The sequence below is a fragment of the Nannobrachium achirus genome, assembly GCF_963921795.1.
Source record: "Nannobrachium achirus genome assembly, chromosome: 12".
In the NCBI taxonomy this organism is placed as follows: domain Eukaryota; kingdom Metazoa; phylum Chordata; class Actinopteri; order Myctophiformes; family Myctophidae; genus Nannobrachium; species Nannobrachium achirus.
This window is the reverse complement of record NC_137832.1, coordinates 15,151,077-15,283,337: the sequence shown is the minus strand read 5'-3', so window position 1 is coordinate 15,283,337 and position 132,261 is coordinate 15,151,077. Positions and strand designations below refer to the sequence as shown.

The following is a 132,261-nucleotide window of genomic DNA, read 5'->3' as shown; positions in this document are numbered from 1 at the left end:
GGCTACTGTAGCCTACTTTTTACGCCACTGGAAATCTGCATGATGCAGGAAATCTCTGTAGGCCTACAACAAGTATAGTACAAAGATCTACCGCTGGAGGGCGGCAGACCTTTATTTTTCACGGCCCATCATAGTTAAAACGCAGTGAGCCTAGAAAGTTCCAAAGAGAGGCCTCTAGTCTAGATTTGTGAGCCAAGATTATTCAAGAGCGTACTTGAATAGACGCCTTTTCACAGCAGACGTTTTGATGGGTAAACACATGATGTAAGTTAATGACCTTCATTGTGGGTGTATTTCATGTTGGTTTGTATATTGTATAGGCCTATATTTATATACATATATATATATATATATATATATATATATATATATATATATATATATATATATATATATATATAAGCTCCTGTACAGTTCACTTAAAATATAAATAAATTAAGTGAACCCACAATTAATAAGGTCAGCTGTGTTTACCTATCAAAATGTTTTCTGTGCAGGCCTTTGAGGGCAGGGCCTCAAAAGTCAGGGGGAATAATGAAACAAAAAGGCCCACATGAGGTGCATTTTATTAAATTAGGCTAGTACCTGAGGCCCAGAGCAGCCCCTGAAAGCTCAGTGGGTCAAAATGACCCCATAGGACTCTCTGCTCCAGGTCCAACAGTATCAAAATATCCCATGTACATTGTACAAGCTCTGAAGCTCACAATGCCTCTTGATCGTGACCACACCTGTCACGATGCATTGTGAGCTTGTAGATCTGCTATTTTCCAATGGATGCAATATAGGCAGGCTATATATAGCTAGGGCTGAAGTGGTTAGTGTGTATAATATTCCAAATCCTCGAAGTAAAGTAGCCTAACTTAAGTTTTCATATAGCCTAATTGTAGTGGATTAAAAGTACAATATTTTCCTCTGAGATGGGATAGAGGTAAAACAAAGTATTGAAAATGTGAAATACTGAAGAAAGTAAAAAATATCTCGACATTTTACTTAAGTACAGTACTTGAGTACATGCACTTAGTTACTTACACCAATAGGAAGTGTCCTGTCTGAGACAGTTTAAGGCCCAGGGTCCCATGATCCAGTGCTGTTGCTGTGAAACCTGAGATCCCAGAAGTAGATTTTCTTTCGCCACTAGGGGGGTGAAACATAGCCTATAGCAGTGGTCCTCAACCTTTTCAGGCCGTGACCCCCAAAATAATCATATTTTAACTGGGGACCCCCCACCTTGCACAAGCACTTGGAATTGTAGGAGTTGGCATTACATTTGGTTTGACTCGATCTATTCCATTGTGAAAATAGCAGATCTACATCGGATCGGATATTTTCACAATTTCAGCCTCTAATATTTGACCATTTGACCAGTGTTTGACCAGAGGTACTAAAAAGGTCTTTAAAGTCCTTAAATTGTCACTTTAAATATGTGCAGATACCCTCTATACACTTCAACTTTATGTTGGTTTGTCTACTGTTGAGTGAGAACACAATGTTCACATTTAGCTTAACATCTGGGGACCCCCCAAAATAATTTGGGGACCCCCCTGGGGGTCACGACCCACAGGTTGAGAACCACTGGCCTATAGCACAGCTAAACAATTCACCCATGTTAAAACAAGGATGCAGTTAGTTAGCTATATAGTCTGGCTACGCCAGGCTAGGTGAAACAGGCCCATTGCAATACTTAATTTGAGGCTTGCATTGTAGCTAATGCATCCAGCAAGAAAGGGTCTTTAAGGTTAAATGATCCACCCAGATAAGTTGCTTCTAGGCCTAGAATTATTGTATGCTTTAACCAGTGAAAAATAGCAGATATACAAGCTCACAGCGCGGCACCGAGTGCCGCGCTGCGAGCTTGTAGATCTGCTATTTTTGAAAAAGTCGTGAAAATGTGTGCAAATCTTTGAATATATGTATTTTCAAAGCGAACGTTTGTAACTCAAATTTTGCTTCTGGGGGGTCCCTGGAACTAAATAGTTTGAGATGCGGGTCCGTGACCAAATACATATCATTTTGGGGGTCCTTCACATGAAAAAGTTTGAGAACCACTGACATAGTCTTTCAAGAACAGACTAACTGAGCTCCATTTAAGTTAAAAGGACCTTTTCTTTGACGATGGCTAGCCAGATTGTTGACATAGAAACATTTTTCAAAAAAGTCTTAGAAGGATTCAAAAGACACTTATAGAATAGGGTCAAAATTCTAATTTTCACTATTTTTCAAAAATAGCAGATCTACAAGCTCGCAGGGCGGCACTCGGTGCCGCGCTGTGAGCTTGTATATCTGCTATTTTTCAATAGTTAAAGCAGGCCTAAATGGGTTAACTGTTAGAAGCAATGATGGGACTTGGGGTTAGTGTGTCAGTCCAGAGCCAGGAGGTCAGGGATCGATCCCTGGCCTGGTCATACCAAAGACTCCAGTGCCTCCCTGCTGGCACTCAGCATCAAGGGTTGGATTGGGGTAAGTCCCTGTCCCTGTGACATACTAGTGTCAGACTCATGTCCAGAGGTTGCACTTGTACATCAAGCTGCCTCACACTACAGAAACAGTAGATAGGCTCCTGCCCTATGGGCCTCATGCATGGCTCGGCAAGGCTTACTAACTGTTAGATTGTCATATGCTTGATTTTTGGATGAGCGTGTTTATATTTATTTGATAGATTATCTGTACATAAATTTGATTTGTACATGTAGAGTAAAAAAACGATTTGGGCAAAATGTAAACACAGACATCAGAAAGGAGACATAATGCTGACGTCCATTTATGAGCACATTTATACACGCAGTATAGTATTTTTTGCAATAAGAGAAAAATAGGTTATAAGAGAAAAATAGGTTATCTTTGCTTTTTGTCCTAATTATGACTAATTATGTAAGTGGTTAAAAACATGAATGGAAATTCCCTTATCTACTTTGAAACGGCGTATCTGCTCTTTGGAGATACCAGTGGCGTTACACACCCCTAAAAAGATATGCTCATAATCTTTTTCTTGGGCCACAGACAGCCACTACAAACAAGAGTTACATAGTACCTCTCCACCTGTGCCTCTCTCTTGCTCTGATACAAAAGAAAAAAGAAAAATCAACACGATAATTATCCTCCCAACCAGGTGCATTATCATACCTCAATTAATGGCCTCACTGTCTGAGTGAAGTGCCCAAAAATAATAAAACACAACAAAACAAATACAATAAGACGCCTCAGGGCGACCGCGCCAATTCTTGGCCACCTGGCCAGTGATATATGTCTGACCAGTTACCCATATATGGAGACCCCTGGTACCCATATATGGAGATCCATGTACTGTATGGTGTGAGAGCTTTGAGCTCTACAGTACATGCTTACTCAGTTATTCGTTATGTGAAAGTCCTATGATGTCTATGACATCTGACATCATACCCTTTTATGCCCATACATGGAGATCCCTGTCTGTAGAACAGCTGTTAGTGTGGTATGTGGCCGATGTGGCCTCCATATATGGGCATTCCCATATGAAGTCTTGTAACAGGACACAGGACTCCTGTTAGATAAGGGCTTAATATTGATGACATCAGGGAACTCCATATATGGGCATAAAAGGGATTCTGTTTGTGTGACATCACAATGAAGCCAGAGCGTGATGTCAGAGCGGCAAACCCATTCTGTTAAGAGTGGTTCCCCTGACATCACAGTGACGTCAGAGCATGATGTCAGAGCGACAAACCCATAGAACCACAGTGTCAGGCGTGACAGAGATACATACACATACATACATACATACATACATACGGACAAGCTGTGACCGTTCACACATTTTCTTGACAGCAATAGTATCCAAGTTGGGTAGCAATACATGTATTCATTCAGGAGTATTCCTGAGTCTCGTTTCTCAATCTAGAACCCTACTACCCAAATCTCTGTTTCTGACATCCCCCCACCTCCACTCTCCATACCCTCTACTCGACAGACAGACAAACAGAAAGATACTTTAGACTGAATCAATCAATCAATCATTTAATCAATCAATCAATCAATCAATCAATCAATCAATCAATCAATCAATCTTTCTTTATTTGGGGTCCTGTCTTGGCCCACAACAACAGAAACCATAACATGTTTGCACTGGAAGCAAAAGGTCAATTGCAGAGCACAGAGTGATCTTAATAGATAACCAAGCTATAATCTGCAATCTTTCTGTATGTTATTTCCTGTAGCCAGTACACTACCATGCACTTTGCACTTAATATAGTACACGGACACTTCAGCAGCATGCCCAGTTCACACCACTGCTGAATGGACCTTGGACATAATTAACAGGTTCACTGTTATTGTTTGAAGACATTGTTTACATCCTACACAATCTTGTCATTCTGATATTTGTATTACACTGCAACATCTTTTGACATTGGCATTGCTGAGGTCTTATGGAAGCCCAGATTTGCTTTAATAGCAGCCACAAGCTCATCTGTATTGTTGAGTATAGTGGCTCACATCTTCCTCTTGTCATGAAAATACAACATAGATTTTCTGTGAGGTTCAGGTCGGGGCCAGTTGGCTGGTCAGTCAAGCACAATAATATGCATGGTCAGTAGCTTGTCAACATACACAGAGTGCTCTAAAATCTCCTGGTAGATGGCTGTGTTGACTCTGGTCTTGATAAAACACAGCTGACGTGGCGCCCCAAATCGTCGCTGTCTGACTGTGGAAACTTCATACTGGACTCCAAGCGACTCTGACTCTTCCCCCAGACACTGTGGGACATTGATTTCTAAATAAAATGCAGAATCAAAACTGTGTCATCATGGGTGTCAGATTACATTAAGGCTGCTATCAAAGCAAAAGTTTCACTATTTTAATTACTTATCCACAATATATTTTTTTTTTTAGACGCACACATGCATGCACGCACACACACACACACACACACACACACACACACACACACACACACACACACATTTGACTATACATTACATGTGTATAAGCATTGTTTAATCAATTACTAGGTAAATACATGCTGATGAGAGGTAGAAAATATATGGGCTAATACGTATAGAGACAGTGAGTGAGTGACTGTTCTCTGTCCACAATGCAGTATTGTAAATGCCCATACATGCATTGACAGGTAAATAAAACTTTTGGGTATGTTAAGTTTGCTTTCAGGTTGCCGGAGCGGGCAAGTGGTCATTTGAGAGGGGACGCAACCGTCTATAAACACAACACTAAACACCTGAACGTCGCCAGAGGGCTGTCTTCTGGTCTGTGGAATGTAAAATAAGAGCACTGGTGTTTACCTATAATTTGCTGTTGCTAGTCTTAAAAATATAAAATAACTTTATAACTAATAGCTATGTAGGTATTTGGATTTGGAGTTATGACATTTTGTATCGCACAGTGTTAAAGTGTTAAATTGAGCAGTATTTAAAATCTTGCCCATCATTTTATAATGGACAATTTACTCTTCAGGCAAGAGGACATGACCTTTGGGCAAGTAGAATATGACCCGTATTGCCTCTGAGACCTTAGTGTCAACCCCTGCCATATGATTTAAAGATACTTCTCACAATGAGGGATATACCAAGATAAATGTACCATCTGATTGGACCTCTAAATATTTTTGATTGATAAGATATCCTCACTCACTCCCACCTTGTGTTGTTTTCCAGCCGATATCAGTTAGTCCTTACATGCAGTAAGTACATGCTCCACTGTGTTGTTGTGCACTGAAACCTGCAGATCTACAAGTTCACGATGTGTCGCATCTGCAACGCGTGGTGAGCTTGTTAATCAGTAGTTATTTTGTGCTCTACACCTTTGCGAGAAGAAATATAAATCTGGCTTTAGTTAAGTGCAGGTCAAAGGCTGTGTAATTAATTCCATCCTGTTTGTGACCATAAAGTCATCAAGGCTTTCACGTGTTGAACATCAAAGTCGGTTATCAAAATAACAGGTTATATAATGAATTAACAGTTAATTCATTATGTCGACTGTGACTTTTACTTTTAATCTATTACCTACCTATTGCGTATTACATTTCGCATAAGTATTATAAATAGAGAATATTTCATATATATATTTGTACTTGCACAACGTACTAGCAATACCGGCACCATTGTAGCCAATACAATGATCAAACCTTGTGAATATTTCTGATACTTTTAATTAAGGTCCAATGTAATGTCATCCAAACATAATTTTTTAAATCCTATGCTATCCAACGCTTATAGACCTTTTGCTTTGTCCAATACTACTACAGTAGATCATGTTTTATGGTATAAGACAGAATGACAGTCTGTGTTTACATCTTACTACCGTAAAAGGTATATATTATGAACTTGGTTCATAATGATGTAGTTGAGGTCGTGCTAGCATCTGTTTGGCCCACTTGGAGAATCTCCTACTGTAGCAGGTCAGAAACAGCATACTGTATGCAATATTTAGGTCAGTCACATCGTGTTCTGACCTGCATGATAATTACTCCCTCTCTCGATGAACTCTAATGAGGCAATGTACAGTATCTACTGCAAAAATATGAAGAATACGTCACGTGTGTGTGTGTGTGTGTGTGTGTGTGCGCGCGCGTGTGTGTGCTGGTGTGGAGAGACTCAAATTGGTGTTCAAGGCCTTATGGCATATATCACATTTGACCTGCATAATTTATAAATGTATATGTGTGTGCGCATGTGTGTGTGTGTGTGTGTGTGTGTGTGTGTGTGTGTGTGTGTGTGTGTGTGTGTGTGTGTGTGTGTGTGTGTGTGTGTGTGTGTGTGTGTGTGTACGCATGGCATGAGGGAACTCAGGGGAGAGTTCTGCTTACTTAACAGAAATAACTCTGTGATAACTCATCCATCTCTGACATGTATATGACACAACGGGCCAGTGGGGTTCCCATGCAGGCTCAACTGTCTCCTTCACAGCTTGACCCACAAAACAGACACCTGTTTGGCACGTCTGTCCCTCGGCACTCCCCCGTTGAAAACTGGAAGATTGGTGGGCTGTTTGAGTTGTGCAGAGGACTCACATATTGTACATTTGAAATGCCAAATTGATTCATGATGACACTAGTATAGCATCATAGGACATTTACATTTTGAAGCTGCAATATTTTTTGTTTTACAATCTCATCCGAGCCCAATGCACTGAGAATGGAGACTAATTATATGTAAATATATGCTAATTTAAAGAGTGGTATATCTGGTTGTGTGCGACTGTGCGTGTGTGTGTGTGTGTGTGTGTGTGTGTGTGTGTGTGTGTGTGTGTGTTTGTGTAGAGGGGGGGGTCACTCCCCTCCTGACAAATGCTTTTGTTTCCTATGAAGTAAATTTGAATTGCAAGACATAGTCACACACACGCACGCGCACACACGCGCGCGCGCACACACACACACACACACACACACACACACACACACACACACACACACACACACACACACACACACACACACACACACACACATTCACCTTTGCATTGTCAGACGCCTGAGGATTTTAAAAGATTGGCGGTTTGGTCAACCCAGGACCTTCCTCAAGAAAGACCCAACCAACCAAAGTGACATAAGGTGCTCGCACTGCAGCCTTGTTGTGCCAGAAGTGTGTTGACTGTGGACTGTGTCCACAACACAGTCAACCATCACAACAGATGACACTATAACTCAACAACATAGATTGCATGCCAGGATTGGGCCCGGGCCACAAAAGCATAGTTCTTTCTCTTTTTAAGGATTGCTGGAAACTTACTTTAACAATGTTTTGCATTAAAAGGGGTGCTTTTACAATTTGGTGTTAGACTTGAAAACTTGCTTTGGCAAATGGCAATGTAAAGCTCCTTTGAATTGAACTGAATTCATAGATTATATTTAGTAGGGAATTAAGCAACATGAAATGACCACCTGGATCCCCAGACCCAATTTTTTTCCTCCCTTGTAAAAAGATAGCTATTATATGCCTAATGGTAGCCTATCTCCTAAAAAAATATGCACCGGCACACTCAAAAGATTGACAAAATGGCTTTTGGCTCAAAATCCTTCCTGTTTTAAAATGTATTTAAGCAAACACAACTCTCTTTCTCTCTTTCTATTAAAAGATTACCATGTGATTGTGAGCGAGAAACTTTCTAACTCACACGGTAATCATTATTTAAATTGTAAAACAATACAGAAGGTGACAAATTTATTTTGTTGTCACCACCTGTTGTCGTCTAGACAGGTGACTAGATTAGGACAACAGGACTAGATAGGTCATCGACATCATCAGCTTTTGTCAAAAACACTCTTCCTTCGGGGAAAAAAGAACAAAACAAAAAGGTGGGAGCCATTCACATTCATAGAATCATTTACAAAAGAAACTGGCATTTGAGTTGTAGGTTGTAAGTCACACAGGGGCCCGTCAATGGAATGTCGCTGCCATTGGCTGCTAGTATATGCAGTGGCGTCAGTTCAGCAAAAGCTAAGGTATGGCAACATGACTGGTGATGGCGCGCGTGCAAGACACCAGTCATGTTGCCATACCTTAGCAACAGGAAAAATGAAAAGTACATTTTATTATTTCCCCCTGTAGGCCAAGGTAATGGTATGGCAGCTGCCATAGCTTGCCATACCCAAATTGACGCCTCTGAGTAAATGAACATAATGGCAGTGGGAGGGGAAATGGCCAACCGCCAATGTACGTAGTCCACTTCTGGGAAGGGGAGGAGTCTAGTGGCATTTTTTAACTGCTCTGACACTTCCTTACCGGCATTTCGTTACAGTACGCCGGCGAGTGAACACACACTCGGGTAGCCTATTTATATATATATTTATTGTTGAAACGTGTATATTTTTTTGCGAACCAAACATGCTTGGTCTGTGCCTCTACGTGCCTGTCCCCAACTCGGACCGGATCGAAGTGGAATATTTCGAATCCAACGGACTACCGTCGGAGCTGAAGTCCCTGTTCAAGCTGAGCGTTTTCCTCCCTTCCCAGGAATTCACCACCTACCAGAAATGGCGGAAGGTTAGCAAAACTTAATTTTATCTAATATTACTGGCCTACGTGTTATAGGAGCTCAAGTATTTTAATGTTTTCTCGTTTTTCAACGTGTGGTTTGTATGGTTTTGGTTTTGTTTTATGAAAAAAAGGGGAATTGAGACTTCCATTGCATTCCACGTAGCGGTTGTAAAAGCCTGTACGAGTAGGCCGCGCCGGTGTCCCGCTTGATTCGTTGTTCTTCTCGTGACGTTTGAAGCCGGCATGCTCCATGCTCCCTGGAGATCATTATCTGTACTACACTGTTTCCCAAACACTGGGCTGGGACCCATTTGTGGGTCACGGAGCAATTTATTTTAATAAAAATACAAAAATATACATTTCATACTTTTTGAAATGTAGTCTATCAATTGATGTTGTCTGTGATGAATGTCTGTTTTTGGTTGTTGGTTTCTCAGTTGTTGCTGTCCAAAAATGACTGCTCCTCTTTTCTGGCAAGCTACACCCATAATTATATATCGGCTACATAAGCGGTGCACAGTGCACTAAAATGTTTCCTCCTTGTATGGCTTATGTTTTATATATTGCCATTATTTTTGTATTATATTGTTTAAAACACGAAGGACACGAAGTGCCATGTTTTTATTTTCTAGATGGTCAGTGTGCATATCAACACAAACTTCACCACATCATATTTTGCTGCCCATTATAACCTTATGTTTCTTCTGAAATATCAACATTTTCTTTTACAACAGGACATCTTTAGACTCAGTCAGAGTTCTGTTTGAATGAATTGTAGAATTATGTGCAGAATGTAATTTGGATACAGTTGTGTGAGGGGAATTACTTTTAATTTAATTAAAAAAAAAGAAGTATATATTTAAAATGTGTATATATTTATTTTAATATAAATCCTCTCTCACAGTGTGATCAGATCACCCTCCCCTGTCCCAATGTTGCATACCACCATAATCACTTTCTGGCTGTCTTGTATGTGACAGTCCCATTTTAATACATGGATTTCGTTACTATTTTGTGTTTTATGTCATGATGCTGGATTGACTTGAGTGCACCAGGGTTACCTCTGGCAGTTGTAGCCAGGATCACAGTGTGACTTGACTATCACGTTCATAGACCGCACGTCAGCTCAGATATCACTGCTGTGCTGTGTGATTCTACTCCAGTCAGTGCCAGTGTCCCCGTCCTAGTTTTAAGAGACGTCTGGTCAGTCACGTTGCACTTGGCGTGTTGAACCATGGTTAACATTTAAAGCTGGACAGCCACAGGCGTCAATCAGTCTCCATGTCAAGCCCAAGCCAGAATCTTGGCTGGGTCACAGCGACGGCTTGTGACCCGACTGCTTGTGATCATACACCACTGTTGAAGTCGTGTAGGGGCAGAGCACAAGCCATAGATCTGTCTAAATAAATGACATGTCACACGTCACTTTGATTTTGTTCAGAAGAAAGTCTCTGCAGTCAACTCTGAATCCATGAATAAAATGCCAATGTAGCAAAAAAGGCGTCATTGAATAACCTATTCAATGACAGTTTTTTGCAATGTGTCAGTGTTAAATAATGCATGGTGCAGGTTTAACTGTCCATGCTAAAGGAGTCCTTGGCAGGACAGTGAGGACAGGCAGGCAGGCCATAAATTGATTAAATGACAGGATCACAGTTGTCACTGTAGCCTTTGCTAGCCATATTGCATTTCTGTCAAAGTTACAGGTGTTGGCTACAATCAATGGTTAGTGTCAATGGTCAACATTGGTTCACACACAATGCATACAGCAGCCTTATGATATGTGTGAAATAAGTCATTCACAATGTTGTGTTTGTCCTTTGTTTTCCTGTAGAAATCTGCAAAGAGGGAAGAGAAGGACTTGAATGGACAGCTGGACGTTGAGGATTTTGTCCACTATTTGCAAGACTACGAAAGGGACCTGAAGCTCGTTGTGAAAAGTTGGGACAAAAAGAATAAAGGTATGACGTGAATCTGTTTTTGCTAAAGGGTAATCAAACTCTTAGTTTAGTTTCATCCCTGCCAACCCCACTAGTTGTTAGAAAATGAAGGGGGGGGGGGGGGGGGGGTCTGGCAAGGGAGACTTTAGCTACCTGCGTAACTTATCATGTTGAGGTACTAAAGTACAATCCAGTGACGTTCACAGTCACACAGGGCCTCTTGTGAGCGTCATTCTCTGCCTATAGGTCATGTCGGTTAAACAATTGTACTTGATTTCTTGCTGTAATGCATGGGTTGACCTTGATTTCTTGATGTAACAATGTCTACTATCCAACACCTAGATGACAGTTAAACTGTTAAAACACATGATATTTGTGTGTATCGCCTTTAAAAGAATATGGCTGCACAATGATGGATAAACACTGTCCTTTTGTTTCATCAAGTCATTGAATTATTATAATGGAAAAACTGAGCTTTTGTATGAATTAAAAACATTGCTTTCCCCTTTGTTCCATTTTAAAGGGCCCATCAGTTCCAAGGTGTTCATGGAGTCTCTTAGAGATCTTGGCGTGCACATTTCTGAACAGCATGCAGAGAAGGTCCTTAAAAGGTAATGACCATGAAGTAGGCAGAGGGGTATGAGGAATTTCTCCTCAATGGAAGAAAATATTAAACGACAATGACAATTTTGCTTGTGGTAATTTTGAGTTTTTGTTTTTTAATAGCATGGATAAGAATGGAACGATGACAATCGGTTGGAGTGATTGGAGCAACTACCCCTTGGTGGATAGGACTGAGAGCATCCCTGAGATAATTCTATACTGGAAGCACTCTACGGTAAGCGGAGATCGGGAATGGCAACACATTAGCAATATTCAGGGTTCCCACGGTCATGAAATTCATAGAAATATTTTGAAATTAGAAAAAATATTTTTCCAGTACTGGAAAAGTTTTGGAATTGATCAAGGGTCCTGGAAAAAATAGCTATGCATTGTCTATGGTTATTGATTTTGTTAATACCTCTAAAATGAAAAATTAAACATGGGCCAAATTGTCAAATATTAGCAGCAGAAATTGTGAAAATAGCCGATCTACATGCTCACAACGCCTCGCAACGCGAGGCGTTGTGAGCATGTAGATCTGCTATTTTCACAATAGAACCGTGTTATACAACATACCTCTACTCTTAGTGCTCGTCAGGGTGCCGGGGTCCCCAGTTAAAACATGATTATTTCGGGGGTCACGGCCTGAAAAGGTTGAGAACCACTGGCATACACTACCTGTCTTTGGGCATTGCGCATAGGAGTAAGCGACTTGTTATGGAGCTGAATTATTGTTATATAGTCCTGGAAATTGGGTAAAATATTCTGGAAAAGTTTTGGAAATTAATTGGTAAAAATGTGTTGGAACCCTGAATATTGTACTTTAGTATTTTTTTAGCACCATGACTTGCCAGGGCAATTTAAATGCACTGGCCCAGGTTGACACGCACAAATCGGCAGTTAAGCGGTGTTGGTCTATAAAAGGTATTGGGAGTAGGTTAGGTCAGAAAGGATTATGTCTGTCTGAGGGATTTGCTGATTTATTTAGCGCTTATGTAAACTTGAATTAGTGTTGCGAAGCAGGCTCAAATCAAATTACATTCTGTAGGGTCAGTCAGTGCAATCCTAGGTGCCATTGAAATACTGTACGACCTAATGAATTTAGCACCCGGCCTTGACCACTAGATATGCAGGCATATTTACAGAATGACCTTGTAGAAAATGAATGGTGAGAGGAACCCCTACTGGGTTATGTAAACCCCTTTACATAACCATACCTTTCAAGCTGGGAACCCTTTGTGGTTGTTGCTATGTAGAGTATATATGGCAACATGCTTTTTCTTTTGTGTAATTTTTGAATAATTAATTGTTTATCAGAAAACTTGGGTCACAATTTAGAATGAGTTTTTCAGACTGTTCTAAATGGGATAAGAGGGGCTTTTGTTTAATAAATGAAATGTGGCCAACATTACCCATATTGTATACCGCCTACATGTTAGTCTTGTCACTTTAGATGCAATTAAAATGACAGGTTCTAATGGGGTATCATTTATACAGCCAGCAGATGAGTGTACAGTATTGCCAACTTGATTAGAGTTCACACTGGCACGGATCCATGGATCTTATCTGTGAACCATGGCTTAGATTAGGTAGCCTATTAAACCTATAATGAAACGGTGTGTCCTAAAACCTTTGACCAAATTAGAATTTTTATGGCTTGATATCATCACAACATTGTGGAATTGCTATCAACTCAAAGAGCTATACGGCGGTTCAAATCCCGGCCCCTCCTGTCTACATGCCGAAGAGTCCTTGACTCTGAACCCCTAGTTGCTCCCGGTGAGCAGGTTGGTGCCTTGCATGGTTTCCTCCGCCATCGGTGTATGAATGTGTGTGTGAATGGTGAATGTAATGCACAATCTTTGTAAAGCGCCTTGGATAAAGGCGCTATACAAATGCACCATTTACCATTTACGACACACGTGTCTGACAGAACAAACTTTTGTCTTCCAATGTTTGGATTTTCAACTCGCATGGACTAAATGACGCATGACATGACCTATGAGTTGAAATAAGACCTCCCTTGACGTAAACTTTGAGTCCCCAATGTCAAATATTGCGAAATTCAACTTGTTGGACAGAATACTGGAAGTTTAATCCCATCACCAGCCATGTTATTTGACTGCTAAATCGGTTCATCTGAATAGAAATAGAGTGTCACCTGATGGGTTACAAACTTGCCAACCAAGTTGATACTTAGGCTTTTGACATGAGCTTTGTTTTTCAATGTCCAACTTGGTGAGTTTCTATTGGAGTTACTAATGGTCTCTTATTTCTGTGATCCCCATAGATCTTTGATGTGGGTGAGAACCTTATGGTGCCTGATGAGTTTACTACTGAGGAGAAAACGACTGGGATGTTGTGGAGACATCTGGTTGCAGGTGGTGGTGCTGGAGCTGTGTCTAGAACCTTCACTGCCCCATTGGACCGGCTAAAAGTAATGATGCAGGTAAGAACAAAATCACATTTTGAGCACATTTCCAGATCCGATGACGGGCTGAACCCAGATTCTACTAGCCACTTAGTTGACAGTTATTGCTCAGTAGCTAACAGCTGATGTTGGACAGTTGAAATCTTCATATAGGTTAGGCTGGAAATGTCATGGCATTATTAGGCCACTTGCATAAGGGCAGGTGGCTTAGTTACTTAACTTGTTCTGAATTGCTCAAGAGTTGGCCATTACTTAAGAATCATAAATCGGTTAATGTTTATGGGATGAGCAAGGGGGCCAGAGTCCATGGTCTATTTGTTAAACCAAGTTTACTAGGTCATCCACTGGCACAGAACAGTCGCACACCCTCCAGAGAGAACATACTATTTGTTAGATAAAACGTGTGACTGCAAAGTCTGTTTTGTGCCAATGGCCTCAATATTCGTCAGCAGACGCGTCATAGTTCACCTTGATGGTTTTGAACTTTTGTTAAGTAATTCCAAAACTTTGGTTTCTGCCCGTATGACCTGTTGCTCGTGGATTATTTGAGTTTGCCGTTCAAGGATGGCTCTGCCTTTCCCACAGATCCAATTTCCCCTGCCATGAGGACATACTGGTATTTGTACTTAAATACCGATTGTACTTAAATACCTGTTGGCAGAGGGGGAAATTTGAAAAAATTGAGGCATGTGAGATGGGCTACGTTGCTACTGTGAACTTGGTTCTCCATATTGTGGCTGCTAGAGTTGACAGCCATGCTTATCATAATTATAGTTTACTGATATTTGGAAGTGTAAACCAAGCACTTATTATTAAGGTTGTCAGCTGAATTCTTTTTTTTTCTCTCTCTCTCTCCATTAGGTTCATGGATCAAGAACCAACAATATGTGCATTATGACTGGATTTGCCCAAATGATCAAAGAAGGCGGGATGAGATCCTTGTGGAGAGGGAATGGGATTAATATCATCAAAATCGCCCCTGAATCTGCTCTCAAGTTCATGGCTTACGAGCAGGTACATTTTTATCTCAAACTTGAGTTCCTTTTTTTTAATAACCATTTGCTTGGTAGACGAAGACATGCTTTTAATTCCTGATCTCGGTTTCTAATGTGTCCCTTTTTCACCCCTCTTATTTCACACAGATCAAGCGTCTGATTGGCAGTGATGCAGTGACTCTGAACATTGGGGATCGTTTCGTTGCAGGCTCTCTAGCGGGAGTGTTAGCCCAGAGTACCATCTACCCCATGGAGGTAATTATACTTGGATTGGACAGGAACAACACATTTTGTGTATCATTATTGAATGCTTTAACCAGTGAAAAATAGCAGATATACAAGCTCGCAGAGCTTGTAGATCTGTTTTTTTTTTAAATATCGTGAATTTTGACCCGATTCTATAAGTATCTTTTGAATCCTTCTATGATTTTTTGAAAAACCTATGTTTTTATGTCAGCAATCTGGCTAGCCATCGTCAAAGAAAAGGTCCTTTTCACTTAACTGGAGCTCAATTAGTCTGTTCTTGAGAGACTACTGTGTCAGTGGTTCTCATACTTTTTCATGTGAAGGGCCCCAAAATGATATGTATTTGGCCACGGACCCCCATCTCAAAATATCTAGTTCCAGGGACCACCCAGAAGCAAAATTTGAGTTACAAACGTTCGCTTTGAAAATGCATATATTCAAAGATTTGCACACATTTTCACGACTTTTTCAAAAATAGCAGATCTACAAGCTCGCAGCGCGGCACTTGGTGCCGCGCTGTGAGCTTGTATATCTGCTATTTTTCACTGGTTGAAGCGTTCAATAATTCTAGGCCTAAATGGGTTAAAAAAGGCTTCTTAAAATGTGTTATCTTAGAACCTTTAAGATCTCTGCCGTGCAAGTATAAGCAAAGATTCTGTTGACAATGTATTCACTTTTTTTTGCATAATTTTAGAAAGATGCAATGTATTAAAATTGTTTCTATTTCATTTCAAGGTCCTGAAAACTCGGCTTGCCCTGAGACAGACTGGCCAATACTCTGGTATCTCGGACTGTGCAAAGCAAATCTTCAGAAAGGAAGGCCTTGGAGCATTCTACAAGGGCTATGTCCCCAACATGTTGGGAATCATCCCCTATGCAGGCATTGACCTGGCAGTGTATGAGGTAATTGGTTGTTCAAGTTACAGACATGATAATCAATTAAAATGATAAGATATTAGGTCTTGTATTTCTCAGGTTTAATTGCTTTCTCCCATTCAATCCTCAGACACTGAAAAATAGCTATTTGGAGCGGTATGGCATCAATAGCACAGATCCTGGTGTGTTTATTTTGCTCGCCTGTGGCACTGTGTCCAGTACTTGCGGTCAACTGGCCAGCTATCCCCTGGCTCTGGTGCGCACCCGAATGCAAGCACATGGTGAGTCGCATTGCTCTTCCATTTCAGCTGATTTTGTTATGTCTTAATTGTTATGGCTTGTTATGTGTAGTAACTCATGCATAATCTTGTTTTTTACAGCTTCACTCGGGAGCAGTCAACATGTTACCATGACAGGCCTTTTCAAGAACATTATTCAGACCGAGGGTCCCATGGGACTCTACAGGGGCCTGGGCCCCAACTTTTTGAAAGTAATTCCAGCCGTCAGCATTAGCTACGTGGTTTATGAGCGCCTGAAAACGTCACTTGGGGTGACCTCACGCTAAACCTGCCGTCTTTGCCAGAGGGGTTTAACTTTCAAGGGTGCAATGTGACACCTTCGTGCTCCCACGTGAGCTTGGGTACAAGAATCTCGGACTTTTGAGGTTTGTGGAAGCGTCTCATTCTGTGAATGTCTGCTGATGAAAGTCGAGGAAGCAAGTACACTAAACCAGGAATGCCAAGGGAGAGGATATTGATTCTGAAGTTGAGGGGAAATGGAAGCTCCAACTGCTGCTAAGGAGGAAAAAGTGGAACTCGCTCGATATAAGTGACTAAATCGGACCAAATGTTTTGTGTTCTAGTGCCTCAGCAAATGTTTGTTTCTTGTGTAACCTGAACAGCCTCAACCACCATCCATTAAATAAGCACTCGTGCCTTTTAACTAAAGATGGCAGTACAAATGCAATTCTGTTGCGCAAACTATGTTCATGGCAACGGTGACATTAACATGTTTCATTCTCTAACGGTTCTACCTGTCATAGGTCTTGTATGAAAGGATTATCAGATGTGGATTTTGTTTACCTTCTCCTTTGTGAAAATTGCAGAATGTAGTTTTCCGAGAGACTGAAGTATTTATTTATGTCCATCCAGTATTTATTATTTTTACTCTGGAGAAGTGTGTTGCTTGTCTTGTGAATGAATGCCATGTGCTGGTGTTGGGAGAGCTCCCGAAGACCTGTGTAAGAGAATGCAAGTGTGTAAGTCAATTAGCCAGTAGCCATGCCCCTCCCAAAAAGCTTTTGTCCAATGCTAGCTTAGAATAACTTCCTGCTTGCCAAGGTTTGCCTTGGCAACAGCCTTGGCAAGCTGCCGGTTGCTAAGCTAGCATTGGACAAAAGCTTTTAAGGGAGGGGCATAGCTACTGGCTAATTACATGTTTAATATGATACATGATTCAGGAAGGAGAACTGAGCATTGCCACCTGTCAAATGCTGCTAAATCTTTGGCTGTGGCTATGAGATGGTTAACATATTCAGGTAGTAGTTCAGGCTTTTTTTGAAATATTTTCTGTGGCTTTTATACAGTTTATTTTCTTTCCCCCCTTTTTTGTAAACCACTTACATGTCTTATTGCACTACTGCATTTTGTTTCTCCCCCTCAATTTATAAATGTTTGAGTATAAAGTTTGGATTCATTACCTAAGCCTTAAAGTATGTGTCAATGTACACTTGGTGGTTATATTTCAAACATTTATACTTTTGACAACAGCTTGAGTAATGATTGCATAGCAATGGTAACGTGCACTTTAATCAAATGCTGGAAGGGCTTTTGAATGTCAACTTGGCAAATCAAGTTTATTTTTGTAAGTGATTTTATTTTAGTATTGAGTTTTAATGGACCATTTCAATTCAGGCAAATAAATGCAATCTATTGAAAAACTGATTTGTGTCCTTGTCAGAATTGTGCGAGTGAAAGTTCCACTTTGGTTGGCTCCCTTGTTCTTGAATTGCAAAATGAACCAACATTTGTATTACAATGAATGCCAAAAAGGCCAGACTGCACCAATGCAACTCCTTGCAACAAAGCGGTTTTAAGGCCAAGTCAGGTAAAGGTTGCATGTAGCTGCATTGGTGTAGACCGGCCTTTAGGGTTATGCATACTTATTACACAGCTTTGACTTCTCAAGGCCAAACTGAAAACCCACACATGCTACAGTACATCTATTCTAAGCACAGTAAGTGCAAAGTGTAAATCATTCACAGAAGCATTTGTCAGCATTTGTCAGCTCGGTGGAGCAAGAACAGCAATATTCACCTTTTCATGTGTCAAGGTCCTTTATTCTGCATTTGAGCCGTGGACCACCATTTGACGAGATTGCTGTATTATTGATGTTGGTACCATAGGAGAGAACACTACAGGCAAATGTTAATCAAAATAACAATTATTCTACATTCTCTAATTGTGTGGACTTCTTGAAAATTAAGTAACACTTTACCAATGAAACCAAATGGACCACTCTTAGTTCAAGATCAATAAGGTCCTTTTGGTTACCAACTCCACATATAATATTTAGCTGGGGACCACCTGGAACCCCTTTAAGGACCACTGGTGGTCTCCGGACCACTGGTTGAAAACCACTGTAAGCAGTTTGTCCCAAGTGACTGCCCGTACTCCCCGTAGCAAAACACGGAAGCAGGAATGGTTGACTCTGTGCCAATCCTATGGTGCCAATAGCTCCATAGATATTTATTTATCGCTGCACATTCAACAATTAAACTTCATTAAATGCTTCTATTTAAGGACTGTCAACGCAATGTAATTGGTAGCAATGTGTCGTTAGCCATCTATAATGAACTACATATTATAACTCTATGATAATGAATCATTTTGTCGTTTAGAAACATGAGCACCGCAGCTAAGTAGTTAGCCGACAGTGGATTATTTAGAATGTTGGAGAACATGTTCCGCACTGGGTTTCTAATTAGGACGACACATACGGTCCTTACCTGGGTTATAACGTTAATACTGTTTTTACACAACACAGGTAAGTCATGCAAGGCACACTGTGCTAAGCACGTTTGCTAAATACATGAACATAAAACTGACCCAGATTAGCTTCGATTTGTATTTTGTAGTGGGCAAATACATGCTTTATTACATTGGTTCTCAGAGTGGGGTCCGGCCGTCCGGGGACCCCCAGGGGTCCTTGAGGGAGTTCCAGGGGATCCCCAGATAAATGATAATTAGGAACCAAATGGACCCATGGATTTGGTTCCGTTTATACACTCGAGTTAAATTAACATTGATTTTACAATATAAATTGGGATCTCAGAGATAGAAATAATCATTAAATGGGGGGTTTTGTAGCCTAATGCATGTCAAACTGGGGGGTCCTTGAAATTAAAATGGTTGAGAATCACTGCAAGAGCCGTAAAAATCTTCATCCCTGGCCTGGCATATCTTTTCAAATGGGGGTCCACAGGCTAATAACTGTCAATTTGGGGACATGAAAAAGTTTGAGAACCACAACATAATCATTGAGCATGGTGTGTTCTGTGTTGTGTTCTTGTAGATCTGCGCAGGTGTGAAGAGCATGGGGAGCTGCTGCAGCCCATTGTGTTCTCCTTGCTGGTGCTGCTGTCAGTGATGCTGTACTTCACAGTGTCTCTGATGGACCCAGGGTTTGTTCTCACTGACACTGTAAAGGTAGGCCTGAACTAGAACAACAACATCATGTGTAGCAGAGTGACTCGCAGCCTCAGCCATGGCCTCAAAAGTCTAGTATTTCCCTCGGTCCATAGGTAGATACTAGACTTTTGAGGCCATCAGGCTTGGACTCGCACGTGATTGGACTTTCACGTGGGAGACCCGAGTTTGAATCCCGGGCGTCACATTCGTGCCGTGACCCGGATCGGGTTTCCCTTGTGAGAGGAGGTCAAGAGTGACTCGCAGCCTCTGCCTCATGGCTTCAAAAGTCTAGTATCTCCCTAGGTCCATAGGGATATCCTTTTGGATGAATGGTTAAGATATTGTACTTTCACGCGGGAGGCGGAGACCCGGGTTCAAATCCTGGGCGTTACACATGCTGCACAGTAAAATGATCACATTAAAGCTCCATGACTTCATCCCCCGTGGGTTTCTAGTACTACTCTGACGAGATGGAATCCCCTCAGGCAGACAGTATTGAGACCTAAACATTCTACCCGACACCAGGGTCAATAGAGGAGTAGGGGGACCACCTTCAGCCACTTCAGATGTGCTAGTTTGTATTATGTTCTACCACACAGAATACAGATTGGCTAAAATATAGTTATTTGCTCGAAAGTTCAGGATTGTAGATTTAATTTAACACTTACGCGTGCATTTTGTTCCATTTGTACACACTTCGAGATGGACAAATCAATACCTAGGATTTTACTGTGTTATGGATTTGCCTTTTTACCCCCTCCCCCACAGAGCCCTCAAGGGTCGAGTGAGGAATTGGAGGTGATGATACCTCAGTCCACCCCGAGGCTGCGTCGCTGTGGCTATTGTCTGCTACAGGTAGAGCTACTTTCACAGTTGTTGTTCACCCAGTGTCACTTTGGAAAAATACAAACCGTCACCTGACAAATGCAGTAAAATTGTGGTTAAGTTCATCTGATCTGTGAGCCATGTGCCAGTTTGCCAGGCACCTTAACATGAACGCATTTTATTCTAAATCTATAAACATAATTGGGCTGGTAAAATAGTTAAATAGCCTGATAAAATCAACCACTGTGGTGTGTAAACAATAAAGTTAGTTACCATGTTTCTGCATTGTATTTTTATTTGTGACACTCTTGCCGTGACAATGTAAACGTATGTTTTCTCATGCCAATAAAGGCAAGCCCCTTTTCGACTGCAGCTTTAGCACCACACTACACAACACTACACCGCACCACATAAAAATATCTACATTTTCCATTACACAAAAGTACCCCTATCGGTAAGAAACAAATTTACCCTTTTAACTGTGATTATAATACAATATAAATTTGTATTATTTACAACTATCCTATTTATAATACACTATAATGGATTATAACTGTGATTATAATACACTATAAAGTATTAAGGTATTACTATGATAATTATAATACACTAATAGATTTCAATAGTGGTTATAACACAATAGAATCTATTATCATCCATTACAACTATATCCTGGTGGTCTAAATGAAAAGTCAGTGAGTGATCAGTCATTATGAATTGTTTGGCCCTGTTTGGCCTAGCTCAGACCTATTCTAGATTGGATACTTTTTAGTACCACGTTTAGTACCGCTTTCACACCACTCTAACCAGGTCCTTGTAGTGGAAAACCTGGCTCAAGTGGGCGGTGTGGAGTGGTGTGGTGTTGGGCCATGTCAGTGGAAAAGGGGCTTAAGGCTCCTTTGAATTGAAATTGAATTGTATATCATCACAATCTGTATATGAACCAACAAACTCTATTTGTGTCTCTTTCATACATTACACTGACTTAATTGATAAAAGTATCTCTCTCTCTCTCTCTCTCTCTCTCTCTCTCTCTCTGTTGAGCAGCAGCCTATGAGAGCCAGGCATTGTCAGACGTGCAAACACTGCGTGCACCGCTTTGACCATCACTGTCCCTGGATAGAGAACTGTGTGGGGGAGAGGAACCACCGCTGGTTCATCGTCTACCTCATCGTGCAGCTGGTCGCTCTGCTCTGGGCGCTTCAGATAGCTTTGTACGTGGGGAAAACAATGGCTCCTCCTTATGTCTGGAAAGATCTATGCAGATCTACGTCCACAAACTCACAGTGCGCTGCCATGCTATGTGGGTCATTGTGAACTTGTAGATGAGCTATTTTCAATGAACAGCACAGACTTGCAACTAAGTATACTATACCCTGTTTTATTTCATTTTTGGGATTATGCTAAAGAAATGTGTAGCCATTAATTTACTAAAATGTTGTTTGAAAATGAAAAAGAAAAAAAAGAAAAATTCAAACACACTAATTGTATTTATACTAGGGCATTCACCAAATATTTGAATAATCGAATATCAAAGTCACTATTCGACGTTGTTCACCGAAGTCGAATATTCGTTGTTTTTTTTTGTTTTCTCTTTAAAAAATATATAGTTTATAAAGCTTGGTGAGATAGGAAGTCATAAGAATGAGTTGTCAATGCTCCTGGGGTGGATGAATTAGTTAATGCTCCACAGATAAATATTGCGAGGCGTTGTGATCATGTAGATCTGCTATTTTCACAATGTTTGCCTCTTGCTTACTTAATATTTGACATTTTGGCCAGTCCTGTCGAATATTCGACTATTCGAATACTTTGAGGTCGAATAATTCAAATACTAAAAATCACTATTCGTGAATGCCCCGATTTATACCTGCACTACTATGTACTTCTATGTACCATGCTTTGGGTAAAACAAAATGACCTTGTTCTTTGTCTTTCAGGACAGGCATTTCGTCCGGCAGTACGTGGCAGGTATGGCTCAGGGTCAACGGGTTCCTCTTGGCATCGCTGGGCTTGTTGGGCATATTCTCCGTTGTCGTGGTGCTGCTGCTCGGCTGTCACCTCTACTTGGTTTCCGTCAACTCCACCACCTGGGAGTTCATGTCACGACACAGGATATCGTACCTGAAGAACTGCGGAGACGACGAGAACCCTTTTGACCGCGGCGTCATCTGCAACCTGTGGGATTTTTTCTGCATCTGTCGGACCGTTGTTTGGGAGCAGACCTACAACAGGAATAGCAACAATCCTGTCTAATTTCCTCAGACGGTATATTCTATGCCAAAACGGCTATAGACTATTCTTAGGGGGTTAAAACAAGCACTCCCGCCACCACTATCTGTAGTCTGTAATTCTTTTTGTTGCTACCTTGTTGTTGGTTATTGGACAATAACGTACAAAACGAACGAGTAAGATGCCTCAGGGCAGCGCCAATTCTTGACTATCTGGCCAGTGATATACGTATATCGGACCAGTTACCCATATATGGAGATCCCTGCATGATAGTCAACAATGTGATGTGAATATGCCCATATATGGGCATTACCAAATATGGGCATTCCCACATATGCCCTTGATATTGATGACATCGGGACAGGGATCTCCATATATGGGCATAACAACGGACAAAGACGTAATTAATTGCAAGTGTAATCTGGGAATGCCCATATATGGGCATGTTCTGACATCACATTGTCGACTATATATGGGCATAAAATATATGGACATAAAAGGGATCTCAAGCCAGAGCGTGATGTCAGAGCGGCAAACCCATTCTGTTAAAGAGTGGTTCCCCTGACATCACAGTGACATCAGAGCATGATGTCAGAGCGACAAACCCATAGAACCACATTCTGTAAAAATGTGTACTGACACAGACGGAGACAAGCTGCGACATTTCTCATGGTATACTGCGACCTTTGGTCGCAATAATTTCTACGGTCTGTTAGGGCTGCACGATAATAGCTGAAATTATAATGATTATTTTGATTAATCACGATTATTAATAATTAATTCATGATAGAAAGATGTTTTTACTTGTTCATTGTGTTTATCAGTGTCATATCTTTGGTCATATGGTATGTATGTGATTTTATTGTGCCGCTGTGAGCCTGATGGATGGGGAGGTGGGTTGTACAATGTTCTTACTAACCATTGTGTAATGACGAGATGAGGGCAAGGTGCAACTAACTGTGGCATGCAAAGGCTTACCAAATAAGATGTCAAGTTTCATTATTACCTAATTGTGAAGTTTCACAATTACCCAATTGTGAAACACAAAATCACCACTTTAAAATGACTTGAGATTCATTCGCTAATGACAATAAAAGCCTGGTTCATTGTGCAGCCATAATGTTTCTAATTGGATGCACATAATTGTGTATCATTATTTTATGCTTTAACTATTGAAAAATAGCAGATATACAAGCTCACAGCGCGAGTACCGCGCTGCGAGCTTGTAGATCTGCTATTTTTGAAAAATCTTGAAAATTTGAATTTTGACCCAATTCTATAAGTGTCTTTTGAATCCTTCTAATATTTTTTGAAAAACCCTATGTTTCTATGTCAGCAATCTGGCCAGCCATTGTCAAAGAAAAGGTCCTTTTCACTTGAACTGGAGCTCAGTTAGTCTGTTCTTGAGAGACTACGATGTCAGTGGTTCGCAAACTTTTTCATGTGAAGGACCCCCAAAATGATATTTATTTGGCCACGGACCCGCATTTCAAAATATCTACTTCCAGGGACCACCCAGAAGCAACATTTTAGTTACAAACGTTCGCTTTGAAAATACATATATTCAAAGATTTGCACACATTTTCATGACTTTTTCAAAAATAGCAGATCTACAAGCTCGCAGTGCGGCACTGTGAGCTTGTATATCTGCTATTTTTCACTGGTTGAAGCATTCAATAATTCTAGGCCTAAATGAGTTAATGTGCTGTAGTTTTGATAGTTAATTGGTGTTGTGATTAGGTTGTCTAATATGGATTTTTCAAGGCCAATATTGATTCTCATATGAAGTCTGGTATAGACTAGATCTAGTACTTGAAATGTTATTTTTTATGTATTCAAAAGAGATGTGACAACAACAACATAGAATTACACTGGATAATTAGCATCTTCATCTACAATCTGCATTGTTATCTATTAAAAAAAGACACCATATTGGTGTCCTTAGCCACCAATCCTGAAAATGCTAATATTGGCCTGATATATTCAATCCGATATATCAGACTACCTCTAGTAGTGATGTCAGCCAATTATTCTCGTCGTTGGGAGTTATTAATTGCTCAGTGGTTCTGGTGTGATGACATTCTATGCACTTTAGTTTAAGATCCATGTTTGATACAAATGTTACATTTTGTACTGGGTTTGTTCTTTTTTTTTATTCATTGACTCAAGGATACAATAAACACTAATCTTTATTAATATACAGTACAGTACACATGTATTGGCCTACATTCCTAGTCAGGATGCACCACATACACATACATTCACATGTAGTTTCAGCAGCAGAAACTAGAAAGAGCTACTGTAGCTAAATAATTACCTGTAATAACGATAGCTTGCCTTTTACACTGAGGTTTTAGACTGACACTCTTATCCAGAGTGGTTTACAATGACTAAAGGGGGTGAGGGTTCAGTGTATTGCTAAAAGGACACTTTGACCAGACATACAGCTGTAGATGGACACGGACACATTGCCTGCTGTGGGATTGAGGTCACAGGACCTTGTGTTTTATGACAATCCCTTTGCCACCCAGTCACCCCACTTCCACAGTAGGGGTGGGAGATATGGTGATAATTATCGTTGAGACGATACAATGACAACTGAGGGAGCCTTGTAAGAAATCCTGTTAAATTGTTAATACAGAGATTCATTGCAGAATTCAATTTAAACCTGCATTTTGGTCTAAATCAGTAGTTCTCAAACTTTAAAATGTCAAGGGCTCCACTTAACTCTGACAGTATACAAATGAAACCAAATGGACCCGTAAGGGTCCATTTGGTTTCATTTGTATACTGTCAGAGTTACATACTTGTAAAGTTCAAATTAGACCTCCCAAAAGGAACCCAAAGAGTCTAGTTTGTGTCCAGTAACTTGAAAAATAACCATAAAAAAACAATGTGAAAAAGAATTGTGATAAAATCGTGTGTCGTGATACAGGTTGGGAAAATATAGTGATATTGTATTTTTCCATATCGCCCACCCCTATTTCACAGTACCATTTGAATTATTATTGCACTGACCTCATGAGAGCTCAACCCCACAGATTAAGCGTGGCTAAATATGGCTATATTTAATTCTCTATGGCTCCTTTTATAATGCTAATGATTACAATATTTCTAGTGCACAGGTTAACAACGGTGCCATGCACTTCTTCTACATGTGACAGAAAACAGTTGGCTTGTAGCCTGATATGCAGGTCCGCTATGAGGAACTGACTTGACAAATACATTTGATTTTACATTTTTCGTTGAATGAACATATTTAAAAAATAAAAGGTATTCAGAAATAGGGCTAGCTTGTTATTTGTTAGGACAAGGCAGTGGGCAAAGCCTCTCACAGTGATGCATAGTAAGGGTAGCTTATACTGTACCTCTGTAGTTAAATAAGTCAAACTAAAAGAACATAAGCAAAGGCCACAAAGCATGCTCAAATTCTCTCAAATCAAGTCTGATAAATCCCTCTTAATACATTATGGCACTTGACCCAAGTTTAATGAATGCTATGTGAACAAAATTACAATATAAGGTAGTGTTTATAATGTGATATTGCTTTGAATGGACAAAATACTGGAACAGTCGGAGAGATATGGCCTGCCTTTGTGACCGAGAATATAAAGGGTTACAATCATTTAATTTTTGCTCCTCCTGAAAAAAGATTCTGTCTAGTTCGTTTGCCTGATGTTGGCTTTGGATGACAGTGAAAACAGTCCGCATTATCAGCCATGGGTATGCATGAACTGTCCTGTTTGGGAAAGAGCTGTGCAAAAAGAACTGTCCATAAAGGGTCTCGTGGTAGTACTTTGACTTATGACCAGAGTGGGAAATTAACTCTTTAACTCAGCCAAAGGCTGATAAATACTAAATGCTAGGGCATTCACCAAATATTCGAATATCAAAGTCACTATTCGACGTTGTGCACCGACGTCGAATATTCGCTTGTTTTTTTTTATTATTGTTTTCTCTTTAAAAAATATATAGTTTATAAAGCTTGGCTAAGATAGGAAGTCATAAGAATGAGTTGTCAATGCCCCTGGTGGATGAATTTGTTAATGCTCTATACCAGGGGTTCTCAGACCTTTTTAGGCCGTGACCCCCAAAATAAACATATTTGAACTGGGGACCCCCACCCTGACAAGCACTTGGAATTGTAGGTATTACATTTAATGTGACTCGGTTCCACAGATAAATATTGTGAAAATAGCAGATCTACATGCTCACAACGCCTCGCGCTGCGAGGCGTTGTGAGCATGTAGATCTGCTATTTTCACAATGTTAACCTCTTGCTTACTTAATATTTGACAGTTTGGCCAGTCCTGTCGAATATTCGACTATTCGAATACTTTGAGGTCGAATAATTTGAATACTAAAAATCACTATTCGTGAATGCCCTACTAAATTCATCAGTTATGATTAGATACCAGCAAATTAACGTTTGTCAAGTAGGATAACCCCTCCAAATGTTTGATCAACTGCTCAAGAGGCTGATATAGCTGACAAACTCACCACTCATAGTCAAAATTAACCAACACTTGAACTGGTGGTTTTGTTAATTTCCAACCCTGGCGGAGCCCACAGTGCTTTCTATCTTCATCCGTGCAAGGCTGAGAAGTCAAAGTCAGCAAAGGCCTCCTGCTGCTCGGGGGAGAGATTGAAGGGTTTGGAGGGAGGCGATAAGATGGGCTGAAGACGAGTGAAATCGCTGTCAAAGTTGCTTACGTCCATGGATTCTTTGATCGAGGGAAGGAATGGAGGTTTTACTTTCTTGGCGAGCAGGGCCTCCCAGTCAATAGTCTGTAAAACATGGACACAGCAATAGAGATGAATGAGGAAAAACTGGTGACTTGTTATTTTACTCTCTCTTAGGGCTGTCACGATTATGACATTTTACATGACGATTAATTGTCGCTCAAATAATTGCGATTAACGATTTAATTGTGTATTTGTCGTTGACAATTACATTTCTGTTTGGCTTTTAGAGCTTTGAAGTTGCACATGGTAGATATGACACAACCTAAATTATGCGACGCGTTGTGAGCTTTTAGATCTGCTATTTCCACAATTTTTTACTTAAAAAAAAATGAACATTTTTCAACATGGAAACGATTATGGAGATTATGAAAAAGAATCACGATTATGTCAAATAATTGCGATTAGACGATTATGTAATAATTCTGACAGCCCTGACTCTCCATTTTAACACAGAAACAACCCACATATTTTCTCTGAACAAATCTCACTTTGCATGTATGACACTATCAGTTTCATTTTGATCTCCTCTTTCTTTATGCATGGCATTGTTTTAGGACCATGGTCACTTGGTCTGATGGATGGCTTGGGTCAGACTAAAAATATTCTCTTTTTTCAGGCATTTCCGATAGTGACAGGAGAAGAGAGAGGGGGTGACATGCAGCAAAAGGGTCGGATTCTAACCGAGGACCAGCTGTGGTATGGGCTCTTACCAGGTCAGCCATCTTCTGCCCTCTTTACTTTATTATGTATTTAAAACAAAACTTTGTATTCCTTATACCTAACCAGTGTTTATGCTTACTGCTGTTGTTGCTATGACACATGAATGTCCACCCAGGGATCAATCAAATCAATAGTCAGTCTCTTGTTTGAACACAGAAACAACCCACGCATTTTCTCTGAACAAACACACTCACACATTCCAATAACTCACATTGCATGTATGACACTATCAGTTTCATATTGATCTCCCCTTTTGTCTTTATGCATGTCATTGTTTTAGGGCATTCCCTTTTTTTACTGCAGTCATCTGCTGATGACTTGTGTTTGTTTGCTTCCTTGTTTTCATTGTGGAGTAAGCTGGTTTTATAATACTGCAGAGTTCGAATTCCTGTGTTCTATTTTCACCAAAGTCTTAATAAGCTACGTTGTTAAGTAAGTAAAGAGCCTTGGGAACGGGCTCTAGCTGAGTGGGTAGAGGCAGGGGCGTCAATTGGGTATGGCAGGGGTATGCAGCTGCCATACCCTGGGTCCAGGGGGAAAATAAAAGTTACTTATAAATATAAATCCATGAATGTCTCTTTGTCTATCTGTTCGGGTTACTATGTTGTTAAATTACAGTAAAATAACTACAAATGCAACATTTTTACAAAATGGTCACTTTAACAAGGTATTATAATTAGGTCTATATTCTCCACACTTGTATTCTCCCCATCTTGACTAAAAGGTATATTCCCAGGTTCCGTAGGTCAGCTGCACAGGTGCAATGCATTATTGTTAATTGTAGCACCAATACATGCCAAGTTTAGCTACACTTGAACAACTGTTCCAGGCTGCCATATCTAGCACCGTAGAAACCGTAGAAATGGGGGTGGAAAATAAAATATACTTCTTAAAATAAATGTATCATGCCTGTTGCTAAGGTATGTCAACATGACTGGTGTCTTGCACGCGCGCCTTCGCGCGCGTGCAAGACACCAGTCATGTTGCCATACCTTAGCTTTTTCTGAACTGACGCCACTGGGTAGAGGGACCACCTGGAAAACAGAAGGTCCCCGGCTCGCGTCCCTGACCCGGACCCGGTCTGCGTGACGAAGTGTCCCTGAGCAAGATAATTAACCTCTAACTGCTCCCTGAGGTGCTGCCCCACTGCTTCTTATAACTAGGATGGTTTAAATACAGATACCACATCAACAACCAAAAAGATAATATGGCGAGAAGCTTACTAGAGGGCTTTTCTAGCCTAGAAACGACCAACTTCCGTAATCCAGTATGAAATGGTTTCCGGAAGAGGGCGGTTTACGAGGCTAGGGCTTTTGTTTTTTCAGGAGAAATTTAAACGATACGATAGTGTCACCCAGACCCGTAGAAAGAGAGAGTTCTGACACTTTCGTCGACTCCAATTGTAAGCGTGGAAAGCGGACGTGACGTCACTATTTAGCCTACTGAAGTCTGGTGATATTCCTAACAAATGTCTGCTGCTCTTCAGCCCTGTCCACCTCCATTGTAACCGAGGCATTTTCACCTGCTGGTAAGTAGACTAAATCATGTCTTTTCCCCCTTTTAACGCATTCACGGGCCTCTCCAAGTTAATTTAAGTCAATTTTAGTCAATAAAGTCAATAGTTTTAAAGTCAATAATGTTAATTTTCTTACGAGAAACATTAACTAGAGCTGATTACGTGAAATAATAATGTTGCCTAACTTGGAGAGGCCCGTGAATGCGGTAAAAGGGGGAAAACGACGTGATTTAGTCTACTTACCAGCGAGTGAAAATGCCTCGGTTACAATGGAGGTGGACGAGGCTGAAGAGCAGCAGACATTTGTTTGGAATGTCACCAGGCTCCAGCAACGCAACTTCCGCTTTGCGGCGAGATCAAAGCGTGACGCTACTCTCCTCTTGAACTGCTCTGGTGTCACCTTGCCGAATTGACTCATTTAATCAAATAATCTTAAAGTTAATTCTAAAAACAACAGGGTACTACATGAGGCCACCAGGACGGAGGGCGGGCTGTTCTTCCCACAGTAGACAGCGGTAGACTTTTTCACTACACATTGCATTGCATTGCAATTTGTATAGAAATACAGATGTATTGTTCCCGGACAAAAGACAAGGTAATGGTCACTATGAATAGAAGATGCAAATAGTATGCTAAGGCTAAATGGACTGCATTTTATATACAGCGCTTTTCTCCAAAGCGCTCTACATTACAATGTACTTAACAGCTACTATTCATGAACCAAAAACAATAAAGTCCACTGGATCATGCTACAACGTTTACAGTGTATTGGTTTCCACCATTTGCGGTTGACGTTTCTCATCTGATGAAGCTCATGTGAGGTTCAAAACATCACCTCCAAATAGTGATGGTAATTCCCATCACTAAACTGACGTACCTCGAAGAATTTCTCTCCTTTCAGCTCGTTTGCATCCCTCTCCCCAGCTCCGAGCCTTTTCAATGGATTCCTCTTAAGCAGCTGCAAAAGCCAGAGTTGAAGTACATAAGACAAAAGCTGTAAACCTTTGTTTCCATGTTTTCCCTCTCTCAAAGTGTTTTATAACAATGCCATTTGATGCACATGCTGCAGGTGTAGGCTGGCTGACACTGTACAGTCTCATATCCATGATGGTCAGAATAGTCTGTACAATTCATAGGCAATATTAGGTGGCTGTGATAGACTGTAATTATTCTTATATCATTGATAGAATATACAGTATGTTAACTCAATCAGACCATGGTCACTTGGTCACATCAGTCAGATGGCTTGGGTCAGACTAAAAATATGTTCCTTTTTTTTTCAGGCATTTCTTCTTTATTTCAGATATTGACAGTGAGTGGAGAGGGGGTGACATGCAACAAAAGGGTCGGATTCTAACCCAGACCAGCTGTGGTATGGGCTCTTACCAGGTCAGCCATCTTCTGCCCTCTTTACTTTATTTATTCATGTCTTTAAAACAAAACTTTGTATTCTTATACATAACCTGTGTTTATGCTTACTGCTTACTGTTGTTGCTACGACGCGTGAATGTCCACCCAGCGATCAATAAAGGCCTGTTTGTCTAGCTATCTAATATAAAGTGCAAAGATTGAAGGTGATGCAAGTAACGTTCTTACTATAAATTAATCACGTGACCCCTAGTGTCCCTATTCCGGGCATGTCAATATAGTAGGCGAAACAATTCTGTGTCAATCGACAAACATTCTGCAAAGATTGCTGATCTACAAGCTGACAACCTCACACGTTTTTTGGCGTGAGAGAGATTGGATGTAGAGCGGAAAAAGGAGGGGGCCGAGTATAGACCTCTTGAGGGTCCCAAGTCAACAAAGTACAGTATATAGCATTTAAGTGGTTAAGAATTAAATGTGCTTTTTGCTGCCCTGCAGTGGACTTAGTATATTGCACAATATTGATCAACCGTATTGATCATTGGACCGGAGCCAATTACCTTCTGGATGATGGAGACAGCATCTGGAGGAAGTGACCCAGGATACTGGATGTCATCATTTACAATGCTGTCAAACACCTCCTCTTCGTCCTCACCAGGGAATGGAGACTGTCCAGGGGGGAAGGACATAATGGTTTTCATAGTTCAGACTGCAGGCAAATCTCATTTGTCTCTCAAGTAGGGGTGGGCGATATGGTGATAATGATCGTTGAGACGATACAATGTCCCCACGATACAATTTCTCCACGATACAATGTCTCCACGATACAATGTCTCCACGATCTGCCTTTTCAGAGGTATCGTATATATCGTGATACAATTGAGGGAGCCTTGTAAAAAATCCTGTTGAATCGTTAATACAGAGATTCATTGCAGAATTCAATTTAAACCTGCATTTTGGTCTAAATCAGTAGTTCTCAAACTTTAAAATGTCAAGGTCTCCACTTAACTCTGACAGTATACAAATGAAACCAAATGGACCCTTACGGGTCCATTTGGTTACATACTTGTAAAGTTCAATTTGGACCTCCCAAAAGTAACCCAGTTTTTTTGGAAAGTAACTTGAAAAATAACCATAAAAACCAACATGAAAAAAAGAATTGTGATAAAATCGTGCATCGTGATACAGCTTGGGACAATATCGTGATATTGTATTTTTCCATATCGCCCTCCCCTACTCTCAAGTATTTATGTTAAGGACTGACTGTCCACACTGTTATTTGCAAGTGATCACATCGGATTAGCTTATTTCAGACAATGTCTATTTCCATGTTGTTGTTTCTTCTGTCAGAATTGATAAAACTAGTCTGGAATCAGGAATCAGTCATGGCCAGAAACGACATCCTAGTTGGACATTTTCAGTGTGCGGAATCTGAACAGAATCGTTCAGATTGTCTCTCTTCTCTTGTATGCTTAGTCATAACACTAATTGCACAGCCGTCCCAACAGAAATGACCTCATGCTCAGCATTCCAGAATAGGTTTTCATAGTTCAGACTGCAGGCTGTTACGGCCTGATTTGTTTCTCAAGTCAGTGATCAGATCGAATTAGCTTATTTCAGACAATTGTCTATTTCCATGTTCCATGCGGAAACGCGAGAACTTCCAGGAGTGGCTGAAATCCTTGCCGGACACATGGAGGGTGGATAAAGTCAGACCTAAAGGCATGAAGACAATCTTGTACTGAGAAAAGCCTGCATTTGCACAATGCACAGCTATTAACACATCTACTGCCTCTTAATCTGAAGGTTGCTTGGTGCCTCGGCGCCACGTCGTTTCCTCCGTCGGCCGCCGCTATTATTTTGAAGGGCCGGAAGGGGGTTGTTTTTGTTTTTTTGGATTATCACTTGACGGCAACGATTACGTCATCTAGTCACATGACAGTGTGGGACAAGAAGAGGCAAGATGGCTGCGCCCTGCCTTGTGCCTTGTTTACATTTAGATCTGCTGCAAAATGTCTCAAAATGGCTATTTTGTTTAAATGAAGTTTCTTTATGGGCCTCTCCATTGACTTAACATTGAGGAGCTTCACTTCGCGTGCACGCCCAACGTGCGTTGTAAACAAATCGCCGACATTACCGATGCGAGCGGGACCGGAGCGACATTAAGTAAGTAATAATATCTTTACTGTATATACAGTAAGATTCACAGTCCTCACCGTCAACGGCGCCATGGTATTAACCCTTTCAATGACGGTGAGGACTGTCAACGGCGGCGAAAAAGTTAATTTGTCACTACTGTGCTCAAAATAAAAACTCTTACTGATTATCATTTAAATTGTTATAGTTTGGATATGGCTTTGGGCATATTATGTTTTGGATATGGCTTTGGGCATATTATGCTGTGTGTATTATTGTAATGGATCAGTAGGTAGTAGGTATAGTATTGCTTTGCACTAAGAGCACTATATGCACTTTCATACTTAAGATTATTGAGAGAGGCGTTTCCGTGAGGCGGTTCTTAGCTCAAGCCTGGTGGGTTTAGGAAACACACTTTTCTTTTCTGTCCGAATTGATGAAACTAGTCTGATTCCAATCTGGATAGGCCAAAAATAGGATTTGGGCTACCATTGTAAACATGGTCAGTAACCAAAATATTTGTTTCCCCCTCATTGCATTCATCACTGTTCCAAGTTCTTTATTGTAACGTTCACACACACACACACACACACACACACACACACACACACACACACACACACACACACACACACACACACACACACACACACACACACACACACACACACAATACTGCTAGTAACAACATTGCAGCCAGTGAAACTCTTGTTATGTGCTCAACAGAAGGACTGACCTCTCCCACAAGCATCTCAAAGATGAGCACTCCCATCCCCCACCAGTCCACGGCCCGCGTGTAATTATCATCTGTAAGGACCTCAGGGGCCAGGAACTCGGGAGTTCCGCAAAACGTTGAGGTCCGATCGCCATGGCCCATGCCTGCCAAGGATGACACTAATAACAGCCTCATCGCTACATGCGGTATTCATTGACCAGTCTCTTGACAAAACAAGACATTCAAGGTGGGAGTAAATTCATTACCAAACGTTTTCTTCACCAATGTGTTCCTAAAGGTGTCTAGGAACATATCTAACAAAGATTGAAATTCAAAATCCATAGGAGAATCTTTGACAGCTAGGGTAATTCTGGGTCTCATTCACTTACTATACACTATACTATAAGGGAAAAGATTACTCCCAAAACATATGCTTTAAGTGGGATGTGAGGGATCTAACTAGGTGTTTTTAATTATTCTGAATCCATTGGAAGCATTTTTTCTGCACAAAAAACATTCCTTGGGCCAAGAATGGACCCCATACAACTGTGAAAAGTGATGACTCATCACTAAACCATCGCTTTTTTTGGGGCTGTTTTTAGCCCAATGATGATAGTATAGTCTATAGCAGGGATACTCAAACTTCTGAACGGGTGGGCCACAAAAATGACAAGGGGCCGCGGGCCGGTAAAATCTCGCTCTTTAGAACGACCATCATTTCGACCGGAGGGTTAGCGACTCACCCCACGGAGGTTAATTGAGGTTAGGGTGAGGGTTAGAGTTGGGTGTCGAAAAGATGACATGTAGAAACAGCGAAGCTATCCCCCGCGGGCCAGTTGATAAAATGACATTACTTGATAACTTTTTGCTTTATTTCCACATAACTCAAGACAATTTTAATGTGCATTATTTTATAGCTTGGAATTCCATTTATATTCCGTCAACCAACATTTGTAATCAAAGTAATTTGCTACATTTTCTCTCTTTTTAATAATTCTGTGAAATTAGCATATTCTACAAAAACACCAAAACAAATTAATGTACGTTTGTCTGCTTTTTGTTTGGGTTGATATCTGTCTGCCTGTTATCGAGCTGGATAACATTAAAGATAGCTGAGTACATCTCTCTTTCAATTGCTTCACAATGCTATTTATGACTTTGCCACATTCAACACAAATGGCTTTTTACAGAAAATAAACGTGTGAAAATTGATAGTTAAGGAAAATAAAATAAAATCAAACAATCTACTTAAAATAGATTACCCAGACTGTTTAGCTACCAAATGGCTAATGATGCAGTTGTTAAGTAGAGCTACAGTACGTCTCTTCATTTGCATTAGGCCTACTATAACATTTTTGGTATGCTAATTGGTCGGGCAGAGGCAGAGACACTGGTAAAAAAAAAGAGAGAGAACAAAAAACGGCGATTTCTATGGCCGTTTTCAAGATGTTTTGGCCATTATCTCTGGAACGCAAGGTCCAATCTGCTCAGTTTAAAGCTTGTTGGATGCGCAACTTTGAGGACATTAAGCTGGTGGGCCAGTCAAAATTGTGCCGCGGGCCGGAAGTGGCCTGCGGGCCGGAGTTTGAGTATCACTGGTCTATAGTGTATAGTAAGTGAATGAGACCCAGAATTACCCTAGCTGTCAAAGATTCTCCTAGGGATGTTGAATTTCAATCTTTGTTAGATATGTTACTAGACACCTTTACGAACACATTGGTCAAGCAATTGTTTGGTAATGAATTTATTCCCAGGTTTTATTAATATCCCCTGACTATGAATGGAGTTTTATATGAAATCATTATGTCACCTTCTTTACAGAGTCCAAAATCTGTGATTTTGACAAAGCCGTCTGCGTCCATTAGCAGGTTGTCCAACTTCAAATCACTGTAGAGGACATAAGCATCAATGTGATGCCCTCTGATTTATAATATACTGTTCCTAAAATAACCAATGTAAAAGCTCACAATGCGTGGCACCGTGCGAGCTTGTAGATCTGCTATTTTCTGTGTGCCACGCCAGTGCGTAACTAAGTATGAATCAGGAGACTTAAGAGGCCTTTGGAAGGCTCAATGGCAGTAACTTACTTACCGATAAATTATTTTCTTCAGGTGGAGAAACTCCAAACCCAGCAAAACACATGCTGAATAGAACCTGTACAAAAATACATTTCTTTTAGATATTCATCAAACTGGGTTCCCACACATTTTTACCAATTCATTTCCAAAACTTTTCCAAAACTTTTCCAGAATATTTAACCCAATTTCCAGGACTATATAACAATTCAGCTCAATAACAGGTTCTTACTCCTATGCGCAATGCCCAAAGACAGGTAGTCTATGCCAGTGGTTCTCAACCTTTTCAGGCAGTGACCCCCGAAATAATCATATTTTAACTGGGAACCTGGCACCCTGACGAGCACTAAGAGTAGAGGAATTTTGTATAACACGGTTTTATTGTGAAAATAGCCGATCTACAGGCGTTGTGAGCATGTAGATCGGCTATTTTCACAATTTCTGCCTCTAATATTTGACAATTTGGCCCATGTTTAATTTGTAATTTCAGAGGTATTAACAAAATCAATAACCAAAGACAATGCATAGCTATTTTTTCCAGGACCTTCCAGGACCCTTGATACATTTCAAAACATTTTTTTTTTTCTAATTTCAAAATATTTCCAGGAATTTCATGACCGTGGGAACCCTGATCAAAGCGCACTGACCTCTTCAACTCTGTTAGACAGATAGAAACCTCACCTGGCCTGGGCGTCTGTGAAGACGTGATTGTGAATATGGATCATGAGGTCACCGCCAGGTGAATACTCCATGACAAAGCAGACATGGTCGTTGGTCTGGAAGCAGCCATAGAGGTTCACGAGGAAAGGATGTTTGGATGTGTTGATCATCTCAAAGATCCTTTTCTCACTCATAAGGCTGCGAAGAGAAGTTCTTGAGTTAGTTCTTGAGTTCGGAGCTTTTTCTCATTTGTAAAGATGCATAGTCGTAGGTCCAACAGATAAATATAATTTGATTGTTCAATTTAAAAATTAACCCATTCAGAACGGGTACACAGTATTGTGTATCATTATTTTATGCTTTAACTATTGAAAAACAGCAGATATACAAGCTCACAGCGCGGCACCGAGTGCCGCGCTGCGAGCTTGCAGATCTGCTATTTTTGAAAAATCGTGAAAATTAGAATTTTGACCCGATTCTATAAGTGTCTTTTGAATCCTTCTAAGATTTTTTGAAAAACCTATGTTTCTACATCAGCAATCTGGCTAGCCATCGTCAAAGAAAAGGTCCTTTTCACTTAAATGGAGCTCAGTTAGTCTGTTCTTGAGAGACTACTATGTCAGTGGTTCTCAAACCTTTTCATGTGAAGGACCCCCAAAATTATATTTATTTGGCCACGGACCCCCATCTCAAAATATTTAGTTCCAGGGACCACCCAGAAGCAAAATTTTAGTTACAAACGTTCGCTTTGAAAATACATATATTCAAAGATTTGCACACATTTTCACGACTTTTTCAAAAATAGCAAATCTACAAGCTCGCAGCCAGCTTGTATATCTGCTATTTTTCAATAGTTAAAGCATTCAATAATTCTAGGCCTAAATGGGTCAACTCTAACTGACAAAAATATAAATTAAATGTGCATTTGAGATACAACAGAAAACTCCCAACTAAAATGTTTGATTTCATACATAAGTATAGCTTTTATTTATTAATAAAATAAAGGTATGTGTTTTATCCATCTCACAAACCTGTCCACTTCATCACGAGTCACAATATCTCTTTTCTTCAAGGCTTTAATTGCATAGAGCTTGCCTGTCTTCTTAAATTCTGCTAAAAGCACCTGGATAGAACACACAGCCAGCACAGAGGATAAAAGCAACTTTCTTATCAATTATAATGGTTAAAATTGTTAAAACAGTTTATTACCTTTCCAAAATGCCCTCTGCCAAGAACAGAAATATACTTGAATTCTTCCATCTGCATCCTAAATGGGAGAGAATGAAAAAAGAGAGCAAATCACAATACTTTACAGTAGATCTCAATGTACAATAATTGTGATCTTTGTATGTTCTAGGGCATTCACGAATAGTGATTTTTAGTATTCGAATTATTCGACCTCAAAGTATTTGAATAGTCGAATATTCGACAGGACTGACCAAGCTGTCAAATATTAAGTAAGCAAGAGGTGAACATTGTGAAAATAGCCGATCTACATGCTCACAATGCCTCGCTTTGCGAGGCATTGTGAGCATGTAGATCTGCTATTTTCACAATATTTATCTGCGGAACCGAATAGTGATCACTATATTCACGAATAGTGATTTTTAAATTTTTAAATTAAATGTAATACCTACAATTCCAAGTGCTTGTCAGGGTGGGGGTCCCCAGTTCAAATATGTTTATTTTGGGGGTCACGGCCTAAAAAGGTTTGAGAACCCCTGGTATAGAGCATTAACAAATTCATCCACCAGGGGCAACTCATTATTATGACTTCCTATCTAGCCAAGCTTTATAAACTATAGATTTTTTAAAGAGAAAACAATACAAAAATTAAAATAAGCGAATATTCGACTTCGGTGAACAACGTCGAATAGTGACTTTGATATTCGAATATTCGAATATTTGGTGAATGCCCTAGTATGTTCATGGTTGTGTTTACATGTGTCTCTGTGCAGTGTGTGTGTGTGTGTGTGTGTGTGTGTGTGTGTGTGTGTGTGTGTGTGTGTGTGTGTGTGTGTGTGTGTGTGTGTGTGCGTGCGTGCGTGCGTGCGTGTGTGTACATACCTTGGATCAGATACAGAATCATCTCCATGCCTTTCTGTTATATCACTTCCAACACATGACTGTAAAGAGAAATACAGTTTCAAACACTGCTGTCTGTCAGTTAATTTTGCTGGGCTACACAGTAGTATGACAAATTATATTGTATACCGGTATACTGTATTAGCAATTCATTGTAGGTTACTAAGGGTATCAGCAAGGTGGGAATATCCTACTAATAAACGACCGAATGTCTGTCTGTCGGATGCCTGTCTGATACGCGTGCTGACATCACTGATACTAAACGGTGCCCAAATTTGGAGATGACTCCAACATTACTTCTGAGACTCCTGCTGTACATTCAATCCCTCACATACTAAGGTTTTTTCATGATTCTGAATCCATTGCAAGTATTTGTTTTGCACGAAAAACATTCCTCTGGCTAAAAATGGACCCCACAAAAGTGTGTTTTTTGGATGACCCCAAGGATCATAAAAAAAAAACCTGAATGATTACTATTGCAATTTCTTTTGGGTCATGCCCCTTTTTAGCTTAGATTGACTCAGGGACGTGCTGGCCATTGGGAAAAGCGGGACAACTCCTGAGTCCCGAACGGCCGGTTCATTCCCGGCCTGTCCAGGCCGGCCACTAGGAAAAAATGTAAAATAAAATGTCGGCCTTCGCTCCATTTTGGGGGCTGGGCGGCCAACAAAGTAAATCGTCACTGTCGGGCAGAAATCTCCAAGTTTCAAATGCATAATTTTTTTCGCAAAGCAAAGCCCTGCTTCATCATACAAGGCCGTTGCACAAAAGTAGTGAAAACAGCAGATCTACTCGCACCGCCAGGCGTTGTGTGCTTGTAGATCGGCTGTTTTCACTAGTTTAAATCATTTTTAAAATGATAAATTACTAAACTAACGGTTTTGGACATTCAAGGTTTCCACCCGACAACGACGAAATATAACTCATGTACAGTAATTGGCCCACTGGCTTGTCACTTGTCATGATCTGAAATGGCAAATCTTTGAGTAGCAGCAGCGCTATGGAGAGATCTCTCTCTATAGTGCGCAATGAGGGCCTCTCCAACTCTTTTTCCCGGGCTGAATCAGGGGCCCAGCACGTCCCTGGATTGACTGGCCTATAATTCCGGGCACATAACGTTCAGACGGGCACAGACTAGTTGTAATTACTTATCAGAAGCAGTTACAGCACCTGCTTGTCTTGCTGTGTGGACACCGGATGTGATTCTTGTGCTGGAGAGGTGATGGTGATGTAGGGGGCAAGCTCACTCTGACTGGTCTGGTCATCGCTAATGTCGAGTCTGATTACTGGCACATTGCTATGGAGTCATGTGTACATAACAAAAGGGAAAAACACCAAGGAATCAGTCGCGTAAACATGGCCAGAAACAACCACGTCCTGTCTAACTAGTTGGACATTTTCGGTCTGCGTACCAACAGAATGGTTCAAATTGTCTCTCTTGTATGCTTAGTCATAACACTGATTGCACAGCCGTCCCAACAGAAATGACATCATGCTCAGCATTCCAGAATACCTCAGAGGATCAGTTTAGCTCTTTGAACTTTGTTTTTTTTGGTCCACAAACAAAACCCAACATAAAAGACTTGGATAGAAATGTGATCATGTGTTTTAATCTGGGATTGTCTGCATAATATTGTTGGAGGGATAAGTGGGTGAGATTTGATTTGACTTGATTTAATTTTGGTAAAATAAATAAATAAGATATAACTCAAACCCAGGATATACTTATAAAAGCATAATAAAACACTTTGTTTCCAGGGGCGCCCCCTGGCCTACTGGTCCAGGCGCATAACACATAAGGCATTTCCAAATAGGCACTGATGCCTGACAGCGTTGCTGGTTCGATTCCCGATCCGGACGACCTTTGCCGCACGTCTCTCCCCCCATTTCCTGTCAGTCTACTGTCCTATCAATAAAGGCATAAAAGCCCCAAAAAACTAATCTTTAAAACACTTGTTTCCAAATGTGGTCCTTAAGAAACACTTTCCCCATCCTCAGGAACAGCTTTTAAAGTAACCTTGACCCACGACACATCCTCAGAAGCATATGCACATGCATATGCAACAGTTGCATATCGTCACTGTCGGGCAGAAACCTCGTATCTCCAAGTTTCAAATTTGTACATTTCTTCGCAAAGCAAAGCCCTGCTTCATCATACAAGGCCGTCGCACAAAGGTAGTGAAAACAGCAGATCTGCAAGCACACAACGCCTCGCTATGCGAGGCGTTGTGTGCTTGTAGATCAGCTGTTTTCACTAGTTTAGTTCATTTTTTAAATGATAAATACGAAATGAGCGGTTTTGGACATACAAGGTTTCCACCCGACAACGACGATATGCATGTGTGGAGCAACTGTTTACATGATGTCTTATGGAAGAATTATACAGTAATCTAAATTCCTGTAAGTGATTGCCTTAACAGATGAGGGGCGTCTACCTTTGATTAGCAGTGACATAACGTGTAACCTCCTCCAGCCCTGGATAAAATGTCCTGGTATAAAGAAGTACGAGAGACACATTTGCCTCTGAACCAACAGTAATCTCTTTTCTTTTACACATTCCAGAAGAGCCTTGGTGAACAATTCTGTGTGACCCTTTGCTTTTGTCTAATAAATATGTGAAGGTTATAAAAGTGCATCCATTCTGCTGGCACGTTATGATGATGGATTGCAGGGAAAACGAATTAAAGGCCATTCTGCTGCTTTACTGTATCACTGACCTCGGCAGTGGAATGGGTGTTTGAGTGTCTTTCTCTGTGCTCGGTGGTTCATCGGCCAAAGGGTCAGGGGACGTAGAGGAGCTGAATGTAGTGAAGCTGCCGTAGTGAGGCAGGACGCCCATCATCAAATGGCCCCACGTGGTGAAATTCATGTTCATTTGAGCTGCTCTTAGGAAGTTCTTCCCTAGATAAGTAAGAACACCGATGAACCAAAACAAGATTGACAGATAGGTGCACACACAGTTTGCAGTGGTGGTGGTGACACATTACATATGAATGCTCAGGAGACATGTCATGACATTGACATCTCACATGGTGAGTTTTACAGACAGTGAGTCAAACCTGAGAGATGAATAATTTTACATTCTGGTATTTTTCCACAGCAGTGTTTCTCAAACGTTTACATTTCAAGGTCTCCCCTTAACTCTGACAGTATACAAATGGAACCAAATGTAATTTGTACACTGTCAGAGTTACAGACTTGCATGAGTCAATTTAGACCCCCATAAAGGACCCTACAGAGTCCCTGGAATCCACTTTGAGAAACACTGTTCCACAGAACCACATACTACCTAATATTGCTAGGATTAATCCCCACCCACACAAACACACCTTTCTCTTTAGTGAAGATACACCTCTGTCGTCTTAGTTTCGGCTGTCGCTCGACGACGGTGTCAATGAATGAAATCTGTAAATTTACCAGAAGAATATTTGGAAAACTAAAAAGAAGTGGGGACAGCACGGTTGGTCAAAACAGTGTAGGGAACCATGTACTTGTATATCCGTGAGGTCACAGGAGGAGACGCACCTTAGAATAAAGGGTTCCCTGTGGCTCCAGGTTGAGACACTGGTCATGGTTTGGGTTCTCCATTAGCTCTTCCAGACGCAGGAACTTGACGGCACACATTCCCCTCCAGTCCCGCCGGAAGACCCCAATCTCCAACTCACGAGACTGTTGAGATATCGCCCCCAAAAAAGGTCACATAGGTAATCAACAAAACAAATCACCCATTCAACACAAACTAGGGATGGGAAAATATGCGATATTATCGTTTATCGTGATAAAAAAACACTCACTATAATCGTATTGTGGAGATTTAATTTATCGTGATATCGTCCTCCATCATGCACTGGGATCAATTCACCTTTCTTTGCCGAGCTGCATATCCGGTACCACTTAAACCCTCTAGAATTAGTATAAGGTACTAATATTGATACAGTGTTTTTTCACTCTCTATCAAATTTCTTGTTCCGCCCCAAGATAATGGATCTTGATTATCGCGATATTATCGTAAATCGCGATTTCTTTTGTCACAATAATCGTGATATGAAATGTTCATATCGTCCCATCCCTAACACAAACAGTTAGTTATGCTTAAGTTATTAAACCTTATCAAATCCCCATTAAGCTTCCTGTAGTGCAGAACAAGACATTCACCTATCATTGTTCAGTGTGATAAAAATAGACATGGCAGGAAGGAAGTCAGTTTGTAAAAGTACCTCAAGCCACCAGCCAAACGCTTGAACATTTTGGCGAGAGGTGGGTAAGATTGTCTTCTCCAGTGGGAAGCGTGGGAGGTAAGGCAGATTCTTTTCTATTCAAAATGTCTCTAGTCTTCTCATAAAATATATCGTCGTTGTCGGGTGGAAACCTTGTATGTCCAAAACCGTTTGTTTTGTATTTTCCATTTTTAAAATGATTTAAACTAGTGAAAACTTTTGTGCGACGGCTTTGTCTGATGAAGCAGGGCTTTACTTTGCGAAAACATGTACAAATTTGAAACTTGAGATACGAGGTTTCTGCCCGACAGTGACGATATGTTTCTTTAATTCACCACAGACTAAGGCCAAGAGGTTAAAATAAGTTACTTTTATGCCCTGATTATTACACAATTTCACAGTGTAAATCATCGCTCAAGTTTTAGATTAATGCTATTTTCAAAACCTACATTTTCATACAATAAGCCAGAGTTAACAGATTAAGAGAGCATAGTAAATATTAGCCTGGAAACCAATTGAATCTGTCAGAGTAGATATCTGGATGGATAAAGGAGCCCACCTGCTGGCCAACGACATAACTACAATAACAAGCCTTTGCAGTATCATTGCCCCATGTAATTATGAGGTACAAGGACACTGTATCCTTTGCAATAGCTCTTCCTGCTGTTCAGTGAATGGATTGAATTTCTGAACTCAGCAATAGTACTGTTACATATGGTTATTACAATACATCACTGATTAGAATGTAATACTGTATATAGCCTACTATGTGTATATTTACAGTACAGTATATTGTACACATGGTCCTGACACTCTCATAGTCATGTTAACCCATTTAGAACAGGTACACATTATTGTGTATCATTATTTTATGCTTTAACTATTGAAAAATAGCAGATATACAAGCTCACAGCGTAGATCTGCTATTTTTGAAAGATCGTGAAAATTAGAATTTTGACCCGATTCTATAAGTGTCTTTTTTTAATCCTTCTAAGGTTTTTTGCAAAACCTATGTTTCTATGTCAGCAATCTGGCTATAGCCATCGTCAAAGAAAAGGTCCTTTTCAGTTAACTGGAGCTCAGTTAGTCTGTTCTAACCGTTTCATGTGATGGACCCCCAAAATGATATGTATTCTCAAAATATTTAGTTCCAGGGACCCCCCAGAAGCAAAATTTGAGTTACAAACGTTCGCTTTAAAAATACATATATTCAGAGATTTGCACACATTTTCACGACTTTTTCAAAAATAGCAGATCTACAAGCTCGCAGCGCGGCACTCGGTGCCGCGCTGTGAGCTTGTACCGGTATATCTGCTATTTTTCAATAGCTAAAGCATTCAATAATTCTAGGCCTAAAGAAATAACATGATGCCCTTGTACAGTGTGAAATATGTATTACTGTGCTATATTTGCACCAATCCAAGAACATTTATTGTAGCAGGCAAACTGATTCTAATGCTGACGCTGCCTACCCGCTCCAATTGAATGCAGAAGGTCTGGTCCCACATCTGTTTGTTCATAGGTCTCCAGTGGGTGCGTCCCACCACTCTGTTATCCAATCTCAGGACGGCACTGATCTCCACTGTACAACACGAGATAACACACCACACTGCTGTGATTTCTGGACAGGCATTGCAAGCAATCCAAACATTGCCTGCTGTAGCACAGCCTGTACTCGAAAATCCATCAAGAAATGTACTTCCACAATCAAAGGTATTATTGTTTCAGATCAGTATAAATCAGTGTTTTTAGTTTTTTTGTATTTTCTGTCTAAGCCTCTAAGGCATATCAAAGGGCAAGAAAGAATCTTATGGCACGCCTGTCATTTTTGTTGGTTCTGTACCTACCAAGCTACATTTTCTTTTATAGTAGTATAGTTGGGAACCACTGAATCTAAACTAAATTAAACTAAACCATAGTTTGCTTTGGAAGCACTTTTATCCAATCCGTCTTTTTAGCTTGGCTTGTCAAGCAGCATCTAAATAAGGACAGCCAGCACTCACATTCTGTCCATTCAGATACTTAGGGCTCTATTTGGATTGTTTTAAGCACCAGCTCTTATGCCTTAACTTAAAGGCCTGTCCCTACAGTCTCCCTTTCGCCGGAGAGTTCAGACTTTCCGATGTGCAGTTTTCCGAACTCTAATTCGGCGTAATGCTTTTTTTTAGTTGGACCGGACCTTTCCGACAAACGGTTCGGTGGTCGGAGACAGTATGATCAGGCTTTAAAGTTAAGGCATAAGAGCTGGTACTTAAAACAATCACAATAGAGCCCTTTTTTGGTTGATTGATTGATTATTTTATTAGACAAAAATGGAGAACAGTACAAGTATAGCCAATACAATAGAAATGTAGTACAGTACAAGTACAGTTAAACACCCTGTCTAAAAGGAACATCCCAAATAAGACCTTTTACAGGCTTGTTTACGTTGGAAGTCTTTTAGATTTAATTCATGGACATATCAAATAGCTAGCGAAGAAAACATTCAATAATATCGCAGTTATAAAAACACTATATGTACATTATAGGGGAAACAAGGGGGTGGGGCTAAGGTGGGGGGGGGATGCTCACTTCTCGCCTGTCTATGGGAGAAGTGATAACTACCTCCTTCTCTGGCCTCCTGAAAGGTGAGTTTTCAGGGCAATTTTGAAGGATGCCAGCGAGCTACATGTTTTAAGGGAGGTAGTCAAAGGAATTCCACACTTGGGTGGCAGTGTTGTAGAAGGAGAATTTACACATATTTGTCTTATGGGTTTGTGTTATCAGATCATTGCGTGTGCTCCCTCTGGTGTTGTAGTATTTTATTTGTAACAAAGAAACAACGGATGCGTTTCGGCTACAAGCCTTAATGCGGCATGATATGTGGTCAAGTAGCAAGCAATCAAACCCCTAACCAGTGTTCATGGCCCGGGTAACATACAGTATAAATACATGCACTAGAAGTAGGTTACGAAAGAGGCACTTACAAGAGAGGCTGTGGTCTGTTCTGTCTGGCGACTCAGGACAGTCATCAGTGGTGTGACCTTGTGAGCATGCCAGAGGAGAGGTCATGTGAGGTATTTGGTCCACTTCAGTCAGTGATTCCAGTAGATCCTCACATCCAAGAAGCCTAACTTCAAGTTTACCTGCAATAGCCGTAGTACATTCTTTCGTTATTTTCTTTTTTATCTGTTCGAGTATTTAAGGGACTCCAGTCACCGACGTAGATGTGTTCACACAAATGCCCAGAGCACATTACAATTATCACTCGTCATCTTTAACGTATATCAAAGCTGCAACATTACAATTGCACAAGCACTTCGCAAAAATAAATTCGCAGAATAATATGCAGGCTTACTGCACATGCCATCTAGCTACCATGATGATACCAGTTAAGGACGCGGGCTTGATGGAGACGGTGAAGGAAGAGTTGATGAGGGAGGTGAGTAGACAGAGTTTCCCAGGAGGAGGAGGTGATCCCATAGGCTGCTGCTCCTCTCGCGTGGCAGGATCAGGGTGCTGGATGTCAGGTTCCTTGCTGCGCTGATCCTTCATGCACCTCTCCAGGGAGAGCTGCAGAAGATTGAGCTTCCGAGAGGACTCCTGCACACGAGAGCCAGCCTACAGCAGAAAGGTACGGTGTATTAATTTGTCTCTGTGTGCAATGTTTTCACCACAGCTATGCCCAGAACATATCTGACAAGTATTTCACTCAGGAGCCTTTTCCACCAAAAGAACCTTGGTTCAAGAACCAACCAACTTTCTTGAAACCTTGGTTCGTTCTTGCAAACCGGGCCGCGAACCGGCTTGCGTTTCCACCAGATTTAACCAGATTGGACCAGAGGAACCAAGGATTTTGTGGTTCCCGTTCCAAACCAACTTTTACGGTTCGGAACCAACGTGGTTCTCGGTGGAAAAGCTCACTTCTGGTTCATCCCATAGGCGGGAGAGTTTTCTGGTGAGCTGGCTGGTGGTGTTGTGGATATTGTCCCCTTAAAATCTCATGGACATTATTTTGTTCTCACCCACCCCACTTCCCTCTAACATTCACCCATTCTGAATAACACCAAGTATAATGTCAAGTTAGCCAGTGTACGGGTAAACTGCTTCCTCGCCTGTAATTAGGCATCTATTCAAACATTTATGCACATTGTGATCACACTTGAAGAAATTGGATTCCTCTGAAATAGGATTGATTAGCTTTCAGAATAAAAGCCCTGATAGAGCATTTTCCTCAGCGAGTGCTTTTTGTACCTCAGTGAGTGCTTTTTGGTCCAGCGATGAAAGTCCTTCCAACTTTTTAACCACATCTTTGGCGAGTGCCAGTGCATCCGTCTCTTTCTGGATGTAGTGCTGTAACTCCACCACACGAGCATCCAGGGAACCGGCTGCCACTGGAGAGGGACAAGGGGGGGGGGGGGGGGGGGGGGGGGGGGGGGGAAGTGGGACTGAGTTACTAGGGCCCAACTAAGGAGGAGGGGCTCTGAAAAGTCGTGAAAATGTGTGCACATTTTTGAATATATGTATTTTTTAAGCGAACATCTGTAACTAAAATGTTGCTTCTGGGGGGGTCCCTGGAACTAAATGTTTTGAGATCCGTGGCCAAATAGATATCATTTTTGAAAAGGACTTTTTTTCACGATTTTTCAAAAATAGCAGATCTACAAGCTCGCAACGCGGCACTCGGTGCCGCGCTGTGAGCTTGTATATCTGCTATTTTTCAACAGTTAAAGCACAAAATGTGAGTGAAGTCAGTGAACCCTTGTACCCAGGGCCCAGAATTTGGTGTGACACACCTGCCTGCAGGATCCAACTGACATCACACCAGAGAGAGGGGGCATGTAATATGATGTTTGTTCCCTGTAACGTGAAATGTTACCTGGCAATGGAGGTTTTGCCCTTTTCGATATTGAAGGTCCATTCCAATTAAGAGGCAAATTCAATTAATAAAACACACATTATGCTATCCTTAGATAGCATAATTCAAACCTATACTGTCCCATAGCAAGTTGTACTTTCATATCAACAAACATTTTGAAAGACTTTAAAGTGTTACACTTTCAAATGATGGATTATCCTCTCTGTACTGACGTTCTTGCTGTATCACATTCACACAATATCATACCTCAATGAGAACGGACTGAATGATAGAAATAATTTGCTATCAACAAAAATAAAAAGAATGCAACCCCTGAAGAATACTGATTAACATCAAACAAGTTTTGTTTTCTCTTTTCAGGATAATGTACTGGATTCATTATTGAGAACGTTTTTAGAGATACTGCAAATAGCTGTTATTTCACAAGCAATATTATGTTGCTTGTGCAATAAACAATATGTGTGTATATTATTAGACAAGTTTGTTCCACATTTCATACCAATTTCAGCCAATTCCTGGTTGAAAACAGTTTGTCAGCGGACAGTGCACTGACCTCTGAGCGGAGTGGAGGTGTTATGGTTGCTGCCATCACCACCGGCTCCAGCCTGGGTGACTTTGACAATGTGCATTCGGATCAGCTCGATCTTGGAGCGGCTATCCTGCAGCATCTGCTGGGCTGTGGACAACATCTGATCCTGGATAAAGACAACAACAAGCTACACTATATCACCATGGTTGTGTCCCGTGGTAGTTCAATAAGGAGGGGAAGTATAAAAACACAGAGATAAACCTATTTGATCCTGTTTCAAGTCGGAATATAGGCAAGTGTGACCACGATCCTGTCGTGGCCGTGCATAAACATTCGGGGCGATGATGGACGGGTGGGGTTGGGGGGGGGAGCAACACAAGTGGGGAAAAGGTCATGAAAGTAAACGTTTTTATGTTAAAAACAGATGGGGAATAGTAAGGCTATGACTGTGCATTTCACATACCTCGGGGTGATCTGCCTTTCTCCTCGCCGAATAAGGACTAATTTGACATCCTCACATGGGGGGGACCACTCACGTTGCACACCCCGGCTAGACCTTCACTATATCCTTGAAACAACAAGTCCCCTGATGTTATTGCACGTGCTTTATAAACCGAGGGCTCTCCTCCTTGTATGCGGTCTTTACATCTTTGTGAGTAGAACTGATCACGCAGTCTTTCCTCCTGCGTGTTTTTGCCTCTCTGATGCTGAATGCTCTGCGTTACTACCCAGCATCTCCCCTCCTTGCATCTTCATCTGTAACTAAAATATCTCTCTTAGTCTCCTCTCTCTCTCTGTTTTTCTTTGGGGGTTTTGTTTTTGACTGCAGGAGGGGGGGGGGGGTGCCAGCGCTGCTGCTGCTGGTCCGTAGCAGTGGCGTCAGTTCAGAAAAAGCGAAGGTATGGCAACATGACACCAGTCATGTTGCCATACCTTATCAACAGCCTAGGCATGATTCATTTATTTTGAGAAGTATAGGCCTACATTTTCTTTTTTTCCCCCGTTTCTATGGTTTCTTGAGCTGCATGGATATGGCAGCCTGGAACATTTGTTCAAGTGCAGCTAAACTTGGCATGTTAGTAAACGTGCCACAATTAACAATAATGCATTGCACCTGTGCAGCTGACTGACCTGCGGAGCCTGGGAATATACCATTTTGTCAAGATGAATAAAAATGTGGAGAATAATTATAATACCTTGCTAAAGTAAAGTGATTATTTTGTAAAGTGACCATTTTGTAAAATGTTGCATTTGTTGTTATTTTACTGTAATTTAACAACATAATAACCAGCACATATAGACAAAGAGACATTCACGTATTTATATTTAAAAGTAACTTTTATTTCCCCCCCTGGACCCAGGGTATGGCAGCTGCATACCCCTGCCATACCCAATTGACGCCCCTGGTCCGTGGAAGTGCTCATCGTCCTTGTCTTGGCTCAGTATTGGCCAGGGGAGGACCACATGTTCCACTGCTGTCACCAACCAAAAGACAAAACACAAAAGCTGCTGTTTCTGTTCTCCAGGAATCTCCGCGGGACAAGATCGCACAAATTCTCAATTCTCTCTGTATTGCTTTAAGAGACTTCTTGTTTAACCTGCTTCCTGCACGGCAGCCAGGGCAGTGTTCCGTGGACATAAATCAAACAGTTAAAAGGCATCATGCAGAGGCTGTGGTGTTTTTATGGCTACATAAATAGTGAACACGAATTCGTGCCATGCACATGAGCCATCTCAGTTTCGCTATGTGATTACAGCACCTGACAGAGAGAGCTAATAATAAAATAAAAACTGGTTATTATGCATAAAAAAACACATAGGCGTGTTCTGCCCTGTGTTAGATTGTAGCCGGAGATCCATTAGTTGTGAGTTCATGTTGTGACTGATTTAATAGTGAATGAAAGTCAGAGATCAGAGGGAAAGTGATTATAAGTAAAGGACATCTCGGGGATACGGGATATGGCTGCTCTGAGCTGTGTTTATTCACACTTTTATTGCGCTTAATACATTATACTCCGTAGTACGACGGTACGTGACACACTGACACTTGCCGAAATAGAACAATGTATGTTGGACATACATCCTCTGCAAGCATTGGCAAGCATCACCTTGCGATGCCGATGGGGACATATGGGGTCAAACCAAACAAAACATTTTTAGCCAGGCCAAAATAGTGACTTCGGGGTAAATGAATTCTTCTGACAGCTGTTTTGAGTGACATGATTCACCATTATTATTTTGTGTGTAGTCTAAATATGGCACACTCGCTGATTGTTCGTCCTCCTCCCGTGGCCTTGCAGAATGAACGGAATGTGTTGAGCTTTTGACTGTATAAAATCAACTGTGAATTTTTCGATGGAGTTCATTTTAGCTATTTAAAAAAAATGACGTGAACGTTCATTAAACAAATAATGTATTTTATTGGTAGGCCTATTGATATTCTTTAATAAAACAAGCTTATTATAATACATGCTTCCCCCAAATTCTGCACCCATAAGGAGACCTACTTTGACAGGCGGAGCAGAGCCTTGGTTTCGTGGTGCTCCGCTTCCATGTGTGGGGCGCGCGCCCGCGAGAAACAGCCAATCTACAAGCTCACCGCGGGCCGCGGACGCAACGCTCCGTGAGCTTGCAGATCGGGGCGCGCGGCACCGCCGTACGACGCTTTCTTTTGCAGTGGTGTGTAAAGTAACTGAGTACAAATACCGCAAAAAAGTAGGCCTACAATTTTGCGGTATTTGTAGGCCTACTTTACTTGAGTGTTTTTTTCAGTAGCATACTTTTACTTCTACTATGGACCATAGACCTACATCTCAGTCAGAAGCAAATGTTGTAGCCTACTTTTACTATTATTTGAAAACTTTAGTTACATCTAATTTGTAGATTTCTATATTATTACCAGTATTATGATACATAGGCCTACATTGTAGTTCTAACTTCTAACCACTTCATAGACTTCAACAGTAGACTACATACATTTCTGCCATTTGAAAATAGCCAATTGATTGATCGATTGATTGATTAATTGATTGATTGATTGATTGATTGCTTGAAATAGGCCTATTTAATATAAGTTTGCATAGGGAAAGGTACAGTTTCATGACAGTAGGCTACAGTTCACTGATACAAGGTCAACTAAAGGAAACTCAGCTAAGGCAAAGCTCAGGCCTATTTCCATTGATATCCTTCTCTTTAACTCATATAACATTTCATGACAGACAGATAGAACACAGTAGCCTACTATGCAGCAGATACAGTTATATATTTAAAAAAAAAGAAACAAAATAAAAGTTATTTACAATTAGGGTCAGGCGGAGGGTAAGGTTAGACTAGGTTTATTTACCAGTTTCGAGTGGCAGCTACTGGTAAGTGGTTTTCCAAAGCGGTTTTAAGGAAGTTAGGGATTTACACTTCTTTAAGGCCTTCGGTAGGGCGTTCCACATTTTAGTGGTATAGCAGGAGAACAAATTTGACCCTTTGTTTGAGCCAAATCTGGGTTTGACATGGTCTGTGTTGCTGCCTCTGGTGTTGTAATTGTGGACATCCTTGACGTTATGGAAGTATTTTGTCAGGTAGGCCTATATGGGTATCTGGTGGTGTATCTTGTACAACAGGCCCATTGCAAGATGCTGTACTCTGTCATCTACTTTGAGCCACCCCACGCTAGACTGCATGGTGAGTAGTAGGGGTGAGGTGAGTCCGAGGACGAAGGTTAAGCAGGACCTTAAAGGAGCCTGTACAAAATGACTTTTTTTCTATTGATTACTCACGCCATGAAGACTTGGATTCAAGAATATATTTTTTTTTCTATTTGTCGCATTCCTAAGACAAAAGTTTTATTATAGTAAATTTGCCCACATTGATTCCAAATGCATTTGGGTCCCCATCCGGAATCAATGGGGATACATTTTTTTGAAATACATTTTCAATTTGGGGGGTCAACTACTCCCCAATATTTTTTTACAATAGGCCTACAATATTTTTTTGTATCTGCATCTTACCATCCACTTGAATGGAGAAAGAGATTTTTTTTATCTGTTATCTGGCCCATGTGGGAATGGGCTAAAGGAGTAGTACACCCCCAAAATTACTTTTTTTTCTATTGATTAGTCACACCATGGAGTTCAATAATATTGTTTTGTATTCGGCGCATTCCTAAGATAAAAATAAAGATTGTAGTTTATTTACCCAGCTTCAATGGGGGTACATTTAGGGCCAAGGGTCAAGTACATATTTACCCCCATTGATTCTCACACAAATGCATTTGGGTCCGATCCAGGGCCTTGTATTTGGGTCCCCATCCAGGCCCATGCCTTTGGGTCCCCATCCAGATTCAATGGGGGGTACATTTACTATACTTTTTTTTTGTCTTAGGAATGTAGCAAATACAAAAAAAATATTATTGAACTCAAGTCCCCATGGTGTGACTAATCACTAATCAAAAGATAAAAAAGTCATTTTGGGGGTGAACTACTCCTTTAACTCAAGTAAATTGTAATCGTAAAAGTATTTTACAGTTTTACTTTATTATGGAGCAAGTACTTTTTTTCCTCCAACGCTGTTTCTTTTTGGCGTCGGCGGGGGCGCGCCTCAATTGATATGAAAGGAGCGCGAGAGCGAGCGGCTCGCGCCGTGCTGTGACTTCCTCGCTGCTCTCGCTCTCCTCACATTGTGTTAGAAAGGCGAAGCGGAGCACGTTGTTAGGAGAGCGCGCGCAGGCTGTTCTCTCTGCACATTTACAGGCACACACAACTTTACTTTCATTGGTTATCTCCTCTTTAACAAGGGAGAACCACGAAGCTTACGACGCGAAGCTTTGACTAACATTGAGTTAACGTTTTCCAGGTCGCGATAAAAAGGCTAAAACATGTCGGCTTCGGCGGCAAAAGTGAGTAAAAAGGAGCTGAACTCGAACCATGACGGAGCGGACGAAACCTCCGGTAAGAGAAGGCAGAGGCTTGTGGAATGGCGGCCTCCTTGTTCAACCGCCATTTTCACTTTTCTTTTCTAACGCCGAAATGTGTGCATTTAGAGACTGGAACGTTTGACGGGATGAATGTATTGTGACTTTGGTCGTGGACCGTGGCTGTGCCCCGGCTTTGTTGCTGGCGCGGGGGCTTTATTGCGTACATTACATTTAGCGTCGCTGTGGTTAGCCCCCGCTAGGCTAGCTAAACCCCAACGCGTTTGTTAGCATGCTTGCTGACCCGAGTGCCGCTGTTGTTCACACAACACCGCTGCTTCGGAGGCCACGTTATCGTAACGCCGCGTTTTATTCCTGCTCGGCGTTTGTGTTAAATCGACGAAAACGACGCCGTTTTAAACACGTATCCCTTTTCACGTGAAAATACTGTTTTTGATGAGCTCGCAGCGACGAAGTCTCAAGCGCAAAGCCCCGTTGAGCTAGTTGATGTTAGCATCACCCAGCATGGCCGCTTGTTATTTCGACGGCTAGGCCAAGTGATTGAATGAACAGAATGAGATGTTATTGGTAGGCGATATTGGCCATAACTTAAAGCTAGTTTCTGATCGTGCCTTGTCAAACACACGTTTGCGATCAATCGGAGCAACAAAAACGAATAAAAGAAAGTTATGCCTTTCCGCTGTTAGCAACGATTAGCCGGTTAGCAGTGTTGTTTAATGGCTGACGACGTTTGTTATGTTGCTCATCCCGCCACGATTAAAAAAAACTGAACACTTTGGGGGTTTGGTGTGTTACAGCGTCGTTGTGAGAAGTTAAATATTGTTTTAATTGGGACTAGTTGCTACACACGCTAATATTATGTGGCGGTTTTGTTTATCTTTTTAGGCCTTTGTGTTTAGGCTAGTGTCGCTAGTGATCGGGAGAATAGACACAATCGTGTGTGTGTGCAGACGTCCCACATTTAAACCACGCGGCCTTCTGGGTCGCAGCCGGCAGGATACGCTGGGTGAGATCCCTGCTGAACTGGGACTCACTGAGCGATGCCATTGGACGCTCGCATCCCCTCCACTGTTTTGACCAGTTTGTTAGATCGCTGCCCAGTCAAAATTGCGAGCCATTTTTTTCATCGTGGTATTGTATTAGCTAGTAGCTACCGGTCTTGTACTGTAGTGAAACGCATTTACACTCATGTGTTGATGTTGTAAGATTACACTCATGAACGTTTGTAAGAAAACTATGTATACTACTCATTATTAGTGTTATATTAGTATTTTAATGCACGTATTGTTGTTGTATGAGTTGCATTAAAAAGTTCACTTCCTGGTGATTTAAATGACAATGTTGGTCACATGCATTTCCCATTCTTTTTTTTTTCTACAGAGAAAGAGCAACAGGAAGCTATCGAACACATCGACGAGGTTCAAAACGAAATTGACAGGTAAAACCCTTGAAGCAAACTGAATTTAAGCGTGAATAGTGAGAAATGGTCAGGCTGTCACCAATGAGTTTGGAAGTTCTACAGTTTCCACATTTTGTACTTTTCAGGTTGAATGAGCAAGCAAGTGAGGAGATCCTAAAAGTAGAACAGAAATACAACAAACTCCGTCAGCCGTTCTTTCAGAAGAGGTCAGAACTGATCGCCAAAATCCCCAACTTCTGGGTCACCACATTTGTCAACCATCCACAAGGTAAGCTTTTGAATTTGTTCATTGCCGCTTACATGTGGAAATTATTTCAGTAATGTAAAACATGTCAGCCTGGTGTTATAGTTAATGCTCTCTGAATGCATGCTAAACACAGGATTTGGATCAAAGTTTTGTAGTTATAAACTTGTATGTGTAGTTATAAACTTGTATGAGCAAAGTTCAGGCTCTAATGATATTTTCTGCATGCAGTATCTGCTCTACTGGGGGAGGAAGATGAGGAGGCGCTTCACTACCTGAGCCGGGTGGAGGTGACAGAATTTGAAGACATCAAGTCGGGCTACAGAATAGATTTTGTAAGTATTGTTTACATGGATCGCTTTTCACATGGCCGATTAAGCCTTTCCCTGTTTCATGTTGCATTTTTTTGATCTCTGCCCTTTGTGTATTCTAGTATTTCGATGAAAATCCGTACTTTGAAAACAAAGTACTTTCCAAAGAGTTCCATCTGAATGAGAGCGGAGACCCATCTTCAAAGTCGACGGAAATCAAATGGAAATCAGGAAAGGTATGTTTTAATTGGGCTACATTCGTTAACAGTGAGGCTGGTGTACACAATGCTTCTTAACATAATCAAGGTAACCAACTTGAGACATTATTCCCAGGAACTACAGTTAAAACTGGACTGTTGTGTCTAATACTGGCACATGCACAGTAATATTGATTAATGCGCTGTCTTAAAATTTGAGTTTATTTTGTTGATTTAATGATTTAAACAAAATGTGATATCTATATATAAATGAAAAGGCTGCATTCAAGGCAAAATATCAGGTATGTGCCAATATTCATTTTCCAACTTGTTCTTTGTCTTATTTGAAGGACCTGACCAAGCGCTCCAGCCAGACGCAGAACAAAGCTGGTCGTAAGAGGCAACATGAAGAGCCAGAGAGCTTCTTCACCTGGTTCACTGACCATGCTGATGCTGGGGCTGATGAGCTCGGAGAGGTCATCAAGGACGATATCTGGCCTAACCCCCTGCAGTACTACTTGGTAGGTTTCTTTTGCCGTCTTGAATATCATCAGTGATTTTGACTGTTGGTGTGAGCGTGGTCATAGCTACTGCAGCTGTGCAGCTTTTTGATTCACCTGCACTGTTAATATGGTACAACAAGTGAACATTGCACCCCTGCTGGGATTTGAATCTTCAATTACTTTAGATCTCCCAGGTTGTTCTATACCATTTCAAACTCGCACACATTTTCATGGTCATTTTTGTAGACGTTCTGCCTTGGTGGGTTTGAAGTCAGAATGTTGAATACTTGCATCTTTAAGAATCAACCCTGAGCTCATTGTAACTTACAATTTATGTCTTAGGTTCCTGACATGGATGATGAAGAGGGTGAAGGTGAGGACGATGACGAGGATGAAGAGGGGTTAGAGGACATAGATGAGGAGGGTGATGAAGATGGAGAGGAAGACGAGGAAGATGACGGTGAAGATGGAGAGGTAAGGATGCCATAATTTATCAAGTCCTGTCAATGTTGGCAGCTGTATTTGTGTACCATCATGACTGTTAATTTCTTATTTTTAGGATGATGACGGAGAAGATGACTAAGATGATCATGGATCTACCGAGACCCTCAACCTTTTCTTCCCTGTTTGGTTTTTCACCTATGATCAGGAGCAAGTTTATTTTTTTGTGTGCTTCATCTCCATTCTGAAGCCTCTCACCTGTTTGTGCCATGTTTAAGTTCTCCTTTGACTCATCTAAAGCCAATGGCACTTTGCCCTGACTTGTTAACATCCCCAAATTCATCTCAAAAATAAAAATGTACAAAAATAGAATCAGCACGGCATCCTGAGTAGAATTTGAAGTCAATTTACACAAATTTCCTCCTGGTTAAGGTTGTGTGGTAAATTAACTAAAGCCATGGTGTAGTGACCTAGTGCTAGCAGACCTCCAGTTTGTTTTTTATATATATATTATTTTTCTTCTGTTGGGCGTTAATTCCTTGAATAAACTGTTATTTTTCCCCTATGTGGTTAACAAGTACCAGCTCATTCCTATCACTTGTAATGTTAGGGGACTAAGCTGGGGATGGGTGGGAAGTAGACTGGATGGTCTCTAGATGCCGCCTAGATAGTTTAGATTTCTGCAGATCTAGAGTTTGGACAGAAATTGTTTTCTTGGGAGGAAGTCTTGATGATGGCCACAAACAACTTCAAGGCTATCTAACCTACGTTGCAGTGCCCTCCATTGACAGCCCTCTCTAGAAAGTTTGGGTTATCCTCAGTCTTTATCATGAGAAACCATTTGTCAAACTCCATGACGGCATGATTCAAATGAGTTTTTAAATTCATTTGCTTTTTACATCTGCATTACCTATGCTCATTGCCAGGTGTGACCAAAGTGGTTTTGGTGTTAAAACACCCGGAATCTTGACATAATGGAGATTGACAGAAAGGTGACTTTGTTAAATAAAGACTTTGCTGAGAGGATAACCCAAGATTTCTGTAGACGTCCAGTATTGGTGAGCATCGTTTAATGCAACGGATTTAACTTTGCGGTCTCACAAATAGGGCTGTCAATGGAGGGAATTGAATAGCTTCGAAGTTGCCTGCAGTCATCATGATGATTTGGCGTGCAGCTGGATAAAATGGTTCTTGGTGTTTTCTACCTTGAGTATAAGAAATGTTATGTAAATTTGCTCAATAAAGTTGTCAAAATTACTTGGTAAATCTTATGACTTGAGATTTAAGTCCAGCATTTCTTCCACTTTGGGCATAACTGAGGAAGTCATAATGGAGCTAAACATTTTTCCTGCTGCATTGTTTGGATTTACTCATGGAAAGTGAAGCTGCATGAGTTTTACATTGTTCAAGTTCAGACTGATGTCAGAAGTAAATATAAATAAAGGTGACATCTAAAGGCTGTTTAGGCTAGGTGGGGAGTGGGTTGTAAGGGAGAGTTGTTATTTTGACACCATTTCTATGGGACTTTTTTTTTTTTTCATTGTATTGTTTTACAGATATCCATTGAGGTTTGAGATGACATTTTTAATAAATAATAAAATTGAAAAAAAAGCTTGTAAATTTTGGCCCCCACTGCTTCATGGGAAATATGACCTGTTAACTCATGGAAATTGCATTTAATCACCCTTTTCTTTTCCGCTGGGGGGAAAAAGAAACTGTTTTAAATTTGAGGTGTACAAGTTGCTTTGTTACAATAAAACTTACTGTGTATAAATGTGTGGGACTCTTTAAGAGGACAACATTTTATTTTTTATAATAACCATGCAATGTAGGCATTGGAGCTGCCTATACAAACGGGGGGTGAAAAAATACATCAGCTCATAAAAGATTTTGGTGTCACTAGCAGACTTGATGCAAAGTCTTCTCTTAACAATCGATGGGTGATGAGAGCCAAAAACGTCTGGTCCGATTCCTCAAACTTCTTGCTTGTGATCGTCTCTGGCCAGTCGCTGGGTTGAAACGCCCAACCTAAAGTGTAATGAAGTATTGACAATGATATTATTACCATACACGTGTTATAAGTTAACCCATACAATATATTGTTGTAGTAGGCAACTGTTTACCCACCTAGATGTGTTTTACATCTTGGGCAAGAGGCCAGCGTCCAGGAGTATCCGGAGAACCAGGAGAAGTGCTTGTCTGCCGGCCAATGTTTAGAAACGTCCGCTTTTCTGAGCGTTATGACTTCGAACCGGTGACCGTGGGGGTTTTCAAAAAGTTGCACGTTCACTCGCTTGTCTCCGATCAGCGTGTCGTTGCAAGTAGAGAGCGCCAGTTCACTGGGGACAAAGTGTATGTCTTTGGCGTATGCCAGCTCATGACCGCACGCCCTGCAAAGTATCAAGTTGTCCCCCTCCTTTTCCACACTGCAGGCACCACCGGGATCGAACCGTAGACACAACAACAGACAGAACAGCCTCTCCAGCTGTTGAAGACATGGCAGCAGTCGTGGGCCACTCATCTTTTCACACGCACATGGAGGAACAGGAAAGGAAACTAGCTTTGCTAAGTTGTACAGCCTCGTTTATTTTCCATCGTACGGCGGTGTCGCTCGCCCTGAGAGAAAAAAAAACAGATCTACAACCTAAAAACGAAGTCGCTGTATGACGCGTTGTCAACTTGTAGATCTGTGGACGGGGTATACACAAAATTAGGCATATCAGTGCGCCGCCGTGTCGGTCGGATGATGGCGCATCGAACTGACATCGGTGGACAATAGTTTGATCTTATTTATTTATATGAAAAAACGTTCTAAAATGAATTTGATGCGAGTGTCCGATCGATAAAGCCAATAATTACGTGGTTGTATTCGATATTTTCGTGACGTGTTGATTCGATGCGACGACTCCTGTTTTCCCGAGTGCGCATGTGCGCGGAAGTAGATCATAGAACAACAGGATGTAGCACCAAGGGGAAATGCGATTACTCTTTTACTTTAAGTAAATTTTGATTGTTAATACTTTTGTACTACATTTTGGATTCCAGACTTTTACAACATTTTGTTATTGATGATATCCTGTGCAAAGTACTGTGTTCTATCCGTCTGTTATAATGTTATATGAGATACTAGCTCTGAAACATGACTGTCCTTACGAGCGTCATGGTTCCGGGTTAACATAGTTTCGGGCAGAGCGACTTAATTAGCCCCTTACAGCTACACAAACATCCATATTTCATAAACAACATGCTTAATGAAGTCTCACACATGTCTAAATACGGTACGCCCTACTATAATTACCCGTAGCCTCCGTATTCTTTAATAAGAACATTAAGAAGCCTTTTTATCCGATCGTTTTTTTGTTTTCCAATGTATTTCCGGACCGATTTTTGCAAGGCCACGCCCACATCTCAGCGTCCATAGATAGGGTTGGTGCGCATGGGGAAAACCAGGAAATACGAGGAAACACATAAAACGATCGGATAAAAATGCTTCTTATTAAAGAATGCTGAGGCTACGGGTAATTATAGTAGAGCGTACCGTATTTAGACACGTGTGAGACTTTATTAAGCACTTTGTTTGTGAAATCTGAATGTTTGGGTAGCTGTAAGGGGCTAATTAAGACGCTCTGCACGAACCCCTGTCAACGCGGAACCATGACGGTCGTGTTTCAGGGCTAGTTTGCACAAGTATCGCTTGTTGTCTGTTGCTACTCCTGGTTGCTACTAGTAACGCTTGTCAAGCCTGCGTGTTATCCAATCACATAACGATCTGTTACAAATCAACCAACCACAAGCCGCTACTACTACTGCAGTCAAACACAACAAGTCTTCTTCACAAAGAAGTCAGGGTTTTTAGCTGCTTGCTGTGTATATTACTATATTAGTTTAGAGTTAGAGGCGTCCAGTATTATTTAGCCGTATGGATAAATATGATAATGTTCTGCTCGTCCGAAATGCTGTGTCTTGTAGAGTGACTCCGTAGATGAAGAATGAAGACACGAGATTTGTCGCCGCCCGTTCATGTCCATGTCTCCGAGAAGACGCCTGTACATGTCCATCGGATGAGAAGTCCCAAGACCTCACGGGTTTGTTTTACTTTGACACATTAACCATTAACATCTGCATAATATACAATGCCGTTATGCATGCTGATATTGAGATAACGCCATTCATAGAGGTCTCTTTTGCATATGTGGGGAACGGTTTTGCATCACGGGTCAAGCCAAACGTGTACTCTATTCGCAGATGAGATATGTAAGCAAAGCAGTGGTGAAAAAAGTATTGCCATCAACATGTACTTAAAGTACAAAATGTTAGAAAATAGCATATCTACAAGCTCACAATGCGTTGTGAAATACTAAAGTGGTTTATGTATGTTTTATAATATTATAATTTATACCAGCAAAGTAACTAGTAGTAACTAAAGTTATCAAATACATGTAGTGGAGTAAAAGTACAATATTTGTATCTGAGATATTGTGGAGTAGAAGTAAAAGTATTAGGAATTGGAAACACTCAATGGGTGAGAAACCCCGCCTCTTTATTTGTTTTATCCCTTTAAGTAAATCTACTTAGTTACTTTACACTGTGTGTAAGGCAGGTGACGATGCTACGGTCAAGCAGGCTTAGCCACGTCTGTGACCTCACCCTCCACCCTATGAGTGAGGTCACAGGCGGTGCTAGCCAAGTCAAGCAAGCTGCATATTATTGGCAACAATGTCAAGGACCCCCAAATTCAATAAAAGATTTGTGCTAAAATGTTTTAAAAAAATCAGAAAAAGCTAAGGTATGGCAACATGACAGGTGTCTTGCACGCACGCGACCTTAACAACAGGCATGATACATTTGTTTTAAGAAGTACATTTTATTTTGTCCCTGTTTCTACGGCTGGATATGGCAGCCTGGAACGGTTGTTCAAGTGCAGCTAAACTTGGCATGTTAGTAAACGTGCCACAATTAACAATAATGCATTGCACCTGTGCAGCTGACCTGCGGAACCTGGGAATAGACATTGTGTCAAGATGGGGAGAATATAATTATAATACCTTGTTAAAGGGACCATTTTGTTAAATTTGGCATTTGTAGTTATTTTACTGTAATTTAACAACATAATAACTCAAGGACGCCTCATCATGGTCCCTGGCCATTAAACAATGCACCCTGTCACACTATCGTCTATGCAGATCAGGACCAGAGAAACACCAGATGCTGGGAACCATTACCCGACTGCCAGGTCCAAGTCCCGCAGTCCATGGATTCCTCCAGGAAGAGTGTCCTCACGGGGAGATGTCGGCTCATACAAGTGGCAGGTCTCTTGACTGTTATGCGTTTATATTATTTCACCCTGCTGTTATTTGTCCTTATGCATTTTGTAGCTATGAAGACTTATATTACAAAACGCTAGATGCATTTTTGGCTGGCTGGTCAACTCAAGCTTGTCGATTCATATTTCTTAAGACCTGTTCAAGAAGTCATTTGTTTTATGTTTTAGTTTTCAAATTCTGTAAGAGTAGGTGCCATACTTTTGTGACGTGTTGATTCGATGCGACGACTCCTGTTTTCCCGAGTGAAAACAGTATCAAATTGTGAACGGAGAGATTATCCATGCATGCATTCGTTTATTTTCATATTTTAGAGGTCCTCCCAGACATTTACATCTGGATCACACAGTAAAAAAGAGGATGCTGAAGAGGGATACTGGAGTGAGAAACATGGCAGTAAGATTGACAGGCTGATGATGGACGCAGGGCCACCTAAGAATGAGGTATAGCCGATGATAATACTAATAATAATTTGAGCTATAATCATTCAAAACGATATTTTATTGTCCCTACTGTGGATGCCTCAAAACTGTATGAACTTGTTTCGAAAATTGAGAATTGTCAAGTCTAATTGTGTGTGTGTGTGTGTGTGTGTGTGCAGCAGCAGGGGTGAATGCTAAAGAATGTTGTTTATGTTTTCTCTATTCAGTCGAAGCTGCGAATGAAGGATTCTAGACAGTCAGAATGTATGAACGAGGAAGAGCTGGTGGCTGCATCCAAAGATCTGAACATCAGGTAACTTCAGAGAGAATCTGTCGCCCGAGACAACGCCTCAACAGACAGTTCACCAAGCAAGAGAATATCAGAATTGAACCCAGAAAGTTTTGGTTGATTAGTTAGGCAAATCCTTTTGTTTGCTTTATGTAGACAGGAGAGTGTAGAGCAGGGTTCCCCAATTAGTTTTCCCCAAGGGCCGAATTATGTCTAGGGTACCAAGCCGAGGGCCACAACATTGCAGGGGGCGACAGTGGCATTCCCACTACTCCAGCGACAGTTCAGATATCGTCGTTGTCGGGTGAAAATCTTGTATGTCCAAAACCGTTTGTTTTGCATTTATCATTTTAAAAATGATTTAAACTAGTGAAAACAGCCGATCTACAAGCACACAACGCCTTGCATCGCGAGGCGTTGTGTGCTTGTAGATCTGCTGTTTTCACTACTTTTGTGCGACAGCCTTGTATGATGAAGCAGGGCTTTACTTTGCGAAAGAACATACACATTTGGAGATACGAGGTTTCCACCCGACAACGACGATATACTAGTGTTGTTGCTTCTCTTATACCACCATTATTACTGGGGTTATTACTCAGTCTACACGCAAATGGCGTGTAGACTGAGAGGAAGCTGGGGAGGGAGCAGGAGGAGGTGCAAGTAGCACAGGTCTCTGTTTGGAATCGATATTGCAAATACGATGTGGGTAGTTGTACCACAGCTTATAGTTACAGGATGTCCAGTTAAACAAATATACTAAAAACAGGGAAACAAACCATTTAAATGCTGGAAACTCAAATACCCAAGGTTGTCCCTCCTTGCCAACTCTACGAGGTAGGAAAGGTGATCTCAAGAAATATAATCTACTGCTACTACTACTACTACTACTGAATATAATACTGTCAAATATCAACCTTTGCTTTCAGATCAGATTCTGCGGTGTACCATGGGGACATAGACCTGCTCCTGAGAACACTGGTAGAAGCTGAGATTGACGGTGTTTCCATAGCCAATCAACTGTCGGCCTTGAAGGACACTGTAGACGGTCTGCCCAAGGTAAATATGGCGTAGAAGTCTTGCTATCAATGGTGTTAAAAAGAAAATGCTTAGCCACTTTTAACCTGGTGTTCCTTTGGGCGTGTCATTATAGGTGAAAATATCCGATCTACAAGCTCACAACATGACACGCTGTGAGCTTATAGATCGTCTATTTTCGTTGCTTTGTAGATCATTTGCATTTTCGTCTTATGCCAGTGCATCCTATGTACTTAATTTGTTAGGTATCAGCCTGGCCCTGGACCACACCTTAGGCAGATTTGTCTGTGTTTGTGAGGAAAATTATATTTGTATTATATGTGTGTGATATATAACTTTTCTTTTTGTTTTTTTCAATAATATTTTTTATTGATCTTCGCATTTTGTGACAGAAAAAAACAAACAGACACAGACAGCTCAGACACGTAGCAAAAGCGAAGGACACAAGTATAAATATACATTTCCTATACCTACATCAGACTATGGAATTGAACACATGCATTGTTGGTGCTTGACAGTCTATAGATGGGTGATAATTATATACAGTATATAGTGCATACATATACAGTCAGTGTGATATATAACATTTATACATATATAAATGTAGTGATATATGCCTCATAATTGAACATAAATATTTGAACTCTATGGGCCCTATTTTGCATGTCTTATATGACTTAACTTTAGAAACTGGAGGGGTGGCCAATGCTGCTTCGCTAGGGGCCTGTGTTTCTTAGATATTCTTGTCATAAGTAGATTACACCTCCAAGATACCCATGTACCTGACAAACTACTTCCAAAACGTCAAGGATATCCACAGTCACAACACCAGAGGCAGCTCCACTAATCATGTTCAACCCAGATTTAACACTAAAAAAGGCTGTGGAATGCCATACACAAAATTGGTCTGAAAAGTCACCTTCAGACGGCTGCTACTTGAGACTTGTAAATAGACTAAGCCCCCTTCTGTCTTTTTTTTTCACCCTATTTTACCCTTTTTTTTTTTCACCCGCTTTTGTAATTGATGTTATCCATTGTATCTCAAAGTACTCTGTTCTATTCGTCAATCAATTAGTTATATTAGTTAAAAAGTGACAAAGAATGAATCCTGGGTAGGTCTTTGTTCGGCAAGGCCAAAAGGTTGATGAGTATGTCTCCATGTTTTAGGATAAACGACTCTCAAAGATGGATGCTGTTTCACTCGGACGACAGCGGGAGTTATTGTTAGAAAAGATTGAGATATTTGACAACACAAACCGCATCCTTCGGGAACGTCTCAGAGAGTGGCGCGACTATGAGGTAAGTTCCTTTTTTTTAATGTTTTTCTGTTCATGAAAATCCATGGCACAACCAGTTTAATCCAGATGCTGAGTTCAGAAAATGGTTCCAGAACTTGATGTCAGGTGCAGGGTAAAGACTGCAGTCCACACAGGCACAAACCGAACTCACAATGTCAATCATATTCCATGGCAAGCTTTACTTAAAGCGCCAAAGTAAGAGAGTAAAAGAGTAACAGACTTTCAGTTGCTCCAAACCAAAACATGAGTGTTTCTTTTTTTTCCTTTCTTCCCCTGCTAGAAAGACGAACTAACAAAGAGAATGGCCGATTGTGAAGCAGAGAATAATGTGAGTAATTAGCCAATTATTTAACAGTTCTGTTATTTCCCTTTAAATTATTTTGTCAGGTAGTATGTATACAAAACAATCTATAGCACAATATATTGTATGGCACTTAGCTTGCTCCGACTGGTCACCAGCCATATTATCCCCATGGAAGATATGGCAGATAACCAATCAGCTCATCACCCTCCCTGTCCTTTTTATCACCCCCTAGCCAGGGCAAATAAAGGCTGATAATGCCTGACAACGAATGCCCAAATGATATTAGTGTATATTTATATTTTCCAGGTTCTTTTGGCCAAACTCGACAATAAAGAGAAAGAGGCTACCAAGCTTGCTGAGATTTTGGAGTTTCAAAAGGTTTTGATGATTCTGCAATGTTTACCACATATAAGTGGCCAATTAAAAACAAAAGAATAAAACTGGTACTGCACTTTGGTCCTCATATCATGGTTGTTGATACATGCAAAGTTGACGGGTGAATTAATTTGCAAGTTACAGGATTCCTTTATCACACTGTACTAATAGGAGCTTGTATTCGTGCCACAATCTTCCAAATTACAGGACAGCGTAATGACTACTGCAGAGCTATCTAAAACCCTCCAGTCATCCCGCAACGATCTCGAAACTCAGCTACTCATGAAGGAAGCAGAGAACAATCACCTTGCTGCTCAGATTCAGGTTTGTCACCAAGCAAAATTACTGATTGATTGATTGAATATTTTATTATTTGTTTTGCTAAAAAGGTCACAGTGGCACGGATTATTACTGTTACTGTTATTCAAATGTGTGCAGGGTTCCCACGGTCATGAAATTCCTGGAAATATTTTGAAATTAGAGAAATATTTTTCCAGTACTGGAAAAGTTTTGGAATTGATCAAGGGTCCTGGAAGGTCCTAGAAAAAAATAGCTATGCATTGTCTTTGGTTATTGATTTTGTTAATACCTCTGAAATTACAAATTAAACATTGACCAAATTGTCAAATATTAGAGGCGGAAATTGTGAAAATAGCCGATCTACATGCTCACAACGCCATTGCGAGGCGTTGTGAGCATGTAGATCTGCTATTTTCACAATAGAAACGTGTTATACGGGTCCCCAGTTAAAATATAATTATTTCGGGGGTCACAGCCTGAAAAGGTTGAGAACCACTGGCATACACTACCTGTCCTTGGGCATTGCGCATAGGAGTAAGCGACTTGTTATTGAGCTGAATTATTGTTATGTAGTCCTGGAAATTGGGTTAAATATTCTGGAAAAGTTTTGGAAAAGGTTTGGAAATGAATTGGTAAAAAATGTGTGGGAACCCTGTGTGTGGGATATGGCCCTTAGCTGAGCTCGGTTTGGCCTAGCCAATGTGTTAAAATCTGTTCACTTTATCTGTGCGGACCAGAGGATGGAGCAAAACTACGGTTATCAGCGGCAGGAGTTGAAGTCTCTGCAGGAGGAGCTGCAGGTGCTGAGGCAGCAGCGAGAGGAGGACAGAGAGAGACAGAGTGTGGAAACTATTGCCCTGTTGAAACATCAGGCTGAGCAGGCTGAAGAGTCAGCCAGGCAACTCTCCATACAGCTACAGGAGAAGGTACCCGTCGGGGGGCTTTGGTAACGTATACTGTAGCTCAGGGGTCTTCAACAGGGGGTACTCAGAGTTACTACAGGGTGTCTTCCAAATCTTTGTGTGACAGAAACCTTTTTTCCCCCCTCCTTTTTTATATTAACCACTTGAAACCTAGCGTCCATATATCGGAGAACTTTAGCCAAGAATAGCCAATCTACAAGCTCACAACGCCTCGCAGCGGCAAAGAGCTGAGTGAAAGGTCACGTTTTTTTTGTTTTGTATTTGACGGTTCAAGTATTTGACAGTACAAATTGACATTAATCCAAAATACACTGATGATTGTGCTGTCAAAAGATGAAACTATATGGAAACAGGTTGTGGGGCTCCCCGATTCATCTCTCTCAACTAAGGGGTCCATGGCCTGAAAATGTTGAAGCTTGTAGCTTGTTCTATCTTCACTACCGGGTGACCTTTGTTTGCCCCGCTGTGACAGTGTGGCACAGCACGCTGGCATCTACATGCTCCAATGCATTGTGAGCTTGTAGATCTTATATCTTCGATGCGTGACACACATTACGCGACCATAATGTATTTTGATCTCCCTCCACTTGAATGGTTACTGCTACTAGTAACTCACTTTTTGAAATAGGCTCTGTGCATAGCTACGGTCCCGTTCGGCATATGACGTCACTTTTTGAAATAGGCTCTGTGCATAGCTACGGTCCCGTTCGGCATATCACGTACAGTGGCGTCAGTTCAGAAAAAGTTAAGGTATGGCAACATGACTGGTGTCTAAACTGCAGCTAAACTTGGCATGTTAGTAAACGTGCCACCATTAACAATAATGCATTGCACCTGTGCAGCTGACTTGCGGAACCTGGGAATATACCATTTTGTCAAGATGGGGAGAATACAAGTGTGGAGAATATCATTATAATGCCTTGTTAAAGTGACCATTTTGTTAAATTTTGCATTTGTAGTTATTTTACTGTAATTTAACAACATAATAACCAGAACAGATAGACAACGAGACATTCATGGATTTATATTTAAAAGTAACTTTTATATTCAGGAGGAAACCAGCAACATATAAGAAAATATGGGGCCCTTTTATGTCTTTGTTACCATCATTGCGCCCTTGTAACTAAATGGGATATTGTAATATGTAATATGCTGTTAATAATACAAATGTAGGGGAAGAAACTATACTGTACCTGGGGTGTGTTTGGGTTGGTGGGTTATTTGTTTTTTGTTTTGTTTTATTGTTCTTGTCTTTTGTCTTTGTTGTTGTGTAAAATCTAAAAGAAATTGTGACTTTTGTCTAAATAAAAATATCTTTACAAAAAAAAAGTAACTTTTATTTTACCCCGTTTACCCAGCGTATGGCAGCTGCATACCCCTGCCATACCCAATTGACGCCCCTGATCACATATACACGTTGACATACGGTCAAATGAACCAGAACAGGAAACAGGAGTGCCTGCTGTGCCACCTTCTGTGAACACAGGACTACAGTTATGCACAGGGCCTATAGTTGGCTTAAGCCCATCATTTACAACAGCTTGACAAAGGGCAAAATCTGTGTTACTTGAATATTGAACAATAGCTCCCCCCTCCAAAAAAAGCCACATTTTAAATGATAGGACCCAGACTCTTGTTGTTTGTATCCTGTAAATGTACATTTGATTTATGTTATATTATAGTAGGCTAGCTGTTGTTATTTCTACCCAGTAAACGTATATTTAAATTTAGATTGTAACATTTCATGTGTACGGTATGCACTCTCTCAGGAGACCCAACTAGCAGAAGCTTTCTCTGCATCAAAGGACTGGCGCGCCCACCACTCTAAAGAGGATGAAATCACTTCCCTTCAAATGTAAGCACACTCTGACATGACACTTCATTACTTTAACCACTTCAACCTATGCTATATCTTTTTTTCTTTCATTTCTTTTTAAATATCTTTTGCAATTACAAGAAAAGTAGAATTAGGAAAAAATAGCAGAACTTACCTACAATCTTTCGTCATACAATACAGTATATCAGGGTTCCCCAATAGGCGGCCCGCGGGCCATTTGCGGCCCACGGGGGGCTACTGTCTGGCACCAACCAACCCCAGTAATATTGGTGGTATAAGAGCAGCAACAACACTAGTATATTGTCGTTGTCGGGTGGAAATCTCGTATCTAGCTAACCAAACTGTTTTTTCAGCCAGGTGACTGAACTGACCTCAAAGCTGCATGCTGAGGAGGACAAAGGCAGAGCAGAGAGAGAAGAGCTGTTGGACCAGCTGCATAATCTGAGCACTGAAAGTACCTCTGCTAAGTTGGAGAACCAGAGACTGAAGGTAGGTAATAGTAATAGTTACAGGTAAATAGACCTGTAAATGGTAGCTTTATCACAACTTGGAAAACACTATTATGAACTTGCTCCTAACTGACAACTTGTTCTGGATTTGGAAGGTATGTTATTATCAGTACTACTAAGGTTTTACCTTGTGGTGGTGATTACTGTTACACACATTGGGCGCTTTTCGACTGGCAAAGAACCGGTTCAGGTTCTTTCTCGCGCCTATGGGATGAACCAGAGGTGGAAAATGCCCCATTCTGCTCTGCCATAATTTTATCTTATTTTTTCAAAGGCTTCATCGGCCTCCTCTGAAGAAACACTCCGATTTGTTCAGTCTGAAGTCCTTCAGCTCAAATCATCTCTTAGAAAGCACGAGAGCCTGGTGGACAAATATAAGACTAAGGTACAATCGACCTCAACATTATTCTCCTCCTTTTTAGCCTAAACCTCAGCGATGATTAGTAAATTAGGGTTACATTATTTCAGCAAAACATCAACATTTTTGAATATTTCAAATGTAATTTCAATTACAATATGTGATTTCAATAGTATATTTTCATTAATTCTACCGGCCTAGTAAAAATCACTTGTGCCCCCCCCCCCCCCCCCCCCAGGTCCACCAAGCTCGTCTGGAATCGGAGGAGTACCGCGTGAGGCTGGAGATGGTGCAGAAAGAGGCGCGGGACGTGAAGGGCGACCTGGAGAGGGAGATAGAGCAGGTCAGAAGGCAGCTCATTTGCCGTCTGCAGGAGCTGGAGCCGCTGCCCGAGAAGCTCAGGCACAACGAGGCCCAGCTGAGAGAGGCCCAGGAACAGACGCTCGCTCAACAGAGGAGGAGCGCTGAGCAGAACAGTGCCCTCTCTGACCTCCGACACAAGGTATAGTGTAGGTTGGTGTGTTTTGTTTTAGAAGAAGGGGCATGATTTGTGTACACTCACATTAGGGCATTCACGAATAGTGATTTTTAGTATTCGAATTATTCAACCTCAAATAGTCGAATATATTCGGCAGGACTGGCCAAACTGTCAAATATTAAGTAAGCATTATGAAGGCGAACATTATGAAAATAGCCGATCTACATGCTCTGCGAGGCGTTGTGAGCATGTAGATCTGCTATTTTCACAATATTTATCTGCGGAACCGAGTCACATTAAATGTAATACCTACAATTCCAAGTGCTTGTCAGGGTGGGGGTCCCCAGTTCAAATATGTTTATTTTGGGGGTCACAGCCTAAAACGTTTTGAGAACCCCTGGTATAGATTATTTAAAAGAGAAAACAATAAAAAATAATAATAATTAAAAAAAAGCGAATATTCGACTTCGGTGAACAACGTCGAATAGTGACTTTGATATTCGAATTTTCGAATATTTGCCCTAACTCACATTGCTTGTACAGTACGCTCATTCAAATCCCCCTCCCAGATAAGTCAATGTCCTAGTTCACTGCTGTTCACAGCTGCACACCTTTTAAACCAGGGGTCTTCAACGTTTTTCAGGCCAGGGACCCCCCAAACTGAAGGGGAGATGGAGCAGGGACCCCCTCCCACCTCGTAGGGTGGGAGGGGGGCGGGGCCACAACGTATTTTTTATTTTTATTTTAAACATGCATGTAAAAGGTACAGCGAGCAGGGTGGCCATACCATTTCTAAACATACTACTAGAACCAATGTCAATACTATAAACAATCTTTCAACTGCACAGTAATCATGTATACAAGCTATTATTATTAAGCTATTTTAATATAAAAGTGGAAAATGTTTGACAAATGGCAATTTTTGAAAGAAATAAAGGTTTAATCAAGCAACAATTTTGCTGACCCCCTGCAGTACCTCCGCAGACCCCCTAGGGCTCGCGGACCCCCTAGGGCTCGCGGTCCCCCTGTTGAAGACCTCTGTTTTAAACCATGACAATAATCATGCTAAATGTGTATATACTGTATCTATAGGTGGAACAACAAGGCAGTCGGCTGGAGACCCTTCAGCAGAAGAATGTGATTCTACAGGAAGAGAATAACCTTTTAAAGGATAATGTGGAGACCTTGGAGAGGTACACGATTTTCACAAATACACTTAAAGGACAACTTTAGTTTTTTACAACAAGGGTTCATATTTTAGATTGTAATTAAAGAATATAAAAGATGAGTGTTAAAATTATTTCATTTACTTTCTATTGTTTTAGAGATTCTTATTTCAGTGGTTGGGGCCATGCGTACAAGTGGCTAAATATGTAATTTTACACAGAATAAGCCCATTCCCAAGATACAACGCAACCTTTCATGGTTGGATGTGACTTATGGGGGCTAGAAGTGTTACTGTAAATAGCAATAAAGAAACTGCTGGCTTATTGTGTGTAAAAATACATATTTAGCCACTTGTATGCATGCCCCCATGTGTACGCATGCCCCAAATTTTAGCACGGTAAACACGATAAAACAATAGAACGAAGCAAATGAAAACATTTTAACACTCACTTTTTCTTTTCTCTAATTACAATCTAAAATATGAACCCTTGTTGTAAAAAAACAAAGCTGTCCTTTAAAGTGTCCACTATTTGAAAAGACTAGTCGCATTATACACTTTGGTTAGCTGTGGGTCTATGTTAAGACATTAGCATTTTAGTTAACAGTAGCTGCCCCACCCCGAATTTGATATATTGTGTTTTTGAAATGATATGCCTCAGTTGCACCCCCCCTCCACTTGTTCATCTAGGAAACTGGAAGAGATCACATTTGACAACAAAGACAAGGCTCAGGTTGTTATCATAAAGGAGGCAACCATTAAAAGCCTTCAGCAACAACTGGAAGAGCGGTCCAATGACTGCAGTCTCATCTCCAGACAACTGGAGCATGCCCTGGAGGATTCCAAGAGACAGGTCTGTCAGGTTGTATCACTCACATAAAAGTTCTGTCAAAACTCATGATCTTCATACTTAAATACATATTCACAACTAGCGGCTTATTGCGACTGTAGGTCGCGGTTAACTGTGAAAACCGGCACATCTTGTCCACGTATCTCTGTCTGTAGTAACGCCTGACACTGTGGTTCCCCTGACACATCACTGTGACACCACAGGTCTATGGGTTTGTCGCTCTGACATCACTGTGATGTCAGGGGAACCACTCTTAACAGAATGGATTTTCTGCTCTGACTTCACTGTGATGTCACACTAACAGAATCCCTTTTATGCCCATATATGGAGTTCCCCTATGTCATCAATATCTAACAGGACTTCATATGGGAATGCCCAAATATGGAGGCCACATCGGCCACATACCACACTAACAGCCAATATCTGTGTGGCTGGTTCTACAGATCTCCATGTATGGGCATAAAAGGGTATGATGTCAGATGTCATAGACATCATTGGACTTTCACATAACGAATAACTGAGTAAGCATGTTTGGGCTCTCACAGCATATCTCCATAAACAGTACATCAGGGTTCCTACGGTCATGAAATTCCTGGAAATATTTTGAAATTAGAAAAATATTTTCCAGTACTGGAAAGGTTTTGGAATTGATCCAAGGGTCCTGGAAAGAATAGCTATGCGTTGTCTTTGGTTATTGATTTTGTTAATACCTCTGAAATGAAATGATTGGCCAAATTGTCAAATATTACAGAAATTGTGAAAATAGCCGATCTACATGCTCACAACGCCTCGCAACATTGTGAGCATGTAGATCTGCTATTTTCACAATGGAAACGTGTTATACAAAATTCCTCAACTCTTAGTGCTCCTCAGGGTTCCGTGTCCCCAGTTAAAATATGATTATTTCAGGGGTCACAGCCTGAAAAGGTTGAGAACCACTGGCATACACTACCTGTCTTTGGGCATTGCTGTTATATAGTCCTGGAAATTGGGTTAAATATTCTGGAAAAGTTTTGGAAATTAATTGGTGAAAATGTGTGGGAACCCTGGTACACGGATCTCCATACAGTATATGGGTACCAGGGGTCTCCATATATGGGTAACTGGTCCGATATACATCACTGGCCAGATGGCAAAGAATTGGCGCGTCGCATGTCGCCCTGAGGCGTCTCACTAGTCATACAACCATAGTATTCAACTGAGCAGCTGTACTGGGGATGTTTACACGTGTTTTACATTTTCTTTTCAGATGGATGAGAGTCTGCAGAGGGCCTTTTCTAAAGAGAGGTCCTCTCAGTCCAAGGCTCTGGACTTGGAGGGCCAGCTGAGAATAGCCAAGACAGAACTTACCCAGCTAAACCGAAGCAAGGAGGAAGTGAGTGACATTTCTTATTTGTTAATATTATTTGACAAAATCACAATTATTTTGTCATAATCGTCATCGTTTCCATGTTGAAAAAATTTCATATATTTTCAACGTTTTCAAAAATGGTGTAAATAGCCGATCTACTTGCTCACAACGCGTTGTGAGCTTGTAGGTCGGCTATTTCCACTATCAATGTTCTTTTGTAAGTATAAAGTTGTCAAATATGTCAGGCATTTCTTTGTGTATTTAGGTTATGTGTCATATCTGCCATGTGCAACTTCAAAGCCTACAAGCCAAACAGAAATGTAATTGTCAGCGACAAAAACACAATTAAATCGTTAATCGCGAATAATTTGAGTGACAATTAATCGCCATGTAAAACGTCATAACTGTGACAGCCCTACTTGTTACCAAATTGACACGGGGGAATGTAAAATGAGACCGTCGTCACACTGTGTACGTGACTGAGATAGGTTTTTCAACACATTTTGTGTATCATTATTTTATGCTTTAACTATTGAAAAATAAGTGTCTTTTGAATCCTTCTAAGATTTTTTGAAAAACCTAGCTTTTTTTTTCTTTCTAGATGGAGCGGCGTTTCCAGTGCCAGTTGAAGAACGTGAAGGACAGACTGGAACAGTCAGACTGTACAAACCGCAGCCTACAGAACTACGTTCATTTTCTCAAAGCCTCCTATGGGAATGTGTTTGGTGACTCTTTACTTGCTAACTAAATCAGGGACGTGCTGGGCCCCTGATTCAGCCCGGGAAAAAGAGTTGGAGAGGCCCTCTTTGCGCGCTATAGAGAGAGATCTCTCTCTGTAGCGCTGCTGCTACTTTGCCATTTCAGATCATGACATGAGTTATATTTCGTCGTTGTCGGGTGGAAACCTTGCATGTCCAAAACCGTTTGTTTTGTATTTATCATTTTAAAAAATTATTTAAACTACAAGCACACAACGCCTCGCGGTGCGAGGCGTTGTGTGCTTGTAGATCGGCTGTTTTCACTACTTTTGTGCGACGGCCTTGTATGATGAAGCAGGGCTTTGCTTTGCGAAAAAATCTACAAATTTGAAACTTGGAGATACGAGGTTTCTGCCCGACAGTGACGATTTACTTTGTTGGCCGCCCAGCCCCCAACATGGAACGAAGGCCGACATTTTATTATTAATTTTTTCCTAATGGACCGGCTAGGAATGAAGCGGCTGTTCGGGAGTTGTCCCGCTTTTCCCAATGGCCAGCACGTCCCTGAACTAAATACAAAACACATCTGCCCAGATATGTTTCAAGCACTAAATATTTGATGGAAAATACCTACAGTATACAAGCTTTTTCTTACGCATATTTTAGACTTTGATGTTCTTTTAATTATGATGAAACCAGTGAAACAAAATGTAATTCTTTACATTTAATTTTATGTAATAAATGAATGTTGCCAAGACAAATTCCTTTAATTGCACTAAGCTGAATCTTCTGTTTCTGACCTAAACCTCTACAACTGATCTCAAACTTTGCTTTGCTTTGATGAAATGATTAACTTATTTACAACTGTATAAATGCTATTTTACCGACAGATATCAGATATGTCAGAAACCCCTTCCAACTTGGCCCAGTTAAACATAAGCAGAATAGGAAATTGGAAGATTTTATTTAAGCTTGGAAAGCTCATAGACTAGCAGAAGCACATGAGCAGCTGATGAGTATGAGGCTGGCTACAATATCACACAGATATAAACAACATGTTTAGAGTTCAGCGCTCTTCCTCAGGTAGCACTGAAGAGGAATTGGGCAAGAGCAAAAGGCACTGAATAACAATGTCCCCTTGGGAAGCATAATTGTTGAGGGATTTCAGTTGGGATCTTATAGCTGTGCACACCATTGCTATACATAAATAAGAAAAAAAGAAATAATTTCTTTTAGACCTGTTAAACCTATACGTTGTCAGCCTCAGGTCTAAATGGGTTAAATCATTGTCTGTCTGAACTCTAAAACAAATAAAAAAGGTTAAATGAACCTATAATAATAGAAAACTCCATGTTTGTAGAAAGACATTAAATGTCTTTCTACAAACATGGAGTTTCTATTATAGGCAGATCTATTAAAGCAAATTTTGCTTTAATAGATCTGCTGTTCCATTCCTAGACCAAGCTCGACTCCAACCAATATTTAGGATCATTTTACACTGGTTGACTACCCCCTTCTCTGCAACGCAGCCAGTTAAATCTACAGTGCTAAAAGCCATGGGCGACTGCCCACTCCTCACCTTGTCAGCGGTGTTGTAGGGCAGGCTACAGCGTCGGCTGGGGGAGGTCAGCTCAGTGAGAAGTTTCTTTGCGACTCCTGGAGTGCCTTGTTGGTCTCCTCTAGCCTGTGGTGTGAACAGAATAACAGGACATAACAGGACATTTTCTCATTTTAGTTTACAATGCAAGTCCTGCATTATCCCCTTCCACCGCCACCCTTTTGGACTAAGGTGGTGCAGAAACTAAACCATGATAATTCAAGCAAAGACTCTTAGGAGTTCCCCAAGCCTCCGGGGAACCCCAGAGATCCTTGAAAGAGTTCAGCCAAATTAGTCAATATAGCATCGCAGTTTAAATCACTTTAACCATAAATACATTGGTTATTTGAAAATAGCTGATCTACAAGCTCAGTGTGCTAGACATTTTTGTGAACAATACAAATCTAGTATGGGGGTCCTTGGCACAATAGCTTTTCAGATGGGGGGTCTGAGGCCAAATACATATCAATTTGTGGGTCCCTGAAATTAAAACGTTTGAGAACCAGATTTCAAAGAGGGGACCAGGGGGTCTCCAGCTGGAATATTGATAATTAGGAACCAAATGGACCGTTATAGGTCTGTAACTCTGAGTGTATAAATGGAACCAAATGGACTTGCGGGGTCCGTTTGTTTCCAATTTTACAGAGTTAAATTAACACTGAGGATTTTAATTTAGTGTATATTCCACTATATCAAATAGGGGTGTGTGGGGTATGAAAATGGTGGTCCTTGGAATGAAAAGGGGTGAGAAAACACGTTAATAATCCACCCCTGCCTACCTTCCTCAAGCTCTGAGCATAATGGAAAGCCTGGGTTCCCGAGGATAGTTAGAGCAGGCCAGGTCCTCTGCTCAAGCAAGACATGTCTGCCAGACAACACAGAGATAGTTGTGATCTGTCATGATTATGACATTTTACACAACGATAATTGTCAGTCATTCAAATAATTGTGATTAACGATTTGTGTTTTGCTTATGGCTGTGCATCGGTTTCGATGAAGACGTTGTTGCTCCAATAGAGGGTTATTGCGGAGGGCTTCGTTTGTGCCATTCCATGTGGCTATGCAGGCCGATGCGTGACCCGCATGGTTTGCCACATGTGGGGCAGATGAAGTCCACACATGAGGGGGGCCTCTGCAGCACGCTGGTGTCGCTGGACATGCTGCTTTTTTCTCCTGTCAGTGGTCTGCTCCCGCCTTCTGGAGGTGTGCGATGCCCTTACACATAACCTAAATATAAAAAGAAATTGACATATTTGACAACTTTATACTCTTTATAAAAATAACATTGGTGGAAATAGACGATCTATAAGCTCACAGCGCTTCGCATCGGCTATTTACCATTTTTGAAACAGTTTGAAAATATATGAACATTTTTCAACATGGAAACGATTTTGAAAAAAGAAAATTGCGATGATGTCAAATAATTGCCATTAGACGATTATGTAATAATTTTGACAGGCTTAGCCTTAGATATGTTCTGTCGGGTGGAAACCTTGTACGTCCAAAGCCGTTACTTTTCAGGAAATGGAAAAAAAAAAGAACCCGTTTTCCAGTGGATCCAATCCAATGTCATTATTAACAAGCTTTTGTGAATACTTTTGATCTGTTCAATCTTTATAAAAAAAAGACAGATAGATCACTTTCACTTAATTTTTCTTCACAATTAGCAGACGGATCACTTTCACTTAATTTTTCTTCACAATTAGCAGAAAGACGATCTACACACTCATGCGATGCGTCAAGGGCTTTTACCTTTTTGTGATACTAGTATGACAAAGGTAATTAATTTATGAAGAAAAAAATAACTATGTAAATAATGTTTCTGCTCGACAACAATGATATACAGTACAGTATATATTACACAAAGAAAAAGCAAGAAAGTAGACATACAGTCAGTTGATGAAATAAACCAAAACTAGAGCTTTATACAAACTGTTCCTACATACCAGGTTCCATCTCTGATGGTTTATTTTGAGTCCAGGAGATTCCATATAATGTCCAAACCTTCCCACTACCTTGCACAGGAGTTGTCATCATGGCTGGCATCTCCTTGGACGTCTGCTGGAGTGCATTGGTTTCTTGTGATTCCTGTAAAATGTTAGTTTTATCTAAGGATTGATCTTAGTCTGACCCCTATCCTTTGAGCGGTCCGGCACGGTGGTACGTGCCATGAGCTCGCAGGGTCACTGGGATTCGCAAGCCCGTCCACCACGACAAGGTGTCAATCCATCGGACGAGACCCGATTTAGCCATAGCCAATTCCAAATAGTCCCCAAGTGTCCTTCAGTCCCTGTTGCTTGACACCACCACCTCCATAGCTGGGGAGGTATAACTACTGAGTGCATCATCTCATACACTTGCCAGTAGCTTCTGCAGTGCAGCAAAAAAGACGGTCACTTGATCCATAGCCAGCTTCCCACCCCAATTTTAAGTTGCTCTGGGTTAAGAGCGTCTGCTAAATGCATCAATTGTAAATTGTCTAAACACGGCCAATTGTGTTTAGTTTGATGGAGCACCAGGCCAAGCTGGAGGCATCAGTTACTGCTGGGTGTTAAACCCAGAGTTCTACTGCGTGATGGGAGAGCGTGTTTACCTCTACCACATCCAGGTGCCCCATAGACAGACTGACATCAAACACCTTTAACTTAACCTTAAACACCACAAAATGACTTTTTCTATTGATTACTCACACCATGGAGACTTTAGTTCAATATTTTTTTGTAGGTCACATTCCTAACAAAAAATGGATTATAGTCGGGAATCAATGGAGGTAAATTTACTATAATCAAATTATTGTCTTTAAAAAACAATATTATTGAACTCAAGTTTCCATAGTGTGAGTAATCAATAGAAAAAATAAAGACAAACACCTTTAACAATCCATCAATATGACACATTTTTTTTGTTTTTCCCCATTTTAGACAGATCACGAGCAATTTTATACAGAAAGAGAAGAATTAAATTCTACCACAATGCACTGAGGGCAGTCAGGGAACCACACAGTACGACAGTATCGTTTACCAAAAAAAGAGAACAGACATATGTACACAAGCTAACTAAGAACGCCCACGATGCTACAGCCTAGGTTGTTAGCTTGTACATTACATCTACTCTACTACATCTACCCACTAGAAAGCGGCAACAGTTATTTGATTTTCAAACATATACAAGTCATTGAGAAGTTTTAAATGCAACTTATTTCCGGTTGTGGAAAAAGTACTCAAATGTACTCAAAAGTAAAAGTACTATTACAAGTAAAAGGTGTTTAAATGTTACTCAAGTAAAAGTACAAAAGTATTGGCATCAAAATATACTTAAGTACCAAAAGTGCTACAAGTGTATGAAAATAGCAGATCTACAACTAAGCTAATAACGCCACATGATGCTACAGGTTGTTAGCTTGTAGATCTTTTTCCACACTACATGCTAAATGCTAATGCTAAATGCTAACAGTAAAATGCTAATGCTAACACCAACCGCCACACAAGGTTGCACTTATAACGAGCCTGCAGACACTTAATTTCTTAGAAATTCAAACGTAAACAAACCGTCGAGAAGTTTTAAACAACTCTTTCAATATATTAAAATGACATTCCCCTTAGTTTTTGTTATGTAACACATACGTCGAACATGTTCGTTGTTACCGTACTGTCATCTTTGCTTGTCATTGTCAAGCTAGCCTTGTTTATCGATAAACAAGCTAACTATTTTGACTAACATTGCCAGATGACCGCAACGGTAACATATCATGACATGTCCACGTTTGTAGCTTCTAAACTTTAAACTAACTCATGCTACAGTCAAAAGGATCAATAAAGAGACATTTTAAATAGCATACATATATACCCAAACCTCTACACGAGCATTAGAAAATAAAATATAAGTTGACATACTCACCTTGCAGGAGAAAAGCTGGTTGATGAAAAGCCTCCACATTCAAGTTCCTCCCTAAATGGGTGCTTAAACAACACATACGTCTGTCTGATTCACAGTCTAAGAAGACGTGCCTTCTTGCTTCTGCTGCCGATGGCATCGACAACATCAGCCTCCCGCTTCTCCGGTGTAGCCTCCTTCTTCGCCGGTGTGGTCGCCTCCTCCTCGTCTTCCAGGACGAACCGCCTCCTCACCTTGTCCCCGGGGAAGGTGACGAACACCGACAGCATCATCGACCCGTCCAGCCGGTAGACGGACACTCTCCACTGTCGGTGCAGCACCCGACCTCCCTGCTCCCAGGTGGTCTCCACAGCAGACGTGACTCTCGGTAGCCGCTGTCCGTCCAGCACCAAGAGGTCGTACTCGCTCCTGGAGTTCCACCTGTTCAAACAGAAGGAAGATGTTAGCATCTCGGGGTGGGGTGGAGTGACCAGGGTGCCGGAGAAGACCTGGAAGAGAACGGTGTTAGTCGTGGCCATCACCCGGGGTGGGTTTGGCTGCCACCACGACCGTGAGGGGTTAGCCGGCCGGTTGCACCCACAACAAAGGTTAGTGGAGCTGCAGACTGGAGGAACACGGAACACCGGTTGGTACTTCTTCGGAGGCCTGAGCAGCTGCTTGTCGACCAGGCTGAGGGAGGAAGCAGAAAGGTCAGTTAACGTCGGACGGACACGACGGTACAGCTCCGCGACGCACGCCGTGACGGCCTCCATGTCGACGCGGGTGAGACGTTGGTTCCTAAGATTCTCAACGTGAACGTTAATCAATCCTGGACGCCTCCTGGAGTTCCTCCCGAAGGAGTACTCCCACTGGATGTGGTACAGCTCCATGCTACCCTAAGGAGAAGAGAGAGAAAGAAAGAGACAGAGAGCGCTGAAGAGAGAACGAGAGGGAGAGCTGTCGGAGATGGAGCTCAGACACCTGTTAAGAGAAATACAGATCAGTTAATTATGCAAAAAATCAAACAATTCTGGTAATCTCTGGTGTGCTGGTAGCAGGCAGTCGCTGTGAAAGCAAGTAGTCGCTGGTAGTAGTTGCTGTAAAAGCAAGTAGTCGCTGTTAAGCGCAGGGTAGATGTTTGATTCTGTGAAGTCTCAAAGCATCTGAGCGAGCGAGCGTACGTTGTCGCTGAAGATTTTAAGCCTGCCGAGTTCGACTGCTGACCAATCAGCTACCAGAGTTCTCTGTGAGCTGACGTCACTCTGGTAGCTGATTGGTCAGCTGGCCGCGCGTCGCCGCGAGCCGCTTTTTTCAAATGTCGCACTCGCATCCATGCTCGCATCGCGAGAGTGCAAGTTCAAACGTGATAACGTTGTCGCGAAACAAACAATTTGATTTGGTGTGTTTATTTTTAACTGCAATTATTAAGATGATATTTGTTTTAATTATGTGCCACATACGTTTAGAGTAGAAAATATGAATTATTGAAACAACACTAATTTATTTTCATTACCTGTGTCAACAACAACCACCATGACAGTTTATGTGACAGCCAGGGGTCCTAGTGCCCTCCAGTCCTGTGTATTGTTTACGTTCCTCGACAAGGCCGTTCTGCATTCTCCACTGTAAGTAAGTTGGCCAACTAAAGACTATACATTAATTGTCTTTTTTGTTCTGCAAATTTGTTGGACTGGTGCAAATGTGCAGAAATGTATTAATGTGTTTGTGCAACGTTAAGTGAATTGACAAGTGAATGCAGTGCACTAGAGTCTAGATCCAAGGCTATGACGGAACCTAAAGTAGATTTAAATGTAGGTTTAGCCATAAATCATAACTCTTGTAGAGACGTTTACTCTCAACGTCCCAATATAAGCAATCTCTACAAGAGTTATGATTTATGGCTTTGTAGATTAATTCATCTAGAATCTAGAAGACTATCATATATGTTTTTTATCGAGTCTGACTTTTACTTTCATATCTATATCTTTAATAAATGCCAACATCGATCAAATAGCCTACATCCATGATAGTCTTGATCCAAGGCTAGCTAAAAACCATTGGTTCTCAAATATTTTAATTTCACGGACCCCCACCCCCAGCACAGAGAGTGTACAAATCTGCAACCAATGGAACCCTTAATAGGCCTATGCTTTTGCAGTTAATTGTGTGCACTGTTGATCCTTTTGGCCAATGGTTCTCAAAGTGGGGTCTGGGATCCCCCAGGGGTCATTCAGGTATGTCCCAGCCCCAGGTGTGGCCAGCTAAAATAGTAGGTCTAATAGTTTGGAACCAAATGGAACTCTACACAGGTCTGTAACTCTGAGATTTGAGTTATCTGGCCTGATACCAAACTGGTTTGGTTTTGTAAATTGTTCGCAATCTGACTGAACAATATTGTATTTAGAGTTTTGGTCCTATTATTGCTCATGCTGTCCGAATATGGAAACATACAGAAGAAATATTGAAATGGGAGAACCCATGGCACAAGAATACACAAATATTCAGAAATAATCTGTTACTTATAGGTCATAAACCCATTGCATTTCATCAATAGCTAAATGTGGCTTTAACATTCCAGACATTATGAGCAATGATGGACTTTCAAGTTTAATTTGCCTGGTTTTTGATTTTTCTTTTAGTTGCGCACTGCAGTGCGTACATAATAAAGTGCCCTGGAAGGATAACCTTTCTAAACATCCAGTAGGAAATGGTTACTTTCAATATCCCCAATGGTTTTGTCTCTCATGTTTATGGAGAGCTACAACAAGTGTTGAATACATGGGGATTACAGCAATATGGATAGAGAAAGAAGATAGCAGGGCCGGGCGCTACTGGTATCCCTCAAACCACCGGTGCTGCTCATGAAAGGGAATACAATTAGCAAAAAAGGAAAAATGTGCCACAGAGGCACAAAAATCCTGGTCCAGGCACTCAGGTGGATTCAGAAATAAAAAGTTGTTATTTGGGCAACAGGCTAGAACATTAAAAAACACCTAGCCTTTCGGCAAACACCTTCTCAGGGTGTTGTATATGGAATATAGATTTGAAAGAACATGGACATATATGGAAGAGAGGGTGGAACAACTTTGCCGTAACTTCCCGCAATAAAATTACAATCATCAGATGGTTCACTATACATTGATATACAGATTTGATTTAACTCCAAGGAAATGTTGTCAACTTATCAATCCCTTATGCACTTTGTGTTCATTTAAAACCATGGGCACATATAATATATGCACATGTTTTGAGAATGTCCCAGAGTATAAATGTTCTGGTCAGTGCATTTTCAGATTTGGTTGAGGTTCCATGTTTTCCTCAGATTTTGTTATTACATGGTGATTCCACACTCTCCTTACCAATCACAAAAAAATGGAAACTAGACACAAATAAATAAACTATACAAATTTGGTCACAAAATGAATACCAAACTGGGAGTTATTACAAGGGCCTGTTATCTCATAAACCACCTATAATCTCAGCCAATCTGTGTGACTCTCAATTTCTTTCTGTTTAGGTTTTACTCAGGGTTTACTCATATTTTCTCTTAACTCTTTCATGACAATTTTTGTTTTTATTGGTCTTAATGTTCTCAATGTTTTGTGTGCTAATGCTTTGTGCCTTGGGGTTTTTCCCATAGCTCACCTGATGCAGTGATGGGCTCAGGAGCAGCCACTCTTCACTCTAAGGCCCCTGTTACATGAGGACGATTTCATTTGGGTTTCCCTTTGAGGGAGAGGGCATATAGAGCATTGTCCACAAACTGGGTGCCAATACAAGAGAAGTGATTGTGGGAGTTTAGATTGGGTCACAATGGGCCTTTATCTGAAAACTACTACTTGGAACAGTGAGGAGTATTATTTCGATTTTTTTGGAGAAGGATGAGAAGTGCAGGCTACAGATAAAACATTTTAATCTAGGCCACATTAAACACTTATACTGTAATATCTCCAAGCCCGCAACAGTGATACAAGCTGTAGCTTATGTATTTGCTATTTTCACTACTGGAAAAATACATGATTTTCAAGCTGGTGTCCTTATTTTAGGCATAGTTCATAGACACATAGGCATGTCACTATAGTGAAATCTTTAAAATCGTAAAAATATATTTTAGATTTTAAGATTTCACATTGTGACATGCCCAAAATAAGGACACCAGCTTGAAAATGGTAGTTTCCTTCAACACTCCGTTCTCTGGAAACACTAGAACTCAAGCTTTGGGTGGTATGATAAGATACAAGCAGCAAGGTGGTACAATCAGTTTCCATCCTGAAGATGGTGGTAGAGAGTTCCATGTTCTCTTGAATATAAAAACTCTGCTTTCAAAGGAACTGTCCATGATTTGGGGAATTTGAGGTTAGATAACCATGAATTAAATCATTTAGTTAGACCCATTGAGAGTGACCAACATATAGTTAAAAAACAAAATGTAAAAAAACAAATACTTTACCAATAGACTCCATACCATGGAGATTACAATAAGCTTAATTAAATAATGTAGGTACAACTGCTGGCAATAGGAACACTCTTACAGATAATTGTGACATTACGTACACAAAACTTCACAAAAAACGTACATATACCAACTACCCCGGCCTATAGTCATGGTTTGAGTCATGGTTTCCTCCGCAAATACATAGGCTAGGTCCGTTTTCTTTTTTCTTTTTTTTGATAAATATGGAACTTATGACTGTTTCACTGCTGCCATGCTTGTACCATATCTTACAACCTTGGCTCTGTGGAATTCGGTGCAAAGCACCCACAAGGCCATGCCACTGTCTGGTGGAATCGAGAACTCCCTGCCGTATCAACTGTGGCCCCAAAACAACAGTCTGACTGCCTTTGTGAAAATATACCAGGCCGACCCCCCACGTGTTTTTGATGGATTTGGCAACCTCGTCATATTAGCAGGAACCTATGAACTTGTCCCACGCCTAACTGTCATACTGTGTTATTTTATACGAATGTCTGACCACCATCTTGTCAGAGAGAGCATGAACCATTGAACCATTATTCTGTACTGAGGAATCTCATTCCTCTCTCAGCACAGTAAAATCTAAATATACATTTTGATTCATTCTCGTGTCTTATTTTCATTTCTCTGAGAATGAGACTCGAGTCTGTTGTTGTTTAGAAATGTATTTATCAAAGGCATGCTGGTAAGACTTCCTCCTGCCACTAACCACCTTACAACCCCCTACCACATCTGACAGCTTGGCCAACACAGACCAATGGTCCTTTATCTCAAAGCCTTGGTGAAAACCCTTTCCTCTGGGTGCATGGGGGTTGGGGGCTGAGCGGGAGTTCAAACACCCACGCCCGGGCCCCCCACACAAAGTCCTCTTCGAGTTATTTAGGCCCCTTTCTGGCAGACCATGCACTTCTCTCAGGTCTCTCATGTAGCTGTGCAAACTCAAAGTAATACATAGGCTACTGCTCTAGCTCCCCCTTAAGCATTGATCAGACTGCAGGCAAATCCGATTTATGCTATTTTCGATGCAGAACTAAGTGTAAATCAATCATTTGGCCGGAGTAATAGATTGACTTTTATCAACTGAAATTTAAGTTTCCCATATCGAGTAGATCTCTCATTGGTTCTTTGTTCAATTGTAACTACAGCAGCCTATGTAATAAACCTACACAGAATATAATGCTAATTTCGTGCAAATTTGTCTTAAAGCGCAAGATTTTGCACAGATGTAGCCCAGGGCTTGCTCTAATGATTTAACTAGGACGCCCGAGCCGACGACCTTCGGGGTCGCCACAGTGGCTCCCTTGGAGTTGCCTTGGACATTTTCTTCGTTCCCACCTCACCCCAACACTGTTTTTTTTACACCTTGGAATGGAACTAGAATTGTCCCATTGACTTTCTATACAGGAGGAAAATACCCAGAAAAACATTTTTTTGACTGATTAGCACAAGAAAAAACCCTAAGGCCTCCGACTAACATGAATGCTCACCCATACATGCATCGTTTTCTGAAGCCATTTCTAGCCCAATGAATGTTTTTTGTGCAAAACAAATGCCTGCAATGGATTCAGCATCATGACAAACCCCAAGTTAGACCCCTCAGATCCTACTTAAATACCCAGAAAAAAAAAGAATTCTGGGTATTTTCCTCCTGTATAGAAAGTCAATGGGATTTAGCGCCCTAGCTAAATCATTAGAGCAAGCCCTGGGCTACATCTGTGCAAAGAGTTGCGCTTTAAGACAAATCTGCACGAAATGAGCATTTGCTCCCCAAAAATCCCCACACTAAGAAACATTGTAACAAAAACAAAACTAGGTGTGTGTGTGTGTGTGTGTGTGTGTGTGTGTGTGTGTGTGTGTGTGTGTGTGTGTGCGTGCGTGCGTGCGTGCGTGCGTGCGTGCGTGCGTGCGTGCGTGCGTGCGTGCGTGCGTGCGTGCGTGCGTGCGCGTGTGTGAGAGAGAGTGAGTAGCCTATGAAAGAGGCAGGGAGAGAGGGAGAGATGGAGAACGAGAAACAGGGACAGAGAGAGAACCGTCTTTGTTGTTCAGTGACACTATAGTGTTTTCTGTTCATCAGGGTTTTCAATGGATTCGTTTTAAAGATTCAACACGAGAGGAAGACTGCAGAGTCAGAGTCATATTTCGACCGAAGAATGAAATCACAGTGAAGACACTGTCTCTTTAAACTCCTCCTGTGCACACACTCACAACCAGGAAGAACTCCTCCGTTCAGTGTGTTGCCAGCCAGACGGTCGGCAGTAGAATGGCACAGCAAGGAGTTCAACTGGACCAGGAGCAATTCTGCTGCTCCATCTGTCTGCATCTACTGAACGATCCCGTGACCGTTCCCTGTGGACACAACTACTGCAGCGGGTGCATCGAGGCGTTCTGGACCCAGGGTGACCAGAGAGGGACAAACAGCTGTCCACAATGCAGACAGACCTTCATCCCAAGGCCTGTTCTGAAGAAAAACAACATGTTGGCCGAGGTGGTGGACAGACTGAGGGAGACGGCCGGACTCCAAGCTGTTCCCGCTGATTCCTGCCACGACGATGCTGGACCTGGAGATGTGGCGTGCGACGTCTGCACCGGGAGGAAACTGAAAGCCGTGAAGGCTTGTCTGCAGTGTCTGGCCTCTTACTGTGACGCCCACCTCCAGCCTCACTATCACTCTCCCACCTTTAAGAAGCACAAGCTGGTCCAAGCCCCCGCCGAGCTCCGGGAGAGCATTTGCTCTCGTCACGACGAGGCGAAGAAGATCTACTGCTGCACCGACCAGCAGTGCATCTGCTATCTGTGCTCCATGGAAGACCACAAAGGTCACGATACGGTTCCGGCTGCGACGGAACGTGCCGAGAAACAGAAGGAGCTCGATGCGAGTCAGCAGAGCATCCAGCAGAAGATCCAGGAGAGAGAGAAGGATGCGAAAGTGCTTCACCAGGAGGTGAGGTCTATCGATAACTCTGCCGACAGAGCGGTGGAGGACAGTGACTCTATCTTCACTGAGCTCATCTCTTCCATCTTGAGAAGACGATCTGAGGTGAGGGATCTGATCAGAGACCGGCAGAGACTTGAAGTTAATCGGGTGGAAGAACCGAGGAAGCGTGTGAAGCAGGAGCTCACCGAACTGAGGAGGAGACATGGTGAGATGGAACAGCTCTTACACACAGAGGATCACATCCATTTTTTACACCGGTACAGTTCCCTCTCAATGGCCACCAGTGAACCTTCACACACGACAGTCAGCAGCCATGTCCGCCCTCTGCGCTACTTTGAAGATGTGGCCGTAGCTGTTTCAAAGGTCAGGGATAGACTGAAAGACATTCTTGAAGAGGAAGGAACAAACATTTCAAAGACAGTGAACAGAGTGGAGGTTTTGCTGTCAACGCCATCGGAGCCCAGGACCAGAGCTGATTTCTTACAATATTCACGTACAATCACCCTGGATCCAAACACCGCAAATCAATACCTGACTCTGTCTAAAGAGAACAGGTATGCAACGGTGCTGAAGAAAAAACGATCACATCGTCAACACCCAGAGAGATTCATTGGATGGTGTCAGGTTCTGTGCAGAGAGGGTCTGACTGGACGCAGCTACTGGGAAGTGGAGTGGAGTGGAGATGTGTATATAGCAGTCTCGTATAAAGATATCAGTAGAAAGGGGAACCGTGATGACTGTGTGTTTGGATCCAATGACAAATCGTGGTGTTTACATTGCTGCAAAGCAGGTTATGATTTCATACACAGAGACGTGGTGACTAAAATCCCGGGCCGGGTGTCATCCAGAGTGGGACTGTACCTGGATCACAGCACAGGTGCTCTGTCCTTCTACGGTGTCTGTGACACCAACATGACTCTGCTCCACAGAGTCCGCACCACATTCACACACACCCTCTATCCTGGATTTAGGCTTCTGTCAACGTATGGAGACACTGTTGAGGTGTGTGACCTCAAATAGGTCAGACTTGGTGATCATCTCTTATTATGACTCCAGATGGTCATCCATCTCATCTCACTCCATTTCAACGTTTTTTCCTCCTCCAACATGTTCTGTTCTGTGACGGCAGGCAGCAGTAATGTTGATGCAAAATCCTGCCACTCTTTGAACATTCTTTTATTTTGTAAAAGCATATGAATGAATTACATGTTTGTGTTTGACAGCATGTGCCTTTTCTTTATTCTTTTGTCACTGTTCTTTAACCTCTTGTGTTACTAATATCTTGTTATGGTTAGTTGACCAAAGTCTGACACCAAGGCCTGGACTATCGAGGCCTTGTGAAAGAACAACCTCTCCCTGCTGTATCAACTGTCTGGAGCCTGTCCCTAAACAATGAGAATTGTTTTGGTTTATTGGTTGCTGGGGAAAGCTGGTGTCTTGCAGACACTAGAAGGACATCTTTTACCCCCATGGATGAGGGTTAGAGTCGGGTGTCGAAAAGATGACATGTAACAGCGACACGCTCCCGGATTACAAGGAACTCTTTGCCACGTATATGGACCCCACTTGTGGAATAAGTGACAGCGTCTTGTCATTCTCAGAAACAACCTATGAACTGGTTAAACGTCATCCATGGACTGACCATACATATATAATATGTCAAAACATCATTTGTCAGCGAGAGCACAAACTATTGAACCATTATTTCTGTACTGTTACTGTCTGACTCTCTCTGCACAGTAAAATCTAAATATGCATTTTGATTCATTCTCGTCTTTTTGTCTCATATGGGAATAAAAAACGAGGAGTTGTTCTTTACAGAATTCATCCATTAGTTACTTTGTGTTTGTATTGCTCTAACTGTCCTGGGGACTGGATCACTTTTGTGAAACACATGTACACAGGTTGTGTACATGTGTTTCACAAAGTGATCCAGTCGTACAGTACTGTCTGTAGCCTACAACTTACAGCTGTGGCAACATCGCAGGCAGTGAGATTCTTGTACATTGAGCTTCCTCAAGAATATGGATGAAAATACAAATGCAAATAAGATGATTCAAAATAGGATGAAGTACATTTAGATAAAATTGTAATGCAAAATATAGCAACACATTACGTATAAGGTATATGTTTGATGATGAGTTTGATGTGATTTGTAGTGGATTTAAGGCAGAGTAGTAGACCTCTGAATAAATGAGAATTTCCCCAAACACAGTTCAATGATCATGGTTCATGGTTATTCTATTGTAACAAACTATGTATTCATGCTGACAGTAACAGTGTAACTACACTAGATGTTTGTGTGCATGTGTATTCTTTTGCTATTTTCGTCCGACATTTCTGTCCAAATGTGTGTGTGTGTGTGTGTGTGTGTGTGTGTGTGTGTGTGTGTGTGTGTGTGTGTGTGTGTGTGTGTGTGTGTGTGTGTGCTTGCGTGTGTGCGTGCGTGCGTGCGTGCGTGCATGTGTGTGTTTGTGTTTGTTTGTTTTAGGACTAGGCCTACCTGTGAAAGTCAGAGCCCTGTCACATTACCAGTGGTCAGAGACTACAAATAATAACGGGAAACAAACCCTTCTTCTTCGGATTACTTGATAGACTAACTGACACAACTCCAACCAACTGTTCTAGGTGAGGCGACAACTACAAAGAGGAGAGTTGAGGAGAGGAGAGGTTCAAGAAAGTCAACACTTTTTCAGCTGACAAACTTGCTCATGGTCAGAGCTACATGGTACCTGTCCAGTCTTGTCCAGTCTCCCATGCAGCACTGTATGATGCCCTGTTCATATTAAGAAATATAGACGTAACAGACATGAGTCATATTTAAATCAAATTATTCCAGCAATGATTTCACTCTGACTGAAAACAAAAGCCTGGTGGGTACAGACTACCGAGACTGTGACTTTTTCTGTATTCATTGTTATTCTTTTATCTCTTTCCCCTTTCATCCATCCATCCATAGGCCTGTACATTTTATGTGTTACTCAGGAACTTCTCAGTGAAGCCATGACGACCACAAGACTATTCCAGATTCTGTTTGTGTTTAATGTAGGAGGACGGTAATTTATAGATCCCCACGCCCAGCATATTTCATGTATCTAATAGTAATAATTGTCATCATTATTTGAGAAGAAACTGACTTTTTACAGTCAAATAAAAGGATAATCTGAGTTCCCAGATGTCCTTCTTTTTTCGCCACTAGGGGGCGACAAATCTGAAATGAGTACTCCATAGCCGGAACCTCTAATCACGTTCACACAGTTGCAAGTCGGACTGTTATTAATGTAACAACATCAGCCGGTTTCCGTGTCAAGCTTTTAGCGAAGTAGAGTTTTGTTTATTATTATTTTTGTTTATTATCCCATCATTATGCCTGCTGAAAGTCTACGGTGGGAAACATTAGATGCCTTGAAAAACTCATCCAAAGGAAAACTCAAATACAACACAGAATGTCCTGAAAAGGGCGAGGTGAGTAAAGTTGCTATAAACGCTAGCTTACAGAACTCATCATTACTCTTCGCTAAGTTATGTTAATTATGCTAACTCATTATTGCCGATTAAAGTTAAAACTATACCACTTACCAACTGTATAATAATAGCCTACTATACTCATACACCATCCGTATATCTGATTATATCCTATGCAAAATTCTGTGTTCTATCATCTGTCTTTCAATGTTATATGAGATCGGCCTACATAAAGTGGTTCCTGTGTAAATAAGCCGAAAAGCTGATTAGGATCTCCTTTTATTTGACCTTGTACCAGTGATTTGTACTGTCCTGAAACTGTACTTTTTCCTATGGAACCTTCTAATACAAGGGTCTTCAACAGGGGGTCCGGGACCCCTAGGGGGTCCTCAGAGTTACTACAGGGGGTCCTCCAAATCTTCCAATCCTTTTTATATTAACAACCTGAACCCTAGTGTCCATATTCAGAGAACTTTAGCCATAAATAGCAAATCTACAAGCTCACAATGCCTCGCAGAGGTTTGGTGTAGAGGGGAAAAAAGAGTACAGAGTAAAAGAAAACACACATTGACATGAATCCAAAATACACTGATGATTGTGCTGTCAAACTATATGGTATCTATGGGTTGTGGGGGTCCCTGCTTCATCTCTCTCTCGACTAAGGGGCCCTTGGCCTGAAAATGTTGAAGACCCCTGTTCTAATACATTCTTCAATCAATCTACAGGATATTTTAGCTGGTTGCAATGAGGCCCCCAGTTTGTCGCCTCTCTCCGGGTTCATCTTGAAGAGACTCAGTCCCAGATCTCAGAAGACCTGCTCCTTTGGATATGTCTCCCGTGACTCCAGCCCGTGTGAGGAGATCCCATCTCCACTCTCAATAAGCCCGTTACCATCTACAGCAACCCCTCCAAACACTGGTCTCTCAACCACTCCACTTGTAAACCTTTCCTCAAAGGCCGACACCGAACAGGCAAAGGTAACTTTTTTCTCTTTTGTTACTGATGATATCCTATGCCATACATGGGCAACTTGTATGCGGCCCTCAACTTCACTTTATGCGGCCCGCAGGTTGATATTGGAATACTGTGGAATATTGGAATCACTATTGATTTCAGGTATTACAATTCCAAACTTGGAGAAATGACACGCTTTAATTACTTCAGTCTATTTTAGTAGCTAAATGACTAGTATTCAAATGTTATTGTATTTTTTATGTCTAATGTATTTGTATTTAAGTTCATAAAGTTAACATAAGAACATAAATGCATTTGACATTTAAAAAAAAAGAAGAACAAAAAAGTTTCTTTTCAGGATTCCTTTTCGAAAATAGCAAAAATAGTAGATCTACAAGCTTGTAGATCGGCTATTTTTGCTATGTATTTGCATTGTGGCCCTCTGGAGTGTGTGAACATGTAGAGGCCCTCTCCATCATCAAAGTTGCCCACGCCTGTCCTATGCAAAGTACTGTGTTCTAGAATCTATTCTATCCGTCTGTCTTTCAATATTATATGAGATTATTTGAGATACAAAAAGTGGTTCCTGTGTAAATAAGCCGAAAAGCTTACTAGTATAACAACTTGGAGGTCTTATATTCAATCTCCTTTTAGTTGACCTTGTACCAGTGATTTGTAATTTGTAATCCAGCATATCGTCACTGTCGGGCAGAAACCTTGTATCTCCAAGTTTCAAATGTGTACATATTTTCACAAAGTAATGCCCTGCTTCACCGTACAAGGCCGTTGCACAAAAGTAGTGAAAACAGCAGATCTACAAGCACACAACGCCTCGCGGCGCGAGGCGTTGTGTGCTTGTAGATCGGCTGTTTTCACTAGTTTAACTCATTTTTAAAATGATAAATACAAAACAAACGGTTTTGGACATAGAATGTTTCCACCCGACAACGACGATATTAAATACACTTTTTTTCCTTGGTCTTCTCTGAACATTTGATCACGTCTCTTCATGTTGATCTGCTGTGCTGCTGTAGGTTGTTGTTGATGATGATGGGAGGAGCGGTCCAGGAGAGGGTCTCAGTCCTGTGTCCAGTCGGACGCCTACGCCCACCATCTCTCTGGTGTCTCCCAGGGCAACGCAGACAGCCGGGTGCATCCGTATATGTGAAGAGAAGCACCGTGCCAAGGCCAAGGTTGGGCATGGTTTACTCTATTGCCTAATTATACACAATACTAGTACAGGGGTTTTCAACAGGGGGTCTGGGACCCCTAGGGGGTCCTCAGAGTTACTACAGGGGGTCCTTCAAATTTTTGTGTGATAGAAACCTTGTTTCTCTTTTATATCAACCACTTGAACTAGTGTCCATATTCTGAGAACTTTAGCCAAAAATAGCAGATCTACAAGCTCACAACGCCTCGTGCTGCGAGGCATTGTGAGCTTGTAGATCGGCTATTTTAGGCAAAGAGGTTTGGTGTAGAGGGGAAAAAAGAGCAGACTAAGTACAGAGTGAAAGGTCAAGTTTATTAAGTATTGACGGTTCAAATGGTTAAATATCTGATAACACAAATTGACATGAATCCAAAATACACTGATAATTGTGTTGTCAAACGATGAAACTATACGGAATCTGGGGTCCCTGCTTCATCTCTCTCTCAGCTAGGGGGTCCTTGACCTGAAAACGTTGAAGACCCCTGCAATAGTATGATGGCATCTAGGGATGGGACGATATGAACATTTCATATCATGGTGTGACAAAAGAAATACGCATTTTACGATATTATTGTGATAAAGACATTTGATAGAGTGAAAAAATAAAGTCTGTATCAAGTTCGTATAAAGGCCCAATCCCACTGGGCCAGATCTCTTTCTCCAGATATTTTTCCATTCAAAGTGGATGGTAGATACAGATAAAAAAAACATCTGCCACAGATAAAAGATAATATCTGTGGCAGATATTTTTTTTATCTATATCTACCATCCACTTTGAATGGAAAAATATCTGGAGAAAGAGATTTTTTTTATCTGTCCCATTGGCCCAGTGGGAATGGGCCTTTAGTCTGTATCAAGTACGTATACGTCTGTATCAAGTACGTATGTTAAGTTCCTTTTACCAATTATAGAAGGATAAAATGGTACCGGATATGCAGCTCGGCAAATATAAGGTGAATTGAACCCAGTGCATGACGGAAGACGATATAACGATAAATTAAAACTCCATGATGCGATTATTGTGAGTGTTTTTTATCATGATAAATGATAATATCGCTTATCGTCCCATCCCTAATGGCATTGCAGCTTCTCAATCAGATCAGTTATTTTTCACCAAGGGACACCCTCACGCTATGGAGTATAAATTAAGCTAAAGACTATTTTCATATTCTCAGTTCTCACCCACGTTCTGTATGTGTAACAATTATACTATATATCATAAGCTCACAGTGCCTTAAAGAAAACACTTCATGGATCTCCAGACCATATTCTGGTCTTATTTAGGCATAGAATTATTTACTAACTATTGAAAACTAGTAGATATACAAGGTCACAGCATGGCACAGAGTACCACACTGCAAGCTTGTAGATCTGCTATTTCTTTTTTAAATTGTGATTTTCTTTGAATATATCTTTTTAAAAGCGTACATTTGTAACTCAAATATTTGCTTCTGGGTGGTCCCTGGAACAACCTATTTTGAGATGGGGGGTCTGCGGCCAAATACATGTAATTTTGGGTGTCCTTGACGTGAAAAAAAGTTTGAAAACATATTCAAAGACTTGCACAAATGTTCGCGATTTTTCAAAAATGGCAGATCTACAAGCTCACAGTGCGGCACTCGGTGCCGCGCTGTGAGCTTGTATATCTGCTATTTTTTTATAGTTAACGCATAAAATAATGGTCAATGGGGTTCAAATCTAAAACCCTTTGTGTCTTGATGCAGACGGAGCTTAACCTGAGGCAGGAGATGCAGGAGCGGCTGGTGGCCTCTGTGGCGAACCGCGAGTCGGAGCAGCTCAAACGTTTCGAGGAACTGATGGAGCTGAAACAGCGCCAGGAGCATCAGAGCATGATGGACATGATGAACAGAGAGTACGAAGCACGTTACTCAAACGTGTTTTTTTTGTTTTTAAAACCCTTTCCAAATGTATATACAGTATATTATTGTGTTGTAACAAAATGCTCTTGTTTCTCTGGTAGAACCAAAGAGAGCATTGGGCGGCACGAGAAGCTGAAGGAAGAGCAAAGGCACAGAATGAAGGTATTTTGCCGTTTGACATGATGTAGAGTTAGGCTTTGGGAGATGGCCTCTGTTGTGTGTATGAAGCACAATTTTCAATCATGATGTACCACGATTAGGGATGGGACAATATGAAAATGTCATATCGCGATTATTGTGACCAAAGAAATCGCGATTTACAATATTATCGCGGTAATCAAAAAATCCCCAACATACATTATCCTGGGGCATAACGTTTGCCTAAAAATAGCTATTTTTTGGCAAGAGATTTGTTAGAGTGAAAAAAAGACTATCAAGTATGTATATTATAAGTACGTTTTACAAATAGAGGGTTTAAGGGACAACCTTTTTACAACAAGGGTTCATATTTTAGATTGTAATTAGAGAAAAGAAAAAGTGAGTGCTAAAATGTTTTCATTTGCTTCGTTCTATTGTTTTATCGCGTTTACCGTGCTAAAATGTGGGGCATGCGTACGCATGGGGGCATGCGTACAAGTGGCTAAATGTCTTTTTAGACACAATAAGCCAGCAGTTTCTTTATTGCTATTTACAGGAACACTTCTAGCCCCCATAAGTCACATCCAACCATGAAAGGTTGCATTGTATCTTGAGAATGGGCTTATTCTGTGTAAAATGACATATTTAGCCACTTGTACGCATGCCCCCAACCACTGAAATAAGAATCTCTAAAACAATAGAAAGAAGTAAATGAAATCAATTTAACACTCATCTTTTATATTCTTTAATTACAATCTAAAATATGAACCCTTTTTGTAAAAAACTAAAGTTGTCCTTTAAGTGGTACCAGATATGCATCTCGGCAAATAAAAGGTGAATTGATCCCAGTGCATGACGGAGGAGGATTTCACGATAGATTAAATCTCCACGATACGATTATTGTGTGTGTGTGTTTTTTTTTTATTTTTAATCATGATAAACGTATCATCGCATCCCTAATCACGATTCCCCACGGGGCTCCCCTCAGATCCTTAACCTCCGGCTGAGGGAAGCGGAGCAGCAGCGGCTGCGGGAGGCCGAGTCGGAGCGACAGAGGCAGGTGGAGGGCAGGGAGAGGCTGCGGAACCTCAACACCATCCAGGAGGAGATCCTGCAGCTCAACCAGCTCCTGGAGCCCGCCACGCAGTCCAAGACGGGCCCCGCGCCCCCGGACCTGCCGTCCTACATCACCCGCGGCAACCAGCTCTGCTCGCAGGTGTCGGAGGTGGTGCGGACCACCAATGAGGTTGGTCTACTTTGTCTCTTACAGTCAGGGTTTCCTCACGGTCATGAAATTCCTGGAAATATTTTGAAATTAGGAAAATATTTTTTCCAGTACTGGAAAAGTTTTGGAATTTATCAAGGGTCCTGGAAAGTCCTGGAAAACATAGCTATACATTGTCTTTGGTTATTGATGTTGTTAATACTGAAATGACAAATTAAACATTGGCCAAATTGTCAAATATTAGAGGCAGAAATTGTGAAAATAGCAGATCTACATGCTCACAACGCCTCGCAACGTGATGCTATTTTCACAATAAAACCGTGTTATACAAAATTCCTCAACTCTACATTGCGAGGCGTTGTGAGCTTGTAGATCGGCCATTTCCAGCAAAGAAGTTTGGTGTAGAGGGGAAAAAGAGAGTGAAATGTCAAGTTACGTATTGACTGTTCAAGTGGTTAAATACGTTATCTGAAAACAAAAATTGACATGAATCCAAAATACGCTGATGGTTGTGCTGTCATGGAATCTATGAAAAGGTTGCGGGGGGGGGGGGGGGGGTCCCTGCTTCATCTCTCTCTCTCTCAACTAAGGGGTCCTTGGCCTGAACACGTCGAAGACCCCTGATATATGTGTTAAATAAATTAATAATTAAATAAATATGGATATGGATAAATCCATTACCAAAATAAGACAGAGACGAGCCAAAGGACAATCAATAAATTGCTGTATTGAAAAGAGTCAGACACAGAGACAAAACAGTGAGCATACCATCCTAGTGGCAGCCTGCTAATTCTCTCTTCCAAAGATGGAAGTTAACATACTGTATATAAGGAATACAGTATATGACAGTAAGATCGTGGGACTCATTGATTCGTTCCCATTATCATAACAAGAAGACAGAGACACGTAGAGTGTTGGTAATTTTCCACTAGTCAGAACTTACAGTACAACCAAAACATGGTCTCGTAGTCAGGGTAACCAAAGTCGCCATGACCTGTAATCCACTAGCCTGAACTTACAGTACAACCAAAACATGGTCTCCTATACTGTAAGTTCAGACAGTAGTCCACATAATATAACCTAATAAATGAATCATATAATTATGTATCATAATTCATAATCTAACAATCTATATGAATTGATAAAAGGATGATATTAACCACAACAAAATACCTATCAAGTATATTTCTATTTTCATTTTCCGCTTCCTCAGGGTGAGTTCCCCAGTGTGGAGGACATGACGGTGGCAGAGCGGGCCCTGCATGAGATGCGGGCCCTCATCAGGCTGATGCAGGAGGAGACGGCCAAGACCCAGGAGAGGAAGCAGAAGGAGCAGGAGGACCACGAGGAGCGCAAGAAGCAGGTGGAGCTGCAGGCGCAGCAGGAGGAGCAGAGGAAGAAAGCAGCCATTTCAGCCAAAGAGAAGGCACAGAGGAAAGGTAAAAACACCAAGAGAGCGAGTGAATAATGGAAGCTGGAGAAGCACCCTATTGTAACCCAGTGGTTCTCAACCTGTGGGTCGAAACCCCCAGGGGGGTCCCCAAATTATTTTGGGGGGTCCCCAGATGTTAAGCTTAATATCCCCAGATGTTTAGCTTAATATGCCACATTGTTTTCTCACTCAACAGTAAACAAACCAACATAAAGTTTAAGAGTATGGGTATATGCACCTTTCTTAAGTGAGAATTTAGGGCCTCTAAAATGACAAATTAAACATTGGCAAAATTGCCAAATATTAGAGTCAGAAATTGTGACAATAGCCGATCTACATGCTCACCAGTTAAAATATGATTATTTTGGCGGTTGCGGTGGCGCAGCCTGAAAAGTTTGAGAACCACTGTCGTAAGATGGGAACCCCTTTTGGGGTTCTTGTTGTACAGGTATATGGCAACATATCGTCACTGTCGGGCAGAAACCTTGTATCTCCAAGTTTCAAATGTGCATGTTTTTTTTCTTCGTCAAGTAAAGCCCTGCTTCATCATTCAAGACTGTCACACAAAACCAGTGAAAATAGCAGATCTACAAGTTGTGTGCTTGTATATCGTCTATTTTCACTAGTTTAAATTATTTTTCAAACAAATGAAGATGAAAGAAGATTTTCAGAAAACATAGGTTCAGGATTTAGAGGGTGTTTTCTGAATCGGCCTCAGTCCTAAATGAGTTCAAAGATATTACATTATTTGACAGTCAGAATTGTATGGATTGTTGAGTGGTTCTTCTTTCAACAGGTCTGCAGACCAAAGCTGAAGACAGCACTCTGAAGTGGTACAAGGAGCTACAGGGCAAGTGTACTCAGTGTGCACAGTCAATTGAGGACCTTAATGACCCAAAGGATATGCAGGTGGGCTTATGCATTTATATACACCTAATTCTACAGCGTGTAATGTGTAATGAAGCAATAAGCCACAAGAGGCATGTGGCTACCTTGGTATTTTATTACGGCTGAGAGGTGTGGTGAGACACGAGACGAAGCAGAGTGTCTCCAACCATCTCAGCCGTTATAAAATACAGGTAACCACATGCCTTGGGTGGCTTACTGCTTTTCTAAAACGGTTACAATATGGCAGCATGAAAAATCATTGACATGTACCAATTAAAACTGTTCTATTTAACTAATAATTCACTACAAGGTCGGCAGGAAAGCAGTTCCCTGCTGCAGATAATTGGTGCACTGTGGAACACTGTGGAAAGAAATAACGCACCTGGGTTTGATATAATCTGATTCAAGGTGTGGATTATAGTCTCATATACCACAGCATGGGAAACCAGCCAATCAGAATCAAGGAATGGAACTAGCCGTTTTAGAATTCATAATAACACTGACGCTGACACCGTCATGGGGGAACATTGGAATTGATGTTAAAGGGGCCTCAGGGGACAAGAAAATATGCAATATCTTGGCCCATACATAAGGAGAAAGATGGAATGCTTCTGTGCTCTTCAAGAGCCAAGTTCTTACAGGTGTCAGTCAACCACTGTGTGTTGTGGTGTGTTAAGTTCTACAGCTTACGGTCACATAAACACAGTATCAGACAACGCGTGTCCAAACAGAAGCGTTATTAATATAAAGATGACAAAGGGTTTCAGAGCAGATGTTTAACTTTACACATTCACATAGAGAATGTCATTCCATGTGACCCTTCTGGCTCTCAAAGGGCGCTTTTCGACCGGCAAAGAACCAGTTCGGGTTCTTTCTCCTGCCTATGGGATGAACCAGAGGTGAGCTTTTCCAACAAGAACCAAGTTGGTTCCGAACCATAAAAGTTGGTTCGGAACGGGAACCACAAAATCCTTGGTTCCTCTGGTTCAATCTGGTGGAAACGCAAGCCAGTTCGCGTCCGGTTCGCAAGAACGAACCAAGGTTCCAAGAACGAACCAAGGTTCCAAGAAAACTGAACGCCACTGGTTCTTGAACGAAGGTTCTTTTGGTGGAAAGGCCCCAAGCTATAAATGAAACCTTTGCTTAAAAAATGTTAAATTGTAATTGTACGTAAAAATCAACACTGTATGCAAATCTATGTTTGATTCAGACAAAGAAGTTGAGAATGGAGCTCCAGAAATCAGCCACCATCCCAGTCAGTCAGATCTCCAGTATCTCAGGCTCGCTGCTCAGGGAAGTGTTTGACAAGCTGGACAAGCTGCTGTGCGGAAGGTCAGTGGTGTCGGCTGGGAAGTCCGTCTCCACCGCTCAGCACCCCAAGGGCCTGGAATACGTCAGCTACAAGTTGGCAGAGAAGTTTGTGGTAAGCGTTTGGTGCTCTTTGTTGTGGAACAGTACAGTAATTACAGTACAAAATATGTTTTATTTTTATTTTTAGATTTTTTAATCTATGCCAGGGGTCTTCAACAGGGGGTCCACCGAGTTACTACAGGGGGTCCTCAAAATCTTCCAATCATTTTTATATTAACAACTTGAACCCTAGTGTCCATATTCTGAGAACTGTAGCCAGAAATAGCAGATCTACAAGCTCACAACGCCTCGCAGCTGTAGATCGGCTATTTTCGGCAAAGAGGTTTGGTTTAGAGGGGAAAATGAGCAAACTACAGAGTAAAAGGTCAAGTTTATTAGGTAATGACTGCTCAAGTGGTTAAATACCTGAAAACTCAAATTGATATGAATCCAAAATACGCTGATGATCATGCTGTCAAATGATGAAACTATGGGGACTGCCCATAAGTCCGAAGGTTCATTAGTCCGAAGGTTCATTAGTCCGAATTTAGTTAGGGTTACTGAGGTTAGGGTTAGAGTTAGGGTTAGAGTTAGGCATAGTATTCTTAACAAATTCGGACTAATGAACCTTCGGACTAATGAACCTTCGGACCAATGCCGTGGCACCCTGCCCACAAGTCCGAAGGTTCTGGAATCTATGAAAAGGTTGTGGGGGTCGCTGCATCATGTCTCTCTCTCAACTAAGGGGTCTTTGGCCTGAAAATATTGAAGACCCCTGATCTATGCCATTTGGTGGCACAATGTATGCCGTTTGGCTAATCCTATCCACAAGTTTCCGCGGGAGTTTACTGGAGACTATCAGGACCAAACTTCCGGGTTTAACAGCAGACATACAAGCTCACGTCGCGTCGCAGATGCAACCCGTTGTGAGCTTGTAAATCGGCGGCGGAACCTCGGTGCAGACGTTTGCGCAATGCACTATGGGGCGTAGGAAACTCGTGGATATATGACCTACTGTACTTAATTTCACACCTATAATAATAACGATTTTCCACAATAGCATTTTTTCCACTACAAAAAAACTGAAACATCCACGTCAACTACGTACAGCCGTACAGCTAAAAAAAAAATAATTTGTGCCCGTGTCCACTAAATTGTTCAACGAGGCTCTGAAACAGCAATGACAGAGTATTGATTAATCACTATCTGTGTACTTGTGTAATGTTGTGTCCCCCCTGTGTTATGTATTTCTAGTATGTATTTTATCACTGATGTTTTGTGTGTGGCTAGCAGGGGTGAAAGCCTAAGAACAATTTCCCTTGTGGACAAATAAAGTTTACCTTTGATAGTCCAGTCGATCTTTGGTTTGACCCAAAATAAATTGCAATAGTAATCATTCAGGTTTTTTTTATGATCCTTTGCGTCATCCAAATAACATATTCAAAGTTGTGAATTATATATTTTGTGGATCAAGGTAAATTTGGGGGGTCAAGTTTGGGTCTCATTCACCCAAAGACCCCCAAAAAAATCTTGTTTAAGTAGTATGTGAGGAGTCTAACTAGGGTTTTTTCATGATTCTGAATCCATTCCAAGCATTTGTTTTGCATGAAAAACATTCCTTGTGCTAAAAATGGACCACACAAAACTGTGAAAAGTGATGACTCATCACCAAACCATAGTTTTGTGGGGCCGTTTTTAGCACAAGGAATGTTTTTTTGTGCAAAACAAATGCTTGCAATGGATTCAGAATCATGAAAAAACCCTAGTAATGCCATACAGTACATGCTACTTAAAGAAGATTTTGTGGGGTCTTTTTTTCCTGTATAGTAAGTGAATGGGGCCCAAACTGGAACCCCCTGAATTTAATTTACCTTGATCCACTAAATATATAATTCACAACTTTTAATATATGATGCAGGAGAGTATTTTGACCAATAAAAGAAACTATGTCACATTACTATTGTAATTTCTTTTGGGTTGGGCCTTTTTTTGTCTTAGATTGACTGGCCTATGACCTTGACCTTGGTACATGCTCTTTACTTTCCCTCTTTAGAAACAAGGTGAAGAGGAGGTGGCCTCTCACCATGACGCTGCCTTCCCCATCGCTGCGGTGGCCTCGGGGATTTGGGAGAAACACCCCAACGTGGGAGATCTCATCCTCGCTCACCTGCACAAGAAGTGCCCTTACGCCGTGCCCCATTATCCTCCCATGAAGGATGGCACTTCTGTGGAGGATTATCAGAGGTCAGAGTCACTCATTCATATTGCAACACGGGTCAAAATCGGAACATTGGCTCAGGAAATTAGCATGGATATTTTAAAAGTAAAACCTGTTGGATCCAATTTAGATTTGGGTAATGATGGTTCTACTGTGTGTTTCAGTCTTCTGTTTTTAAATGTTTGCATTTGGGAGAAATGCCTTAACTCGCCATCATAATGAACACTTATTGCACCAAGGTGGTCTCGGTACTTCAATAAGGATTAGTCATTATTCTAATCATAAAGGACAACTTTGTTTTTTTTAATATTTTAGGTAGTCATTAGAGAAGAGAAGAAATGAATGTTAAAATGTTTTCATTTTCTTCTTTGTATCGTTTTTAACGATTTAACAATTTTGATTTGCATGCATGCCCCCAGGTTGGGGGCATGAATGCAAGTGGCTAAATATGTATTTTTAGACACAACAAGCCCATTCAGATGTGACTTATGGAGGCTGGTGTAAATGGTAATAAAGAAATTGCCGGCTTATTGTATCTAAAAATACATATATAGCCATATCTTGTACGTATGCCCCCACCCACTGAAATCAAAATACTAAAATATTACAGACTGAACTACCCAGACACCATCAACAGGACTTGGGATTTATTGGGTGTGTCAGAAACATGTGGTTCTTGCATCAACAGGGTTCTGGGCTACCGTATAGATGACGGCCAGGTGGAAGGTCAGGATTCCTTCCTGAAGAGGATGTCTGGAATGATCCGTCTGTACGCTGCCATCATACAGCAGAGATGGCCCTACGGCTCCAAGCAAGGGGTAAGAGTTGTTTCATTACTCTGTTTTCATGGTAGTCCAGGCGTTTCGGGCAGTATTTTGATGGAATCGTGCACTTTATGAAAGAAGCATGACATTTGGCACACAGTTAGAACATGCTCTATGGAACATTTTTGGCTATAAGGGCATCGCAGATTTGTCTTGGGAAACATGTGGGAGCCAATCAAAGTTGGGCTCTCATAGACTTTACTGTAGAGTAAAATAATACAAAAAATAAATATGCTTTAAGTAGCATGTGAGGGGTCAAACTAGGTGTTTTTCGGGATTCTGAATCCATTGCAAGCATTTGTTTTCCAGGAAAAACATTCCTTGGGGTAAAAACGGACCCCATAAAACTATGGTTTAGTGTCATCACTTTTCACAGTTTTGTGGCGGCCGTTTCTCGGAAAGGAATGTTTTTACTTTACTTGGTACTTGGAGAGGTACTTGGAGAGATTTTCTGAGGTGGTACTTGGTGTGAAAAGGTTGATAACCGCTGCCATAGAGAATGCTCCGGTATAATTTATTCCAAAATTAACTACATCAGTCTAATCATTTACATATCACATGTTTTTGCTCACTAAGGTTGACTTACTGTACTTGTGTGTGGAATTGAGCTTGATTGGTGTATATATTTAGAGGTTACCATTTGGTCCATAAATTGTTTCAGTTAAATTCAAACATTATTGTCCCATAAGGGAAATTTGATTTGCAGACGGTTTATAACCTATACACACGCAACAATCACTGCAACCAATACAACCATACAAAAGTTCATATTAACACTTAGCCAGCGCAGTTGGCTAAGTGTAAATACAGTGCAAATACAGTTGCAAAATGCATTCTACATCAGGGGTCTTCAACAGGGGGTCCGGGACCCCTAGGGGGTCCTCAGAGTTACTACAGGGGGTCCTCCAAATCTTTGTGTGATAGAAACCTTTTGTTTTCTCTTTTTTTATGTTAACCACTTGAACCCTAGCATCCATATTCTGAGAACTTCAGCCAAAAATAGCAGACAGGCTATTTTCAGCAAAGGGGTTTGGTGTAGAGGGGAAAAAAAGAGCACACTACAGAGTGAAAGGTCAAGTTAATTAAAGGACAACTTTGTTTTTTTACATATAAAATATTTTAGATTGTAATTAGAAAGAAAAGTGAGTGTTGAAATGTTTTCATTTGCTTCGTTCTATTGTTTTATCGTGTTTACCTTGCTAAAATGCGGGGCATGGCTAAATATAAGCCAGCAATTTCTTTATTGCTATTTACAGTAACACTTCTAGCCCCCATAAGTCACATCCAACCATGAAAGGTTGCGTTGTATCTTGGGAATGGGCTTATTCTGTGTAAAATGACATATTTAGCCACTTGTACGCATGCCCCCAGCCACTGAAATAAGAATCTCTAAAACAAAAGACAGAAGTAAATGAAATAATTTTAACACTCATCTTTTATATTCTTTAATTACAATCTAAAATATGAACCCTTGTTGTAAAAAACTAAAGTTGTCCTTTAAAGCTATACTGTGTAAGTTGCTCAACTAGTGGTCAGTAGCGGTATTGCTTTTTTCGGCCGTTTTTCGGCCGGAGTCGTCGCGGACCACCGCCGCGGACCACCGTAGCGGCGCCGCAAACCACCGCGACCGATAGTAATCCGTGGAGGGGTAGAACGCATGGTAGAACGTAATTTTCTGGCCAGGATTTGTGGATTAAGAGGTTAAAATCCTTCACCATGGTAAACACTGTAGCCAAGCGGAGGCGCTTCCTGGAGACCAGAGCAGATAAGCTGTGATTGGCTGGTAGTGTACCATGTGTGCATGATCGGCGATGTGATTGGGCAACGTATACACAACGTATACAGATGATGCAGATTACGTCATTTTGGCGCGAAATCCCGCCCCTGTCACTGCTAAGAAGAAAACATATAAAGAGAAGGCTTCAGAAGCTGAAAATAACGGAGTGGGTGTTCTAAAACTTTAGCGATTTAACAGTTAGGACAATTTTAAGATTTGTTTTATAAAAAAAGTTACATGGTACAACTTTAAAGCTATACTGTGTAAGATGCCCAACTAGTGGTCATTAGCCCTATAGCAAACCGCGGTCGCGTCCGCGTCTTTCGGCCGTTTTTCGTACCTTCAGACCCCCGCGTCTGCCTCCACCTCGCTGAGATCTATCTTTTGAGGGGTCCCTTGTTCCTGTGCGTTCAGTAATTCCAGAGATACGGACTCCTTCACCCTGCCTGGTAGGCGAAATTACCTAGAGAAGGGATGGTACAAACGGGCGACAACAAATATGGCTGCCATAGCGACCCCACTTCAAGATGCGCTGTGATTGGCCGGCAGTTGTATAACCCTCGCTGTGATTGGCCGGTAGTGTGATGACGCAATTTTGGCGCGAGATCCGGTCCACGGCAAGGATCGCAGTTTACATATATAGAGAAGGCTTTACAGGCTGAAATTCACGGAGTGGGTGTTCTAAAACTTTAGCGATTTAACAGTTAGGACAATTTTAAGATTTGTTTTATATAAAAAGTTACATGGTACAACTTTAAGTATTGACGGTTCAAGTGGTTAAATATCTGAAATTGACATGAATCCAAAATACACTGATGATTGTGCTGTCAAACAATGAAACTATATGGAATCTATTGAACAGGTTGTGGGGGTCCCTGCTTCATCTCTCTCTCAAGTAAGGGGTCCTTGGCCTGAAAACGTTGAAGACCCCTAGCTGTCCTACATGTTCATCACCCTCCATTTCATTCTGTCCTCCTCCTCCAGCCTGACCCTCATGGGTTGAACCACGGTTGGCGCTGGCTCTCTCAGATGCTGAACATGGAGCCGCTGGCGGACATCACCGCCACACTGCTGTTTGACTTCCTTGAGGTGAGTTCAGTTCATTATAACATACTGTGTATTTCCAAATAGTAGCCTGGACGTTTAATTAGCAACCGAATCGATTAGAGGTTAGAACCCCCAGCATTTAGGGGCGCCCACTGGCCTACTGGTCCAGGCGCATACCACTTAGGCTTTGCCACATAGCCATGGATGCCTGGCGGCGTCGCCGGTTCTATTCTCGATCCAGACAACCTTTTGCCGCGTGTCACTCTCCATCTCTCCCCCCATTTTCTGTCAGTCTACTGTCCTATCCAATAAAGGCATAAAAGCCTAAAAAACAAGTCTTTAGAACCCCCAGCATTTAAAAGACCCGGCTAGCTAATTGCTACACTTATTTGCGTCCATTTGAATGGCGGTCCATGCACAAGATGGTGTCAGATCCCCGGCTGTTTTTGGTGCCCGGGCTACTATTTTGAAATATATTTTAGACACCATCTGACGCCACCATGGTCCTTTCAATGAGGAAGTGACTGACTTGTTTGTTTTCATCGCGGTGCATATGGCGTTCTCTGTGGATCACCCAAATTCTGGAGGATCAAACATTTATGATCATCTGTAAAATGTTGTGACGTTAGTTTGCATGACTATGGACTAATGGATAACACTCGTACTGTGTCTTGTGTGGCTGATATAATCCTACAGGTTTGTGGCCATGCTTTGATGAAGCAGTATCAGGGACAGTTCTTGAAGCTCATTCTGCTTATCAAAGAGGAGTACTTGCAGAGGTGCGTGCTAGCTTTACATCCAGAAAGAGTATGGACAAAATACATTTACATTCTGCTTGTAAATCTGCAACATTTGGTAAATAAAATCCTAGTTTAGTCAGTGGTACAGTTATGATGCTGACGGGATAATTGTACCAGCGAGTTATTAAGTCACAGTATCCTATCTTTTATCTTCTCTGTTTCTCTTAGGATTGAAGCTGTAACCGGTGAAGGACAAATGGGCTCCGTCATTAGGCTCAAGGAGTTTCTACAGGTGAGTTAGTAATTGAGCGGTGGTCACACCGTCTCCATAGCGTGGCCGTGTGTGTATCCGTGTGTGTCTGTGTGTCTGTCTGTATGTAGCCTCTGGTGTATGTAGCCTGAGTACCCTGTGTGACCAGAGAGGTGCTGTTGAGTCTAGTCTGCCCTGAGCATCAACTGCAATAGCAGTGGCGGCCTGAGTGACATCATGCATGCATGCACGCAAGCAAGCACCCCCCCCCCCCCCCCCCCCCCCATATATATATATTTTTTTTTTACACATATTTTTTAATTTTTATTATTATTATTATTATTATTATTATTACCCATATATTTGTTTTGCTGTTGCGCAGCCTCCACGACCACCGCTCAGTTCACACGGGTGTGATTTTTATGTATAAGAGACACTTCAGTGTCCAGCTGTAGAACAAACGGTAGATCAACATAAAGTAAACTATAAACTCTGCACACTGTTATTATGCGCCCACTGTTTATTGCAAGTTAAAGCAGTTAAAGCTGCTTTCAGGTGGCAAGCTTTGACGTAATTGGGGGGATTAGTCTTAGAATGAGAACCTTTTTTCAAAACGTAAGCATTATTTTGTCTTTCCATGCAGACATCATTACGAAGCAGAACGATCATGCCGCCCAAAGGCCAGCTCGGCTCCCATTTCTGGAGGTCCTGATCGGAGGAGTCATCAGATTCTTGCTGCTCGTGGGTGTTTAGTGCTGCACAGGAAGAAAGCCCTATGACAGGGGTCTTCAGCAGGGGGTCCGGGACCCCTAGGGCAGAGGTGGGCAACTTTGATGATGGAGAGGGCCACTATATTTCCACCTTCACTCAAGAGGGCCACAATGCATATTGCTATGTCCTAATTTGTCATTCCAGTATCTCATACAAGCAAAAATAGCAGATCTACAAGCTCAAGTGGATCGGCTATTTTAGCTTCTTTTGAATTGGAATCCTAAATTATTTTTTGTTCTTTTTGAATTGGAATCCTGAAATGTAAAATTTTGATTTAATTCAAACGCATTTAGTTATATACTCATGTTAACTTTATGAACCTAAATACAAATACATGGGACGTAAAAAAAAAAATACATTTTAATACTTTAATGCTACTATACTAGTCATTAAGCTACTAATATAGAATGGAGTAATTAAAGCGGGTCATGTTTGGAATTGTAACAGCTGAAACCAATAATAAATCAGTATTCCGGTATTAACCTGCGGGCCGCATTAAGTGAAGGTGGGGGCCGCATGTGGCCCCTGGGCTGCCAGTTGCCCATGTATGCCCTAGGGGGTCCTCCAAATCTTTGTGTGATAGAAACTTTATTTTTTTCTCCTTTTTTATATTAACCACTTGAACCCTAGTGTCCATATACGAGAACTTTAGCCAAAAATAGCAGATCTACAAGCGTTTTCGGCTATTTTCGGTTAAGAGCTTTGGTGTAGAAGGGAAAAAGAGCAGACTAAGTACAGAGTGAAAGGTCAAGTTTTATTTTTTAAGTATTGACGGTTCAAGTGGTTAAATATCTGAAAACACAAATTGACATGATTCCAAAATACACTGATGATTGTGCAGTCAAAAGATGAAACTATATGGAAACAGGTTGTGGGGGTCCCTCCTTCATCTCTCTCTCAACTAAGGGGTCCATGCCCTATGATATTCATAGTCCTGGGTTAGTACAATATTTATGTTTGCTGTGGGTATGCTCCAAGTTTCTTTTTTGTCAGATTCGATTTTACTATATTTTTTCTTTCATGTCAATCAAATGTTAACCATGGTCATTTAATAGCCTTTTTGTCAGTAAGCCATACTAGACTGCACCGTGTAGTAATGTTTATATGTTGTAAATTGACTTTTTTTTTTATGACACATGCATATTTAAGAAAGGTTTTGTGTAATTAAGATGCCACTTAACTACTGCTGATTGTTATCACAAACACATACAAGATATGACTTTCCCAGAGTGACTGAAAAATGATGATGCATAATGACCTAGAATCTTAAATTAAAATGTCACTTTCCTTGATTGAAATCATTGCCTACTTTCAAGATGTGGTGTTGAACTAATGTCATTTTGAATGAGTAAAGGGAAATCCTGGTGAACAGTGTTCACCCTTTCTAGTGAAGGGGTTTCTTTCCTTGTAAGGCTCAGGGTTCCCACGGTCATGAAATTCCTGGAAATATTTTGAAATTAGAAAAATATTTTTCCATTACTGGAAAAGTTTTGGAATTGATCAAGGGTCCTGGAAAAAAATAGCTATGCATTGTCTTTGGTTATTGATTTTGTTAATGCCTCTGAAATGACAAATTAAACATTGGCCAAATTGTCAAATATTAGAGGCAGAAATTGTGAAAATAACCGATCTACATGCTCACAACGCCGCGCCGCGAGGCGTTGTGAGCATGTAGATCGGCTATTTTCACAATAAAACCGTGTTATACAAAATTCCTCAACTGTTAGTGCTCGTCAGGGTGCCGGGGTCCCCAGTTCAAATATGATTATTTCGGGGGTCACGGTCTTAAAGGTTGAGAACCACTGCATACGCTACCTGTCTTTGGGCATTGCACATAGGACTAGGAGTAAGCGACTCGTTATTGAGCTGAATAATTGTTATGGTCGTGGAAATTGGGTTCAATGTTCTGGAAAAGTTTTGGAAACGTTTTGGAAATTAATTGGTAAAAATGTGTGGGACCCTGAAGGCTTTTAGCAACAATACATAAGACAAAAGTTTACTTTATTTTAAATTAAAAGTGTGCAGAAATTGGTTTAACATTGACAGTATATCGGGGACATTCCAACTGCCCAATTTGAATTCAGGATCCAGCATAATTATGAAGAGCTCATTATCCATCAGAAATAAATAAAAATGAAATTAACCCTTGGCATCAGTAACTATGGTATAAACCAAAGCAACTGGTCTAAAAGTAAGCCATTTGCCATTCGAGGGTTGTTGGCTGATTTACCACTGTTTCAGGGTTGTGCCTAACCCATACTCGAATGGTAAATTGCTTTTCTACCACTTCTACCATATAAATGAAAGAAAACATATAAATGAAAGAAAACAGTTGTAACTTGCAAGGTTATTTAGTTACAATCAACTGCAACACAACAGTGGGGCGGGGTCCATGAGCCAACTCAAGGTTGTTGACTGATTTACCACTGTTTTAAGCCAATCAGAATCCAGTATCTGAACATGTGACCACAAAAAGTGGTAGAAATGACAAATCACCATTTCAGCAGTCAAGTTTTGTAATCTGGAAAAAGATTTACAAAATCATTAAGGCTCACGTAACAATTCTTACGTGGAGCACATCTTCAAAACAAACAGAAGAGGTAAATGTGTTTACACCATGATGGGTCTTCCTCAGGCACTGCCGCGTTCAATTTTGTTCGATGCAAGTCTCATTTCACTTCACTGTATTTTTGCACGCAAGCTTTTATTCTCCTCTCCACACCCTTGGAAATGTTCATTTGGAGGTATACATTACTTTGGAAGGATACAGTATAAAATGCAACTTGAATGAACCATTTTGAAGCATTATTTCATTGTAGGAAGCAAATGCGTCCCACACAAGTGAATGTAAACAACGTTCCGTCTACCATACAGCTGCATAGGAACCCCGTTTACAGTGAAGAATCACATATGAATATCGTGGTTGTTGGGTGAAGACCTTTTATATCCAAAGCCGTTCGTTTTGCATTTTTCATTTAAAAAATGATTTAAACTAGTGAAAACAGCCGATCTACAAGCACACAACGCCTCGCACCGCGAGGCGTTGTGTGCTTGTAGATCTGCTGTTTTCACTACTTTCGTGCGACGGCCTTGTATGATGAAGCAGGGCTTTACTTTGCGAAAGAACATACAAATTTGAAACATGGAGATACGAGGTTTCCACCCGACAACGACGATATGAACATCTTGTTCTAAGGTGATTGAGGTACACATAATACATTGAAAGACAGAATCCAAACATCTACAGGATATGCTCCAACACACTTTTACCTAAGTGGTTAAACAACCACTTAATATGCCCGTATATGAAAATAACTCCTCTACAAGCTCAACTTGTCACATGGAGCTGTGAGCTTATAGATCTGCCATTTCCACTGTTTGGAAAGTTTCGCCTGTAATGGCATGCCCAAAATAGGGAATAGCAGGCTAAAAGTGGTTGATAGCCTACAAAAGAACAGGTTTTACAGATGAAAATGAGGAATAAATTAAGAATCAACTTGGATCCTATTGTTCTACTGCATGGAATACATGTGAAAATCTGACATGGCACTTCCCCAATGCATCCGTTTTGAGATCTTGCACTCTAGGTGCTGGCAAGATGCATCCAAACTACGTAAAACGTTAAAGCTACAATCCTGGACTTATTTTCATTAAATGTTATTAACCAATCTGTACAGCTCTGCAATTGTTGGAAGTGGTCTGCCTCCTCTTCATTAAGGATATCCACCCTGGTGTCGAGTAAGACACCTACTGGTTTGCAATGTCAATAAACGGACATACAGATTGTAGCTTTAAAAGCCACCCTAAGTGCAGGATATTTTCAGGCTATTCGTTATCAGTTATTTCCACTAATTTACAAACAATAGGCATTCTAGCCTCTTAATTAGGGATGGGTATCATCACCTTTGAATCGATACGATACCCTTTTCGATACCTTTTATTTAAGTTTAACTTCAAGATGGAAAGAGTGGTGACTCACTGCTGCGGTAGAGCAGAGGTGATGATGATGATCACACAGTGTGGCGGAGAGTATAGACGTTGGATAATCATAATAATAATACACATTATAGGCTATTGTCGGCTATTTTCCACAGTAACGAGTGTAGCCTACTAAAGCAGTCATTAAACTCTCAGTAGTCCAACCGTTACAGATGCGACCGGCCAGGGGTGTGTTCCAGATTATCGAAACGAGGTATCGTTCGTTTTTACGTGACCGATACCCGATAGTATCGACGTCATGTGATCGATACCATTAAAAGTATCGCAGACGATACCCATCCCTACTCTTAATACCATCACATTCTTGTGGCGTTTGCCGATTCAGTCTTTACAAGCCGAGGTGCTGTTGTACTCCTGTTAAACTGTCTGGGTGGCTTCAGCAGCTCCCCTCGTGGTTCAGAGCTGCTTTCTCCATGCGCTTGTACCAGTATTTAACCTTGGTGTTCTTCATCATGTCGTCAAACGCTTCCAAGCCCTCCATCACTCTCAGGACCCCGTAGACTGCCTACAAATGAAGAGAAACTATTATTTTCAGAAACTATTTCCGCTTTTGAAAAGATATTGTTTGATACTGGTTTCCAAAAGCGCTGCTTAGCATGTATTTGGTGCCAAGTAGGGATGGGCGATAATTATCGTTGAGACGATACCATGTCTCCACGATATGCCTTTTCAGAGGTATCGTATATATCGTGATACAATTGAGGGAGCCTTGTAAAAAATCCTGTTTAATTGCTAATACAGAGATTCATTGCATAATTCAATTCAAACCTGCATTTTGGTCTAAATCAGTAGTTCTTAAACTTTAGAATGTCAAGGTCTCCACTTAACTCTGACAGTATACAAATGAAACCAAATGGACCTGTAAGGGTCCATATACAGTTGATGAAAACGACAGCTAATTCCTGTCCTCACCAGGTCTGCTAGATTTGGCGTATCTCCACCCATGAACTTTCTCTTCTTGCCAATGGCTGCCACCCATTCATTGACAGCCTTGTAGAGGTCCTGTCTCACATCATCCTGCAGGTTGTGTCTGGACAATAAAAACAAAGCAAAAATGTATTAAAACTATACAGGCCTGGGCCGCCGGTGTGGCGGTCCGGCCTCCCTAGGCTAAAATGCCTGCCTGACAGTGTTGCGGGTTTGAATCCCGATGGCTGCGTGTCACTCCCCATCGCTCTCCCCATTTCCTGTCAGTCGACTGTCCTATCAATAAAAGGCATAAAGCCCCCAAAAGATAAATACATATAACCAAGAAAGCAAACCCCCATTAGGCATTAAAAAGGGCCAAGGTAATAGTGCATGAATCAGAACAGTATCCTAAACAAAATGAACAAAACAGTGTGATCTGAGATCATTGTATGTCATTATTAACTCGTTTACAGCCTCACCCGATATTCCAGAGAAAATCCCTATGTTCCTCTCCGCCGGGCCCGATAAACCAGAGAATTTAATATGCTTTAATCGCTATAAAACATTTAAAAGTATAATCGCTGTTTATCGCAAATCGGGCTCTAATCACCCGCGAAAAAGTGTTTCCGGTCACATTTCCGTATCCGGCTTGATCAGGTTTCCGTATCCTGTCGGGGGTCCCGCCCCTGACCAGATACGGAATACCGGTCACGTGTTAGCTTTCATGTAGCCTGGGTTTCCGAGGCTAGCTTTCATGTAAACAGTAGTAGAGGGAGCTTTTATTTGTGATCGGGTGTACACACGCCTGGTACATGATCCGTGCACAGATCGTGTGCGATGTGCATGCACACGCCCACGTTAAAAGGTAAGGACAACGTGGCAGTTAACCCCTTCAGTCGATGTTTTAAAAGACAGTACATGAGTTTAAGTGTGCTTTATAGGAGTTGTATTTGTTACTCACCTACTTTTCAGCCTTTTGGCGATGATGAACATGGCTGCGGCGCCAACATATTTGGCAAAGAAGCCTTCAAAAGAGCTAAACTTGCCCTCACGGACAATGTAGTCAAAAGAGGCCAGGGATTCACCGGCGGTCCGATACACATTGGGAGATATGAGGTGCACCAGCCAATCATCTGCCCACTGGCGCCATTTCATTTCCTCTCTAAAACAGGCAGAAAGTTGAGGCAGAAAACTGAATATTTGGACACCCTGGGGTGCCGTGACGGCAGTCCATGGGTGCCGCGAGATCATGTGATCTTATTTGGAATTAATTTGGACACTTGAAAAAATATTAAACTTGAAGTACAAAGTTATTTTCAGTCAGTTCTAACCAAAATAGCTATTATCTCAATGTGTTCCTCGCAACATAATCACTAAAATATCGTCACTGTCGGACAGAAACCTTGTATCTCCAAGTTTCTTTTGGTAAAGCAAAGCACTGCTTCATCATACAAGACTGTCGCACAAAACTAGTGAAAACAGCCGATCTACAAGCACACAACGGCTTGCGAAAAACATTCTTGAGAGCAACGTTTAGTTGTAAATGACGCTGTGTGTTTGTTTACATGGCTGACATATTGGAGACGGTACTAAATTCACACAGCACAGCCTGAGTGCAGCAGATTATCTGTGGTCCGTTATAGAGCGGAGCGGTCATTATTCTCCTATAATTCACCACTGATTTCAGCGCTTGACCAATCAGAATCAAGCATTCAACCAAGCCGGGTAATAATAATAGTAAACAAGTGTACAGCTGAAAATAACTTTTGGGTGTATCTGGCAAGTCCACCTACTTCTGAGAGCCTTTTTCTGGGTACACCTTCAAAGTCTCCTCCTGCTCCAGCATCAACCAATACTTGTTGCTGTACTCCGTCACTTCCTTGCCGCTGTCATTTTTAGACTTCATCGCCGGGTAGCAGAGAAGAATGTCATTGACTTGTTTCTCCCTGAGAGAGAAGGCAGAGAGCAGAAAAAAAGGCAATTAAATTCTGTTCAGTGACTGATATTGGCATGACATTTTACAGTAACAATAAAAACTATAGAATACATGATTAGGCTAGATCAAGGGTCTTCAACAGGCGGTCCGGGACCCCTAGGGGGTCCTCAGAGTTACTACAGGGGGTCCTCTAAATCTTTGTGTGGTAGAATTTTTTTTTCTCCCCCCCTTTTTTATATTAACTACTTGAACCCTAGCGTCCATTAACTTTAGCCAAAAATAGCCGATCTACAAGCTCACAACACCTCGCGCTGTTTGGCGTTGTGAGCTTGTAGATCGGCTATTTTCGGTAAAGAGCTTTGGAGGGGAAAAAAGAGCAGACTAAGTACAGTGAAAGGTCAAGTTTATTGACGGTTCAAGTGGTTAATTATCTGAAAACACACATTAACTCATTCTGGGCGATGCCCGTAGAAACCGTAGATTTCCCGCTGTACCGCGGTGCCATGCCCGTCGAACCCGGAAGTTTAATTAGCTTTAATCATTATGAAAGGATTAAAAGTATTATCGCAAATTTTCGCTGATTCTGGCTCTTTAGGCCCGCCCCCCTAACTGTATCCGGTCATTTCCGGTCTGGACCGGATCTAGCTTTCCGTATCCGGTCTGAGCCTGGGCCATAGTCCCGCCTCCGTTGGTTTACAGTGTAACAGAGGAGAAAGCTACTCGGCGATGGAACACTCGTTTTTCAATCGGATTTTTGCGTTTGGAAACTTTGATCCAGTCTCTACACGCCTGGATTATGATCCCCGCACATATCGTGCGTTTTGTGCGCGAACGTGTCCACTTGTTACCATAGCGCACAGTTGGCTTTTTTCAATGCTTTTTCATGTAAACACTGGCGGATAAGCAGGAATACAGCGTGGCAACGGATATGTCTATTTCAATGGGTTTTTTTTTATTCGAAAGCTTGTCACCGAGTCTACAGTCTACTAGATGAGTCGCGCACAGATTGTGCACGATGCGTGCGCGTGCCCACGTTAAAAGGTAAGGACAATTTGGCAGCTGCTTACTACTAGAGCTATGTTTAAAATGGCAGCAAAATTGTTAACATGAATCGAAAAATACACTGATGGTCGTGCTGTCAAACAATAAAACTATATGGAATCTATGAAAAGGTTGTGGGGGTCCCTGCTTCATGTCTCAACTAAGGGGTCCTTGGCCTGAAAACGTTGAAGACCCCTGGGCTAGATCACAAGATAACGTAATTCAAAAAGGATGCCGTGACTTACTTGCTGACTAAGAAGGTCTTCAAAGAGCTGATGATGACTGATGAGTCATTCAGTTGCTAGTAAATGGTAGAAAGAAAGCAGACGTCATCAGACGATACCAAAAAAGTGTTTTAGTCAAAGCTGTATGTTGTACAGCAGGCTTGGGCTATATAACATTCTGTGATTAACAAATAATCAGAAATAAGCAGTGTGGTCCAGTGTGCAACATAACCTTATTTCACAAAAGAAGGGCATAATTTAACATACCGTATTTTCCGGACTATAAGGCGCACTTAAAAGCCTTTAATTTTCTCAAAAAACTACAGTGCGGCTTATAGTCCAGTGCACCTTATATATGGATCATTCATTGACATTGACATTCCCTTTAGCACAGCTCCATCTGTTGGATGCATAACGCAACGGTAGCGTCTATTATGTGCGCCTTATAGTCAGGTGCGCCTTATATATGAAAACAGTTTGAAAATAGACCATTCATTGACAGTGCGCCTTATAGTCAGGTGCGCCTTATAGTCCAGAAAATACTGTACATGAGAAAATTACTAATTTTCACAATTATTCCTTTTCTACCTGACGACATTAACCAATAATTGCACATCATAACTGCTGCAGGACATCTACCGTAGCACTTGGAGAGAAAGCCTCATGAAGGAATATTAACAGGTCAACTGGTCCAGTCCCCAAGACAACAAGGTGTGCCATCGAATGGGAATTTTGTCACGTCTTTTCAGACCTTTGAATGGTGCAGTAGGCGAGATACTGAGCTACCAGTAGGTTGTTGTCACCATTAAATGCGTTGATGGCAGTAGGTTTTGTGTCATCATTCAGTGGGTTGACAAAAGTATGGGAAATGAAGATTTACGATTCTGTCCCCCTGGTTTACAATTTCTAACGGTGCCGAGTCGGCTCATGCGACCTTCGCAACAGTCGATACGGCGCCTCGCTTGCTTCCGCTCGCTCGCCGGTGCCTCCCGTGGATCAAGGTCGCCTGAGACAGCATGCTGGAGGCACGCTCCTTATCTAGCTCTGTATCTCAGCTACTGCACCATTCAAGGGTCTGAAAAGACGTGACAAATTCCCATTCCGTGCGTTGATATCATTTGAATGCAGTGGCCTAGCCAGACACTGGACTCCTTCAGTTGGTCTTTCATTTTTTACACTGGATAAGAAGATTCTCTACAGTCATTCTCTACAATGTCATCCTTAATTGTGAATGTAAACTTAGATAGCAGTCAGAAACAGACTCCTAGTGTGAGGAGTCGGACTAACCAAATGCGTATCTAATCTATTTATAAATATACCTAGGACATGGTAGGATGTGAGAGGTAAGTCAGTAGTAGATGCTTATTTACCATTTCACCATCAACCATTAAGATGGGCACTTTTCTGTAAGTCGACCACTTGATCTCCTGCCTCATGACAGGGTTCACCTCCACTATTTCATAGGGCAGTCCATGGTAATCCAAGAAGGCTCGCACTTTGCTACAGAATGGACAGGTCTTGTACTGATACAGGGTCAGCTTCAATCCACCACCAGCAGGAGCCTGAAATAATAGGTGAATAGACTTTTAATCCCGCAACAGAAATTCGCCAGTACAGAGGATGCACAGCAGAGTTCACACTGCCAGCTACAAAAGATACAAAGTTACGCAGCATTAGAATATCTGTCGCTGAGTCGCTGTTGAAGTGTTGATTAACTCTTGGCTCAGGGCTCAGGGGTAGAGAAACCGTCATTAGAACACGGAGGATTCCCGAAGGGTTCCCAGTTCAATCCCGGGCTCCTCCAGAGTTAGTGTTGAAGAGTCCTTGAGCAAGACTCTGAACCCCTAGTTGCTCCCGGTGAGCAGGTTGGTGCCTTGCATGGTTTCCTCCACTATCGGTGTATGAATGTGTGTGTGAATAGGTGATTGTAATGCACAATCTATGTAAAGCGCTATATAAAAGCACCATTTAACTAGCCCGTTGGTTTCAAACCAACAGGCACCCTAGGCTGCAATGCAGCGGGTTCGATTCCCGATCCTGACGACCTTTGCTCTCTCCCCACTTCCTGTCAGTCTACTGTCTGTCCTATCAATAAAAGCATAATCCGACAAGCGAGACACATAAAGGAAAAAAGCTACATTGGGAGTTAAAAAGACCACAGAAGTGGCTGACTGAAATATTTAGTTTTCCCCCATCACAAATTCACAAGCAGGAATTGTGTGTCTAGAGGTGAGTGGAAACGTTTACACAACACTTGAAGCAGCAGCAGTTTAAGCCAGCTCAACTCATAGACTCATGATAAAATCATAGATAAGCTCTTGGAGCAGCTACAAATGTCTGGTGTCACTTTTGCATCTTCATGTTGCTGGCTATCCATTGAAAATGAATGGGAGCCTGTAGTATTGTAGCTGTCAGTAGTAGTGTGAACCCAGCATAAAAGAGTACTGTGATGTACTGCAAGCAGGGCAGGAATTTCAGGCAGGCCATGCATGGCTCATGGCTATCATTGCCCCTCAGTTTGGCCTAGTGCCCCTCCAAAAAATGGCATGCCCTTAGTCCACAGTGGCCTTAATGCCCCCATCTGACTGTACCACTTTCTCCTCTGTCTGTGTCTTGAATACTGTATGTAGACACTATAGACACCAGTGTTTTTTGTTGAGTATTTTTAAACCAGTAAGACTCCCTAATCGGGAGATAAGCGACCGTAGGTCGCTTATCTCCACAAATAAGGCAAACATTTGTTTTTCCAAAATCTTCCTGATCCATGTTGATGACATGAGTGTAGACATGCTGTGTAGTGATTTCTGTGATTTTAGGGCAAAATCTGTAGGAGCAGTGTCCAAAAATGTGTTTTTAAAAATCGGCCTGAAGGTGGCGCTATATGGGACAGATTCATGTTGATGGGATGAGTGTAGACATACTGTGTAGCGATTTGCGTGATTTTAGGGCAAAAACTGTAGGAGCAGTGTCCAAAAATGTGTTTTAAAAATCGGCCTGAAGGTGGCGCTAGAAGAGGGCCATGTGAGAAGTGAGGGGTGGGGTCTCCGCGTTGCCTTGGCGGACGAATAGGTACCGGCCCCGGCTCTCCCGGACGCTCCTAGCCCGAGTTACGGCATTTTATGTGATCTGCAGTGGAGGGGGTCCTCCACTGGGGGCGCCACCACTTTTGCATCCGTTCTGGAGCACCAGGAGTGGGTGGTCCCCAGGAATTCCCCGTGAGCAGCCCCGTTGGGGTGGTCATTTTTGCACATTTGGTCATTTTTTACACCTGGGGGTCCCTGAAGCTCTGGGGGTCCTTGGAGGTTGTAGTTTGGCAGGTAAGGAGTGTGTGTGCAAAATTTGGCATGGATGGGGGCAACGGTTGTGGAGATATGAGCAGGGCAAAAGTGTGACGTGTGTGACGTGTGACGGAGAGACAGCCGGTGGAGGTTTTGGTAGTAAATGCGACCTACGGTCGCAACCAATCCATTATCTTTGATCAGATTATAAATACCACCATTTATTTATTTCACAGCAGATAGTCTACACATTAGATTTAAAATCTTCCTTGACCCTTAAATTCAATTGGCTAAAATATTGTCTTATTGTCTTCCTGCCTTCCCTGCTAGAAAAACCAGCACAGACCAGCACAATTTTCATGCTGGTCTGTGCTGGTCTATGCTGGTTTATGCTGGTTCATGCTGGTCTGTGCTGGTGCTGGTCTATGCTGGTCTGTGCTGGTCCCATGCTGGTCCACCAGCACCAGCACAGACCAGCATGAACCAGCATAGACCAGCACAGACCAGTACAGACCAGCACCAGCACAAACCAGCACATGTTGTGTTTTACTGCTGGTCTGTGCTGGTGCTGCTGCTGGTCCAGCATAGACCAGCACCAGCACAGACCAGCATGAACCAGCATAGACCAGCACAGACCAGCACCAGCACAAACCAGCACATGTTGTGTTTTACTGCTGGTCTGTGCTGGTGCTGGTCCAGCACAGACCAGCATGAACCAGCATAGACCAGCACAGACCAGCACCAGCACAAACCAGCGCATGTTGTGTTTTACTGCTGGTCTGTGCTGGTGCTGGTCCAGCACAGACCAGCATGAACCAGCATAAACCAGCACAGACCAGCACCAGCACAAACCAGCACATGTTGTGTTTTACTGCTGGTCTGTGCTGGTGCTGGTGCTGGTCCAGCACAGACCAGCATGAACCAGCATAGACCAGCACAGACCAGCACCAGCACAAACCAGCGCATGTTGTGTTTTACTGCTGGTCTGTGCTGGTGCTGGTGCTGGTCCAGCACAGACCAGCATGAACCAGCATAAACCAGCACAGACCAGCACCAGCACAAACCAGCACATGTTGTGTTTTACTGCTGGTCTGTGCTGGTGCTGGTCTGTGCTGGTGCTGGTCTGTGCTGGTCTGTGCTGGTCTAAGCTGGTCATATACAAATAGGGACAAACACCCATTTTAACTAACAGGTTCCAGTGGCGCCGAGGATAAGTGCAGGACTGAAGTGCCGGAGGTAGTAAGTTCAAATCCCACTCACACCCACAATGTCAAAAATAATGTCACAATCTAATATGGAATACAGAACAGGATTCAAGCACCAGAGCAAAGAGCAAATTAAACCAGCAAAGACCTGGTCCACTTCTCAGGGGGGTCCCCCGGGGGTCCCTGACCACACCAGCAGTGCTGGTCTGTGCTGGTTCATGCTGGTTTAGATGGTGGGACCAGCACAAACCAGCACAGACCAGCTAGAAAACACAACATGCGCTGGTGCTGGTCTTACTGCTGGTCTTGTGCTGGTTTTTCTAGCAGGGTTGGCATTTGTGCCCTCAAACAATGGACAACAAGTGGCCCCTAAAATGACGAAATTCCAGGTCTGACTGCAAGGTTAAACATTAAATAAAACCCCAAAAGGAAACTATGTCATTGAGTTAAGTAAGTGCATCTTAATTGTTAATCGTGTTATATTTCTACACTCTGGGCACTTGACATTATATGACATTTGTTGAATAACCACTGTAGGGCAACTGGGTCTGTGTTGTAGGACAACTGGTTTTGTAGGGCAGCGGTTCTAATGTGCACAGCTGTTTCGTAAGCAACATTTTAAAGGCATAACGCATTATCAAATCTCGAAATCAGAAATCATTAAGATATTTGATATCTGCAATAATAACATTGTTTGCCATTCATTTACCTTGGCCTCCTCTTCGGCGAGGTGACGTTTGACAGAGAACTTTATGGTCTGGTACAAGCCGAGCCCACCGCCGAGGAGGAAGGCACAGCCGAGCAGCCTGCCGCCTCCACGCAGAGCCCCGGGGTTAAACACCCTGGAGCGGAACCCCCCGGTCCCGGTCCCGTACGCCCTCCTGGAGCCATGCAGGGAGAGCTGCTGGGGAACCAGGGAGGATATGTTACTGGGCCGGCACGCCGGAGACTCCAGAACGTGCAAGCCGACCTTACTGAGAGCTCTGGCACAGGCGGCCGCCATCTTGGATGATTTTTTACGTAAATAAACTCCCACAGTGCTCCGCGCTGGTTGTTCTCTCCTCCTCCTCCAGCACCGTGGTGCTATGTTCAAGAAGAGCAGTGTTTCTCAAACTTTGATATTTCAAGGTCTCCCCATAACTCTGTCAGTGTCTAAATGGAACCAAATGGACCCGTTAGGGTCATTTGGTTCCATGTATACACATGTCAGAGTTGCAGACTTGTAAGGGTCAATTTAGTCCCTGAGTCCACTTTGAGAACCTCTGTTCAAGAGCAGTCAACCATAAGAGCATCGTTGCTCCCGTGGCCTTTTAATTTGCACTCTTAAATGAGTAGTTCACCCCCAAAATAACATATTTTTCTATTGATTGTTTTTGTCGCATTCTTAAGAAAATAATTTGATAATAATAAATGTACCCTCATTGATTCCGGATGGAGACCCAAATGCATCTGGGTCTCCATCCGGAATCAGTGGGCCTATAAAGAGTCTCCTCAACTTATTGGCTTAGGAATGGGACAAAAACCAAAAGATTTGATTGAACTCAAGTCTCCATGTCGTGAGTAATCAATAGAAAATACGTTATTTTGGGGGTGAACTACTCCTTTAAATGCCCATATATGGACGCTCCATATATGGCCAAAACAGAATTCATTTACAAATGCCTCAATGTCTTTAGCTGACCTTCCCATATATGGAGATCCCTGATGTCATCAATATTAAGCCCATAGCTTGGAATGCCCATATATGGACATATTTTGTGAGTCTCACAGAATTCCTTTACAAATGCCTCAACATCTATGGCTGACCTGCCCATATATGGAGATCCCTGAAGTCATCAATATTAAGCACATAGCTTGGAATGCCAATATATGGACATATTGTGTGAGTGAGTCTCATGTGGTCTGTAACATCTATGATGTATCATCAAGGACGATGATACACAAAAGAAGAAGAAGATCAGATGTTATAGTCATATCCATATTTGGGAAAATATTGTCCACATTTTGTCCAACTTAAACAACCAACCGAAGCAACTCGAATCACACTTGTAAAGGAATTCCCTCCTATGCAAATTCCATCCTGTGCATCCTCGCCCTTTAGTCTACATGATTTGAACATGCGTGAACATGCATACATTTAAGGCCTAATATTTCTACAAATGCTGCAACAAAACCAGTCTAGCCCAGAGGTCAAGCCAGATCATTCTTTATGGGCATAAACAAGAACATGCAGAAGATTTTCTATTAGATTTAGGTCTGATGATGATATAATGTACATCTTCAAATCGGCTAGCTACTTTACTTCAGATTGATTGATGGATTGGCTAACAGTTTGGAAAATAGAGGTTCAATCTAACTATTAATTTACAGAATGTCTGTCTGTCCACCGTCTGACGTCTGTCTGCATGTTGACATCACTGATACTAAACATTGTCGCCACCATGGTAACAGCCACATGCTAACACATCACTGACTGACATCAATAAGTCCGCCATCTGTCTACAGTATAGGCCTACTCTGACGTCATAGTACACGCAACACCATATATGGGCATAAATGGGTGAAACAGTGCCCAAATTTCTGACATCATTGATACCGCCGCCTCACCCGCCTAGCTGTATCTGCATGCTGAAACAATGCCCAAATTTGGAGATGACTGACATCACTCATACGCCTGGGTTCTCCAACATGAAAACAAACTCACCCTTTTTTGAAATAGGAAATCTCACCCCAGGGCACAGAAATGTCACCCTGGGGTTAGGAAAACTCACCCAGGAAAACTCACCCGGACCGCAGAAAACTCACCCAATTTATTTGATAACTTCAGTTACTAGTTACTTTGCAAACAAAAACAAATACAAGTAAAATCAGTGGCTATTATTAAATGAGGGTGAGATTTCCACATTTCAAGGGTGAGATTTCCAAATTTCGAGGGTGATATTTCCTACATTTCGAGGGTGAGATTTCCACGACTGGGGGTGAGATTTCCTAGACTGAGATTTCCAAGGGTGAGTTTGTTTTAGGTTTTCCTGTTACCCTCCAACATTAGCCCACTGCTTCTGTACTATATACGGCAGATTTGGCTTTCCATAGCCTACTTCTGAGACCCCTACATTCAATCCCTCGTATCAGGAGCGCCGGCAGGGGTAAAATAGTGAGGGGACGATATTGTGGGCGTGGCCAGCCGGTGACGTCATGACCGTAATCAAACGTAGGTCTACACATCAGCTTGGACTTTAGTTAAGTAAGCCTATAAGCACTTTAATGTGTTGTTAGATGAAAATGTAAGATCTGTATAAAGAATTTAATTCAACTTTCAAATGTAAATGTCACAATAGTCTACTTGTTATCCTGCTGTTCTTATTTCAATATTAAGTATAATCTATGCATCATTGAAAATGAGGGCCCTGCACTCAATGTATTTTCAAGAAAATAAATTATAAAGGTTTAAATTAATAAAGTAAGGAAAATTCCATCTTACTGTAGCCTATAGTGAAAGTTAGATGAAGTTAGAACTCAACTGCTCTGCTGCTGCATCGCACTGAGAGTGAGCAAACCGATCGAGGCACGATCAGCAAGGCCGGCCCGTCAGTGATGAAAAAAAGTACTCAGTTTTCCTTAAGTAAAAGTAGAAATAGTAGAAATCCCATGTTCAAAATGTAAGCCTTGGCTTGAGTAATGACGTTTTGGTATCAAAATGTAGGCTGTATAAAGAAAACGGAGCCTATAGTCAAGTCATTTCACAAATTTAGCCACCATAGATACAAATATTTGAGCAGATTAAGCAATATTGTGAGCTTGTATTTTCAAATGGCCTAAATGTAGGGCTGAAGTGGTTATGTATGCCTTTATAGCCTAATAATCGAAATTTGCAAAGTATCTCTGTTTTCAAAAGATTGTAGTGGAATAAAAATAGCCTACTCGAGTAAATGTACTCAGTTACTTTACACCAATGAAGCCTGCATGTGCCGTCAATTCAACACGGGCGGACAAGAACCGGTTCAACATGTTTGGCACAGATACTTTGTGTATTGGAAGCAATTAGCATGTCTAGAGGGTCGCCGGTCGCGGCAACCTCAAGCAACACAATGGGAACGTTGGGACTACAGCGCCGATTGGGGGAAAAAAAGACAGAAAAAAAGAAGAAAAAAAAGGTCGAGCCTGAAAAGTGGGGTGGCGGAACAGTCCAAAAAACCCCGACTCCGGCGCCGTTGCCTCGTATAGACAACATTCCTGGCCGATTGCAGGAGGGACGCCCCGCCCCCAAGTCGAAAGGGAACTTCCGGTTCTCTCTGTCAGGCATGCATATAAACGTGTTGCCAAGTCAATTTATTTACCTAAACTATCTTGTTTTTTTTGGTCTGTTTTATTAGAACCGACATTGTTTGTTAATAGAGAAAAAAAGGCGAGAGAGAGAGAAGCATCGGGCGATAGAGAGATAGAGAGAGAGAGAGAGAAGAATAAGGCTATAATATAATAATGTTGTTGCAGATTTCGTTTGAACATGTCTCAAAGATTATTAAGAAATTTTAATTTGTAAAATTTGGGTTACGGTTAAACAAATTAAACTAAGTGGCATATTAATTAATATGGCATGATGGCATGGTTGATTGATTAGCAGAGCCTGTTGCGCAGTGGAGTGGTCGTGCTGACCTGCGCTCATAGGGCAATACCTGGATGTGAACCATTTGTTAGTCGGTACCTCAAGTTAATGCCAGCTGCCTCCACTGTGAGTGTGATCCGATCCATATGAAGAATTAATGATGAATCCATGCATTTTGAGGTGAGAACACAGTAGGCTTATCATAAGTTTGCTGAGAACCATGTTTAATGTAAATTTTAGTAGTCCAGAGCAGACCAGCTGGCTGCATGCTCCGCTAATTAGTTTGATCTAAATCTGCGTCTTTCTGGCAAGATGTAATGAATTCTTTTGTAGCAAGATTCCAGTAGTAGCCTATAACATTTTAAAAGGCTTTCATAATTTCCCCCTTGGGATAAAGGTAGGCCTATCTATCTAGTTTATATATACATGTTTCTTCTTTTTTAATCGGACCTTGTGTGAGGAGGAGGCGAGAAAAAAAAAGAGAAGAATCTTCTGGTGGAACCAATTAAATGAAATAAAATATATCCCCCTCATTTCGTTTGATAATGGATAAACATTAATATATGTACACATGCCAAGACATATTTAGACATTTACATTTGTAAAATTAGACCAGAATTGACAGAATAGAACGAATATAGCTATTGGTTCTTAATTAAGAGCTGCGCATCCTCTCCCAGGGGGAATAAACATGTCATTTAGCGCATAGAAGGTGATCGAAGCACGTCTTATTCTATGCGTTATTTCTTTTTAAACTTGATGAAGTTTGCATATGAAAAAAGGTAGTTTCATGACAGTACACTAGTACAAGGTCAACTAAAAGCATACGCCCAAGAAAGCCTATGGCAATTGTTTCAATTGAGATCTCTTTTTTTTCTCATAACATTGAATGATGGCAGAACAGGTGTGTATCGTCACAACTCATTTATTTATCAGCAGAGTGGATGAGTGTTGCCATTAAGTGACATTGTTAACATAAGTTACAAAGTAAAATTACAAAGTAAAACAATCCCGTCTCATTAGTTAAGAGGAGAATCAGATCAGATGAACGTAAACAGGAAATCGCGCTACGATCAAGCCCAAAAAAGGGCTTCCGGTCGGAAGTAGGGGGCGTGGCCAGGCATGTTGTCTATAGTAAATTTGCTCACAACAATCTATAATTTACTATATGAGATTATAGTAGAGGACATTTACACAAACTCTGCACAGCACAGTGCACACCCCATGGGCATATAGTTATTCAATAATGCTAAAAGGGTAACACATGTCCTAAAACTAAGGGCTTGTTTCAATTCCTGAACATTCAATAGTGGTCCTGAACATTCCATTGTGGTCCAGTCCAGAGAACATTTCCAAATCCTTATTTATTCGATTTTTCGCGACACCGTCGTACTACCAGATAAAACCACTACGTGGGGTGCGTTCAAGATCGTCAGTGTTCCGTGCTGCTGTGTGGTCTGTAGACCTGGTTCCGGGTTAACATTGTTTCGGGCAGAGCGACTTAATTAGCCCCTTACAGCTACACAACCATTCATATTTCACAACAAAGGGATTAATAAAGTTTCACACGTGTCTAAATACTGTACGCTCTACTATAATTACCCGTAGTCTCCGTATTCTTTAATAGGAAGCATTTTTATCCGATCGGTTTTTGTTTCCCCATGTATTTCAGGACCGATTTTTGCAAGGCCACGCCCACATCGCAGTGTCCATAGATGGGGTTGGTGCCATAGGGTTGGTGCGCATGGGGGAAACCAGGAAATACAAGGAAACAGAAAACGATCAGATAAAAAGGCTTCTTATTAAAGAATCAGGAGAATACGGGTAATTTTAGTAGAACGTATCGTATTTAGACACGTGTGAGACTTTATTAAGCACTTTTTTTGTGAAATATGAATGTTTGTGTAGCTGTAAGGGACTAATTAATTCGCTCTGCACAAAACCATGTCAACCCGGAACCATGACGTTCGTGAGCGACCGTCATGTTTCAGGGTATAGTGAACTGCAGCTCCTCGCTGTGGCAGCCCTACAGTCTATGGATCAGCCCTTTAAACAACACATCCACGGCTCAGCCAGCCAGCCAGCCAGCCAGCCAGCAGCATCCATTTAAAGCATCAATGTAGTGATCAAAATTGACAAACATCCTCGTCGACTGATCGGGCGTTATTCTTATTCTTATTATGGGATGCTGACTGTCGAATAACGGAATGGGATTTTACATAAAAGACGCCGTCCGCGCGCGATGAGATGAGATACACATCCGTGGTGTTTTTATTTTCCACGCACGACTGGAGGAGGAGGAGGATACACGAAATGATGTAGGCAGCAGAAGACAAATACAATTTTGATTATCGCTGGATTGTGGCTGGCTAGCAGCTAGCTAGCGTTCAGCAGCCCGCGGTGGGTTATTTTCTTTTTTTGTATTCTCGTTTTCTGATCGGTTTTCAGAATCATATAATAAAAAAAAACACAAGGGATGCTTCTTCTTTTTTTTTTACACGGATGCCACCAAGACATCATGGTCGAGTAATTGAGGGCATTTCTCCTCAAGGATAAAAGCATAATAGAAACAGTAGATCCATCCTGCTGGCAATGTTAGCAGCTATATAAAGCATCACGTTTCTTTTCCACTATTAAAATCCGTATAAAAATGCTGACGCTGCCAGAAGAAGACAAGTGATCTGAACGTGTATGGATACGGGCTCTACGAAGGTCATGATTCTGAGAGAATGATCATGCTGGAAAAACAGGTAGGTTTATATATTTGTGTTTATATTGATCAGACTGTCCTTCAGCGTTGCTGTTGGTGCTTTTGAACGTAGATTGGGGGAATGGCTACTGGTGCTGCTCACCTGAGCAGGATGCTGAATGGGACCTCGTTATAATAGTGCCTTTGTAATTCAACATCTATTACACATTTAACAACACCCAGCAGTGGCGTCAGTTCAGAAAAAGCTAAGGTATGGCAACATGACTGGTGTCTTGCACGCGCGCGAATTCGCGCGCGTGCAAGACACCAGTCATGTTGCCATACCTTAGTAACAGGCACGATACATTTATTTTAAGAATTACATTCTATTTTCCCCCCGTTTCTACGGTTTCTTCACTTTCTTGGGCTGGATATGGCAGCCTGGAATGGTTGTTCAAGTGCAGCTAAACTTGTTAGTAAACGTGCCACAATTAACAATAATAAATTGCACCTGGGCAGCGGACCTGCGGAACCTGGGAATATAGACTACCATTCTGTCAAAATGGGGAGAATACCTTGTTAAAGTGACCATTTTGTAACATTTTGCATTTGTAGTTATTTTACTGTAATTTAACAACATAATAACCAGCACAGATAGACAAAGAGACATTCATGGATTTATATTTAAAAGTAACTTTTATTTGCATGCCCCTGCCATACCAAATTGACGCCCCTGCATTTAACGACACCCATCAATCGATATATGTGTAATTGCAGTCAGGCATCAGCTGTTTGTGTTTGTGGGGGCTATATGTGTAGGTGTATTCTAGGGATGGGACCTCATTAGTGCCTTTGTAATTCAACATTTATTACACATTTAACACAAAATTAATAACACCCCAGCAATCAATATATGTGTAATTGCAGTCAGGGCATCACTTTTTATGTTTGTGTGGGGCCTATGTAATGTGTAGGTGTATTCTAGGTGAGGTGATTAGGTGCATTCCATGCATTCTAATGCGTGAGGAAACAGCAACCCATTCCAAGCACCAAACTAGCTTCCAGGTCTGTGTATGGCCTACACATGTAAGCAAATTATACATATGCCTATACTAGAATAAAGGAGTATGTGTGTAACTGTAAACAGAGCCCAATGCAAGCCGGTCAATTCACGCACGCACGCACACACGCACGCACGCACGCACGCACGCACGCACACACACACACACACACACACACACACACACACACACACACACACACACACACACACACACTGAGAGAGACAGAGATAATAGGATTTGTCTTTTTTTAAATAGATGATTTAAAGGTGTCTGTACTGTACACTATATACTGTAGGTGCAGCCTATGTAAGATCCGGTGCAGACAGTGCCAATACACTGATGACTGACAGTCTTTATGTATTCCATTTGGATGGAATACCATCTCTCTCTATCTCTCTCTCTCTCTCTCTCTCTCCCTCTCTCTCTCTCTCTCTCTCTCTCTCCTACTCAACTCTCCACCCCCCCCCCTTTCGTGCTCTCATACATGCACAAACACACACACACAAATGTATCCCTGCGTTTGTTTGTTTTTCTTTCTTTCTTTTTTTTTCTCAGCAAAGGCCTCATTGAGATGCATTAACAATAGCCACTGTGATGTCCTTGGCCCTGAAGTGGAACTCTCTAGGAAATGCTCTTTCGTCAGTGCCCCTCCATAGCCTGCGTCCAAGAGTGCATGAGTCCCATTGTTTTCTCTTCAGCATCATCTCTAGATCAGCAATTCTCTTTTTAATTTCAAGAACCAGGGGTCAACAACCTTTTTGAAATGAAGTGCACTGTTTAAATTTTCAGTCATTGTGCCATGTCAACATACATTTTAATGACATCCCATCAAAAAGTCAGACTTATTTTAATTAATAAATCATTAGCAATAACCCACCTATCTCCCCGACTCCCTCCCTCCCCAGGCACATTTCAGAATTTTAACGAATTTAGAATTATGTGCAGGATGTTCTTTGCTGCAAATTATGTGACTTAATTTAATTGACCACGTTTAAAACAATATTTTAAAATAAAAATCCCCTCTCACACTTCTGCCAGTGTGCCAGTGATCACCCTCCCCTGTGCCAATGTTGGCACCCGTGCCTAAAGGTTGCCTAGCCCTGCTGCATTATTAGACCCTATAATGTAATTTGATATGATCCATTATCTCTGGGACTCCAATCGACAATGTAAAATCTTCAGTGTAAAGTGTTCAAATGGAACCAAATACATTCCATTTGTGGAGAACCGAACCAGTGATCTATCTAGGTGTCTAGAAAACGCAGCCAAGAACCTCTCAGACTTGCATTTCAAAGATGTTTCAAAGTTCTTTCAAAGAACGTCGCGTCTATAAAGAATTGCATCTTATAATTGGGAATTGACTGGGGCTGGTCTGGTGATACAAATGGGCTCCGTGCAGGTTTAAAGGATCTTGTTCTGTTGATCCTTTTTGAAGGCAGGCCTTGGGGTTTAAGGCATATCATATTATGTGTCGCTCTTTATTGGGCTACTTAACATGATACATCAGGGCGAGAAAATTAGCTTTTCATCCACCATGCACCACATTCACCAGTTAACTTCACCATTATTTAACCAAGACTTTTAGACCTTAAATAGTATTATTTAGTTACATACCTTTTACTGGGTTCCGACGGTCATGAAATTCCTGAAAATATTTTGAAATTAGAAACATATTTTTCCAGTACTGGAAAAGTTTTGGAATTGATCAAGGGTCCTGGAAGGTCCTGGAAAAAAATAGCTATATGCATTGTCTTTGGTTATTGATTTTGTTAATACCTCTGAAATGACAAATTAAACATTGGCCAAATTGTCAAATATTAGAGGCAGAAATTGTGAAAATAGACTATCTACATGCTCACAACGCCTCGCAACGCATGTAGATCTGCTATTTTCACAATAGAAATGTGTTATACAAAATTCCTCAACTCTTAGTGCTCGTCAGGGTGCCGGGGTCCCCAGTTAAAATATTATTATTTCAGGGGTCACAGCCTGAAAAGGTTGAGAACCACTGGCATACACTACCTGTCTTTGGGCATTGCGCATAGGAGTAAGCGACTTGTTATGGAGCTGAATTATTGTTATATAGTCCTGGAAATTGGGTTAAATATTCTGGAAAAGCTATGGAAAAGTTTTGGAAATTAATTGGTAAAATGTGTGGGAACCCTGCTTTTAGCAAATGGAGTAGAGCCCTCTATCTGATTAATTTAAGTATGTGACTGGTGTCTACCACATACTACAAAAACCTAAATAAAACACTGCCAATAAAAACATTTTGGCTAATACATAATATTGCTATATGTTGTCGTAAGTATTTTGTTAGCCTTTTATTATTGTAATCATTCTACTGTATGTTGCTGTGATAGAGCTTTAAGCTTACAACAAGGCTTTCCATTTTTCCGAACAGCATTAATAGCGCTCTGTTCTTGAAGCCTGACTTCACTCCTAGCACATCTCACATCCTTCTCTGATGGAATGTGACAACAATCAGAGATTTTCTTTGTCCACACAGGGAGATTTCTTTCTTCTTCCTCCACCAGGAGCATTAGTTTTGTGTGTGCAGTACTTGTTCCTTTTTAACTCTTAACTATTTATGTATTTAATTGAAATACACATATTTTGTGTTTTCAAAATATAGAAAATATACTTTTAGACATCTCTAATGAATGGCAAGATGACTGATGAAGCTACATGCTTAAATCAAATCAGGATATCGTCGTTGTCGGGTGAAAACCTTGTATGTCCAAATACTGTTCGTTTTGTATTTACCATTTTGAAAATGATTTAGACTAGTGAAAACAGCCGATCTACAAGCACACAACGCCTCGCACCGCGAGGCGTTGTGTGCTTGTAGATCTGCTGTTTTCCACCGCTCAGTTCACACGGGTGTGATTTTTAAGAATATGTCTGACTACCTTAGATGGGGCCACTAAGATACGATTTTGACCTGTCCACTTATAATGATATTATATATACTATATTTAATATGCCATTTGGTTTTACGTTTTTTCAAATATAGTTTGACACAGAATCAAATGTATTACGGCCATGATTCACCAGAAGCCAGGGTGGCTTGGTTCCAGGCTTAAAACGACGAATATCAATATTTTCTGAAATCTCTTTGGGGAAAATGAATGGTCTTTCTATCTGTGGAACCTCAAAATGGTCACCACTTCATGCCATGCTCTATTTGGCACAGGCAGTGTGCACTAGAAATGTGGATCTCGTTGGTCCAGCGCTTTGCGAGAGTATCTCCAGATACAGATACTGTAGATCAGGGAGGGGTCTTCAACGTTTTCAGGCCAAGGACCCCTTAGTTGAGAGAGAGATGAAGCGGGGACCCCCACAACCTGTTCACCCTGAAAAACCTCGTCGCTTGTCTGTCTGTACAGGAAGTGATGTCAGTGTGATGTCACGTGCTTTTCAGTACAGGAAGTGATGTCAGGTGACATCACTTTTATGCCCATATATATGAGTCATTTTGTACCACATCACTGTGACTCACTGTCACTGCTCTGAAGTTGGCATGGCTTTGCATGGCAAAGCGAAAGTTGATCACAGTGATGTGGTACAGAAAAATGAGGCCGAAAATGAGAATGTTAGGGTACCTACCCCCTTATGCCCATGTGGAGATCCACAGGCATCAAACCAAGGCCCTACGTTTTATGCCCATATATGGAGATTCCTATATTGTCAATATTAAGAACATTATTAAGGATATTGTGTTATCAATATTAAGGGACATATATGGGAATGCCCATATTTGGTAATGTCCATATATGGGCATGTTTTGACATAACATAACTATCATGAAGGGGTCTCCATATATGAGTAACTGGTCCCATATACCTCACTGGCCAGATGGCCAAGAATTGGCGCGACCTAGGTCGCATGTCACCCTGAGGTCGCAAGTCACCCTGAGGTGTCTTACTAGTAGATTCCATATAGTTTCATCGTTTGACAGCACGATCATCAGTGTATTTTGGATTCATGTAAATTTGTGTTTTCAGATATTTAACCACTTGAACCGTCAATACTTAATAAACTTAACCTTTCACTCTGTACTTATTTTGCTCTTTTTCACCTCTACACCAAACCTCTTTGCCGAAAGTAGCCGATCTGCAAGCTCGTTGTGAGCTTGTAGAACTGATATTTTTGGCTAAAGTTCTCAGAATATGGACTCTAGGGTTCAAATGGTTAATATAAAAAAGGAGAAAAAATATCACACAACGATTTGGAGGACCCACTGTAGTAACTCTGAGGACCCCCTAGGGGTCCCGTACCCCCTGT

The 132,261-nt window shown here is 41.4% G+C and overlaps 8 protein-coding genes across 10 annotated transcripts; 6 read left to right on the top strand and 2 right to left on the bottom strand.

The window, feature by feature from the left end:
• Window positions 1–8,810: 8,810 nt before the first annotated feature.
• Window positions 8,811–17,222, top strand: LOC308296286 (calcium-binding mitochondrial carrier protein SCaMC-2-A-like; the record flags this gene model as incomplete). The annotated part of the gene is made up of 10 exons (XM_080739506.1): window positions 8,811–8,969; window positions 10,798–10,931; window positions 11,437–11,514; window positions 11,630–11,741; window positions 13,797–13,955; window positions 14,799–14,951; window positions 15,080–15,187; window positions 15,914–16,081; window positions 16,185–16,335; window positions 16,435–17,222. 10 exons carry the CDS (start codon window positions 8,811–8,813, stop codon window positions 16,617–16,619), a joined length of 1,407 nt encoding a protein of 468 aa, XP_080595632.1. The 3' UTR covers window positions 16,620–17,222.
• A 1,562-nt stretch (window positions 17,223–18,784) lies between these two features.
• On the top strand, window positions 18,785–24,980 carry LOC308295932 (palmitoyltransferase ZDHHC12-B-like). The gene is made up of 5 exons (XM_080739009.1): window positions 18,785–19,099; window positions 19,628–19,761; window positions 20,512–20,598; window positions 21,616–21,782; window positions 22,509–24,980. The coding sequence occupies exons 1-5, from the start codon at window positions 19,003–19,005 to the stop codon at window positions 22,822–22,824; spliced, it is 801 nt and encodes a 266-aa protein (XP_080595135.1). The 5' UTR covers window positions 18,785–19,002; the 3' UTR covers window positions 22,825–24,980.
• Window positions 24,981–27,384: 2,404 nt separating this feature from the next.
• Window positions 27,385–48,585, bottom strand: LOC308295422 (serine/threonine-protein kinase N2-like; the record flags this gene model as incomplete). The annotated part of the gene is made up of 18 exons (XM_080738476.1): window positions 27,385–27,588; window positions 30,660–30,740; window positions 31,711–31,818; window positions 34,023–34,165; window positions 35,812–35,888; window positions 36,093–36,155; window positions 36,758–36,934; window positions 37,768–37,859; window positions 37,946–38,003; window positions 39,987–40,118; window positions 41,539–41,722; window positions 42,151–42,226; window positions 42,347–42,490; window positions 44,511–44,620; window positions 46,005–46,163; window positions 46,407–46,638; window positions 47,272–47,411; window positions 48,450–48,585. 18 exons carry the CDS (start codon window positions 48,583–48,585, stop codon window positions 27,385–27,387), a joined length of 2,316 nt encoding a protein of 771 aa, XP_080594602.1.
• A 4,521-nt stretch (window positions 48,586–53,106) lies between these two features.
• LOC308295927 (protein SET-like) lies at window positions 53,107–58,218 on the top strand. The gene is made up of 8 exons (XM_080739004.1): window positions 53,107–53,365; window positions 54,730–54,787; window positions 54,895–55,037; window positions 55,245–55,348; window positions 55,447–55,560; window positions 55,872–56,042; window positions 56,367–56,498; window positions 56,584–58,218. The coding sequence occupies exons 1-8, from the start codon at window positions 53,293–53,295 to the stop codon at window positions 56,605–56,607; spliced, it is 819 nt and encodes a 272-aa protein (XP_080595130.1). The 5' UTR covers window positions 53,107–53,292; the 3' UTR covers window positions 56,608–58,218.
• Window positions 58,219–58,982: 764 nt separating this feature from the next.
• LOC308295149 (outer dense fiber protein 2-like) lies at window positions 58,983–74,203 on the top strand. Of its 3 annotated transcripts, XM_080738139.1 has the most exons (19): window positions 58,983–60,550; window positions 61,649–61,774; window positions 62,101–62,229; window positions 62,436–62,521; window positions 63,424–63,553; window positions 64,700–64,831; window positions 65,111–65,158; window positions 65,441–65,512; window positions 65,717–65,833; window positions 66,547–66,735; window positions 68,502–68,587; window positions 68,923–69,058; window positions 69,353–69,463; window positions 69,675–69,938; window positions 71,007–71,107; window positions 71,770–71,932; window positions 73,179–73,304; window positions 73,882–74,070; window positions 74,102–74,203. In XM_080738139.1, the coding sequence occupies exons 1-18, from the start codon at window positions 60,455–60,457 to the stop codon at window positions 74,026–74,028; spliced, it is 2,259 nt and encodes a 752-aa protein (XP_080594265.1). In that variant the 5' UTR covers window positions 58,983–60,454; the 3' UTR covers window positions 74,029–74,070; window positions 74,102–74,203. The 3 variants fall into 3 exon arrangements, with proteins under 3 accessions (XP_080594265.1, XP_080594264.1, XP_080594266.1); XM_080738138.1 differs by having other exon boundaries at window positions 73,882–74,195; XM_080738140.1 differs by lacking the exon at window positions 65,441–65,512 and having other exon boundaries at window positions 73,882–74,195.
• Window positions 74,204–86,182: 11,979 nt separating this feature from the next.
• On the top strand, window positions 86,183–87,877 carry LOC308295421 (tripartite motif-containing protein 16-like; the record flags this gene model as incomplete). Its single annotated transcript, XM_080738475.1, has 1 exon — window positions 86,183–87,877. One exon carries the CDS (start codon window positions 86,183–86,185, stop codon window positions 87,875–87,877), a length of 1,695 nt encoding a protein of 564 aa, XP_080594601.1.
• A 2,297-nt stretch (window positions 87,878–90,174) lies between these two features.
• Window positions 90,175–108,196, top strand: gle1 (GLE1 RNA export mediator). Its single transcript, XM_080739639.1, has 15 exons — window positions 90,175–90,322; window positions 91,048–91,299; window positions 92,311–92,469; window positions 94,211–94,359; window positions 94,468–94,528; window positions 95,493–95,750; window positions 96,943–97,168; window positions 97,958–98,070; window positions 99,260–99,472; window positions 101,453–101,643; window positions 102,306–102,435; window positions 105,203–105,307; window positions 105,962–106,044; window positions 106,234–106,297; window positions 106,899–108,196. The coding sequence occupies exons 1-15, from the start codon at window positions 90,224–90,226 to the stop codon at window positions 106,965–106,967; spliced, it is 2,172 nt and encodes a 723-aa protein (XP_080595765.1). The 5' UTR covers window positions 90,175–90,223; the 3' UTR covers window positions 106,968–108,196.
• Window positions 108,197–110,092: 1,896 nt separating this feature from the next.
• ptgesl (prostaglandin E synthase 2-like) lies at window positions 110,093–120,621 on the bottom strand (the record flags this gene model as incomplete). The annotated part of the gene is made up of 7 exons (XM_080737965.1): window positions 110,093–111,530; window positions 111,938–112,055; window positions 112,896–113,096; window positions 113,728–113,880; window positions 115,157–115,212; window positions 116,506–116,697; window positions 120,328–120,621. 7 exons carry the CDS (start codon window positions 120,619–120,621, stop codon window positions 111,402–111,404), a joined length of 1,143 nt encoding a protein of 380 aa, XP_080594091.1. The 3' UTR covers window positions 110,093–111,401.
• Between the last annotated feature and the right edge of the window lie 11,640 nt (window positions 120,622–132,261).

What these genes read in the sequence shown, in the direction of transcription:
- LOC308295149 (XM_080738139.1), top strand. Translation starts at nt 60,455, where the DNA reads ATGAAGACACGAGATTTGTCGCCGCCCGTTCATGTCCATGTCTCCGAG. An exon ending in TGGACAAATATAAGACTAAG is followed by an intron (nt 69,464 to 69,674) that starts GTACAATCGACC and finishes CCCCCCCCCCAG; the next exon opens with GTCCACCAAGCTCGTCTGGA. An exon ending in TGGAGGATTCCAAGAGACAG is followed by an intron (nt 71,933 to 73,178) that starts GTCTGTCAGGTT and finishes TTTTCTTTTCAG; the next exon opens with ATGGATGAGAGTCTGCAGAG.
- LOC308295927 (XM_080739004.1), top strand. Translation starts at nt 53,293, where the DNA reads ATGTCGGCTTCGGCGGCAAAAGTGAGTAAAAAGGAGCTGAACTCGAAC. An exon ending in ATTTGTCAACCATCCACAAG is followed by an intron (nt 55,038 to 55,244) that starts GTAAGCTTTTGA and finishes TTCTGCATGCAG; the next exon opens with TATCTGCTCTACTGGGGGAG. An exon ending in TCAAATGGAAATCAGGAAAG is followed by an intron (nt 55,561 to 55,871) that starts GTATGTTTTAAT and finishes TCTTATTTGAAG; the next exon opens with GACCTGACCAAGCGCTCCAG.
- LOC308295932 (XM_080739009.1), top strand. Translation starts at nt 19,003, where the DNA reads ATGTTGGAGAACATGTTCCGCACTGGGTTTCTAATTAGGACGACACAT. An exon ending in ACTGTTTTTACACAACACAG is followed by an intron (nt 19,100 to 19,627) that starts GTAAGTCATGCA and finishes GTGTTCTTGTAG; the next exon opens with ATCTGCGCAGGTGTGAAGAG. An exon ending in GTGGCTATTGTCTGCTACAG is followed by an intron (nt 20,599 to 21,615) that starts GTAGAGCTACTT and finishes TCTGTTGAGCAG; the next exon opens with CAGCCTATGAGAGCCAGGCA.
- gle1 (XM_080739639.1), top strand. Translation starts at nt 90,224, where the DNA reads ATGCCTGCTGAAAGTCTACGGTGGGAAACATTAGATGCCTTGAAAAAC. An exon ending in AGAGAAGGCACAGAGGAAAG is followed by an intron (nt 97,169 to 97,957) that starts GTAAAAACACCA and finishes TTCTTTCAACAG; the next exon opens with GTCTGCAGACCAAAGCTGAA. An exon ending in TGCTGTTTGACTTCCTTGAG is followed by an intron (nt 105,308 to 105,961) that starts GTGAGTTCAGTT and finishes ATAATCCTACAG; the next exon opens with GTTTGTGGCCATGCTTTGAT.